This window comes from Hypomesus nipponensis, chromosome 21 (assembly GCF_054491055.1).
Source record: "Hypomesus nipponensis isolate SF chromosome 21, ASM5449105v1, whole genome shotgun sequence".
NCBI classification, from domain to species: domain Eukaryota; kingdom Metazoa; phylum Chordata; class Actinopteri; order Osmeriformes; family Osmeridae; genus Hypomesus; species Hypomesus nipponensis.
The window spans coordinates 10,972,835-11,087,877 of NC_140381.1; the positions used below are offsets into that span (position 1 = coordinate 10,972,835).

Below are 115,043 nucleotides of genomic sequence, written 5' to 3' on the forward strand. Positions count from 1 at the left end.
AACCACTCCCATAAATGTCTCACTTTGACATACCTATTATTTGAGTATTAGGTTACCTACATAAACACGAACAATGTACTTCCACACTATTCCTATTGCTCACTAGCCTTTACTTATTTCATGCAGTGCATTTCATTTTGCCGGAGAAGCACTCATATTGCCTGTGCATTGTTTGTGGACATTTCGCTTTAATATGACTCAAAGCTGTAGGCTAATGCTTGGACGATATCACCTCCTAGTGGAAATAACTGGCACACTAACTGGCATTCATTTGAATGAATATTTTCAGACACGGTGTCCGGTCCTGCCAGCAGTCACTCCTCCCTCCATCTGTCAGCTAACAACGTCTCTTGTACGGTGGAGTGTTCTGTGAAGAACGAGAGAGATATGCCCACAACCTGGTACAAAGGAGAGGAGAAAATTAACCAGACCAGCAGTCCTGATCTCTCCTCCAACATCTCTCTCCATCTGGAGATGAAGGACCAGGATGGAGACACCTACAGCTGTGTGGCTGAAAACCCCATCAGTAACCAGACAGCCAAACTCAACAAGACAGAGCTGTGTCCAGGTCAGTGTGCTGTTTCTCTCCATGTCAAGAGAAGCAGATGACAAACAAGTAAACATGGAAACTCTGAATCCTCAGTTTTCATAGTAAGATCTCTGATGCACTTTATTACACACAGTATACACGCTATAGTATACTGTCATGTCTGTCGGTCTGTTTACTCTGGGGTAGAAAAACACCTGGTAAGACAAATGTGATGAATGTGACTTACGAGCAACTGAAGGAGGTGTGTCATATGTATTCCTGAATATGGTAGTTTGATGATGCATTGGTGTTTTGGGCGGGTGATGATGAGTCTCTTCTACTTTCTCCCCATGTGACAGTGGAGGATTTGGAGCATAATGATGGAACTGCAGAGAGGCCCTACTTCATGTCCAAGAACCTGCTCACCATCCTGAACAAGTCCAACGAGGAGACCAAGACAATAGACTAACCTGAAGGACTGTGTGTGTGTGTATGTGTGCGTATGACTGTTATTGATTGCCACACTGTGTGTGAGTATGGGTGTGTGTGTGTGTGATGGTTTTGTTGATTGACTGTCATATGACGTGCGTGTGCATGTGCATGTGAGTGAAGAGAACAAAGGGAGAAGAGTTCCAACAGCCATTATTAACCATGTCTGTGATGTGTTTGGAATTGTTGTCTTTCTGAGACCCGTTCATACTGGCTACTGAAGTAACACAGTCTAAATGATAAGTGGCAAATGTTTGCTGAAAAGTAGGTGAAAATGACAGGACAAAAATGTATTTCATTGTTGGGTTTCTATTTAACCATGTTTGTACTTTTGACATTTGATTTTAGAGAACTTTAACTGTTCATTCTTTTTTCTCTATTAGATGTCTGAGTTGCCATCTTGAGAATGACAGTTTTATCTGTCGGGTTACTATGGATAGACAATAGTCTGTTGCTTTAGGCCAATTGTACCAATGCCTCCAGTATTACGTTTGATTAAAAAGCTATCATGCTAAGATGCTAAAATGTTCTATAAAGTTATTTTATTTTCCTAATGAGGTTTCTTGATTCATGTTGTTAAGCATTCGCCACGTACTGGCCTGTATTGTACTTACAATTTACCAAAGAAGGTTGTACAGTCTAAACCATAAACTAGAGTTAGGATTGAAAATATTTTGTCGTCTTGACCTAAAATGCATTATTTTTACGATTTATATTAGTATTTCCTAGTTCTTTATCTTTAAAGAAACATGGATGAAATCCCAGAACATTAAAAACTTTGGCGGCCTGTTATTATTACTGTTACTCTATTCAGTTGCTTGTTGTTGGTTTCAAGCAGTATCTTGAAGCAGTACAGCACTGCTTTGGTATATCTGGCATGTGTGAGGTGGGCACTGAAGTCTGTCTATATACACAGTAGGCCTAATACTGATAATACCTTAACCAGTACTTCAAATGACTATGAATGGTTGTTTATTTCTGTCTATTGGGCCCTGGACATAACTCCCACATGTTTATTTATCCATACAGCCTGTAAGTGGCGTCATTGCGACATGAAACATATAGATGGCAAGAAAACTTGGTTTATCAAATAAAAACGTCACTTTTCTGTCTAAAACACATTGTTTAGGAAGAGACGACGCATGGCCCTCTCCATGGTGTATTGACATATTATGACGTAATCGGGCAGACAGGGATTGTGACGCGCTTTACAAATTTATAAGAACGTTACAAAATCAAATCAGTCATTGATGCAGGCAAGAAGCGAACCGCGTCTACTTTTTCCTCATTAGAAAGTGTAGTGGAAATGTATATTTATTGTTGAAATGTATATTTATGTGAGTATTTCCTAGATTATCATCTTTAAAGAAACATGGATGACATCCCGAAACATAAAAAACTTAGGCGGCCTAAACAGAAGGTAAGTCTAGTAAACCTAAAGTCAATAAAACAATTTACACTGTCGATAAACATCGACAAAAATACTTAGTTATTTCGATTTGTCTAAATTGTTTCAGAAGGCTACTTTTGCGTTGTGTTTCACAAATAGCCTACCTATCGTGATTAACACTGTTAACCTTTTTCATAGTGATATTTCATATGTAGAAGTCATATTCATTTTTCGAATATCTCTGTTCAAGACACTCGCTGTATTTCCCCGCTAACCCTTCTCACTCCTCCTTATGTTTGTGTGTGTATGAATGTTTTCAAACGTCTGTATATTTACGTGGCGTGTGTGTGTGTCTGTGTGTTTTTGTGTGTGCGTGTCTAGCCTGCTTGTCTCGCTACCGTCCAGTTGCCCCTCTGTTGGCCAGAGCAGGGGCTGAAGCTTCCTTCCCTGGTGTTCTCAGACAGGAAGCTGCTCTTCTCAGACGTTCACAAACCCCTCCAGGTAGGAACACACATAGATATATCTGTAGGAACACATACCTGGAAAGACTCAACACATTTCACACTTTGTTCATGTCTGACACATTGATCAATAGCAACTTACAAATAGTTTTGCATTTAATAAGAACCGTAGATAATAAAGGTTCAGAAGTGCATAAGTCTGACAGTATTTCAGTGAGAGGAGCCAAGGGAGTCTATATTTTATCAGTTCATCAGCTTATCAGTTTATCAGCATAATCTGAAATACTATATGCTAATGTAGAAGCGCAATAATACCAATATAATCATGTCAGAACTTGGTGCCAAAGCTTCCTCGATGCCCAGAGCCCAGCCGCAAGAGCAAGGCTGCCAGGAAGGCGTCAGGAGCTGAGAAGGATACAGGGGCCAACAAGGGGCCCCTGGCAGAGTCCTGGAGGGTTGTGGAGGACGCTGGAGCAGTTTATCGTTCAGCCGTGGCTGACGAGCTGGCAGGACTAGGCAGGGTGGTGAGTAGAAGGCCCTAATCCACCTCGCTGGGTACTACAGACTCCAGCCAGGCTCTTCCCCTCCTCTCTATCTTCCTCCACCTCTCCTATATCTCTGATACTGGCTCTGTTACTGTGCCTTGCTAAGTATGTTTCTTGCCTTAAGGTGACTGGTGGTGCATGTGCGAAGATGCTTCCCATCCCCCAGACCAGCTACTGTGAGTCTTTGTTCATTAATGTATCAACATGTATGATCACGTTCTGTCAAGAGAAGGGATCCACCGATCACATTGGGACTCTCCTCTTCATCTAGGTGTATTTCCAGCAATCAAAAGTTCCTTTCGCCCAGTGGAACCAATCAGAGCGTCGGCCTTTGAGACACTCGGGCCCCTGGGATGCAGAGCCACACCAGATGGAAGGGTGAGTGCGTACTCCGCTCCACCTCCGTCTCCACCTCTGTCTCCACCTCTGTCTCCGCCTCTGTCTCCACCTCTGTCTCCTCCTCTGTCTCCACCTCCGTCTCTACCTCTGTCCCCATGCCGACCTGAGGCACAGTCTCCAGGTTCTTCTCCACCTCCAACCTTGAATGACCCTGTGATCCGGGAGACCACGCCCAGTCTTTTGTCATTGGAGGAGACCGGGGACGAGCTGTCTTTGTTGGAGGCCATGATGTCACACCCGTGAGTGTTCCTCCAAACGCTCCCCTTTAGACTAGTGTCCTCTTCAGAATGATGTTACGATCGTCAGTTGTCATTGTACTGTGAAGTGATGTCAAACGTCAGTTCTTGTTCTTGTTACAGTCATTGGAAAATCATCAACAGGGTCCTGTTGAGAAAGGTAAATAAAATGTTTACGGGAATTGCTTTTACTCAGTTTGACAATCACCACATGTATCTGAATTGCCACATCACATATTTTTCTCCCTCCCTCCCTCCCTCCCTCCCTCCCTCCCTCCCTCCCTCCCTCCCTCCCTCCCTCCCTCCCTCCCTCCCTCCCTCCCTCCCTCCCTCCCTCCCTCCCTCCCTCCCTCCCTCCCTCCCTCCCTCCCTCCCTCCCTCCCTCCCTCCCTCCCTCCCTCCCTCCCACCCTCCCTCCCTCCCTCCCTCCCTCCCAGAACAAGAGCGTAGCTGAGCTTCAGGAGCGCTCAGAGGAGGTCATGGAGTGGGTTCTCAAGGTGACAAACGAGGTGGTCCTGCCCGCCATGGCCCTTTACCAGGTCTTCCACATCTGCAAAGACCAAGAGGATCGCCCGCTGTCCGTCGCCATCTCCTACAGCAGCTGGGACTCCCAGAGCGACAGGTCCTCTTCCGCAGGGCTGCTGTCCCCAGCCAGGCCTGTCACTGGCTCTCTGACTGGGATGGTATGTTTCAACCCTGCTGATTCTCCCCAGGACCAGGCCTCTTTTCTGGGCTCTGCCCACCCCTACGTCCCCCAGGGCGTTCTGAGAATGATCTCAGAGAGGTTCCAGCCTCTGCTGATAGGAGGGCAGGGATCCAGGCCCCAGAGCAGGCTGCTAGGTGGCAGGCCTCCGATGTTGGACTCTGATAGGCCCGCGGAGGAGGACGTCCTCGCCACGGCTTCCCTCACTGTGGCAGAGATTCTGTTGAAGGTGCAGGCGGTGATGGATAAACAAAAGCACAATGCAGAGGACAGGCTGTCAGCCTGTGTGGAGGAGCTCTACAAGTCTGTCATGGGAGAGGTGCTGGAGAAGTTTGCACTCCACCACCCCGGCTGCTTGCTGTCGGACAGCCCTGTGACCAGCATCTCCGAGGACCTGATATGCAACGCCTGGCAGGACGCCAAGGAGAATATTCAGGTCCTCGCCAACAGTCACTCCGACGCCATCAACGAGCTGGTGTCCCCGTGGCCCCCGTCGTCTGCCCACACAAGGGAGAGGATGGAGATGGCCTCCTTCCTCACTGGCAGCATGGCGGAGGCAGAAGAGATGGAGAAGGCGATGGCTCCGCCCAGCCGCATGACATCACCGCCCCTCTGCTCCCTGAAGGACAGCCTCTCTGGAATCCTGGCCCGCCACGCCCTGTTCCACAGCCCGGGCGTGGTCCCCACAGAGGAGAAGCTGGAGCTGGTGAGGATGGTGGGGGGCTTCCTCCAGGAGATGGAGCCCACAGAAGGAGGCTCTTCCCTGGACCAGCCCCAAGAGGTCTACGAGGCCTCCCTGCTCCAGAGCGTGGCTACGGCCTGCAACGTAATCCACAACGTCCTGAAGAACTTCCACGCAGCCCAGCAGCTGATTGGGCAAGTGGAGGTGGCAGACTTCCTGCAGCCTGGAAGTAAGACCTTCACCATGGTGGTGGAGTGTGTTAGCCAGAGCCTGCTAGGAGACGTTGCCGTGGAGCTGGATGCCCTGAGGAGGAGGAGGAACCTGGAAGCCAGCAGCAACAGTGGGAGGAGCAGCAGGAATCAGGAATGCCTCCCTCTTGACATCCGGCAGGAGCGATCAGTGGAGTGCAGCTCTCCTAGCAAGGAGGAGCAGGAGGACCATCAGAAGAAGGAGGAGACCGCCCCTCCCTCTTCCAGGAGCGCTAGCGCCTGGAGCGAGGCTAGCAGTGCTGCCAGCTGCCAAGACCTCAGCCTCATCGCTGAAAACATGCTGGAAATTATCATGCGGATGGCCCACTTGGCCTCCTCGCCTGACGACGACGACAAACGCGACGGAGGCTCCTCCGTCAAATCGTTCGACCAGGCGGAGAACGACCTGGGCCGCCTGCTGGCATCGCACAGCATGTGCACCAGGATGTTCCAGGGGAGGATCCAACACTTCTCCAAGCAGTTGATTAACTGCATTTATCAGCTTCTCCTGGACACCCAGATTGGACCACTCCCCTCGACACCCCATTGCCGCTCCGAGCCCAACTTCCAGAACCTGGAGGACAAGGAACATCTGGACCAGGAACTTTTCACCCCTCTGCTGTACAGTTTTTTCCAGATGGCCTTCAAGAGCCTGATGGGGAACCTGCTGGGTGAAGAAGACCTCATGGAGGACCACCGGGCCGACTCCTGCAGCGATGCGTCCTTGGACGGCAGTGACAGCAGTGGTGACAGCAGCAGTGACAGCAGCAGTGAGAGCAGTGACTGTCCCTCCGTGGACTGGTCCCGTGGGATGACGCCGGGCCCCAGGCATAAGGTTGAGGGTAGTAGGACATCGCAGAGCAAGTTGAAGCCCTCCTACAGCCAGGAACAGAGGCAGGCACTGGAGGCCATTTGTGAGGTGTTGACTACCCAGGCGGGAAGTGACATCTACAAGACCTGCAACGACCCACAAGAAAACATGGTTGTTGTCCGCAAAGGTAGAGACATTTTTTAACCTTTAGATATAAAAAAAATGGTAACTATGCTTTTGTAAGACATGCGATTATAAGAAAGATTTGCAAGTATTAAGATCTGCTGAATGACAATGTAGTCCAAGTAAATAACTATAATAATAGTATTGTAGTTAACAGATGAAATATGATATGAGAAAAGTATTGTTAATCGCTAATAGTAATAGTAGTTAAAAGTGAGTTTTCTTGTGCCAGGCCTTGATGCTAAAGCCAAGACCAGGGTCGGTAACCTAGCCAGCTCCTCCTCTGAAGACCAGAAAGTGACAACAGGAAGTCTCAATCCAGAGTCAGGTCTCACCAGCCAGGAAGTAGGACAGCCTGAGATGGATGACAACGAAAACGCTGACTACCCTGATGATTTCCACGAAGAGGAAGAAGGGTCAGATTGCCAGACAATTGCCATGGGTGCATTGATCGAGGAAGAGGAGAAGGATGAAGATTATGGAGCTGCAGGCCTCCCGGAGGAGGTCCAGGCTCATCCCTCCCTACCCATGAGCCCCTCTGAGACCCCCTCCCTCCAGCCCGGGGAGGTTCTGATCCAGGAGAAGGTCCTGATGCCCCCCCGGCCCAGCGCCCTGCACCACCAGACCCTGCATGACCTGCTGCACAGGCTGGTGGGACGCCTGGCCCTCCAGGGGCCCCTTCGTTCCTGCTTCACCCCCACCAACTCGGAGATAGAGTCTGTCCTCTTCCAAGACGTGAGCTGGTTTCTCTGGAACCAAGCCGGGATCGGCCTCGTCCTGGAGCACGAACCCCAGAACCCGCTCTTCGGTGGCGCCGACGCCCTGGACGCCATGTTTGAGGCGACCTACGCTGAGCTGATGCTATGTTCCGATAGCAACAGGGCCCAGGTCCACTCCGCCCTCCAGGGAGGGGCAGGCATCGTCTGCATGGCTGAGAATGTCGCCACGGTGATCTGCCGTCACGCCGAGTTTTGGCACCCTTCTGCCGTGTCGGGTGAGATTCCTGATTTGGAAACAGGTTCTGAGGAGAAGGAGAGCGCAGAGGACTCTGCTGGCCTAGAAAAGGCCGGTAGAAATTCCACCACCTTCATCACAAACACAAGCTTGGATGAAGGACTTGAGATGGACACTGCTGGCTTGGAAAAGGCTAGTAGAAATTCCACCAACTTCATCATAAACACGAGAGTGGATGAAGGACTTGAGATGGACACTGCTGGCTTGGAAAAGGTCGGTAGAAATTCCACCACCTTCATCACAAACAGGAGCATGGATGAAGGACTTGAGATGATGTCTGCTGGCTTAGAAAAGTCCAGTGGAGATTCCAGCCCCTTCTTAAGCAACACAAGCTTGGATGAAGGACTTGAGATGGACACTACTGGCTTGGAAAAGGCCGGTAGAAATTCCACCAACTTCATCACAAACATGAGCTTGGATCAAGGCTTTGAGATAGACACTGCTGGCTTAGAAAAGGCCGGTGGAAGTTCCAGCCCCTTCTTAAGCAACACAAGCTTGGATGAAGGACTTGAGATGGACACTGCTGGCTTGGAAAAGGCCAGTAGAAATTCCACCACCTTTATCACAAACACGAGCTTGGCTGAAGGACTTGAGATGGACACTGCTGGCTTGGAAAAGGTCGGTAGAAATTCCACCACCTTCATCACAAACAGGAGCATGGATGAAGGACTTGAGATGATGTCTGCTGGCTTAGAAAAGTCCAGTGGAGATTCCAGCCCCTTCTTAAGCAACACAAGCTTGGATGAAGGACTTGAGATGGACACTACTGGCTTGGAAAAGGCCGGTAGAAATTCCACCAACTTCATCACAAACATGAGCTTGGATCAAGGCTTTGAGATAGACACTGCTGGCTTAGAAAAGGCCGGTGGAAGTTCCAGCCCCTTCTTAAGCAACACTAGCTTGGGTGAAGGACTTGAGATGGACACTGCTGGCTTGGAAAAGGCCGGTAGAAATTTCACCACCTTCATCACAAACGGGAGCTTGGATGAAGGACTTGACATAGAGTCTGCTGGCTTGGAAAAGGCCAGCAGACTCGCCTCCTGCCTCTCATCCTCCTCCACTTCCCGGTCCTGCTACTCCTCCTCTTCTTCCACCTCTGTTCTCTCCTCCCCTTCGTCCTCCAAATCCTCCATCAGCTCCTCCACCTCCAGGGGCTCCATGGCTCGGGCCCCTAGCCCAGAGGGACATCATTTGGGAAAGACCGACACCCCCATCCTCCAGAGATGGTTCACACTGGTAAGCTGAAAACAACACCACACACTGGCACTAGGTAGAACTGACTTGAGCTGAGCCAGCGATGGTAAGGGACGATATGTGACAATCTCAATGAATCAGTGTGTCTTTGCTCTCACTTCCAAACCCAGAAGAAAGAGAAGACCTTCCTTAAGGATGGACAAAATGTGGATGCCAAGGGAAAAAAGACAATCAGAATATTCAGGACAAACAAAGTTTCTCCCCTTAGCACTGAACGTGAGTTTCTGACTGCATATTTGCTCATTTAGGCTTTCCCACTTTAGTTAGCTCTCCCACCATTTCACACACACAGACTTGCACACCAAAACTCACTCACACACACACACACACACACACACACATACAGGTATACAGATATGCACACACATACTATTTTTAAGTGAGAGGTCACAGTGCTGAAGTTCTGTGTGATGTCATACCTTGCTGTGTGATGGTGTTTCCTGTCCAGGTCCAGACCTTGGTGAGTCTTCCATTGCTGGAGGAGAGGAGAAGAAGAAGAAGAAAAAGAAAAAGTCCTTCAAAGCTTTCTTCCGGGGGATCTCTGCAGCTCTCTCCAGGGTTTTCTGCTTTGGCTGCGTGAAGGATATTCACCAGTAGAGGGCGCCACCTGCTTACTCAACTGGCTGGCAGAGAAAGAGAACCTGTCACTACGGCAACAACCGTAGCTACTCCCCTCTTCTTCAGTTCTGTGTAACCATGTTTTTAGGATATTCCAATAAAAACGACTGGAATTTCGTTTATATCTCCTTTGTAATCGTTTAAGCTGTTTGTGTACAAGGTTGTGACATCACCATGTCAGGACTGCAGCCACACAGAGAGGCTGATTAGCATTTGTTAAAGTAATTGTACAAAACCACTTTACATCAGTGTAAAAGTTACCTTAAACATGAGCTTTTCTAAAACTTTTAAATACACATGACACATGACCATATGTATTTTAAGAATGTTACTTGAGTTAGTTCAGAATAGTTTTGATTGTTCCCCAATTTAAAAAGAGCCTTCTTTTGTAATTATTAGGTTGAAACACACCACCGTTCTTCTTTATTCCAAGTGGTCCTGCTTGCATCTGCTCACACATGTTTAGCTAACACACACACAGAGACACACACATTCACACACAAACTGTACTGGTTCACTGGTGACAGAGGGTAGACAGGCCGCGGCAGGCAGGCGCCCCAAAGCGTGTCTTCTCTCACCTTCTCAAGGTCAGACCGGGCACGGCAGGCAGGCCGGCCTGTATGGTTTACACCTTCTGCATAGGCATCAAGGCAAGGGTGAAGGCTTTGGTCAGGACCTGGGTCCGGGAATTAGCCTGAGTCAGGAGATCAACCAGAGACTGGATCAGGACCTGCTTGACTTGGCCCTGAGGCAGGGTCTGGACCTGAGTCTGGGTCTGGAACTGTAGGACTTCGGTCTGAGGCTGGGTCTGGACCTTTACTTGGACCTGATGCTGGACCTGGACCTGAGGCTGGACCTGGACCTGGGCTTGTGAATGGGTCTACCGACAGTGCTCTTTGTCAGGGTCGGGTCGCGCTGGTGGGCCCAAGTCACTAATCGGAGAGCCATCAGTCAGTTTAAAATTCAAGAACTCTGAGGCGTGCTCGTAATCCACTGACCTCTTGAAGTTGACATAAGCATAACCCAGAGAGTGCTGGGTGACCCTGTCTCTGCAGACGTAGATAGAGGGGAAGGTCCCGGCGGGACTGAAGTGGTTGTAGAGCATTGCCTCGGTAACATGTTGGTGTATGTCTCCTACATACAAAGAAGCTGTTGGACATCTAGAAGGAGGCTGATTCTTTTTTCTCTGACTATCTCATCGAAAGGATTTCAGTTGTTGTGGAGCAAGGTAAAAATAAACATTTTGAGTTACTCTGAATAAAAAATGTTGTTCTACGTTTTAAACAGCCTACTAATTAATTCAAATAATGTGATGAATGTAAACTGTCACTGGAATATAAATGGCTAATTAATATGAATGATGACCAAAGTTTGATATACTTTTGGCTTTGGAAAGAGAGAAAAGTCCCATCTTGTGGATGGGATGGAGACCGGTAATTTCAGAATAAAGGACGTTCTGTTTTGTTTCAAAGACTAATCCTTACAAAAGGGCAACTAAACCAATCCATTGCTTACACAGTATTATTTTTGACAAATTTGACATTTGTGTGTAATAGGCCATTAAAACTATTAAAATGTGTCAGTTGATTACTGTTGTGTGATGCAGAAACAACCTGAGCACGTTCACAAACAGGGGAGTTAGATTTAGACAGAAAACCGGGCCAGCTGCGTTCTCTCTCGAAGACCTTCTATTAACCCTTGCATCCTCGTCCTGGTACGTACGTTTGTCCGCAACCTGTTGCTAATTTCCTGCTACTTCCCCTGTCCAAATCTGCCCTTAAAAACCATCCTGAGCTGGGGTTGTGGTCAAATTACTTAGGTGTTGTCCATTTCGCTGATCCCTAGTCGAATTCAAAAAAGATGTGCCCAAATACAACTCAATACAAAACACACGTGTAATTCAGATGTAAAACATAACTAAATAAGAGTCAAACACATGCACATTACGAATCAGTACATTATCAACAGCTCCCATGAATGTCCAGCTTTAACAAGCTTATTATTTGAGAATTAAATTAATTACATAAACACGCCTGAACTTATTTCATGCAGTGCATTTCATTATGCCGGAGAAGCACTCATCTTGCCTGTGCATTGTTTGTCGACATTTCGCTTTAATATGACTCAAAACTGTAGGCTAATGCTTGGACGATATCACCTCCTAGTGGAAATAACTGACACACTAACTGGCACTCATTTGAATGAATATTTTCAGAAATGGTGTCCGGTCCTGCCATCAGTCGCTCCTCCCTCCATCTGTCAGCTAACGTCTCTTGTACTGTGGAGTGTTCTGTGAAGAACGAGAGAGATATGCCCACAACCTGGTACAAAGGAGAGGAGAAAATTAACCAGACCAGCAGTCCTGATCTCTCCTCCAACATCTCTCTCCATCTGGAGATGAAGGACCAGGATGGAGACACCTACAGCTGTGTGGCTGAAAACCCCATCAGTAACCAGACAGCCAAACTCAACAAGACAGAGCTGTGCCCAGGTCAGTGGCTGTTTCTCTCCATGTCAAGAGACGCAGATGACAAACAACTAAACATGGAGACTCTGAATCCTCAGTTCTCATAGTAAAATCTCTGATGCACTTTATTACACACATTATACACATTATAGTATAATACTGTCATGTGTGTCAGTCTGTTTACTCTGGGGTAGAAAAACACCTGGTAAGAAGACTTAAAGACAACCTGCCTACCACTCCCATTAGACAACCGAACCAGGAAATACAAGTAAAACTCCCTGGTTGTGTGTATGTGTTTCTTCAGGTCTTGCTACATACAGCAGCTCTGTTCGCAATCACCTTTGGGGCACCCTACAGTGCATCCATTAGATGCACATCCATTAGATGCACTGTGTATGTCTTTTTGGTATACCAAATAAATCAAGTACTTTATTATTAACAGTAAGATATTGTGAGAAATCGGCTGTAAAACAGCAATTTTTGTATACAGTATGAACAAAAATAAACATGCACCCCTTTTGGTAATCATTAGGTTTCTTTAAATTGTTTTTCTAATGAGGAACAACTACAACAAAACGAGTCAACGTTCCTCAGATATGATCATAGTATCAGATATGATCAGAACAGATATTTTACATCAACATACAAATACGTTATGATCCCTTTTTCATTACTACCTTGCTCAACAAAAACCAGGCCAGAGGTTCCTTAGAATTCTAATCCTCCTCATGAAAGACAGTCAACATCATACTACATGTTTATAATGTGTCCTCACATCATTCAGTGTCTGTGGTTCCAAACCCTGACGAGAGAACGTCTGAGTTTGAACTAAGTACAGTTAACATGTTGGAGAAGAATGTTTACTTAGACTACAATGGATGGAGCTTTAATGGTGGGTTATAAAAAAACTCAACAAATGAGAACAAGGGAATTTGAACCTCGCTCAGATCCACCGGGTCTTTCCAGCACACAGTATTGATTTCAATTCATAGACTTCTGGAGAGGATGACCTCTGGTGGTGAACGGTGTAGAGAACATAGGGACATGTAGGTGTCGGAAACACTGAAATTATTATGTTTATTGTTACACAAACTATAACACAAATCATGTCAATCCATTTCATTGACTGCAAGCAAAAACTTGTCAATGTGCATTTCATGACTTTAAAAGGAATAAAAGACCAGATGGAAAGGTTCATAACTGCATTCATTAAGAAAACAAAAGTGATCTTCTCTTGGAAAGACTATCCATCAGTGCTTTCATTTTTTGGCCTATGAAATTCCTATTTTTTTCATGTTTTTCTTCAGAAAAAGTTATTGTCACAGTGTTCTTAGTGGCCTCTTTGGCCAGGTAGATCTTGTACACAGCCACCGCCTCATCCACCATGGCATGCAGAGCCATGCAGGTGGAGCAGGTGGAGAATCTCAGCGTTGTCCAACTCTAACAGCATGCCGGTGACCTTTCCAACCAGGCTGGGCTGGATGTCCTGGATCAGGTGGTACAGACGTTCTCCCAGCATCTGCTTCTGGTCCTGGGGCAGAGCAGCAGCCAGCATGGAGACTGTCAGAGGCTCCTGGTCCAGCACACTCACTGCTGTGACTGGAGGTGGACAGGGTTACAGCTAGGCTGTGTGGAACACAACAGCAACAGAGTTGGAAGTGGGTTTGAAAGTGTTTGTAAATGCCTGCTTCATGACCACCTGGGGCTTGGCACTGATGTGTTGGTGGCTGCTGCATCATCCAGGAACTCCACACACACCAACATTAGTAGCCACATTCATCTGGGAGGCATGGAGGGCAGCCACTGCTTGATTGATCTGGGAGTGCAGAGCCTGTGGAGACTCCAGCAGGTGGATCACCTCATTATTTTCCATCTTCAGGAACATACAGGTGAGCTTGTCAGCTAGGCGTGGTTGAACATTGTGGATGAGGGTGATGAGACACTCTCCCAGTTTAGGCTTCTGGTAGTGCAGAGGAGTGGAGGCCAGTGTGGAGGCTGTCAGAAGCCTCCACGGACAGAGTGACACACAATTGAAAATACACTTTTACATACAACGCTACTGCTGCCACAATGTGAAACTGTAACTAGCCTCATACCTGGGCTTTCCTCCAAGAATGTTATACGGCTCAGACATGGAAATAGCCACACTGCTGGACGCAGGAGGCAGTATTATTTACTATAACTGTCCTGAGGGCATACACGTTTGTGATTGGTTTAATCTGACAACCAATCGCAAGAGAGGAGAACATTTCAGACGCGGTAGTAGTCAGACAAAAGGGAGTCAACTGTCTACCCTGGTTTCAGGGCAGAAGTTGTCTGAGTGCAGGTGAATCTCTCCTGGTCTCAGGGCAGAAGTCATTTTTTTTTTTATTCTCAGGGCAACTTGGTTGTGGTTATGTGCCAGTATGCAGGATTAAAAAGGTCAGTGATTTGGGTTTGTCAGGGTTCAAATCAATTGGATGATTATTGTGATCTTCAAAATCATGGCTGAAACCACTGGGCCAAAAGAAATGCCTGCTGTGCCGCAGATGCTTGAATTCTTCTCACCTGAAATGCAACAGGTACGTTAAACATGGGTCGTTTTTTTTCACTGAGAAAATACAAGTCTGATAACATTGTAACTGCAACACAAAAACAGCATTCGTAAATTATTGTCGTTTTGTGGTGATTGGCCTTAACATTTTAAACCTGTTTATTTTAGGTGTGTGAGGACACATGCAAGAGTAACGCAAAACAAATATTAAGCAGTATTGATCTTTTTGTTTGCAGATGGTTAAAGAGAAGACCTTCCCTCGGTTATTGGGCACACACTTGCACCCAGATAATATACCCAAATCTTGCCATTGGCAAATGTTTCACTAATCCCCTACAGGTAGTATTTGGTGCACTGTTAGGACAACATCAGGGAACTCTAAACAACATTTCATTTGGTTTAATTTTAGTGGCTTGGGGCTCTTACTTTGACCATGCCCTAGCTTGTGAGAAACACATGGATGATCCAAATGTGATGAATGTGACTTACGAGCAACTGAAGGAGGTGTGTCATATGTATTCCTGAATATGGTAGTTTGATGATCCATTGGTGTTTTGGGCGGGTGATGATGAGTCTCTTCTACTTTCTCCCCATGTGACAGTGGAGGATTTGGAGCGTAATGATGGAACTGCAGAGAGGCCCTACTTCATGTCCAAGAACCTGCTCACCATCCTGAACAAGTCCAACGAGGAGACCAAGACAATAGACTAACCTGAAGGACTGTGTGTGTGTGTATGTGTGCGTATGACTGTTATTGATTGCCACACTGTGTGTTGGTATGTGTGTGTGTGTGATGGTATTGTTGATTGACTGTTAGATGACGTGCGTGTGCATGTGCATGTGAGTGAAGAGAACAAAGGGAGAAGAGTTCCAACAGCCATTATTAACCATGTCTGTGATGTGTTTGGAATGTGCCTTAAGTATGCTATAAAGTTTCACACAAGCAAAGCAATGAGAGATTACTTTTTTTTAACAAGAATTGTTGTCTTTCTGAGACCCGTTCATACTGGCTACTGAAGTAACACAGTCTAATTGAGAAGTGGCAAATGTTTGCTGAAAAGTAGGTGAAAATGACAGGACAAAAATGTATTTCATTGTTGGGTTTCTATTTAACCATGTTTGTACTTTTGACATTTGATTTTAGAGAACTTTAACTGTTCATTCTTTTTTCTCTATTAGATGTTTGAGTTGCCATCTTGAGAATGACAGTTTCATCTGTCGGGTTACTATGGATAGACAATAGTCTGTTGCTTTAGGCCTATTGTACCAATGCCTCCAGTATTACGTTTGATTAAAAAGCTATCATGCTAAGATGCTAAAATATTTATTTATTTTCCTAATGAGGTTTTCTTGATTCACGTTGTTAAGCATTCACCATGTACTGCCCTGTATTGTACTTACAATTTACCAAAGAAGGTTGTACAGTCTAAACCATAAACTAGAGTTGGGATTGAAAATATTTTGTCATCTTGACCTAAAATGCATTATTTTTAACGCTCAAGTTGTGTTTGTAATGTTACATCACAACATGTAACACGTTATTGCTTTTCACAGTGAAGGTTCTTGTAAATAACATTTTTGTAAGCTACAAGACGTTAATGAAGTGTGATATGTTTATGATGAAGACATTAATAGAATTTCAACAGTAATCATTTCTATGTACATAATTAGATGCAGCATGTCTTGTATCATACTGTATAAAACATTAAATTGTTCTCATTTTGTAAGTAAGGAAACTCTTTAGTTGTAAATTACATTTAGTTGACCATAGAGACAGTTGTTGTTTTCTTAACAATAAACAAGATAAACATTCAACCACAACCAGTTTTTACCACACCCTACTACTTAAGATAAAAGTTTCTGCACAAATACTTATTATGAATTGGCAATAATACACGAAACATTATTTGAATATCCTTTGAAGTGCTTCAATTACATTAATGCTGCTAGTTTAACCAACCAATCTGTCGAGCAGGAATCTCAATCTATTTGAATGTCAATCAGTATTACTGTTACAACTCTATTCAGTTGCTTGTTGTTGGTTTCAAGCATTATCTTTAAACAGTATTTGAGTACGACTATGTACGTATAGCACTGCTTTGGCATATCTGGTATGTGTGGGGTGGGGACTAAAGTCTGTCTATATACACAGTAGGCCTAATGCTGATAATACCTTAACCAGTACTTAAAATGATTATGAATGGTTGTTTATTTCTGTCTATTGGGCCCTGGACATAATTCCCACAGGTTCATTTATCCATACAGCCTGTAAGTGGTGCCATTGCGACATGAAACATATAGATGGCAAGAAAACTTGCTTTATTGATCAAATAAAAACGTCACTTTTCTGTCTAAAACGCATTGTTTAGGAAGAGACGACGCATGGCCCTCTCCATGGTGTATTGACATATTATGACGTAATCGGGCAGACAGGGATTGTGACGTCGTTTACAAATTTATAAGAACTTTACAAAATTAAATCAGTCATTGATGCAGCAGGCAAGGAGCGAACCGCTTCTACTTTTTTTCTCATTGAAAAGTGTAGTGGAAATGTATATTTATTGTGGAAAATTTATATTTATTTGAGTATTTCCTAGATTTTCATCTTTAAAGAAACATGGATGACATACCGAAACATAAAAAACTTCGGCGGCCTAAACAGAAGGTAAGTCTGGTAAACCTAAACAATTTAGACTGTCGATAAACATCGACGAAAATACTAGATTTTTCCCAATTGTTTTAGTAGGCTACTTTTCCGTTTGACAGTTGTGTTTCACAAATAGCCTTCCCCAAAACTGTAGACCTTTTTAAGTCATATTTTATATGTAAAAGTAACATTTCTTTTTCGAAAAACAATAAAATAATCTCTGTTCAAGACACTCGCCGTATTTCACCGCTAGCCCCTTCTCACTCCTCCTTATGTTTGTGTGCGCGTGTGTTTTCATACGTCTGTGTATTTACTTGGCGTGTGTGTGTCTGTGTGTGTGTATGTGCGTGCGTGTCAAGCCTGCTCGTCTCGCTACCTACCGCCCCGCGCCCTGTTGGCCAGCGCTGGGAGCTGAACTGAAGCTTCCTGCCCTGCTGTTCTCAGAAATTCAGAACCCCCTCCAGGTAGGAACACATACCTGGAGAGACTCAACACATTTGACACTTTGTTCATGTTGTTCACATTGATCAAAAGCAACATACAAGCATACAGTAGATAATAAAGGTTCAGAAGTGCATACGTCCAACAGGGCTTCAGTGGGTAGAGCAAAGGGAGTCTGTATTTGACCAGCTAATATCAACATAATCTCAGATACAATATGCTAATCTCGAAGTGCAATAATGATAACAATATAATCATGTCAGAACTGGCAGGACTAGGCAGGTTGGTGAGTAGAAGGCCCTAATCCACCTCCCTGGTACTATAGACTCCAGCCAGGCTCCTCCTCTCCATCTTCCTCAGCTATATCTCTGATACTGGCTCTGTTACTGTGCCTTGCTAAGTATGTTTCTTGCCTTAAGGTGACTGGTGGTGCATGTGCGAAGATGCTTCCCATCCCCCAGACCAGCTACTGTGAGTCTTTGTTCATTAATGTATCAACATTTAAATGATCACTTTCTGTCAAGAGAAGGGATCCACCAATCGAATTGTGACTCTGTTCTTCCTCTAGGTGTTCTTCCAGCAATCAAAAGTTCCTCTCGCCCAGTGGAACCAATCAGAGCATCGGCCTCTGAAACACTCGGGCCCCTGGGTTGCAGAGCCACACCAGATGGAAGGGTGAGTACGTACTCCTCTCCACCTCCGTCTCCACCTCCTTCTCCACCTCCGTCTCCTCCTATGTCTCCACCTCCGTCTCTACATCTGTCCCCATGCCGACCTGAGGCACAGTCTCCGGGTTCTTCTCCACCTCCAACCTTGAATGACCCCGAGACCCGGGACACCACGCCCAGTTTTCTGTCATTGGAGGAGACCGGGGTCGAGCTTTCTTTGTTGGAGGCCATGATGTCACACCCGTGAGTGTTCCTCCAAACGTCCCCTTCAGATTAGTGTCCTGTTCAGCATACTGTTAAGATGTGTCGTCAGTTGTACTGTACTGTATAGTGATGTCAAACGTCAGTTCTCGTTCTTGTTACAGTCATTGGCTGGGGCGCCGTACAGGGGGAAAAATTAGGACGATTCTAAGGGGCCCTGACTGACAGGGGCCCCCAAAAATAGAAAAACTCATAGAAATGATCAAAAAATATTAATATATATTTTCATTTTCATGGGGCCCAAAATTCCTGGCGGTGCCCCCGGTCATTGGAAAATCATCAACAGGGTCCTGTTGAGAAAGGTAAATACAATTGTTACGTGAATTCCTTTTACTCAGTCTGACAATCACCACGTATCTGTATTGCCACATGACATGTTCTCAGAAGATCAGAACGCCCTCCAGGTAGGAACACATACCTGGAGAGACTCAACACAATTGACACTTTGTTCATGTTGTTCACATTGATCAAAGGCAACATACAAACATACAGTAGATGATAAAGGTTCAGAAGTGCATCAGTCTAATAGTATTTCAGTGGGTGGAGCCAAGGGAGTCTGTATTTTACCAGCTACTATCAACATAATCTCAAATAAAATATGCTAATGTCGAAGTGCAATAATAACAAGATAATCATGTCAGAACTTGGTGCTAAAGCCTCCTCGATGCCCGGAGCCCAGCCGCAAGAGCAAGGCTGCAAGGAAGGCTGCAGGAGCTGAGAAGGATTCAGGGGCCAACAAGGGGCCCCTGGCAGAGTCCTGGAGGGTTGTGGAGGACGCTGGAGCGGCTTATCATTCAGCCCTGGCTGACGAGTTGGTAGGACTAGGCATGGTGGTGAGTAGAAGGCCCTAATCCACCTCCCTGGTACTACAGACTCCAGCCAGGCTCCTCCCCTCCTCTCCATCTTCCTCAGCCTCTCCTATATCTCTGATACTGGCTCTGTTATTGTGACTTGCTATTTTTCTGTGACTAAAGTATTTTTCTTGCCTGCAGGTGACTGGACCTCCGTCTCCACCTCCGTCTCTACCTCTTCCCCCATGCCGACCTGAGGCGCAGTCTCCAGGTTCTTCTCCACCTCCAACCTGGAATGACCACGTGACCCAGGACACCACGCCCAGTCTTCTGTCATTGGAGGAGACCGGGGACAAGCTTTCTGTGTTGGAGGCCATGATGTCACACCCGTAAGTGTTCCCCCAAATGTCCCCTTAGTGTCATGTTCAGCATAATGTTACGATGTGTCGTCAGTTGTACTGTACTGTAAAATGATGTCAAACGTCAGTTCTTGTTCTCGTTACAGTCATTGGAAAATTATCAACAGGGTCCTGTTGAGAAAGGTAAATAAAATGTTTACGTGAATTCTTTTTACTCAGCCTGACAATCACCACATGTATCTGTATTGCCACATGATATTTCCCTCCCTCCCTCCCTCTAAGAACAAGAGCGTAGCTGAGCTGCAGGAGCGCTCGGAGAAGGTCATGGAGTGGGTTCTCAAGGTGACCAACGGGGTGGTCCTGCCTGCCATGGCCCTTTACCAGGTCCTCCACATGCGCAAAAACCAAGATGGCTGCCCGCTGTCCGCCGCCATGTCCTACAGCAGCTGGGACTCCCAGAGCGACAGGTCCTCTTCCGCAGGGCTGCTGTCCCCAGCCAGGCCTGTCACTGGCTCTCTGACTGGGATGGTATGTTTCAACCCTGCTGATTCTCCCCAGGACCAGGCCTCTTCCCTGGGCTCCAGCGAGCTCTACGTCCCCCAGGGGGTTCTGAGAATGATCTCAGAGAGGTTCCAGCCTCTGCTGATAGGAGGGCAGGGATCCAGGCCCCAGAGCAGGCTGCTGGGTGGCAGGCCTCCGATGTTGGACTCGGAGGAGGACGTCCTCGCCACGGCATCCCTCACTGTGGCAGAGATCCTGTTGAAGGTGCAGGCGGTGATGGATAAACAAAAGCACAATGCAGAGGACAGGCTGTCAGCCTGTGTGGAGGAGCTCTACAAGTCTGTCATGGGAGAGGTGCTGGAGAAGTTTGTACTCCACCGCCCCGGCTGCTTGCTGTCGGACTGCCGCGTGACCAGCATCTCCGAGGACCTGATATGCAACGCCTGGCAGGACGCCAAGGAAAAGATTCAGGTCCTCGCCAACAGTCACACCGACGCCATCAACGAGCTGGTGTCCCTGCGGGCCTCCTTCCTCATTGGTAGCGTGGCGGAGGCGGAAGAGATGGAAAAGGTGATGGCTTTGCCCAGCCGCGTGATGTCACCAACCCTCTGCTCCCTGCAGGAGAGCCTCTCTGGAATCCTGGCCCGCCACGCCCTGTTCCACAGCCCAGGCGTGGTCCCCACAGAGGAGAAGCTGGAACTGGTGAGGATGGTGGGGGGCTTCCTCCAAGAGATGGAGCCCACAGAAGGAGGCTCTCCCCTGGACCAGCCCCAAGAGGCCTACGAGGCCTCCCTGCTCCAGAGCATGGCCACGGCCTGCAACGTGATCCACAACGTCCTGAAGAACTTCCACGCAGCCCAGCAGCTGATTGGGCAAGTGGAGGTGGCAGACTTCCTGCAGCCTGGAAGTAAGACCTTCACCATGGTGGTGGAGTGTGTTAGCCAGAGCCTGCTAGGAGACGTTGCCATGGAGCTGGATGCCCTGTGGAGGAGGAGGAGCTCGGGGGCCAGCAACAGCAGCGAGAGGAGCAGCAGGAATCAGGAATACCTCCCTTTTCACACCCAGCAGGAAAGACCAGTGGAGTGCAGCTGTGCTAGCAAGGAGGAGCAGGAGGAGAAGGATCCTCAGAAGAAGGAGGAGACCACCCCTTACTCCTCTAGGAGCACTAGCGCCTGGAGCGAGGCTAGCAGTGCTGCCAGCTGCCAAGACCTCAGCCTCACCGCTGAAATCATGCTGGACGCCATTGTGCGGATGGCCCACTCAGCCTCCAGATCCTCCCCCGGCGATGACGATGACAAATGCGACGGAGGCTCCTCCGTCAAATCGTTCGACCAGGAAGAGAACGACCCGGGCCGCCTGCTGGCATCGCACAGCATGTGCACCAGGATGTTCCAGGGGAGGATCCACCACTTCTCAGAGCAGTTGATTGGCCGCATTTATCAGCTTCTCCTGGACACCCGGATGGGACAACCCCCCTCGACACCCCATTGCCGCTCCGAGCCCAACTTCCAGAACCCGGAGGACAAGGAACGTCTGGACCAGGAGTTCTTCAACCCTCTGTTGTACAATTTCTTCCAGACAGCCTTCAAGAGCCTGATGGGGAACCTGCTGGGCGAAGAAAACTTCACGGACGACCACCGTGCCAACTCCTGCAGCGATGCGTCCTCGGACGGCAGTGACAGCAGCAGTGACAGCGGCAGTGACAGCAGTGACTGTCCCTCCCTGGACTGGTCCCGTGGGATGACGCCGGGCCCCAGGGATGAGGTTGAGGGTAGTAGGAGATCGCAGAGCAGGTTGAAGCCCTCCTACAGCCAGGACCAGAGGCGGGCGCTGGAGGCCATTTGTGAGGTGTTGACTACCCAGGCGGGAAGTGACATCTACAAGACCTGCAACGACCCACAAGAAAACATGGTCGTTGTGATCAAAGGTAGAGACATTTTTTAACTTTAGATTAAAAAAACCTGATAACTATGCTATTGTAAGACATGCTATTGTAGGATGTAAGTTTTGAGTTCTGCTGAATGACAGTGTAGGTCCAGTAAATAACTAAAATAATTATATTGTAGTTAAGTGTTTTTTCTTGTGCCAGGCCTTGATGCTGAAGCCATGACCAGGGTAGGTAACCTAGCCAGCTCCTCCTCTGAAGAAATCAACCAGGAGGTGACAACAGAAGGTCTCGAGCCAGAGACAAGTTTCACCAACCAAGTAGGCCAGCTTGAGATGGATGACAACGAAAATGCTGCCTACCCTGATGATTTCCACAAAAAGGAAGAAGGGTCAGATTGCCAGATGAATGTCTTTTCCAAGGGTGTCTTGATCGAGGAAGAGGAGAAGGATGAAGATGATGGAGCTGCAGGCCTCCCTGAGGAGGTCCAGGATCATCCCTCCCTACCCGTGAGCCCCTCTGAGACCCCTTCCCTCCAGTCCGGGGAGGTTCTGATCCAGGAGAAGGTCCTGATGCCTCCCCGGCCCAGCGCCCTGCACCACCAGACCCTGCATGACCTGCTGCATAGGCTGGTGGGACGCCTGGCCCTCCAGGGGCCCCTTCGTTCCTGCTTCACCCCCACCAACTCGGAGATAGAGGCTGTTCTCCTCCAAGAAGTGGGCTGGTTTCTCTGGAACCAAGCCGGGATTGGCCTCGTCCTGGAGCACGAACCCCAGAACCCGCTCTTCGGTGGCGAAGACGCCATGGACGCCATGTTTGATGTGACCTACGCTGAGCTGATGCTCTGTTCCGATAGCAACAGGGCCCAGGTCCACTCCGCCCTCCAGGGAGGGGCAGGCATCGTCTGCATGGCTGAGAATGTCGCCAAGGTGATCTGCCGTCACGCCGAGGTTTGGGGGCCTTCTGCCGTGTCGGGTGAGATTCCTGATTTGGAAACAGGTTGTGAGGAGAAGGAGAGCACAGAGGACTCTGCTGGCTTGGAAAAGGCCGGTGGAAGTTCCAGCCCCTTCTTAAGCAACACAAGCTTGGATGAAGGACTTGAGATAGACACTACTGGATTGGAAAAGGCCGGTAGAAATTCCACCACCTTCATCACAAACACGAGCTTGGATCAAGGACTTGAGATGGACACTGCTGGCTTAGAAAAGGCCGGTGGAAGTTCCAGCCCCTTCTTAAGCAACACTAGCTTGGATCAAGGACTTGACACTGCTGGCTTGGAAAAGGCCGGTAGAAATTCCACCACCTTCATCACAAACAGGAGCTTGGATGAAGGACTTGACATAGAGTCTGCTGGCTTGGAAAAGGCCAGCAGACTCACTTCCTGCCTCTCATCCTCCTCCACTTCCTGGTCCTGCTACTCCTCCTCTTCTTCCACTTCTGTTCTTTCCTCTCCTTTGTCCTCCAAATCCTCCACTAGTTCCTCCACCTCCAGGGGCTCCATGGCTCGGGCCCCTAGCCCAGAGGGACATCATTTGGGAAAGGCCGACACCCCCATCCTTCAGAGATGGTTCACACTGGTAAGATGAAAACAACACCACACACTGGCAGAGGGACGACATGTGACAATCTCAATGAATCTGTGTGTCTTTGCTCTCACTTCCAAACCCAGAAGAAAGAGAAGACTTTCCGTAAGGATGGACTGAATGTGGCTGCTAAGGGAAAAAAGACAAGCAAACTATTCAAGACAAACAAAGTGTCCCCCCTTAGCACCGAACGTGAGATCCTGACTGCATATTTACTCATTTAGGCTTTCCCACTTTAGTTAGCTCTCCCACCATTTCACACACACAGAATTGCACACAAACACTCTCACACACACACACACAGGCATACAGATATGCACACACACACACACACACACTATTTTTAACTGAGAGGTCACAGTGCTGAAGTTCCGTGTGATGTCATACCTTGTTGTGTGATGGTGTTTCCTGTCCAGGTCCAGACCTTGGTGAGTCCCCCATTGCTGGAGGAGAGAAGAAGAAGAAGAAAAAGTCCTTCAAAGCTTTCTTCCGGGGGATTTCTGCAGCTCTCTCCAGGGCTTTCTGCTTCGGCTGTGTGAAGGATGTTCACCAGTAGAGGGCGCCACCTGCTTACTCAACTGGCTGCAGTGTCAAAGAGAGAGAACCTGTCACTACGGCAACAACCGTAGCTACTTCCCTCTACTTCAGTTCTTTGTAAACATGTTTTTAGTATATTGCAATAAAAAATACTGGAATTTCGTTTATATCTCCTTTGTAATTGTTAAGCTGTTCGGGTACAAGGTTGTGACATCATCATGTGAGGGACTGCATTCACACAGAGAGGCTGAATAGCATTTGTTAGAGTGGTTGTACACAACCACTTTACATCAGTGTAAAAGTTACCTTAAGTAATATTTGAACTATCATTACATTTACATGGCTGACATTTAAGCAAGTTTTTCAGTTAGAGAGATATTTGTCCTTCATTTTTCTGCTTTTTACTGCAGCAACCCTGAACCCTCACTCCTCAGTGGACTGTTATTTTAGCAAGTTTTTCAGTTAGAGATCAGTTTTTTCTGCATTTTAACTGCAGCAACTGAACACTGAGTGGACTCTGTTGAACAAGTCACTAGAGAGTTTTTTCCCGTAATGGCAGGAGCAAGGATATGTGATAGGGCATGAAGGCTTTCTTTTTGTCTGCATGTCCCAAAGTAAGTATCTTTTTTATTTGAACTTTAAAGCAACACTGAACCCTTACTGGGTGTAGGTGGGCTGAAGACGAAATGCAGTTTTTGACATTGTAATAAAAGTCTTGAATAAAAGTCTTTTCAGCAATTTTTTCATGTGTTAATGGTTATGTTGGACTCTGAATAGTCAGGTGCAATGTCTGCCCAAACCGTATGACCCTACACATACACACCTTCTAATAACGACACATGTATGGCAGATCAAAGTCAGAAATGTTATGGACACTAGGTCAGGCCTGCATCGACGTGAGACCAGCATTGGATCTATTATATTTCCTTGCCCAGCGCTAAGAGAGACAGGATCAGTCAACAGTGAACAACCTCCCCTCTCTTTCGATCGTCATCAGTTTCCTTGAGGGTTTAGGTTGGTTGAGGGGCATTTCTATGGGCGTATGTGAAGCCCTCTGTGAGATGCTTGAGTGTAGAAAGGGCTATACAAATACATTTGATTTGAATTATTTTTGTTCCTTTTGCACACCGCTATGAGCCATGTGCATTCCACCGAATCTTCTAGGTGAGGACACAGGCCTGTCTTGAGAGGTGAGGGCGTAAAAATGTGTATTGTGTATGTGTCGTGCATGTCTTGAATGTTTGTGTGCATGTGTAAATGTGTGGCCTTTTTGTACATACACCTAACGTTGACAAGATCCTGACAATATGCACTAGTGCAATACTGCACAGTCATCTTTGAAAAATCTGAGAATTGTATCTATGCTGCATAAAAGATGTCATACAATATTATTGAGTTATTGAGTTCAAATTTTAACTATGTAACAAGTTCAACATGCTTCAGACAACGGGCCCACATGCCCTTTGTGAAATGACTGATACTAGTGCAGTTTGCTGGCTAATTTTGTTGATAGCTAACATTAACTAGTGTTTGATCGTGATTTCAGGACTCTGTTCCATGCTAGAGTGCCACTAATCAAGTATCTCTGGAGGACTGGGTGATGGAGATGTAATATTAAGAATGACGCAAGCAGTTGAATGTAATTTTGAGTACAATAAGCTTTAATGATACAGAAGCCACAACAGATATAAATCATTATGCTCATTTTAAACTAAGTTATGGAAAGTATGACCAAATATACCCTCATGTAGTGACAGGATCACTTCAGGATATTTGAAGTCTCTGGATACTGTTGTTTAAAATCTGCACAATAGGTGTGTTTATCCATGTGAGCCAAACTGGAACCGGATAATGGAATAGAATCACAGCATGATTGACTCTTCCAATTCAGGATGTGTTGGAAGATCAAAAATTAAAGGGTGCGTAATGATTGAGTAATTAAGCTGCAGGGTTTTCCCAGCAGGGCTCCCTCTGTAAGAGCAGTGCTCAGGGCTCAGTGCAGTCGTAGATGGCATCATTGTTCAGGATGAGCCAGAGATGGCCTAGATCATAGGACACATGTTTCACCTGTCCGCTGTAGAGAGGAATGGGGGTCCAGCCGGTACCTTCAGGTTGACAGGCAGACGTGGAATCCCTGCAATGGAGACATTTCACTTCTATTCATGAAGGAATCATTTACAGTTGAGAGTAAAATGTATCACCATCATGAAACTAGAGGGTACAATTTCTGGGGTAATTGTAGGGTGTGCTTGCTTGCATTGGTTGCAGGGGTCCATGCTTAAATTACATTTTACAACTGATCTTTCTGTATTTTATATAAAAATGCATTGCCTACTTATTATTTATAAAAAGTTACATAGATTATGAAAAAATACTAAACTTTTGAAGACAAACCTGCGGAACACGCCTCCTGCAGAATTCACTCCATAGACAGATCCGTCACTTCCCACCTCGATCATAGACAGGCTTCCTGGAACCTTCTGCCAGGTACCGTCCCCCTCACAATTAAAGGAGTTCACCCCCTAGAGGACCCAACAAAGGCTGATAAGCAAAGTCAATTCATTTATTGACGATGGTAATTATTCCACAGACAGCAGAGCCCAGCACAGCCTTACCTTCCTCACAAAGATTTCATCACCACTGTTAACACCCCAGCAGCTATAAGGACCACAGCTGTAGTACTTCAGGCCGCCAGGAATTTGGCGCCAGTTCAAAGTGCTATTACTTCCACTGTAGCCAACTGTGTTCTTCTTTGGAAGACAGAAAACGGCATCGACATGATTGGCTCCTGCCACAAACTGATCTCCACCAGCATCAATCTGCTTCAAGAGACCTGCTCCAAAACAAACTTATGGTTTCTCACAATCCCATATGGAAAAGGTCTGTAAAAACCTACAGGAATTACACTATTCATGTACAACACATCTGTGGGAAAGAGCTTGCACATAAAGCACATTTCACACAGAAAAGGTCCTTCCAACATCAAGGTCATAGATCATATTATTTTTTATTACCCTATATGAAGGGGGCCACAATTCTGTATGTTAACACACCGTTATTGTATGTACTATCAAAATTAACAAATATGAATTTTACAATACTTTACAACCTTTCTCCACATGGGTTGACTTCATAAAGACACATCATTAAAAAATATAAACATGTCTGTTAAATCATATCATCACATTCCTATGAAATCATACAACTACACACTGAGGTTGTAGGCATATCGCACTTTTATCTGTCTAAAAATGACTACATGCAAACCTTGTCTATTGGTGGCGCACAAATCCATATATTATTATCATTGGTGTAGTTATACTTACCAGGTACATTCACCCAGTCAGTCCCAACTAGTTTAAAGATGAGATTCTCTCTGTTGGCTCCCCAGACTCCTGCAGGTCCTACGGTGACATGCTTCAGTTTGCCTGGCAACTGTGTCCATGATGAACCAAACCTTGTGAAGATGCTGTCGTCTTTGTTGACCCCAATCACTTGTCCAACACCTACATCAATCTGCACCAGGGCACCAGAGAGCTGTGTACAACTAAATGCTGCTGGACAAACCAAAAAAACACTTGGGTTGGTGGGGGTTGTCAGAGCAGGGAAAGATGGAAAACATGCACAGGATTGAGTAACAGTTATACAAACTTACCCACACATGAACTCAGCAACAGACAGTGCAGGGCAAAGAGGAGTGTTGCGATACGGAGAGGCATGGCTTACTCAGTGACTAACTGACAAGTAGGTCTCTAGGAGGACAGAGGAGCAGATTTATACCAACCAACGTCCGTCACAACTACGTCAGAAGGGGAGTAAAACTATGTGGAAAGTAGAGGCCTCACCTCACCCTTAAAAACCATCCTGAGCTGGGGGTGTGGTCCAATTACTCAGGTGTTGTACATTTCGCTGATCCCTAGTCTAATTCAACAAAATAAACTTGACACGGCAAACACAACTCAATACAAAACACACAAATCAAAGCAATTACATCAAGTGTAAGACATAACTAAATAACAGTACATGTTACTGTTAATGTACATTAGGAATCAGTCAATTGTCAACCACTCCCATAAATGTCTCACTTTGACATACCTATTATTTGAGTATTAGGTTACTTGCATAAACACGAACAATGTACTTCCACACTATTCCTATTGCTCACTAGCCTGCACTTATTTCATGCAGTGCATTTCATTATGCCGGAGAAGCACTCATCTTGCCTGTGCATTGTTTGTGGACATTTCGCTTTAATATGACTCAAAACTGTAGGCTAATGCTTGGACGATATCACCTCCAAGTGGAAATAACTGGCACACTAACTGGCATTCATTTGAATGAATATTTTCAAACACGGTGTCCGGTCCTGCCATCAGTCACTCCTCCCTCCGTCTGTCAGCTAACAACGTCTCTTGTACGGTGGAGTGTTCTGTGAAGAACGGGAGAGATGTGACCCTAACCTGGTACTAAGGAGAGGAGAGACTTCACCAGACAGCATGGTCACTGAGTGAGCCATGCCTCTCCGTATCGCAACACTCCTCTTTGCCCTGCATTGTCTGTTGCTGAGTTCATGTGTGGGTAAGTTTGTATAACTGTTACTCAATCCTGTGCATGTTTTCCATCTTTCCCTGCTCTGACAGCCCCCCACCAACCCAAGTGTTTTTGGTTTGTCATCACTTCACTGATCTCTCCTCCAACATCTCTCTCCATCTGGAGATGAAGGACCAGGATGGAGACACCTACAGCTGTGTGGCTGAAAACCCCATCAGTAACCAGACAGCCAAACTCAACAAGACAGAGCTGTGCCCAGGTCAGTGTGCTGTTTCTCTCCATGTCAAGAGAAGCAGATGACAAACAACTAAACATGGAGACTCTGAATCCTCAGTTCTCATAGTAAAATCTCTGATGCACTTTATTACACACATTATACACACTATAGTATACTGTCATGTCTGTCGGTCTGTTTACTGTGGGGTAGAAAAACACCTGGTAAGAAGACTTAAAGACAACCTGCCTTCCACTCCCATTAGACAACAGAAAAAGGAAACACAAGTACAACTCCCTGGTTGTGTTTATTTGTTTCTTAAGGTCTTGCTACATCCAGCAGCTCTGTTCGCAATCACCTTGGGGGCATCCTGGTTCCTGGACTCATGGTGGCTGTGGCTGTGGCAGCATTATACTGGAAGTTTAAGCTAGAATATCGTAGTCAATCATTAGACAATCATTCTAGTATATACCTGTATTGATGGCCCCGTTGATTGTTGAAGGTCTGCATGTGGTCTAATGGTGCTTTCACAACTGACATGTTTGGTCCGTTTCAATCGGACCATGGTCCGTTTTCCCTGAAAGTAGCCTACGGTTCGTTTGGAGAGGTGAAAACACACATTCAAACTCTAGTGCGGACCAAACAACCGAACCATCCTCTAAAAAGTTGGGACTCGGTCCGGTTCCAATGAACCATGGTTCGGTTTGCTTTGGGTCTGAACGTAATTGGACTTAATATTGACCTATTCCAGGAAGCAAACCAAAATGTAATGCATTGTGGGTTGAAAAATGAATTTACACTTGGCGGAGACAGCCGTGCCACTCATGAGCAGCGAAATTAGTTGAGGGAAAACGTGGAGGAATGTAAAATGTAGGCTGATGATCATACTACAGAGATACTTGTGGAGACACATAAGAGTAGCGAGGTATTTGAATTATCTAGTGATAAACTGAAATAAAGCCTCATTATTGCACAGTGGACCAATGTTGGTTGAAAGTTAAAAACTTTCAGCTGAAAGTGTGTAAAAAAGTGGTAGCTCGTCCGATGAAAACATAATTCCCGTGGTTTGATAACCTGGATATCATCCTATTATAATCATACATATACCAGACACTCTTATCTAGAGCGATTTACAGGTGGTACAGGGACATTACCCCTGAAGCAAGTAGGGTGAAGTGCCTTGTCCAAGGGCACAACGTCATTTTGGTACAGCGGGAAATCGTTCCGGCAATCTTCTGATGGCGAACCCAACTCCCTCACCGCTTAGCCATCTGACTCCTGGACAGTATGATAGTATTGCGATCGCAAAACGCTGCTGTTGCTCCATTGTTGTTTGTGACAAGGAAGTGATTTTTCCTCAAACATTTTCAGTCCAATAGATAAAAAACCTGTATGACCGCGTGTAATTGTTTTTTTTTTATGTCATTGTTTTTTTACAAACGTTGCCAGATAGCAAACTTCATTGAAACTACGATGAATCAACATTCCGCTGTCAGCGCTAATTTCATTGAACCAATGTCAGACTCTGATGTTGATTTATCATCATTTTGCACCCTTATTTAACATTGAAACAACGTTGAAATCACAACGCAACATCAACGCGATATTAATGGTATTTCCACCAATATTATTGACACAACGTTGTAGCTTAATCATAACTCAACTATAGATCAACATGATTTCAATGGTATTTCAATCGATATTAAACCACAGAAAACGTTACTTAATAACGCTTACAGCCACGATAATGTTATGAAGGCTATACTACACATTAGGCATATGTGATATGTAACTGATAAAAGACCATTTATAGTGGTACAAATATGTATTTGTTTAATAAAAGCAAACAAAGAAACAAAAAACATTCACTCCTGTTCTGTTTGGCGTCCAGCCCCACCCATCTTGTCTGGGGCATAGCGAAGCCATTTTGTGCGGCCTGGGCAAATCCGAATTATTCCTCCTCCTCTCCCCATTTGCTCAGGGCATCTTAAACAGAAAACATTCAAACAAAAACAAAGGTTATAACTTTCAGTTGTGAATTTTTATACTGATGAATATGTTCTCTGTGTAATCAACTCAGTAACTTTCTGTCTACTAAACCAGTGGTTCTCAATCCTGGTCCTCGGGACCCCCTGCTCTGCATTTTTTAGAAATCCCTCCTCAATTACACCTGATTCACATTAATGGGTAAATTAAACACATAGTTGGAGTAATATGCGGAAAGGAGAGGCCTCAATATCTTTATCAATCTTGATCATGAAAATATCTGTCACACTGAAATGACAGTTAAAATATCTGACTTTTAGTTTCCCAGAACTCTTCCTGGTCCCTGTCCCACTTTTACCTTCACGGAAGTATTAATGCATTACTTCAATCTAAAGTCTTGAAGTCTTGAAAATAAACATTTTGAGGGTCCTAAAATGTAAACATAGTCTTACATTGACAACTCATCTGATGCATTCAGTTTAAATGCTCAACGGCTTTAACCAAACCTTTCACTAATTATGTTCGGCCTGGCTCTGCACGTAATGCCTTTGATCAAACCTTTACTGCTCGCTTTCTGTGTATGTGAAACAGTGTGCATGTGCCGCTGTTTCCGCCAGCTGTTTTCACCACTAAACTGAGACCCACTGGCTTATAGAGTGAGGGGGTTATATGATTCTCATAGCAACTTCATCTATACAACATATGCATTTTGGTGGGCGTGGTTGCGGCAAAAACTCTGTATCAGCTCCACAATCAAGTGGCAAAAGGCTACATTTGTAGATCTGAGGTGTATTGTAGTCATTAATCCACAATAAGGAGATGGTCCATGGATTAGCTCAATCTCATTGTATGAACGTCAGGTCATACTTTTTAAAGGAGCATAATTCCTCCCACTCCCTTGTGTTCTCCAAGGCCAATCAGAACTAACCCCATTCTCTAACTTTTACTCCTAACTTCTCTCTCTCTCTCTGTGTGTGTGTGTTTGGCACCCCCACCCCCCTTTCCTGGGACCCTTGTGGCAAAGTCAATTAATCTTGTCTCCATCCCGACTATCTCCCTCTAAGCAGTCAACTGTTTGGTATTGTTTGTCAGCCATTTTGAGTGAGGCTTTTCATACTTATGAATTCATCAATGTTCATCAACTTTATATCCAACAGCGTCCAACCAAAGGAAGAGGGCAGCAGCGTTGCGGGATGTACCTGAGGGAGAATCATTCGACATTCACGAAGACGAGTGAGGTAAGCGGAAAAATGGCGTTCAAGATGACCCAAAGAAAAGTCGTTCACAAGAGCATGGCTTCACTTGTCATTTAACGCGTCCTCTGTACTGTGCGTGTTTACTGCCTGGCAAATCATCTCTGAAGCACAGGCACTTCTGTGGTTGTTTTTTGTTTGTTTTTGCATGAAGCCAACAGATCCTGAAGGGGGACGTCATCAAGGGAATGGTAATTGGAATATTTGTATTTGTTGAATATGGGAAGGGACCCCTTCCAGCCTCCTACAACCTTGTCGTCACCTGAAAGATGTACCCAACGCTTTTGTGAACCTGATGGGGCTGCTGAACCTTGACTATCCGAAAGACTTGAGATACTTATAATAGGGTCCACGAATGGTCATGTTTTGCCATTGGTCCATTGCACAATGCTTAAATAAATGTAAATTCCTGTTACGGCCCAACTTTAGTGGCCCTTTGGGTGAACAAACATTCCACCAATGACCCGAAACAACTACTAAAAACACCTTTTAAATTTACCAAATCCATGGGATTTATTACAAACAAGTACACAAAACTACATGACAAAATATCATGACACTACACAATCCCAGGTTGAGAGGCAGCAAGACCAGCAGTCCCCAAACTAGAAGTCTCCCCTCTGCAGCCGGAAACTGGAGTCTTTATCTGCTGCTTGATCACCTGGCCAGGAGCATCTCATCTGGCAATCAGGGGGAACACAACCTGGGCGGAGCTACAGAAAAGGGATGGAAAGTGACAAACAAAGAACACAACACATGTGGTTGTAACAAGCCCTTCTGTGTGTCACACCAGTTTTATTTTATGATTCCATGTTCTAACCACACACATGTGCACACACAAACTTCTGACTGAGCTCTATTGCTTTATGTGGAGAAATGTGACTGTGAGACACTACTGTTTATTTTATGTTGAAAAACTACGAACAAAATGGGCATTTTAATCATGTTTGAAGTGAGGGCATTTAAGTAATATTTGAACTATCATTACATTTACATGGCTGACATTTAAGCAAGTTTTTCAGTTAGAGAGATATTTGTCCTTCATTTTTCTGCTTTTTACTGCAGCAACCCTGAACCCTCACTCCTCAGTGGACTGTTATTTTAGCAAGTTTTTCAGTTAGAGATCAGTTTTTTCTGCATTTTAACTGCAGCAACTGAACACTGAGTGGACTCTGTTGAACAAGTCACTAGAGAGTTTTTTCCCGTAATGGCAGGAGCAAGGATATGTGATAGGGCATGAAGGCTTTCTTTTTGTCTGCATGTCCCAAAGTAAGTATCTTTTTTATTTGAACTTTAAAGCAACACTGAACCCTTACTGGGTGTAGGTGGGCTGAAGACGAAATGCAGTTTTTGACATTGTAATAAAAGTCTTGAATAAAAGTCTTTTCAGCAATTTTTTCATGTGTTAATGGTTATGTTGGACTCTGAATAGTCAGGTGCAATGTCTGCCCAAACCGTATGACCCTACACATACACACCTTCTAATAACGACACATGTATGGCAGATCAAAGTCAGAAATGTTATGGACACTAGGTCAGGCCTGCATCGACGTGAGACCAGCATTGGATCTATTATATTTCCTTGCCCAGCGCTAAGAGAGACAGGATCAGTCAACAGTGAACAACCTCCCCTCTCTTTCGATCGTCATCAGTTTCCTTGAGGGTTTAGGTTGGTTGAGGGGCAGTTCTATGGGCGTATGTGAAGCCCTCTGTGAGATGCTTGAGTGTAGAAAGGGCTATACAAATACATTTGATTTATTTTTGTTCCTTTTGCACACCGCTATGAGCCATGTGCATTCCACCGAATCTTCTAGGTGAGGACACAGGCCTGTCTTGAGAGGTGAGGGCGTAAAAATGTGTATTGTGTATGTGTCGTGCATGTCTTGAATGTTTGTGTGCATGTGTAAATGTGTGGCCTTTTTGTACATACACCTAACGTTGACAAGATCCTGACAATATGCACTAGTGCAATACTGCACAGTCATCTTTGAAAAATCTGAGAATTGTATCTATGCTGCATAAAAGATGTCATACAATATTATTGAGTTATTGAGTTCAAATTTTAACTATGTAACAAGTTCAACATGCTTCAGACAACGGGCCCACATGCCCTTTGTGAAATGACTGATACTAGTGCAGTTTGCTGGCTAATTTTGTTGATAGCTAACATTAACTAGTGTTTGATCGTGATTTCAGGACTCTGTTCCATGCTAGAGTGCCACTAATCAAGTATCTCTGGAGGACTGGGTGATGGAGATGTAATATTAAGAATGACGCAAGCAGTTGAATGTAATTTTGAGTACAATAAGCTTTAATGATACAGAAGCCACAACAGATATAAATCATTATGCTCATTTTAAACTAAGTTATGGAAAGTATGACCAAATATACCCTCATGTAGTGACAGGATCACTTCAGGATATTTGAAGTCTCTGGATACTGTTGTTTAAAATCTGCACAATAGGTGTGTTTATCCATGTGAGCCAAACTGGAACCGGATAATGGAATAGAATCACAGCATGATTGACTCTTCCAATTCAGGATGTGTTGGAAGATCAAAAATTAAAGGGTGCGTAATGATTGAGTAATTAAGCTGCAGGGTTTTCCCAGCAGGGCTCCCTCTGTAAGAGCAGTGCTCAGGGCTCAGTGCAGTCGTAGATGGCATCATTGTTCAGGATGAGCCAGAGATGGCCTAGATCATAGGACACATGTTTCACCTGTCCGCTGTAGAGAGGAATGGGGGTCCAGCCGGTACCTTCAGGTTGACAGGCAGACGTGGAATCCCTGCGATGGAGACATTTCACTTCTATTCATGAAGGAATCATTTACAGTTGAGAGTAAAATGTATCACCATCATGAAACTAGAGGGTACAATTTCTGGGGTAATTGTAGGGTGTGCTTGCTTGCATTGGTTGCAGGGGTCCATGCTTAAATTACAGTTTACAACTGATCTTTCTGTATTTTATATTAAAACGCATAGCCTACTTATTATTTATAAAAAGTTACATAGATTATGAAAAAATACTAAATAACTTTTGAAGACAAACCTGCGGAACACGCCTCCTGCAGAATTCACTCCATAGACAGATCCGTCACTTCCCACCTCGATCATAGACAGGCTTCCTGGAACCTTCTGCCAGGTACCGTCCCCCTCACAATTAAAGGAGTTCACCCCCTAGAGGACCCAACAAAGGCTGATAAGCAAAGTCAATTCATTTATTGATGATGGTAATTATTCCACAGACAGCAGAGCCCAGCACAGCCTTACCTTCCTCACAAAGATTTCATCACCACTGTTAACACCCCAGCAGCTATAAGGACCACAGCTGTAGTACTTCAGGCTGCCAGGAATTTGGCGCCAGTTCAAGGCACTATTACTTCCACTATAGCCAACTGTGTTCTTCTTTGGAAGACAGTAGGGGGCATCGACATGATTGGCTCCTGCCACAAACTGGTCTCCACCAGCATCAATCTGCTTCAAGAGACCTGCTCCAAAACAAACTTATGGTTTCTCACAATCCCATATGGAAAAGGTCTGTAAAAACCTACAGGAATTACACTATTCATGTACAACACATCTGTGGGAAAGAGCTTGCACATAAAGCACATTTCACACAGAAAAGGTCCTTCCAACATCAAGGTCATAGATCATATTATTTTTTATGACCCTATATGAAGGGGGCCACAATTCTGTATGTTAACACACCGTTATTGTATGTACTATCAAAATTAACAAATATGAATTTTACAATACTTTACAACCTTTCTCCACATGGGTTGACTTCATAAAGACACATCATTAAAAAATATAAACATGTCTGTTAAATCATATCATCACATTCCTATGAAATCATACAACTACACACTGAGGTTGTAGGCATATCGCACTTTTATCTGTCTAAAAATGACTACATGCAAACCTTGTCTATTGGTGGCGCACAAATCCATATATTATTATCATTGGTGTAGTTATACTTACCAGGTACATTCACCCAGTCAGTCCCAACTAGTTTAAAGATGAGATTCTCTCTGTTGGTGTAGTTATACTTACCAGGTACATTCACCCAGTCAGTCCCAACTAGTTTAAAGATGAGATTCTCTCTGTTGGCTCCCCAGACTCCTGCAGGTCCTACGGTGACATGCTTCAGTTTGCCTGGCAACTGTGTCCATGATGAACCAAACCTTGTGAAGATGCTGTCGTCTTTGTTGACCCCAATCACTTGTCCAACACCTACATCAATCTGCACCAGGGCACCAGAGAGCTGTGTACAACTAAATGCTGCTGGACAAACCAAAAAAACACTTGGGTTGGTGGGGGTTGTCAGAGCAGGGAAAGATGGAAAACATGCACAGGATTGAGTAACAGTTATACAAACTTACCCACACATGAACTCAGCAACAGACAGTGCAGGGCAAAGAGGAGTGTTGCGATACGGAGAGGCATGGCTCACTCAGTGACTAACTGACAAGTAGGTCTCTAGGAGGACAGAGGAGCAGATTTATACCAACCAACGTCCGTCACAACTACGTCAGAAGGGGAGTAAAACTATGTGGAAAGTAGAGGCCTCACCTCACCCTTAAAAACCATCCTGAGCTGGGGGTGTGGTCCAATTACTCAGGTGTTGTACATTTCGCTGATCCCTAGTCTAATTCAACAAAATAAACTTGACACGGCAAAATATATGCCCAAACACAACTCAATACAAAACACACAAATCAAAGCAATTACATCAAGTGTAAGACATAACTAAATAACAGTACATGTTACTGTTAATGTACATTAGGAATCAGTCAATTGTCAACCACTCCCATAAATGTCTCACTTTGACATACCTATTATTTGAGTATTAGGTTACTTGCATAAACACGAACAATGTACTTCCACACTATTCCTATTGCTCACTAGCCTGCACTTATTTCATGCAGTGCATTTCATTATGCCGGAGAAGCACTCATCTTGCCTGTGCATTGTTTGTGGACATTTCGCTTTAATATGACTCAAAACTGTAGGCTAATGCTTGGACGATATCACCTCCAAGTGGAAATAACTGGCACACTAACTGGCATTCATTTGAATGAATATTTTCAAACACGGTGTCCGGTCCTGCCATCAGTCACTCCTCCCTCCGTCTGTCAGCTAACAACGTCTCTTGTACGGTGGAGTGTTCTGTGAAGAACGGGAGAGATGTGACCCTAACCTGGTACTAAGGAGAGGAGAGACTTCACCAGACAGCATGGTCACTGAGTGAGCCATGCATCTCCGTATCGCAACACTCCTCTTTGCCCTGCATTGTCTGTTGCTGAGTTCATGTGTGGGTAAGTTTGTGTAACTGTTACTCAATCCTGTGCATGTTTTCCATCTTTCCCTGCTCTGACAACCCCCCACCAACCCAAGTGTTTTTGGTTTGTCATCACTTCACTGATCTCTCCTCCAACATCTCTCTCCGTCTGGAGATGAAGGACCAGGATGGAGACACCTACAGCTGTGTGGCTGAAAACCCCATCAGTAACCAGACAGCCAAACTCAACAAGACAAAGCTGTGCCCAGGTCAGTGGCTGTTTCTCTCCATGTCAAGAGACGCAGATGACAAACAACTAAACATGGAGACTCTGAATCCTCAGTTCTCATAGTAAAATCTCCAATGCACTTTATTACACACATTATACACACTATAGTATAATACTGTCATGTGTGTCAGTCTGTTTACTCTGGGGTAGAAAAACACCTGGTAAGAAGACTTAAAGACAACCTGCCTACCACTCCCTTTGGACAACAGAAAAAGGAAACACTAGTACAACTCCCTGGTTGTGTGTATTTGTTTCCTCAGGTCTTGCTACATCCAGCAGCTCTGTTCGCAATCACCTTGGGGGCATCCTGGTTCCTGGACTCATGGTGGCTGTGGCAGCATTATACTGGAAGTTTAAGCTAGAATATCGTAGTCAATCATTAGACAATCATTCTAGTATATACCTGTATTGATGGCCCCGTTGATTGTTGAAGGTCTGCATTCACAACTGACATGTTTGGTCCGTTTCAATCGGACCATGGTCCGTTTTCCCTGAAAGTAGCCTACGGTTCGTTTGGAGAGGTGAAAACACACATTTAGGGTGCTTTCACACCTGACATGTTTGGTCCGTTTCAATCGGACCATGGTCCGTTTTCTCTGAAAGTACGGTTCGTTTGGAGAGGTGAGAACACGCATTCGAACTCTAGTGCGGATCAAACAACCGAACCATGGTCCCCCTAAAAAGATGGGACTCGGTCCGGTTCCAAGTGAACCATGGTTCGGTTCGCTTTAGGTCTGAACGTAATTGGACTTAATATTGACCTATTCCAGGAAGCAAACCAAAATGTAGTGCATTGTGGGTTGAAAAAGGAATTTACACTTGGCGGAGACAGCCGTGCCACTCATTAGCAGCGAAATGAGTTGAGGGAAAACGTGGGGGAATGATTAAGTGAAGGAACGGCAAATATGGGCTGATGATCATACTGCAGAGATACTTGTGGAGACACATAAGAGTAGCGAGGTATTTGAATTATCTAGTGATAAACTGAAATAAAGCCTCATTATTGCACAGTGGACCAATGTTGGTTGAAAGTTAAAAACTTTCAGCTGAAAGTGTGTAAAAAAGTGGTAGCTCGTCCGATGAAAACATAATTCCCGTGGTTTGATAACCTGGATATCATCCTATTATAATCATACATATACCAGACACTCTTATCCAGAGCGATTTACAGGTGGTACAGGGACATTACCCCTGAAGCAAGTAGGGTGAACTGCCTTGTCCAAGGGCACAACGTCATTTTGGTACAGCGGGAAATCGTTCCGGCAATCTTCTGATGGCGAACCCAACTCCTTCACCGCTTAGCCATCTGACTCCTGGACAGTATGATAGTAATGCGATCGCAAAACGCTGCTGTTGCTCCATTGTTGTTTGTGACAAGGAAGTGATTTTTCCTCAAACATTTTCAGTCCAATAGATAAACAACCTGTATGACCGCGTGTAATTGTTTTTTTTTTTATGTCATTGTTTTTTTACAAACGTTGCCAGATAGCAAACTTCATTGAAACTACGATGAATCAACATTCCGCTGTCAGCGCTAATTTCATTGAACCAATGTCAGACTCTGATGTTGATTTATCATCATTTTGCACCCTTATTTAACATTGAAACAACGTTGAAATCACAACGCAACATCAACGCGATATTAATGGTATTTCCACCAATATTATTGACACAACGTTGTAGCTTAATCATAACTCAACTATAGATCAACATGACTTCAATGGTATTTCAATCGATATTAAACCACAGAAAACGTTAGCCTACTTAATAACGCTTACAGCCACGATAATGTTATGAAGGCTATACTACACATTAGGCATATGTGATATGTAACTGATAATAGACCAGTTATAGTGGTACAAATATGTATTTGTTTAATAAAAGCAAACAAAGAAACAAAAAACATTGACTCCTGTTCTGTTTGGCGTCCAGCCCCACCCATCTTGTCTGGGGCATAGCGAAGCCATTTTGTGCGGCCTGGGCAAATCCGAATTATTCCTCCTCCTCTCCCCATTTGCTCAGGGCATCTTAAACAGAAAACATTAAAACAAAAACAAAGGTTATAACTTTCAGTTGTGAATTTTTATACTGATGAATATGTTCTCTGTGTAATCAACTCAGTAACTTTCTGTCTACTAAACCAGTGGTTCTCAATCCTGGTCCTCGGGACCCCCTGCTCTGCATTTTTTAGAAATCCCTCCTCAATTACACCTGATTCACATTAATGGGTAAATTAAACACATAGTTGGAGTAATATGCGGAAAGGAGAGGCCTCAATATCTTTATCAATCTTGATCATGAAAATATCTGTCACACTGAAATGACAGTTAAAATATCTGACTTTTAGTTTCCCAGAACTCTTCCTGGTCCCTGTCCCACTTTTACCTTCACGGAAGTATTAATGCATTACTTCAATCTAAAGTCTTGAAGTCTTGAAAATAAACATTTTGAGGGTCCTAAAATGTAAACATAGTCTTACATTGACAACTCATCTGATGCATTCAGTTTAAATGCTCAACGGCTTTAACCAAACCTTTCACTAATTATGTTCGGCCTGGCTCTGCACGTAATGCCTTTGATCAAACCTTTACTGCTCGCTTTCTGTGTATATGTGAAACAGTGTGCATGTGCCGCTGTTTCCGCCAGCTGTTTTCACCACTAAACTGAGACCCACTGGCTTATAGAGTGAGGGGGTTATATGATTCTCATAGCAACTTCATCTATACAACATATGCATTTTGGTGGGCGTGGTCGCGGCAAAAACTCTGTATCAGCTCCACAATCAAGTGGCAAAAGGCTACATTTGTAGATCTGAGGTTTATTGTAGTCATTAATCCACAATAAGGAGATGGTCCATGGATTAGCTCAATCTCATTGTATGAACGTCAGGTCATACTTTTTAAAGGAGCATAATTCCTCCCACTCCCTTGTGTTCTCCAAGGCCAATCAGAACTAACCCCATTCTCTAACTTTTACTCCTAACTTCTCTCTCTCTCTCTGTGTGTGTTTGGCACCCCCACCCCCCTTTCCTGGGACCCTTGTGGCAAAGTCAATTAATCTTGTCTCCATCCCGACTATCTCCCTCTAAGCAGTCAACTGTTTGGTATTGTTTGTCAGCCATTTTGAGTGAGGCTTTTCATACTTCATCAATGTTCATCAACTTTATATCCAACAGCGTCCAACCAAAGGAAGAGGGCAGCAGCGTTGCGGGATGTACCTGAGGGAGAATCATTCGACATTCACGAAGACGAGTGAGGTAAGCGGAAAAATGGCGTTCAAGATGACCCAAAGAAAAGTCGTTCACAAGAGCATGGCTTCACTTGTCATTTAACGCGTCCTCTGTACTGTGCGTGTTTACTGCCTGGCAAATCATCTCTGAAGCACAGGCACTTCTGTGGTTGTTTTTTGTTTGTTTTTGCATGAAGCCAACAGATCCTGAAGGGGGACGTCATCAAGGGAATGGTAATTGGAATATTTGTATTTGTTGAATATGGGAAGGGACCCCTTCCAGCCTCCTACAACCTTGTCGTCACCTGAAAGATGTACCCAACGCTTTTGTGAACCTGATGGGGCTGCTGAACCTTGACTATCCGAAAGACTTGAAATACTTATAATAGGGTCCACGAATGGTCATGTTTTGCCATTGGTCCATTGCACAATGCTTAAATAAATGTAAATTCCTGTTACGGCCCAACTTTAGTGGCCCTTTGGGTGAACAAACATTCCACCAATGACCCGAAACAACTACTAAAAACACCTTTTAAATGTACCAAATCCATTATCACTAGATAATTCAAATACCTCGCTACTCTTATGTGTCTCCACAAGTATCTCTGCAGTATGATCATCAGCCCATATTTGCCGTTCCTTCACTTAATCATTCCCCCACGTTTTCCCTCAACTCATTTCGCTGCTAATGAGTGGCACGGCTGTCTCCGCCAAGTGTAAATTCCTTTTTCAACCCACAATGCACTACATTTTGGTTTGCTTCCTGGAATAGGTCAATATTAAGTCCAATTACGTTCAGACCTAAAGCGATGGAAAGTGACAAACAAAGAACACAACACATGTGGTTGTAACAAGCCCTTCTGTGTGTCACACCAGTTTTATTTCATGATTCCATGTTCTAACCACACACATGTGCACACACAAACTTCTGACTGAGCTCTATTGCTTTATGTGGAGAAATGTGACTGTGAGACACTACTGTTTATTTTATGTTGAAAAACTACGAACAAAATGGGCATTTTAATCATGTTTGAAGTGAGGGCATTTAAGTAATATTTGAACTATCATTACATTTACATGGCTGACATTTAAGCAAGTTTTTCAGTTAGAGAGATATTTGTCCTTCATTTTTCTGCTTTTTACTGCAGCAACCCTGAACCCTCACTCCTCAGTGGACTGTTATTTTAGCAAGTTTTTCAGTTAGAGATCAGTTTTTTCTGCATTTTAACTGCAGCAACTGAACACTGAGTGGACTCTGTTGAACAAGTCACTAGAGAGTTTTTTCCCGTAATGGCAGGAGCAAGGATATGTGATAGGGCATGAAGGCTTTCTTTTTGTCTGCATGTCCCAAAGTAAGTATCTTTTTTATTTGAACTTTAAAGCAACACTGAACCCTTACTGGGTGTAGGTGGGCTGAAGACGAAATGCAGTTTTTGACATTGTAATAAAAGTCTTGAATAAAAGTCTTTTCAGCAATTTTTTCATGTGTTAATGGTTATGTTGGACTCTGAATAGTCAGGTGCAATGTCTGCCCAAACCGTATGACCCTACACATACACACCTTCTAATAACGACACATGTATGGCAGATCAAAGTCAGAAATGTTATGGACACTAGGTCAGGCCTGCATCGACGTGAGACCAGCATTGGATCTATTATATTTCCTTGCCCAGCGCTAAGAGAGACAGGATCAGTCAACAGTGAACAACCTCCCCTCTCTTTCGATCGTCATCAGTTTCCTTGAGGGTTTAGGTTGGTTGAGGGGCAGTTCTATGGGCGTATGTGAAGCCCTCTGTGAGATGCTTGAGTGTAGAAAGGGCTATACAAATACATTTGATTTATTTTTGTTCCTTTTGCACACCGCTATGAGCCATGTGCATTCCACCGAATCTTCTAGGTGAGGACACAGGCCTGTCTTAAGAGGTGAGGGCGTAAAAATGTGTATTGTGTATGTGTCGTGCATGTCTTGAATGTTTGTGTGCATGTGTAAATGTGTGGCCTTTTTGTACATACACCTAACGTTGACAAGATCCTGACAATATGCACTAGTGCAATACTGCACAGTCATCTTTGAAAAATCTGAGAATTGTATCTATGCTGCATAAAAGATGTCATACAATATTATTGAGTTATTGAGTTCAAATTTTAACTATGTAACAAGTTCAACATGCTTCAGACAACGGGCCCACATGCCCTTTGTGAAATGACTGATACTAGTGCAGTTTGCTGGCTAATTTTGTTGATAGCTAACATTAACTAGTGTTTGATCGTGATTTCAGGACTCTGTTCCATGCTAGAGTGCCACTAATCAAGTATCTCTGGAGGACTGGGTGATGGAGATGTAATATTAAGAATGACGCAAGCAGTTGAATGTAATTTTGAGTACAATAAGCTTTAATGATACAGAAGCCACAACAGATATAAATCATTATGCTCATTTTAAACTAAGTTATGGAAAGTATGACCAAATATACCCTCATGTAGTGACAGGATCACTTCAGGATATTTGAAGTCTCTGGATACTGTTGTTTAAAATCTGCACAATAGGTGTGTTTATCCATGTGAGCCAAACTGGAACCGGATAATGGAATAGAATCACAGCATGATTGACTCTTCCAATTCAGGATGTGTTGGAAGATCAAAAATTAAAGGGTGCGTAATGATTGAGTAAATAAGCTGCAGGGTTTTCCCAGCAGGGCTCCCTCTAAGAGCAGTGCTCAGGGCTCAGTGCAGTCGTAGATGGCATCATTGTTCAGGATGAGCCAGAGATGGCCTAGATCATAGGACACATGTTTCACCTGTCCGCTGTAGAGAGGAATGGGGGTCCAGCCGGTACCTTCAGGTTGACAGGCAGACGTGGAATCCCTGCGATGGAGACATTTCACTTCTATTCATGAAGGAATCATTTACAGTTGAGAGTAAAATGTATCACCATCATGAAACTAGAGGGTACAATTTCTGGGGTAATTGTAGGGTGTGCTTGCTTGCATTGGTTGCAGGGGTCCATGCTTAAATTACAGTTTACAACTGATCTTTCTGTATTTTATATTAAAACGCATAGCCTACTTATTATTTATAAAAAGTTACATAGATTATGAAAAAATACTAAATAACTTTTGAAGACAAACCTGCGGAACACGCCTCCTGCAGAATTCACTCCATAGACAGATCCGTCACTTCCCACCTCGATCATAGACAGGCTTCCTGGAACCTTCTGCCAGGTACCGTCCCCCTCACAATTAAAGGAGTTCACCCCCTAGAGGACCCAACAAAGGCTGATAAGCAAAGTCAATTCATTTATTGATGATGGTAATTATTCCACAGACAGCAGAGCCCAGCACAGCCTTACCTTCCTCACAAAGATTTCATCGCCACTGTTAACACCCCAGCAGCTATAAGGACCACAGCTGTAGTATTTCAGGCCGCCAGGAATTTGGCGCCAGTTCAAAGCGCTATTACTTCCACTGTAGCCAACTGTGTTCTTCTTTGGAAGACAGAAAACGGCATCGACATGATTGGCTCCTGCCACAAACTGATCTCCACCAGCATCAATCTGCTTCAAGAGACCTGATCCAAAACAAAAACATCAACTTGTGATTGCTCACGATCCCATATGGAAAAAGTCTGTAAAAACCTATAGGAATTACACTATTCATGTACAACACATCTGTGGGAAAGAGCTTGCACAGCACATTTCACACAGAAAATGTCTTTCAACACCCATGTAGGTCATAGATGTAGATCATCACTACACACTGAGGTTGTAGACATATCGCACTTTTATCTGTCTAAAAATGACTACATGCAAACCTTGTCTATTGGTGGCGCACAAATCCATATATTATTATCATTGGTGTAGTTATACTTACCAGGTACATTCACCCAGTCAGTCCCAACTAGTTTAAAGATGAGATTCTCTCTGTTGGCTCCCCAGACTCCTGCAGGTCCTACGGTGACATGCTTCAGTTTGCCTGGCAACTGTGTCCATGCTGAACCAAACCTTGTGAAGATGCTGTCGTCTTTGTTGACCCCAATTACTTGTCCAACACCTACATCAATCTGCACCAGGGCACCAGAGATCTGTGTACAACTAAATGCTGCTGGACAAACCAAAAAAACACTTGGGTTGGTGGGGGTTGTCAGAGCAGGGAAAGATGGAAAACATGCACAGGATTGAGTAACAGTTAGACAAACTTACCCACACATGAACTCAGCAACAGACAGTGCAGGGCAAAGAGGAGTGTTGCGATACGGAGAGGCATGGCTTACTCAGTGACTAACTGACAAGTAGGTCTGTAGGAGGACAGAGGAGCAGATTTATACCAACCAACGTCCGTCACAACTGTGTCAGAAGGGGAAAGATGTGGAAAGTAGAGGCGTCACCAAACGTCAAGTACTGGTTCCACCACACCATATTGTCAAACACCTGATTCAAATGAATGGGTCGTTATCAGGCCCATTTATTTGAATCAGGTGTGCTGGAGTGTGCTGGAGCAGGGCAATATCTAACAAATGCAGGGCAGGGGGTCCCGTGGACCAGGATTGAGAACCACTGTCTGTGATGACCCCGCCCCCGCCCCCGCCCCCGCCCCCCGCAACAAAGTTAAGTCATCTTTTATACATGCAGATGTCATTTGCTGTTGTTAACAATGAAACTAGTGGAAGGGGCAAGGTGCTCAGTGCTCACTGAGAAGGCGGTCAACCAATGACAGTCAGAGCTCACGCAAGAAGTTGAAACGTGAGGGAGATACCCTTTCCAAAACTTGTAAGGGCGTAAAAACTAGTTTGTGAAGGACCCAGAGAAACACGAATATCCGTCAAGGCAAAATTAGAGCATTTTTTTGGTCGCAAAAAGTGGACATATCCAGGTAAAAGAGGACACCTGGTCACCCTAGGTACAGGTCAATGGTTAAAAGAAAAAGGTGATACAAATAAACTGCAACCAAAACTAAGTAAATCTCTCTCTAAGACCTTTGTTTCAAGCTTCGTGTCGTCCGTCCGTTTTTCGTCCGTCCGTAACTTGCTGCTATTTTCCACCTCCCTCCTCCGTCCCAAATCCGCCCTTAAAAACCATCCTGAGCTGGGGGTGTGGTCCAATTACTCAGGTGTTGTCCATTTCGCTGATCCCTAGTCTAATTCAACTAAATAAACTCGACACGGCAAAATATGTGCCCAAACACAACTCAATACAAAACACACAAATCTCAGCAAATTACATCAAGTGTAAAACATAACTAAATAACAGTACATGTTACTGTTAATGTACATTAGGAATCAGTCAATTGTCAACCACTCCCATAAATGTCTCACTTTGACATACCTATTATTTGAGTATTAGGTTACCTACATAAACACGAACAATGTACTTCCACACTATTCCTATTGCTCACTAGACTTTACTTATTTCATGCAGTGCATTTCATTTTGCCGGAGAAGCACTCATATTGCCTGTGCATTGTTTGTGGACATTTCGCTTTAATATGACTCAAAGCTGTAGGCTAATGCTTGGACGATATCACCTCCTAGTGGAAATAACTGGCACACTAACTGGCATTCATTTGAATGAATATTTTCAGACACGGTGTCCGGTCCTGCCAGCAGTCACTCCTCCCTCCATCTGTCAGCTAACAACGTCTCTTGTACGGTGGAGTGTTCTTTGAAGAACGAGAGAGATATGCCCACAACCTGGTACAAAGGAGAGGAGAAAATTAACCAGACCAGCAGTCCTGATCTCTCCTCCAACATCTCTCTCCATCTGGAGATGAAGGACCAGGATGGAGACACCTACAGCTGTGTGGCTGAAAACCCCATCAGTAACCAGACAGCCAAACTCAACAAGACAGAGCTGTGCCCAGGTCAGTGGCTGTTTCTCTCCATGTCAAGAGACGCAGATGACAAACAACTAAACATGGAGACTCTGAATCCTCAGTTCTCATAGTAAGATCTCTGATGCACTTTATTACACACATTATACACACTATAGTATAATACTGTCATGTGTGTCAGTCTGTTTACTCTGGGGTAGAAAAACACCTGGTGAGAAGACTTAAAGACAACCTGCCTACCACTCCCATTAGACAACCGAACCAGGAAATACAAGTAAAACTCCCTGGTTGTGTGTATGTGTTTCTTCAGGTCTTGCTACATACAGCAGCTCTGTTCGCAATCACCTTTGGGGCACCCTACAGTGCATCCATTAGATGCACATCCATTAGATGCACTGTGTATGTCTTTTTGGTATACCAAATAAATCAAGTACTGTATTATTAACAGTAAGATATTGTGAGAAATCGGCTGTAAAACAGCAATTTTTGTATACAGTATGAACAAAAATAAACATGCACCCCTTTTGGTAATCATTAGGTTTCTTTAAATTGTTTTTCTAATGAGGAACAACTACAACAAAACGAGTCAACGTTCCTCAGATATGATCATAGTATCAGATATGATCAGAACATATATTTTACATCAACATACAAATACGTTATGATCCCTTTTTCATTACTACCTTGCTCAACAAAAACCAGGCCAGAGGTTCCTTAGAATTCTAATCCTCCTAATGAAAGACAGTCAACAATATACTACATGTTTATAATGTGTCCTCACATCATTCAGTGTCTGTGGTTCCAAACCCTGACGAGAAAACGTCTGAGTTTGAACTAAGTACAGTTAACATGTTGGAGAAGAATGTTTACTTAGACTACAATGGATGGAGCTTTAATGGTGGGTTATAAAAAAACTCAACAAATGAGAACAAGGGAATTTGGACCTCGCTCAGATCCACCGGGTCTTTCCAGCACACAGTATTGATTTCAATTCATAGACTTCTGGAGAGGATGACCTCTGGTGGTGAACGGTGTAGAGAACATAGGGACATGTAGGTGTCGGAAACACTAAAATTATTATGTTTATTGTTACACAAACTATAACACAAATCATGTCAATCCATTTCATTGACTGCAAGCAAAAACTTGTCAATGTGCATTTCATGACTTTAAAAGGAATAAAATACCAGACGGAAAGGTTCATAACTGCATTCATTAAGAAAACAAAAGTGATCTTCTCTTGGAAAGACTATCCATCAGTGCTTTCATTTTTTGGCCTATGAAATTCCTATTTTTTTCATGTTTTTCTTCAGAAAAAGTTATTGTCACAGTGTTCTTAGTGGCCTCTTTGGCCAGGTAGATCTTGTACACAGCCACCGCCTTATCCACCATGGCATGCAGAGCCATGCAGGTGGAGCAGGTGGAGAATCTCAGCGTTGTCCAACTCTAACAGCATGCCGGTGACCTTTCCAACCAGGCTGGGCTGGATGTCCTGGATCAGGTGGTACAGACGTTCTCCCAGCATCTGCTTCTGGTCCTGGGGCAGAGCAGCAGCCAGCATGGAGGCTGTCAGAGGCTCCTGGTCCAGCACACTCACTGCTGTGACTGGAGGTGGACAGGGTTACAGCTAGGCTGTGTGGAACACAACAGCAACAGAGTTGGAAGTGGGTTTGAAAGTGTTTGTAAATGCCTGCTTCATGACCACCTGGGGCTTGGCACTGATGTGTTGGTGGCTGCTGCATCATCCAGGAACTCCACACACACCAACAGTAGTGGCCACATTCATGTGGGAGGCATGGAGGGCAACCACTGCTTGATTGATCTGGGAGTGCAGAGCCTGTGGAGACTCCAGCAGGTGGATCACCTCATTATTTTCCATCTTCAGGAACATACAGGTGAGCTTGTCAGCTAGGCGTGGTTGAACCTTGTGGATGAGGGTGATGAGACACTCTCCCAGTTTAGGCTTCTGGTAGTGCAGAGGAGTGGAGGCCAGTGTGGAGGCTGTCAGAGGCTCCTTGACCCACACATAAACAGAAGGCTAATGGAGGGCAGAGAGACAGAGGACAGATTGACACACAATTGAAAATACACTTTTACATACAATACATACAACGCCACTGCTGCCACAATGTGAAATTAATACAACTGTAACTAGCCTCATACCTGGGCTTTCCTCCAAGAATGTTATACGGCTCAGACATGGAAATAGCCACACTGCTGGACGCAGGAGGCAATATTCTTTACTCAAAACTGTCCCGAGGGCATAAACGTTTGTGATTGGTTTAATCTGACAACCAATCGCAAGAGAGGAGATAATTTCAGAGTAGTCAGACAAAAGGGAGTCAACTGTCTACCCTGGTCTCAGGGGAGAAGTTGTCTGAGGGCAGGGAAATCTCTCCTGGTCTCACGGCAGAAGTCTTTTCTTTTTTTTTCAAGGCAACGTAGTTGTGGTTGTGTGACTAAGTTTAATTGAGTTCTGGTTGTATTATCAATCTACAGATTGGAGAAAGAGTTTAACATAGCCCAATACATAAAATCTTGGAGATTTTTACAAGCTCACCATACAAAGTAGTCAATTTAGACTATTATATTTCATATAGTTTAATGGTGTGACTGTAAAGCAGTCTTGTACACACAAAATGAATTAGTAACCCTTGCACCCTAAAAGCCTGTCACGGTTACATAGGCATAGGCTATCCACGCTGTAACATCGCTATTTAACAATGGTTTGGGTAGCGGAGCCTGTCATAAACCTGGAAATGTTTTATGTATTAAATGTGTTTTTCCTATACGTTGCAATTGCTCGCTAAACCATGTCAGTAGCGGTTAGAACCGAAACTGTACTGTCCTGTAGCTAGTGGTACGTGCCAGTGCGTCCGCTGGCACATGACAGTAGCTAGTGGTATGTGACAGCGCCTCCACTGGTACATGACAGTTACTGTTCTGTTGATAGTGGTACGCAAGTGTCTGTGGCAGTTGCATTGGGTGTCTTGCAGCTTTTGTTTAGCCTACTGTCATGTAGACTAACTGCCCCGCGGCCATTTTAGAATAGGAGAACAGGCTTTCAACTTTTATTCTTTTAATATGTGTGGCGGCCTGCGGAAACCGTGGATGTCGCGGCCGCTCATTGTAGCCATAAAAGATAGAAAATCGTTTTCTGTCCAAATTTAGATTTTTTATGTTTTGTATTGTTAACACCCTAAACTTCATTGTAATGTACAAAAAGTAAATGATTACTTGGACATGTGAGCTTGCAAGATAATCAAGCCATGTCAAATCAAATGCTTAGTTTGCCTGCTCTTTTGAGTGCTGCAACAGCCCATAACAACTGATCAATGAAATAACTTGCTAAGAAGTTATTAATGTAGCCTATACTTAAACTGACATTTACATTCACAACGTTATTACGAACAAAAGGATTTTCTCCCATATCACTTTTTGACACAGGTCGACTTTAAAATGTAACTTCAGTTGTGATAAAGATATCTTAAGTGATTTAATGAGTGAGTGATTTAAACAGATTTGTGTCCAGGAGAGTTTGTAGTTTCCAATATGTATAAAACCCAGAAAGTACATTTGCAATCATAGGGTGTCATTTATTTACATGGTTCTTCATATGAAAATAATGAACTATTATTAACAACTATATTTACTCAAAAGTATCAAAATGCAAATGTAGTAATGTACATACGACTTCATTTATTACAATTAATTATATACGGCACTAGGAGGCGATGTTAACAAACACAACGATGTGCATTAGAGACATAGGAGAGTCTACAACGGTGGCTCATATGCACGCTTAAATTCAGTTACTCTGAATAAAATAATTTGTTACTTATTCATTTCGGGTGTACAAGTCTGCTTTACGGTCACACCATTAAACTATATGAAATATAATGTCTAAATTGACTACTTTGTATGGTGAGCTTGTAGTGAGACATCAAAAGTATGGTATGGAGTCTGTTAGCAGGAACAGTTTAATAAAAGTTTATAGCCTGTTCTCCTATTCTAAAATGGCCGCGGGGCAGTTAGTTGACATGACAGTAAACAAAAGCTGTCAATACAACAGTAACTGTCATGTACCAGTGGAGGCACTGGCATGTACCACTAGCTACTGGCACGTACCACTAGCTCCACTGCATGGCACATACCACTAGGTGCCAGTAGAGGCACTGGCACGTACCACTAGCTACAGAACAGTACAGTTTCGGTTCTAATCGCCTCTCAACCATGTTCGGAATGGTTAGGTCGGAATGGTTACATAAATGGGCAGTCGGAAATGTTAATCAAACTCCCGAGCTATGATCGTAGCATATGCCATATTGAGAAAGGGCACCACTAAGGAGTTTAAAACCCCGCAATGACTGTCTTATGTCGTATGTCTTATGTCTTATGTCTTATGTCTTCAGTCTTGTCTTATGTCTTATGTTTTATGTCTCGTCTTATGTCTTGTCTTGTCTTGAGATCGAATTCTATCAGCTCGTTAACTCTCAGCTCCCTCCTCTCAGCTTGCGCTCTCTCTCTCTCTCTCTCTCTATCTCTCTCTCTCTCTCTCTCTCTCTCTCTCTCAGCTCCCTCCTCTCAGCTCGCAAACTGCCATCCCCTTCTACCCCTTGTTGTCTGAACAGATTTGGAGCGCTTGAACACCTCCCATTTTTTGGTACTATATGACATCTGACTCATTCAGTCTCCATCACCGAGGAGAGAAGACCTTTTGAACTTTCGCTTGGGAAAACAGCGTAACACACAGCCTATTCTGCCTATTGAAATAAACAATCAAAAAATCTTCTAAAAAAGAAATTGTGCTTCCATTGACATCTCTCCTGTAGGCCTACCAATAAATGTACATACACATATTATTTAGTTGATTGAGGTGACTATGCGACTATACGGATCTTAATTCAAACAAGTTAAATGTATAAATACAATTTTAAAGTCTAATGCTAAAGAGCTTAACACGGAGGAGAAAGGACTTCTGAACTTTTGCTTTTAATGCTGCGTAACACACAACCTAGCCTACTGCCTATTGAAATTAACAAAAGAAAAATAGAAATTGTGCTTCCGTGCGTCAATTGGATCTCATACATTGCATAACATCACCTCAAACAATCAACTGAATAAAATGTGTATATTCGAGTTAGTGGTATACAGGACAGATGTCCACGCAAGCACAATTTCTCTTTTAGAAGATTGTCGATTGTTCATTTCAAAAGGCAGGAGAATGGGACGTGTGTGTTACGCAGTGTTCCTATAAGTGGAAGATCAGAGGTCTTCTCTCCTCGGTGTTAAGCTCTTTAGCATTAGACTTTAAAAATTGTATTTACACATTCAACTTGTTTTAATTAAGATCCGTTGTCTGCGAGAAATCATGTTTTCCGAAAGGATCGGTTTAGCTCAACATGGAGGTGCGCACCAGGAAGAGAAAGGAAAGGCTGGGCTCGATCCCACACATCGCATAACGTCACCTCAAACAATAAACTGAATAAAGTGTGTATGTACGATTTAGTAGTACAGGACAGATGTCCAGGCAAGCACAATTTCTCTTTTAGAAGATTTTAGATTGTTCATTGAATGGTGTGATACGCAGTGTAAGCGCATGTTCAGAGGTCCTCTCTCCTCGGTGTTAAGCTCTTTAGTATTCATTTTATACATTCAACTTTTTTTAGACCTGGAAATAGCTTTGACTTTGGCGGAATAGAGGCACTCCGCCTCTGATAATTAAATGTAAAAGAAAAATTCAAACTTAAGAATGAAACTTGAGAGTCATGGGAACAAAAAAAATCAATAACCCCAAATATGTATTGATTTATCTTTTTATTTTTTATTCATTTTTCGGGCATTATAAATGCGGATACAGATAGTTTGGAAAACGTCTAATATCAAAGCGGTGCCCGTCCAGTTGGTCGACGCGGCGCCCGTCCAGGTGGTCGACGCGGCGCCCGTCCAGTAGGTCGAGGCGGTACCCGTCCAGGTGGTCGACACGGCGCCCGTCCAGGTGGTCGACGCGGCGCCCGTCCAGGTGGCCGACCCGGCGCCCGTCCAGGTGGTTGACGCTACGCCCGTCCAGTTGGTCGACGCGGCGCCCGTCCAGGTGGCCGACCCGGCGCCCGTCCAGGTGGTTGACGCTACGCCCGTCCAGTTGGTCGACGCGGCGCCCGTCCAGTTGGTTGACACGGCGCCAGTCCAGGTGGCTGACAAGGCGCCCGTCCAGTTGGCCGATGCGGTGCCCGTCCAGGTGGCCGATGCGTCGCCCGTCCAGTTGGTCGACGCGGCGCTTGTCCAGGTGGCTGATGTGGACTTCTCGTCCTGAAGTTCGTCAGACAACACGGGATCCATGGCAAGAAAATTGGCCGTTGCTCGTTTCAATTGACAGCTTGTGTGGGGTTTAAAACTTCCGTGAGGTGCGTCTCTCCATTTATTAGAACAATTTCGGTTAAGGCTAATGTTCGGGACACGATCACCATGTCCTCGCGCGAACCATCTCGAGATGTTTTTAGCGGCCGATTGCTGGGTGTATAACACAGGTTCCATGAGAGGAAAATATGTCGTTCGAGGATTTTGCGGGGTTTTAAACTCCTTAGTGGTGCCTTTTCTCAATATGGCATATAATGCTACGATCGGAGCTCGGGAGCTCAGTATGACACAAATTTATTAACAACATTTCCGACTCAGACCATTACGAACATGGTTTAGCGAACACTACCAAACTATAGGAAAAACATATTTCGTTAAATAAATTCCGGTTCATGATAGACTCCGCTACCTAAACCATAAATAGCCCTGTTAGAGCATGGATAGTATATAGGCCTATGTAACCGTGACAGGCTTATGCGAGAGATCATGTTTTCCGAAAGGTGAGGAGAGAAGTCCTCTCTCCTCGGTTGTTGAAGACTGAATGAGTCAGACGTCATTTACTCCAAAAAAAATGGGAGGTGTCCAAGCACGGGGGAGATGGGGATGGCAGCAGCTCAATGATAGCTCACAACAGGGAGTGACTGAAGTCGTATCGTTGCGGCATTTTAATGCCGCCTTTTCTGGCAACTTTTACAGGCTTACACAAGTAAAGGGCGGGGGAAGGGACAGGTAGCACAGGTGAATCGAATAATGATTTGACAGCACAATAAACATGTACGGATCTTAATTAAAACTATTCATTACTAATTGTGTTTCCGTGGCCATCTCTCCAGTAGCCTACAAACAACTTGCACATAGACATATTACTCAGTTGTTTTTTTGAGGTGGCTTTATGCGATGTATGAGATCGAAATGACACACAAGCCAATCTGCTCATTTCGGAAAACATGATAGTCAGGGAATGCCTCCCCTCTACTCCTCATAAGTCAAAGCGCTGTACGTGCAATCTGATTGGTCTTAAAAGCTGTTAGGGCGTGGATAGCCAACATCCTATGTAACCGTGACAGGGTTAAAGTCTGCGAGAGATCATTTTTTCAGAAATAATCAGTTTAATTCAACATGGAGGTAAGAACAAGGAATAAAATGAAAGGCTCGGCTCACATGTCAATTTGATCTCATACCTAAATAAAATGTGTATGAAGGCCTACGAGTGTGTGTAACAACAGAGTGAGCAGTCCACATGACATGAGTCAACTGGACTTTGACATTTGGATGCATTCGTCACTTTCCAATCAGACGCCAGCGGAATCGCTTTGGCGTTAATATGTTTGAGGTCGCAATAAAGAGATCCTGTTTTCCAAAATGATGAAAGCCCATCAGCAACGCATAGCACTATCCAGGATGCGTTCACAACAATCGGTCAATTCTCATCGGACCCTGGATCAACCCTGAGCAACGAAGTAGCCGAAATATTCGCCAAAGTCAAAGCTATTTCCTATGGTCATCAATAAATTGTCAAATCAATAAGCAAGTGTCTTGACTGAATTGTGTCTGTGATGTCAGAAACTGTTTTCGTTATAGAGAAACATCGGGAAAGTGTCTTCTATACCAGGAAGAGAATCAGATTTCGTTTTTATTGCCATTTAAGTTTACACAAACACAGAATATACTGGCAGGAAGGTGCATACAATGTATGATTGATGAACATATAATGTATGAATGTATAAATACAATTTAAAACGTCAAATACTGAAGAGCTTAACACCGACGAGAGAGAGCCCTTACAAAAAAGAAGTATATTAAAGTATACTATAAGTATACTAAAATATGGATAGTACACTTTTAGTTCACTTTTGATATACTTTTAAGAAGTATGCTTAGAAAATAGTTTACTTTTAATATGCTTTTAAGAATGCTTTGAAAATAGTTCACTTTTGATATACTTTTAAGGATTATACTTAGAAAATAGTTCACTTATGATAAACTTTTGAGTATGCTTTGAAAATAGTTCACTATAGTTCACACATACTATTAAGAAGTATGCTTAGAAACAGAAAATGGTATACATTTATTCTGGAGTAGGATGTATGTTTTCTATTATTATACAGCAAAAACAGTCAGAATAATTTTAAAGTACATTACAGGTTACATTTTTTAGATCCACCTGATTCTAAATATTCATGTCTATGAAAATCTATTATGCATTGCACATTAAATCTTTTTTTGTTATTGAAGCTGTAACCTTAATTACTGCTAAAACATTCTGAAGCCCTATACTCTCACACGAATAATTATCAATTGGAGTATTAATGGGAAAAAAAACGAAAAAGCTATTTGAGAAAGAAGCAGACAGAAGGGTTGCATTATGCATTTGAAGGTTTTACTGTCAAACTGACTGAAGAGCGAAAAACGACGTGAAATAATGAAAATAGTGTGGCTCATTGGCTAGTCAATTCCCATGATGCAAAGCGGTAAATAGTGTTAAAATGTGCTGATAAGTTTGCCGTTTGTTCGAAATACAAATGTAACTTCATGAATTTCGTTTTTTAAATGTGTCTGCTTAGATTTTAGTGTTTTGTTGCGAGGTAATTGTCATTGTTGTGTTGGTTTACCATTGTAACCATGAGTTAAATAACTGTTACATTTTATAAGAACAGCTGGATTCCTTGCGAATAGCCGGTTACGTAGCTAAAAGCTAAAAACTCAGCAGGTAAATATTGACTAAAGACCTGAGGCGTTTGAGGGACCCCTAAAGATATTAATACAGTAGTAAATAATAGTAAGATTATGTTTACATGTTTACTTATTGACATACTTCTATTAAATGAAAGTGCACTGGGAAAGTATACTTTTGAGGTTCTTTGGGAAGTATACTTCATGGATTGAAAGTGCATTTGAAAGTATGGGAAATAATTTACATTTAGTCATTTAGCAGACGCTCTTATCCAGAGCGACTTACAGTAAGTACAGGGACATTCCCCCCGAGGCAAGTAGGGTGAAGTGCCTTGCCCAAGGACACAACGTCATTTTGGCACGGTGGGGAATCGATCCAGCAACCCTCTGATTACTAGCCACTCCCTCACCGCTCAGCCATCTGACTCCCTAAGTATACTTTTGATGTTCTTTGGGAAGTATACTTCATGAATTGAAAGTTCACTACACAGGCTTCTTTAGAGTATTCCAAAGTATACTTTGAAGTACTTGACGAAGTATACTTGATGAACTGAAAGTACACTACGCAGGCTACTATGCAGTATTCAAAAGTAAACCTTGAAATACACTACTAAGTGTAGCCTACTTTAAAGTGTACTAAATGACCTAAAAAGTGAGCCAATTCAGTTTACTTAGTACAAAAAAAGTATATAAATTAGTACGCTGCTAGTATACTTTAAGTAACACGATAATAGTATACTTTTTATACTAAGTATACTTACAAAATAAACTTGAAGTATAGGCCTATTTCTTTTTTGTAAGGGAGAGGACCTCTGAACTTTCGCTTAGGAACACTGCGTATAACACACACAGCTCAGTTTACTGCCTATTGAAATTAACAATAGAAAGTCTTCTAAAAGAGAAATTGTGCTTCCGTGGAGATCTCTCCAGTACCAATACCTCATACACATCAATACGCACAAGTTATTCCTCAAATTAGGCCTCCTGGAATTGGTATGATGCAAACCTGAATGTGACGAGAATTGTCAAAAAAGCTTGCCATTTACCTATATAGGCACAATGTGACCGTATGGCTATTTCCTTGTCTGAACGGTCGAACATTCTTTGAGTCGTTGGATCACATATAAGAACTTTAAAACTCAAATTTTAAAATGAATCTTGTAGCCTTTTATGCCATGAAAAAACAGTTGTCAGCCGCACAATTTGAGCAAAAACATTACGTTTGCAAAATGCTGAGAAAATAAACAAAGCCTACTAGAGATTCCCATCTCCCCTGTGTTGTCTGAACAATCTCGGAGCACTTGAGTACCTCCCAGTTTTTTGTACTATGACATCTGACTCATTCAGTCTCCACTCCAACCACCGAGGAGAGAGGACCTCTGAACTTTCGCTTAAGAACACTGCGTAACACACATAGTCCACTGCCTGTTGAAATGAACAATCGAAAATCTTTTAAAATAGAAATTGTGCTTCCGTGGACATTTCTTCTGTACCACGCACACACAAATGATTCAGTTGATTGTTTGGGGCGACTTCATGCGATGTTGGCTATATATCGAAATTACCTGTGAGCCGAGCCTTTCATTTTTCTTCCTGGTGCGCACTGTCATGTTCAGTTTAACCGATAATTTCGGAAAAAGTGTCAAAAGGCATCCACAGATCAGCACTGATAACCACCCCTTAAAGAAGACAAGATAAACTTCCTAAAACTCAGAGAGAAAAATGTAAGAAAACTCAGGAGGAGCCATTCAGTAAGGGATCCCCTCATCTACATACGATTGGTAACAGAGTGAGATGCAGACCATTACCGGATACTTTTTGCAATAGATTCAAATACAAATATAGCTGCAAGCAGCGATGCGGGTTCCGTCAAAACATTGTGAACAGTGGAACTGTTCATGGACAATGTCACAAAATCACTGAATGTTTTGACAAATTGGTGGAAATGCCATAATGAAAAATTAAAAAACATTTAGCAGTGACCTGTAGCGCCTCCTACGGTCGGATATGGGACCTTTGTGGTATGGAACTTAATCTTGTCCTGTAGTTACAACTTGCAGTAACTATTAGCGTCCTAGCTTTGGCCAAAAATATTTTTCTTAATACACCAAGGTGATTCTGCACACAGAAGTTCAGGAGTCTCTAGGCGTGAGATCTGATATCTGTCTTTCATACACTATGTTATAATGCAGCAAGGCAAAACTGCTCCTGAACCCTAATAACACATACATAGTCAGTGAAGTCACACACAGCATTACATTGCAGAAAGTTATGTGGAAAATGATACAGAAACACAGTATGGAGGATCTGGGGATTGTGGCAGTGCTGCCCAACCTGAACAAGTTTTGCTCATTTTTTGTATGATTCAGAATCTTGTGGACGGGATACAGATGCTATCAAAGTTCTTTGGCTTTCCTTTGACCGATGAGCAAGTCCAGACCATTGCAAGCGAGAGCAGCTTTACAGCCGTGAAGGAGAGCTCCAAGAACACTCATAGTGGATATGGCAGCGTGTTTTTCCGCAAAGGTACTTTCTCTTAACAGCGTATTTAACTGGTCTCTCTTTAACAGTCTCTCTCAGTCAGTCAGTCAATTTTATGTAGAAAGCACATTTAGACATGTAGATAGCACACATTACTGAGGTTAGCCAAAGTGCTGTAGTGAATAATTAGAACACACATATTAAGACACAAAACACCACCACAGACAATGCACAAAACATTTTACCACTGCACATACCTTTGGCCGTATGCAACAGTACTTTTTATAGATATTTAAAACCGTCATATGTTGAAGCAGTTTTTATACATTAAGTGACAATTTCAGTATCAAAACGCATTTGTCTTTATAAAAGCTACCAACAAAATCCATAGTTTTCAGGTGTGCTTTGGCATGCCAAGCCAAAGGAAACCAAAACATGGCTCAACACTTCACATACTTGAATTTCTTTTCTGTGGGGGTCAAATTTACGCCTTTCAAAAAGACTTGTTTAAAACAAACATTACACATTTCACATCTCTTCTGAAACTGCTCACAAGCAGTGAGGCGACCTACGCTGAGCTGATGCTCTGTTCCGATAGCAACAGGGCCCAGGTCCACTCCGCCCTCCAGGGAGGGGCAGGCATCGTCTGCATGACTGAGAATGTAGCCATATTGATCTGCCGTCACGCCGAGTTTTGGCGCCCTTCTGCCGTGTCGGGTGAGATTCCTGATTTGGAAACAGGTTCTGAGGAGAAGGAGAGCGCAGAGGACTCTGCTGGCTTAGAAAAGGCCGGTGGAAGTTCCAGCCCCTTCTTAAGCAACATAAGCTTGGATGAAGGACTTGAGATGGACACTGCTGGCTTGGAAAAGGCCGGTAGAGATTCCACCACCTTCATCACAAACAGGAGCTTGGATGAAGGACTTGAGATGGACTCTGCTGGCTTAGAAAAGGCTGGTGGAAGTTCCAGCCCCTTCTTAAGCAACACAAGCTTGGATGAAGGACTTGAGATGGACTCTGCTGGCTTAGAAAAGGCTGGTGGAAGTTCCAGCCCCTTCTTAAGCAACACAAGCATGGATGAAGGACTTGAGATGGACCCTGCTGGCTTGGAAAAGGCCGGTAGAAATTCGACCACCTTCATCACAAATACGAGCTTGGATGAAGGACTTGAGATGGACTCTGCTGGCTTAGAAAAGGCCGGTGGAAGTTCCAGACCCTTCTTAAGCAACACAAGCATGGAAGAAGGACTTGAGATGGACACTGCTGGCTTGGAAAAGGCCGGTAGAAATTCCACCACCTTCATCACAAACAGGAGCATGGATGAAGGACTTGAGATGATGTCTGCTGGCTTAGAAAAGTCCGATGGAGATTCCAGCCCCTTCTTAAGCAACACAAGCTTGGACGAAGGACTTGAGATGGACACTACTGGCTTGGAAAAGGTCGGTAGAAATTCCATCAACTTCATCACAAACATGAGCTTGGATCAAGGCTTTGAGATAGACACTGCTGGCTTAGAAAAGGCCGGTGGAAGTTCCAGCCCCTTCATAGGCAATAGAAGCTTGGATGAAGGACTGGACATAGAGTCTGCTTGCTTGGAAAAGGCCAGCACACTTGCCTCCTGCCTCTCATCCTCCTCCACTTCCCGGTCCTGCTACTCCTCCTCTTCTTCCACCTCTGTTCTCTCCTCTCCTTCGTTCTCCAAATCCTCCATCAGCTCCTCCACCTCCAGGGGCTCCATGGCTCGGGCCCCTAGCCCAGAGGGACATCATTTGGGAAAGACCGACACCCCCATCCTCCAGAGATGGTTCACACTGGTAAGCTGAAAACAAAAAAAAACAACACCACACACTGGCACTAGGTAGAACTGACATGTGACAATCTCAATGAATCTTTGTGTCTTTGCTCTCACTTCCAAACCCAGAAGAAAGAGAAGACTTTCCTTAAGGATGGACAGAATGTGGCTGCTAAGGGAAAAAAGACAAGCAAACTATTCAAGACAAACAAAGTTTCTCCCCTTAGCACCGAACGTGAGATCCTGACTGCATATTTGCTCATTTAGGCTTTCCCACTTTAGTTGGCTCTCCCACCATTTCACACACACAGACTTGCACAAAAACACTCTCACACACACACACAGGCATACAGATATGCACACACACACACACACACACACACACACTATTTTTAAGTGAGAGGTCACAGTGCTGAAGTTCTGTGTGATGTCATACCTTGTTGTGTGATGGTGTTTCCTGTCCAGGTCCAGACCTTGGTGAGTCCCCCATTGCTGGAGGAGAGAAGAAGAAGAAGAAAAAGTCCTTCAAAGCTTTCTTCCGGGGGATTTCTGCAGCTCTCTCCAGGGCTTTCTGCTTCGGCTGCGTGAAGGATATTCACCAGTAGAGGGCGCCACCTGCTTACTCAACTTGCTGCAGTGTCAAAGAGAGAGAACCTGTCACTACGGCAACAACCGTAGCTACTTCCCTCTTCTTCAGTTCTGTGTAACTAATGTTTTTAGTATATTTCAATAAAAAATACTGGAATTTCGTTTATATCTCCTTTGTAATCGTTAACTGTTCGAGTACAAGGTTGTGACATCACCATGTGAGGGACTGCATTCACACAGAGAGGCTGAATAGCATTTGTTAGTGGTTGTACACAACCACTGTACATCAGTGTAAAAGTTACCTTAAGTAATATTTGAACTATCATTACATTTACATGGCTGACATTTAAGCAAGTTTTTCAGTTAGAGAGATATTTGTCCTTCATTTTTCTGCTTTTTACTGCAGCAACCCTGAACCCTCACTCCTCAGTGGACTGTTATTTTAGCAAGTTTTTCAGTTAGAGATCCATTCTTTCTGCATTTTAACTGCAGCAACTGAACACTCAGAGTGGAACACTCAGAGGGCATGAAGGCTTTCTTTTTGTCTGTATGTCCCAAAGTGACATCTTTTTTAATTGAACTTTAAAGCAACTCTGAACCCTTACTGGGTGTAGGTGGGCTGAAGATCAAATTCAGTTCTTGACATTGTAATAAAACTCTTGAATAAAAGTATTTTCAGCTTTTTTTTAATGTGTTAATGTTTAGGTTGGACTCTGCTGATTATCATTATTAGGTGAGTAGTCAGGTGCAATGTTTGCCCAAACCATATGACCCTACACATACACACCTGCTAATAACGCCACATGTATGGCAGATCAAAGTCAGAACTTGTACAGACACTTGCTCAGGCCTGCATCGACGTGAGACCAGCATTGGATCTATTATGTTTCCTTGCCCAGCGCTAAGAGAGAAAGGATCAGTCAACAGTGAACAACCTCCTCTCTCTCTCGATCCTCATCAGTTTCCTTTAGGGTTTGGGTTGGTTGAGGGGCAGTTCTATGGGCGTATGTGAAGCCCTCTGTGACATGCTTGCGTGTAAAAAGGGCTATAAAAATCAATTGGATTTATTTTTGATCCTTTTGCACACCACTATGAGCCATGTGCATGACATGAACAGAGAACAGCAGCAGAGATGCTCAGGCAGTTATATGTGTGTACACAGTATATGTATTTATTTGTTTATGTAAAAAATATTCATTTATTCATTCAGTTTTTAAATGTATTCACCATTCATCCACAACGACTCAAAATACAGTGGAGATATCCATCTATTTTAGTATGTGTGAATTCCCTAGCTATCAAGGCCATCATCTTGGTGTTATGAGCACCTCATTCTACCACTTCTAGGTGAAGTGAGGACACAAACGTGCCTTGAGAGGTGAGGGCATAAAAATGTGTAATGAGTATGTGTCGTGCATGTCTTGAATGTTTGTGTGCGTGTGTAAATGTGTGGCCTTTTTGTACATACACCTAATGTTGACAAAATCCTGACAATGAGCACTAGTGTAATACTAGTCATCTTTGAAAACTGAGAATTCTCTGTATGCTGCATAAAGATGTCATACAGCATTGAGATATTGAGGTCAAAGTTGAACGATGTAACAAGTTCAAATAAATTATTCCATTCTGTCCGGCGGTTTACCATGCCTCAGACAATGGGCCCACATGCCCTTTGTGAAATGACTGAATAATGATTGATACTAGTGCAGTTTGCTGGCCAATTTTGTAGATAGCCAACATTAGCTAGTGTTTGATACCGATTTCTCAGGACTAGCATGGAACAGAGATTGCCATCTTCTTGCGTCACTAATCGAGTACCTCTGGAGAACTGCGTGATGGAGATGTATTATGAAGAATGACGCAAGCAGTTTAATGTAATTTTGAGTGCAATAAGCTTTAATGATACAAAAGCCAAAACAGATCAATCATTATGCTTATTTTAAAACTAACAGTTATGGAAAGTATTACCAAATATACCCTCATGTAGTGACAGGATCACTTCAGGATATTTGAAATATCTGGATACTGTTTAAAATCTGCACAATAGGTGTGTTTATCCATATGAACCAAACTGGAACCGGATAATGGAATAGAATCACAGCATGATTATGACTCTTCCAATTCAGGATGTGTTGGAAGATCAAAAAATAAAGGGTGCGTAATGATTAAGTAATTAAACTGCAGGGTTTTCCCAGCAGGGCTCCCTCTGTAAGAGCAGTGCTCAGGGCTCAGTGCAGTCGTAGATGGCATCATTGTTCAGGATGAGCCAGAGATGGCCCAGATCATAGGACACATGTTTCACCTGTCCGCTGTAGAGAGGAATGTGGGTCCAGCCGGTACCTTCAGGTTGACAGGCAGACGTGGAATCCCTGCGATGGAGACATTTCACTTCTAATCATGAAGGAATCATTTACAGTTGAGAGTAAAATGTATCACCATCACAAAACTAGAGGGTACAATTTCTGGGGAAATTGTAGGGTGTGCTTGCTTGCAGGGGTCCATATTTAAATTACATTTTACAACTGATATTTCAGTATATGTTATATTAAAATGCATAGCCTACTTATTTATAAAAAATTACATAGATTATGAAAAAATACAGAAGAACTTGTGGAGACAAACCTGCGGAACACGCCTCCTGCAGAATTCACTCCATAGACAGATCCGTCACTTCCCACCTCGATCATAGACAGGCTTCCTGGAACCTTCTGCCAGGTACCGTCCCCCTCACAATTAAAGGAGTTCACCCCCTAGAGGACCCAACAAAGGCTGATAAGCAAAATCAATTCATTTATTGATGATAGTAATTATTCCACAGACAGAGCCCAGCACAGCCTTACCTTCCTCACAAAGATTTGATCACCACTGTTAACACCCCAGCAGCTATAAGGACCACAGCTGTAGTACTTCAGGCCGCCAGGAATTTGGCGCCAGTTCAAAGCACTATTACTTCCACTGTAGCCAACTGTGTTCTTCTTTGGAAGACAGTAGGGGGCATCGACATGATTGGCTCCTGCCAAAAACTGGTCTCCACCAGCATCAATCTGCTTCAAGAGACCTGATCCAGAACAAAAACATTAACTTATGATTGCTCATGATCCCATCTGGAAAAGGTCTGTAAAAAACCTATAGGAATGACACTAGTCATGTACAACACATCTGTGGGAAAGAGCTTGCACAGCACATTTCACACAGAAAATGTCCTTCAACACCCATGTAGGTCATAGATGTAGATCATCACTACACACTGAGGTTGTAGACATATCGCACTTTTATCTGTCTAAAAATGACTACATGCAAACCTTGTCTATTGGTGGCGCACAAATCCATATATTATTATCATTGGTGTAGTTATACTTACCAGGTACATTCACCCAGTCAGTCCCAACTAGTTTAAAGATGAGATTCTCTCTGTTGGCTCCCCAGACTCCTGCAGGTCCTACGGTGACATGCTTCAGTTTGCCTGGCAACTGTGTCCATGCTGAACCAAACCTTGTGAAGATGCTGTCGTCTTTGTTGACCCCAATTACTTGTCCAACACCTACATCAATCTGCACCAGGGCACCAGAGATCTGTGTACAACTAAATGCTGCTGGACAAACCAAAAAAACACTTGGGTTGGTGGGGGTTGTCAGAGCAGGGAAAGATGGAAAACATGCACAGGATTGAGTAACAGTTAGACAAACTTACCCACACATGAACTCAGCAACAGACAGTGCAGGGCAAAGAGGAGTGTTGCGATACGGAGAGGCATGGCTTACTCAGTGACTAACTGACAAGTAGGTCTGTAGGAGGACAGAGGAGCAGATTTATACCAACCAACGTCCGTCACAACTGTGTCAGAAGGGGAGTAAAACTATGTGGAAAGTAGAGGCGTCACCAAACGTCAAGTACTGGTTCCACCACACCATATTGTCAAACACCTGATTCAAATGAATGGGTCGTTATCAGGCCCATTTATTTGAATCAGGTGTGCTGGAGTGTGCTGGAGCAGGGCAATATCTAACAAATGCAGGGCAGGGGGTCCCGTGGACCAGGATTGAGAACCACTGTCTGTGATGACCCCGCCCCCGCCCCCCACAACAAAGTTAAGTCATCTTTTATACATGCAGATGTCATTTGCTGTTGTTAACAATGAAACTAGTGGAAGGGGCAAGGTGCTCACTGAGAAGGCGGTCAACCAATGACAGTCAGAGCTCGCGCAAGAAGTTGAAACGTGAGGGAGATACCCTTTCCAAAACTTGTAAGGGCGTAAAAACTAGTTTGTGAAGGACCCAGAGAAACACGAATATCCGTCAAGGCAAAATTAGAGCATTTTTTAGGTCGCAAAAAGTGGACATATCCAGGTAAAAGAGGACGCCTGGTCACCCTAGGTACAGGTCAATGGTTAAAAGAAAAAGGTGATACAAATAAACTGCAACCAAAACTAAGTAAATCTCTCTCTAAGACCTTTGTTTCAAGCTTCGTGTCGTCCGTCCGTTTTTCGTCCGTCCGTAACTTGCTGCTATTTTCCACCTCCCTCCTCCGTCCCAAATCCGCCCTTAAAAACCATCCTGAGCTGGGGGTGTGGTCCAATTACTCAGGTGTTGTCCATTTCGCTGATCCCTAGTCTAATTCAACTAAATAAACTCGACACGGCAAAATATGTGCCCAAACACAACTCAATACAAAACACACAAATCTCAGCAAATTACATCAAGTGTAAAACATAACTAAATAACAGTACATGTTACTGTTAATGTACATTAGGAATCAGTCAATTGTCAACCACTCCCATAAATGTCTCACTTTGACATACCTATTATTCGAGTATTAGGTTACCTACATAAACACGAACAATGTACTTCCACACTATTCCTATTGCTCACTAGCCTTTACTTATTTCATGCAGTGCATTTCATTATGCCGGAGAAGCACTCATATTGCCTGTGCATTGTTTGTGGACATTTCGCTTTAATATGACTCAAAACTGTAGGCTAATGCTTGGACGATATCACCTCCTAGTGGAAATAACTGGCACACTAACTGGCATTCATTTGAATGAATATTTTCAGACACGGTGTCCGGTCCTGCCAGCAGTCACTCCTCCCTCCATCTGTCAGCTAACAACGTCTCTTGTACGGTGGAGTGTTCTGTGAAGAACGGGAGAGATGTGACCCTAACCTGGTACTAAGGAGAGGAGAGACTTCACCAGACCAGCAGTCCTGATCTCTCCTCCAACATCTCTCTCCATCTGGAGATGAAGGACCAGGATGGAGACACCTACAGCTGTGTGGCTGAAAACCCCATCAGTAACCAGACAGCCAAACTCAACAAGACAGAGCTGTGTCTAGGTCAGTGTGCTGTTTCTCTCCATGTCAAGAGAAGCAGATGACAAACAAGTAAACATGGAAACTCTGAATCCTTAGTTTTCATAGTAACGTCTCTGATGCACTTTAGTACACACAGTATACACACTATAGTATACTGTCATGTCTGTCGGTCTGTTTACTGTGGGGTAGAAAAACACCTGGTAAGACAAATGTGATGATTGTGACTTACGAGCAACTGAAGGAGGTGTGTCATATGTATTCCTGAATATGGTAGTTTGATGATGCATTGGTGTTTTGGGCGGGTGATGATGAGTCTCTTCTACTTTCTCCCCATGTGACAGTGGAGGATTTGGAGCGTAATGATGGAACTGCAGAGAGGCCCTACTTCATGTCCAAGAACCTGCTCACCATCCTGAACAAGTCCAACGAGGAGACCAAGACAATAGACTAACCTGAAGGACTGTGTGTGTGTGTATGTGTGCGTATGACTGTTATTGATTGCCACACTGTGTGTGAGTATGGGTGTGTGTGTGTGTGATGGTTTTGTTGATTGACTGTCATATGACGTGCGTGTGCATGTGCATGTGAGTGAAGAGAACAAAGGGAGAAGAGTTCCAACAGCCATTATTAACCATGTCTGTGATGTGTTTGGAATTGTTGTCTTTCTGAGACCCGTTCATACTGGCTACTGAAGTAACACAGTCTAAATGATAAGTGGCAAATGTTTGCTGAAAAGTAGGTGAAAATGACAGGACAAAAATGTATTTCATTGTTGGGTTTCTATTTAACCATGTTTGTACTTTTGACATTTGATTTTAGAGAACTTTAACTGTTCATTCTTTTTTCTCTATTAGATGTCTGAGTTGCCATCTTGAGAATGACAGTTTTATCTGTCGGGTTACTATGGATAGACAATAGTCTGTTGCTTTAGGCCAATTGTACCAATGCCTCCAGTATTACGTTTGATTAAAAAGCTATCATGCTAAGATGCTAAAATGTTCTATAAAGTTATTTTATTTTCCTAATGAGGTTTCTTGATTCATGTTGTTAAGCATTCGCCACGTACTGGCCTGTATTGTACTTACAATTTACCAAAGAAGGTTGTACAGTCTAAACCATAAACTAGAGTTAGGATTGAAAATATTTTGTCGTCTTGACCTAAAATGCATTATTTTTACGATTTATATTAGTATTTCCTAGTTCTTTATCTTTAAAGAAACATGGATGAAATCCCAGAACATTAAAAACTTTGGCGGCCTGTTATTATTACTGTTACTCTATTCAGTTGCTTGTTGTTGGTTTCAAGCAGTATCTTGAAGCAGTATAGCACTGCTTTGGTATATCTGGCATGTGTGAGGTGGGCACTGAAGTCTGTCTATATACACAGTAGGCCTAATACTGATAATAACTTAACCAGTACTTCAAATGACTATGAATGGTTGTTTATTTCTGTCTATTGGGCCCTGGACATAACTCCCACAGGTTCATTTATCCATACAGCCTGTAGGTGGCGTCATTGCGACATGAAACATATAGATGGCAAGAAAACTTGGTTTATCAAATAAAAACGTCACTTTTCTGTCTAAAACACATTGTTTAGGAAGAGACGACGCATGGCCCTCTCCATGGTGTATTGACATATTATGACGTAATCGGGCAGACAGGGATTGTGACGCGCTTTACAAATTTATAAGAACGTTACAAAATCAAATCAGTCATTGATGCAGGCAAGAAGCGAACCGCGTCTACTTTTTCCTCATTAGAAAGAGTAGTGGAAATGTATATTTATTGTTGAAATGTATATTTATGTGAGTATTTCCTAGATTATCATCTTTAAAGAAACATGGATGACATCCCGAAACATAAAAAACTTAGGCGGCCTAAACAGAAGGTAAGTCTAGTAAACCTAAAGTCAATAAAACAATTTACACTGTCGATAAACATCGACAAAAATACTTACTTATTTCGATTTGTCTAAATTGTTTCAGAAGGCTACTTTTGCGTTGTGTTTCACAAATAGCCTACCTATCGTGATTAACACTGTAAACCTTTTTCATAGTGATATTTCATATGTAGAAGTCATATTCATTTTTCGAATATCTCTGTTCAAGACACTCGCTGTATTTTCCCGATAACCCTTCTCACTCCTCCTTATGTTTGTGTGTGTATGAATGTTTTCAAACGTCTGTATATTTACGTGGCGTGTGTGTGTGTCTGTGTGTTTTTGTGTGTGTGTCTAGCCTGCTTGTCTCGCTACCGTCCAGTTGCCCCTCTGTTGGCCAGAGCAGGGGCTGAAGCTTCCTTCCCTGGTGTTCTCAGACAGGAAGCTGCTCTTCTCAGACGTTCACAAACCCCTCCAGGTAGGAACACACATAGATATATCTGTAGGAACACATACCTGGAAAGACTCAACACATTTCACACTTTGTTCATGTCTGACACATTGATCAATAGCAACTTACAAATAGTTTTGCATTTAATAAGAACCGTAGATAATAAAGGTTCAGAAGTGCATAAGTCTGACAGTATTTCAGTGAGAGGAGCCAAGGGAGTCTATATTTTATCAGTTCATCAGCTTATCAGTTTATCAGCATAATCTCAAATACTATATGCTAATGTAGAAGTGCAATAATACCAATATAATCATGTCAGAACTTGGTGCCAAAGCTTCCTCGATGCCCAGAGCCCAGCCGCAAGAGCAAGGCTGCCAGGAAGGCGTCAGGAGCTGAGAAGGATACAGGGGCCAACAAGGGGCCCCTGGCAGAGTCCTGGAGGGTTGTGGAGGACGCTGGAGCAGTTTATCGTTCAGCCGTGGCTGACGAGCTGGCAGGACTAGGCAGGGTGGTGGGTAGAAGGCCCTAATCCACCTCGCTGGGTACTACAGACTCCAGCCAGGCTCCTCCCCTCCTCTCTATCTTCCTCCACCTCTCCTATATCTCTGATACTGGCTCTGTTACTGTGCCTTGCTAAGTATGTTTCTTGCCTTAAGGTGACTGGTGGTGCATGTGCGAAGATGCTTCCCATCCCCCAGACCAGCTACTGTGAGTCTTTGTTCATTAATGTATCAACATTTAAATGATCACGTTCTGTCAAGAGAAGGGATCCACCGATCACATTGGGACTCTCCTCTTCCTCTAGGTGTATTTCCAGCAATCAAAAGTTCCTTTCGCCCAGTGGAACCAATCAGAGCGTCGGCCTTTGAGACACTCGGGCCCCTGGGATGCAGAGCCACACCAGATGGAAGGGTGAGTGCGTACTCCGCTCCACCTCCGTCTCCACCTCTGTCTCCACCTCTGTCTCCGCCTCTGTCTCCACCTCTGTCTCCTCCTCTGTCTCCACCTCCGTCTCTACCTCTGTCCCCATGCCGACCTGAGGCACAGTCGCCAGGTTCTTCTCCACCTCCAACCTTGAATGACCCTGTGATCCGGGAGACCACGCCCAGTCTTTTGTCATTGGAGGAGACCGGGGACGAGCTGTCTTTGTTGGAGGCCATGATGTCACACCCGTGAGTGTTCCTCCAAACGCTCCCCTTTAGACTAGTGTCCTCTTCAGAATGATGTTACGATCGTCAGTTGTCATTGTACTGTCAAACGTCAGTTCTTGTTCTTGTTACAGTCATTGGAAAATCATCAACAGGGTCCTGTTGAGAAAGGTAAATAAAATGTTTACGGGAATTGCTTTTACTCAGTCTGACAATCACCACATGTATCTGAATTGCCACATCACATATTTTTCTCCCTCCCTCCCTCCCTCCCTCCCTCCCTCCCTCCCTCCCTCCCTCCCTCCCTCCCTCCCTCCCTCCCTCCCTCCCTCCCTCCCTCCCTCCCTCCCTCCCTCCCTCCCTCCCTCCCTCCCTCCCTCCCTCCCTCCCTCCCTCCCTCCCACCCTCCCTCCCTCCCTCCCAGAACAAGAGCGTAGCTGAGCTTCAGGAGCGCTCAGAGGAGGTCATGGAGTGGGTTCTCAAGGTGACAAACGAGGTGGTCCTGCCCGCCATGGCCCTTTACCAGGTCTTCCACATCTGCAAAGACCAAGAGGATCGCCCGCTGTCCGTCGCCATCTCCTACAGCAGCTGGGACTCCCAGAGCGACAGGTCCTCTTCCGCAGGGCTGCTGTCCCCAGCCAGGCCTGTCACTGGCTCTCTGACTGGGATGGTATGTTTCAACCCTGCTGATTCTCCCCAGGACCAGGCCTCTTTTCTGGGCTCTGCCCACCCCTACGTCCCCCAGGGCGTTCTGAGAATGATCTCAGAGAGGTTCCAGCCTCTGCTGATAGGAGGGCAGGGATCCAGGCCCCAGAGCAGGCTGCTAGGTGGCAGGCCTCCGATGTTGGACTCTGATAGGCCCGCGGAGGAGGACGTCCTCGCCACGGCTTCCCTCACTGTGGCAGAGATTCTGTTGAAGGTGCAGGCGGTGATGGATAAACAAAAGCACAATGCAGAGGACAGGCTGTCAGCCTGTGTGGAGGAGCTCTACAAGTCTGTCATGGGAGAGGTGCTGGAGAAGTTTGCACTCCACCACCCCGGCTGCTTGCTGTCGGACAGCCCTGTGACCAGCATCTCCGAGGACCTGATATGCAACGCCTGGCAGGACGCCAAGGAGAATATTCAGGTCCTCGCCAACAGTCACTCCGACGCCATCAACGAGCTGGTGTCCCCGTGGCCCCCGTCGTCTGCCGACACAAGGGAGAGGATGGAGATGGCCTCCTTCCTCACTGGCAGCATGGCGGAGGCAGAAGAGATGGAGAAGGCGATGGCTCCGCCCAGCCGCATGACATCACCGCCCCTCTGCTCCCTGAAGGACAGCCTCTCTGGAATCCTGGCCCGCCACGCCCTGTTCCACAGCCCGGGCGTGGTCCCCACAGAGGAGAAGCTGGAGCTGGTGAGGATGGTGGGGGGCTTCCTCCAGGAGATGGAGCCCACAGAAGGAGGCTCTTCCCTGGACCAGCCCCAAGAGGTCTACGAGGCCTCCCTGCTCCAGAGCGTGGCTACGGCCTGCAACGTAATCCACAACGTCCTGAAGAACTTCCACGCAGCCCAGCAGCTGATTGGGCAAGTGGAGGTGGCAGACTTCCTGCAGCCTGGAAGTAAGACCTTCACCATGGTGGTGGAGTGTGTTAGCCAGAGCCTGCTAGGAGACGTTGCCGTGGAGCTGGATGCCCTGAGGAGGAACCTGGAAGCCAGCAGCAACAGTGGGAGGAGCAGCAGGAATCAGGAATGCCTCCCTCTTGACATCCGGCAGGAGCGATCAGTGGAGTGCAGCTCTCCTAGCAAGGAGGAGCAGGAGGACCATCAGAAGAAGGAGGAGACCGCCCCTCCCTCTTCCAGGAGCGCTAGCGCCTGGAGCGAGGCTAGCAGTGCTGCCAGCTGCCAAGACCTCAGCCTCATCGCTGAAAACATGCTGGAAATTATCATGCGGATGGCCCACTTGGCCTCCTCGCCTGACGACGACGACAAACGCGACGGAGGCTCCTCCGTCAAATCGTTCGACCAGGCGGAGAACGACCTGGGCCGCCTGCTGGCATCGCACAGCATGTGCACCAGGATGTTCCAGGGGAGGATCCAACACTTCTCCAAGCAGTTGATTAACTGCATTTATCAGCTTCTCCTGGACACCCAGATTGGACCACTCCCCTCGACACCCCATTGCCGCTCCGAGCCCAACTTCCAGAACCTGGAGGACAAGGAACATCTGGACCAGGAACTTTTCACCCCTCTGCTGTACAGTTTTTTCCAGATGGCCTTCAAGAGCCTGATGGGGAACCTGCTGGGTGAAGAAGACCTCATGGAGGACCACCGGGCCGACTCCTGCAGCGATGCGTCCTTGGACGGCAGTGACAGCAGTGGTGACAGCAGCAGTGACAGCAGCAGTGAGAGCAGTGACTGTCCCTCTGTGGACTGGTCCCGTGGGATGACGCCGGGCCCCAGGCATAAGGTTGAGGGTAGTAGGACATCGCAGAGCAAGTTGAAGCCCTCCTACAGCCAGGAACAGAGGCAGGCACTGGAGGCCATTTGTGAGGTGTTGACTACCCAGGCGGGAAGTGACATCTACAAGACCTGCAACGACCCACAAGAAAACATGGTTGTTGTCCGCAAAGGTAGAGACATTTTTTAACCTTTAGATATAAAAAAAATGGTAACTATGCTTTTGTAAGACATGCGATTATAAGAAAGATTTGCAAGTATTAAGATCTGCTGAATGACAATGTAGTCCAAGTAAATAACTATAATAATAGTATTGTAGTTAACAGATGAAATATGATATGAGAAAAGTATTGTTAATCGCTAATAGTAATAGTAGTTAAAAGTGAGTTTTCTTGTGCCAGGCCTTGATGCTAAAGCCAAGACCAGGGTCGGTAACCTAGCCAGCTCCTCCTCTGAAGACCAGAAAGTGACAACAGGAAGTCTCAATCCAGAGTCAGGTCTCACCAGCCAGGAAGTAGGACAGCCTGAGATGGATGACAACGAAAACGCTGACTACCCTGATGATTTCCACGAAGAGGAAGAAGGGTCAGATTGCCAGACAATTGCCATGGGTGCATTGATCGAGGAAGAGGAGAAGGATGAAGATTATGGAGCTGCAGGCCTCCCGGAGGAGGTCCAGGCTCATCCCTCCCTACCCATGAGCCCCTCTGAGACCCCCTCCCTCCAGCCCGGGGAGGTTCTGATCCAGGAGAAGGTCCTGATGCCCCCCCGGCCCAGCGCCCTGCACCACCAGACCCTGCATGACCTGCTGCACAGGCTGGTGGGACGCCTGGCCCTCCAGGGGCCCCTTCGTTCCTGCTTCACCCCCACCAACTCGGAGATAGAGTCTGTCCTCTTCCAAGACGTGAGCTGGTTTCTCTGGAACCAAGCCGGGATCGGCCTCGTCCTGGAGCACGAACCCCAGAACCCGCTCTTCGGTGGCGCCGACGCCCTGGACGCCATGTTTGAGGCGACCTACGCTGAGCTGATGCTATGTTCCGATAGCAACAGGGCCCAGGTCCACTCCGCCCTCCAGGGAGGGGCAGGCATCGTCTGCATGGCTGAGAATGTCGCCACGGTGATCTGCCGTCACGCCGAGTTTTGGCACCCTTCTGCCGTGTCGGGTGAGATTCCTGATTTGGAAACAGGTTCTGAGGAGAAGGAGAGCGCAGAGGACTCTGCTGGCCTAGAAAAGGCCGGTAGAAATTCCACCACCTTCATCACAAACACAAGCTTGGATGAAGGACTTGAGATGGACACTGCTGGCTTGGAAAAGGCTAGTAGAAATTCCACCAACTTCATCATAAACACGAGAGTGGATGAAGGACTTGAGATGGACACTGCTGGCTTGGAAAAGGTCGGTAGAAATTCCACCACCTTCATCACAAACAGGAGCATGGATGAAGGACTTGAGATGATGTCTGCTGGCTTAGAAAAGTCCAGTGGAGATTCCAGCCCCTTCTTAAGCAACACAAGCTTGGATGAAGGACTTGAGATGGACACTACTGGCTTGGAAAAGGCCGGTAGAAATTCCACCAACTTCATCACAAACATGAGCTTGGATCAAGGCTTTGAGATAGACACTGCTGGCTTAGAAAAGGCCGGTGGAAGTTCCAGCCCCTTCTTAAGCAACACAAGCTTGGATGAAGGACTTGAGATGGACACTGCTGGCTTGGAAAAGGCCAGTAGAAATTCCACCACCTTTATCACAAACACGAGCTTGGCTGAAGGACTTGAGATGGACACTGCTGGCTTGGAAAAGGTCGGTAGAAATTCCACCACCTTCATCACAAACAGGAGCATGGATGAAGGACTTGAGATGATGTCTGCTGGCTTAGAAAAGTCCAGTGGAGATTCCAGCCCCTTCTTAAGCAACACAAGCTTGGATGAAGGACTTGAGATGGACACTACTGGCTTGGAAAAGGCCGGTAGAAATTCCACCAACTTCATCACAAACATGAGCTTGGATCAAGGCTTTGAGATAGACACTGCTGGCTTAGAAAAGGCCGGTGGAAGTTCCAGCCCCTTCTTAAGCAACACTAGCTTGGGTGAAGGACTTGAGATGGACACTGCTGGCTTGGAAAAGGCCGGTAGAAATTTCACCACCTTCATCACAAACGGGAGCTTGGATGAAGGACTTGACATAGAGTCTGCTGGCTTGGAAAAGGCCAGCAGACTCGCCTCCTGCCTCTCATCCTCCTCCACTTCCCGGTCCTGCTACTCCTCCTCTTCTTCCACCTCTGTTCTCTCCTCCCCTTCGTCCTCCAAATCCTCCATCAGCTCCTCCACCTCCAGGGGCTCCATGGCTCGGGCCCCTAGCCCAGAGGGACATCATTTGGGAAAGACCGACACCCCCATCCTCCAGAGATGGTTCACACTGGTAAGCTGAAAACAACACCACACACTGGCACTAGGTAGAACTGACTTGAGCTGAGCCAGCGATGGTAAGGGACGATATGTGACAATCTCAATGAATCAGTGTGTCTTTGCTCTCACTTCCAAACCCAGAAGAAAGAGAAGACCTTCCTTAAGGATGGACAAAATGTGGATGCCAAGGGAAAAAAGACAATCAGAATATTCAGGACAAACAAAGTTTCTCCCCTTAGCACTGAACGTGAGTTTCTGACTGCATATTTGCTCATTTAGGCTTTCCCACTTTAGTTAGCTCTCCCACCATTTCACACACACAGACTTGCACACCAAAACTCACTCACACACACACACACACACACACACACATACAGGTATACAGATATGCACACACATACTATTTTTAAGTGAGAGGTCACAGTGCTGAAGTTCTGTGTGATGTCATACCTTGCTGTGTGATGGTGTTTCCTGTCCAGGTCCAGACCTTGGTGAGTCTTCCATTGCTGGAGGAGAGGAGAAGAAGAAGAAGAAAAAGAAAAAGTCCTTCAAAGCTTTCTTCCGGGGGATCTCTGCAGCTCTCTCCAGGGTTTTCTGCTTTGGCTGCGTGAAGGATATTCACCAGTAGAGGGCGCCACCTGCTTACTCAACTGGCTGGCAGAGAAAGAGAACCTGTCACTACGGCAACAACCGTAGCTACTCCCCTCTTCTTCAGTTCTGTGTAACCATGTTTTTAGGATATTCCAATAAAAACGACTGGAATTTCGTTTATATCTCCTTTGTAATCGTTTAAGCTGTTTGTGTACAAGGTTGTGACATCACCATGTCAGGACTGCAGCCACACAGAGAGGCTGATTAGCATTTGTTAAAGTAATTGTACAAAACCACTTTACATCAGTGTAAAAGTTACCTTAAACATGAGCTTTTCTAAAACTTTTAAATACACATGACACATGACCATATGTATTTTAAGAATGTTACTTGAGTTAGTTCAGAATAGTTTTGATTGTTCCCCAATTTAAAAAGAGCCTTCTTTTGTAATTATTAGGTTGAAACACACCACCGTTCTTCTTTATTCCAAGTGGTCCTGCTTGCATCTGCTCACACATGTTTAGCTAACACACACACAGAGACACACACATTCACACACAAACTGTACTGGTTCACTGGTGACAGAGGGTAGACAGGCCGCGGCAGGCAGGCGCCCCAAAGCGTGTCTTCTCTCACCTTCTCAAGGTCAGACCGGGCACGGCAGGCAGGCCGGCCTGTATGGTTTACACCTTCTGCATAGGCATCAAGGCAAGGGTGAAGGCTTTGGTCAGGACCTGGGTCCGGGAATCAGCCTGAGTCAGGAGATCAACCAGAGACTGGATCAGGACCTGCTTGACTTGGCCCTGAGGCAGGGTCTGGACCTAAGTCTGGGTCTGGACCTGTAGGACTTCGGTCTGAGGCTGGGTCTGGACCTTTACTTGGACCTGATGCTGGACCTGGACCTGAGGCTGGACCTGGACCTGGGCTTGTGAATGGGTCTACCGACAGTGCTCTTTGTCAGGGTCGGGTCGCGCTGGTGGGCCCAAGTCACTAATCGGAGAGCCATCAGTCAGTTTAAAATTCAAGAACTCTGAGGCTTGCTCGTAATCCACTGACCTCTTGAAGTTGACATAAGCATAACCCAGAGAGTGCTGGGTGACCCTGTCTCTGCAGACGTAGATAGAGGGGAAGGTCCCGGCGGGACTGAAGTGGTTGTAGAGCATTGCCTCAGTAACATGTTGGTGTATGTCTCCTACATACAAAGAAGCTGTTGGACATCTAGAAGGAGGCTGATTCTTTTTTCTCTGACTATCTCATCGAAAGGATTTCAGTTGTTGTGGAGCAAGGTAAAAATAAACATTTTGAGTTACTCTGAATAAAAAATGTTGTTCTACGTTTTAAACAGCCTACTAATGAATTCAAATAATGTGATGAATGTAAACTGTCACTGGAATATAAATGGCTAATTAATATGAATGATGACCAAAGTTTGATATACTTTTGGCTTTGGAAAGAGAGAAAAGTCCCATCTTGTGGATGGGATGGAGACCGGTAATTTCAGAATAAAGGACGTTCTGTTTTGTTTCAAAGACTAATCCTTACAAAAGGGCAACTAAACCAATCCATTGCTTACACAGTATTATTTTTGACAAATTTGACATTTGTGTGTAATAGGCCATTAAAACTATTAAAATGTGTCAGTTGATTACTGTTGTGTGATGCAGAAACAACCTGAGCACGTTCACAAACAGGGGAGTTAGATTTAGACAGAAAACCGGGCCAGCTGCGTTCTCTCTCGAAGACCTTCTATTAACCCTTGCATCCTCGTCCTGGTACGTACGTTTGTCCGCAACCTGTTGCTAATTTCCTGCTACTTCCCCTGTCCAAATCTGCCCTTAAAAACCATCCTGAGCTGGGGTTGTGGTCAAATTACTTAGGTGTTGTCCATTTCGCTGATCCCTAGTCGAATTCAAAAAAGATGTGCCCAAATACAACTCAATACAAAACACACGTGTAATTCAGATGTAAAACATAACTAAATAAGAGTCAAACACATGCACATTACGAATCAGTACATTATCAACAGCTCCCATGAATGTCCAGCTTTAACAAGCTTATTATTTGAGAATTAAATTAATTACATAAACACGCCTGAACTTATTTCATGCAGTGCATTTCATTATGCCGGAGAAGCACTCATCTTGCCTGTGCATTGTTTGTCGACATTTCGCTTTAATATGACTCAAAACTGTAGGCTAATGCTTGGACGATATCACCTCCTAGTGGAAATAACTGACACACTAACTGGCACTCATTTGAACGAATATTTTCAGAAATGGTGTCCGGTCCTGCCATCAGTCGCTCCTCCCTCCATCTGTCAGCTAACGTCTCTTGTACTGTGGAGTGTTCTGTGAAGAACGAGAGAGATATGCCCACAACCTGGTACAAAGGAGAGGAGAAAATTAACCAGACCAGCAGTCCTGATCTCTCCTCCAACATCTCTCTCCATCTGGAGATGAAGGACCAGGATGGAGACACCTACAGCTGTGTGGCTGAAAACCCCATCAGTAACCAGACAGCCAAACTCAACAAGACAGAGCTGTGCCCAGGTCAGTGGCTGTTTCTCTCCATGTCAAGAGACGCAGATGACAAACAACTAAACATGGAGACTCTGAATCCTCAGTTTTCATAGTAACGTCTCTGATGCACTTTATTACACACATTATACACACTATAGTATAATACTGTCATGTGTGTCAGTCTGTTTACTCTGGGGTAGAAAAACACCTGGTGAGAAGACTTAAAGACAACCTGCCTACCACTCCCATTAGACAACAGAACCAGGAAATACAAGTAAAACTCCCTGGTTGTGTGTATGTGTTTCTTCAGGTCTTGCTACATACAGCAGCTCTGTTCGCAATCACCTTTGGGGCACCCTACAGTGCATCCATTAGATGCACATCCATTAGATGCACTGTGTATGTCTTTTTGGTATACCAAATAAATCAAGTACTTTATTATTAACAGTAAGATATTGTGAGAAATCGGCTGTAAAACAGCAATTTTTGTATACAGTATGAACAAAAATAAACATGCACCCCTTTTGGTAATCATTAGGTTTCTTTAAATTGTTTTTCTAATGAGGAACAACTACAACAAAACGAGTCAACGTTCCTCAGATATGATCATAGTATCAGATATGATCAGAACAGATATTTTACATCAACATACAAATACGTTATGATCCCTTTTTCATTACTACCTTGCTCAACAAAAACCAGGCCAGAGGTTCCTTAGAATTCTAATCCTCCTAATGAAAGACAGTCAACATCATACTACATGTTTATAATGTGTCCTCACATCATTCAGTGTCTGTGGTTCCAAACCCTGACGAGAGAACGTCTGAGTTTGAACTAAGTACAGTTAACATGTTGGAGAAGAATGTTTACTTAGACTACAATGGATGGAGCTTTAATGGTGGGTTATAAAAAAACTCAACAAATGAGAACAAGGGAATTTGAACCTCGCTCAGATCCACCGGGTCTTTCCAGCACACAGTATTGATTTCAATTCATAGACTTCTGGAGAGGATGACCTCTGGTGGTGAACGGTGTAGAGAACATAGGGACATGTAGGTGTCGGAAACACTGAAATTATTATGTTTATTGTTACACAAACTATAACACAAATCATGTCAATCCATTTCATTGACTGCAAGCAAAAACTTGTCAATGTGCATTTCATGACTTTAAAAGGAATAAAAGACCAGATGGAAAGGTTCATAACTGCATTCATTAAGAAAACAAAAGTGATCTTCTCTTGGAAAGACTATCCATCAGTGCTTTCATTTTTTGGCCTATGAAATTCCTATTTTTTTCATGTTTTTCTTCAGAAAAAGTTATTGTCACAGTGTTCTTAGTGGCCTCTTTGGCCAGGTAGATCTTGTACACAGCCACCGCCTCATCCACCATGGCATGCAGAGCCATGCAGGTGGAGCAGGTGGAGAATCTCAGCGTTGTCCAACTCTAACAGCATGCCGGTGACCTTTCCAACCAGGCTGGGCTGGATGTCCTGGATCAGGTGGTACAGACGTTCTCCCAGCATCTGCTTCTGGTCCTGGGGCAGAGCAGCAGCCAGCATGGAGGCTGTCAGAGGCTCCTGGTCCAGCACACTCACTGCTGTGACTGGAGGTGGACAGGGTTACAGCTAGGCTGTGTGGAACACAACAGCAACAGAGTTGGAAGTGGGTTTGAAAGTGTTTGTAAATGCCTGCTTCATGACCACCTGGGGCTTGGCACTGATGTGTTGGTGGCTGCTGCATCATCCAGGAACTCCACACACACCAACATTAGTAGCCACATTCATCTGGGAGGCATGGAGGGCAGCCACTGCTTGATTGATCTGGGAGTGCAGAGCCTGTGGAGACTCCAGCAGGTGGATCACCTCATTATTTTCCATCTTCAGGAACATACAGGTGAGCTTGTCAGCTAGGCGTGGTTGAACATTGTGGATGAGGGTGTCTCCCAGTTTAGGCTTCTGGTAGTGCAGAGGAGTGGAGGCCAGTGTGGAGGCTGTCAGAGGCTGCTTGACCCACACATAAACAGAAGGCTAATGGAGGGCAGAGGGACAGAGTGACACACAATTGAAGATATACTTTTACATACAATACATACAACGCTACTGCTGCCACAATGTGAAACTAATACCACTGTAACTAGCCTCATGCTTGGGCTTTCCTCCAATGGTATACGGTTCAAACATGGAAATAGCTGCTGGATGCAGGAGGCAGTATTCTTTACTCAAAACTGTCCTGAGGGCATAAACTTTGTGATTGGTTTAATCTGACAACCAATTGCAAGAGAGGAGATAATTTCAGACGCAGTAGTAGTCAGACAAAGGGGAGTCAACTGTCTACCCTGGTTTCAGGGCAGAAGTTGTAAGGGCAGGTCAATCCGTCCTGGTCTCTTGTGTGCCAGTGTGCAAGATTGAAAAGGCTTAGAACAAACTATTTCATTAAATTAAATATTTGTTTAAGAAAGGGTTTTAGTCCGCCTCTTCACTAACGGAAAGACTAAGTGTAGGCCTAATTGAGTTCTGGTTGTATTATAAATCTGCAGATCGGAGAAATAGTTTAACATAGCCCAATACATAAAATGACAAATGTCAGTGCATCCATCAACTATCGGAGGCATTTTAAGACATTTCGAACAGAGTCCTACTCTGCTGTGCGTCTGCTGCTGTCTGCTCTGTCTCATGCGCGAGGCTATTGTGAGACTGGCCGCCTGTCAGTGGTTTGGTAAGGAGCTCACGCCAGCACCCGCATTAAAATTACATTTGGCATACCTTCTCTTTATAGTTTTTCTCCTGTTTTGTAGCACTAATGGTGTACCTATTATACTTTTTTACAAACCAGTAATCGTTATGTAGTTGTTGTCATCGCAGTAATATGCTTTTCTTACACTTGAGCTCAGAGGTATGTGGAATGAAAGGTTTGTAAAATAACCACTTCCTACTTATCTGCACTGTGGATTAAAGTAAATGGATTTGAATTGACACAGACACTGAAATTAGCTAATGCTATTACGCTTACATCAATCCCATTTTTTGAGTATTTTTATTTTCTTTCTTGCCCTACCTTTGTCTTATTTTATGCCTTATGTCATTTCTGATCCCCCCTCCCCAATGCATCAGAGCTGTTCATTTGGGATGAGCTGACACTTCTTTAACCCGATCTTCCCATCCCTTTCAGGGATTCTAAAACATATTAGACCGTAAAATATGCGACATTGAGGTAAGTGCCATAAAAGGACACAAAACAGTTACCATGGACCTCTCATGGATTCTTCCTGAAAGATCTTGAGTCAGTGCATCAAGCATAAAGTACGTATACCGGTTAATAATGTCCCATGGTTCAATGAACATGATAGACAGTTCAATTTACCAAGATGGCCCAACCCGGTAGAAGGGTATGCCTCATGGTATACACCTCAAACTGGACAGTGAATTAAGTTGTCTTTAGCAGTGGAAAAAAGGGAAAATGTCCCTTTACTGTACCACGTGACAGTTTCGTACTGCGCAGCTGCATGGTGCAGAGTTGTGTACCCTTTTGTTCCTGTTTTGATTGTAGGTCAGAGATGTTGTCTAGAACTCGTCTATTTCTTTAACAGGTAAGATTACCGCGGCGTTAACAATACTTAGTTTAGTAATACCTAGCTAATCAAGCCGTATTTAAGGCAAACTGTGCTTGCTCATATTTTGGGGGGAGTACCCTACAGTATGTATCGGCCATATTATTAACAGGTTGTCTGGCATAACATGTTACGTTATTTACAAAATATTATCAACAAACTATTTGGAAACGTTTCCGTTTTTTTATTATTGAAGTTTAATGGAATGGGCAGTTTTCACACTGTAAATCCCCAACTCCCTCAGCTAGCACAAACTAAGTAAGCTTCGTTATAGTGTGTGCCTTGCATAGGGTGCCTTGTTCCTGAGTTGACCTACTTTTCTTTGTTATGGTGCTGTGTACTACAGTAGTTGGAATGTGCCTGCTCGATTACTCCGTGAATCATTCTAATAATTTCTCGTAAATTACGGTGTCATGGATGTGATTTGTTATTAAGTAAACCGATTTAGTTTCGTGGGGATTGAGTATGATTGTGTAGCCTACTGAATTCAGGTGGTTTGGTTAGCTGGGTTCATTGAGTTCAACAGATGCCTAATCAAATGTAATAAATTGTCTCATATTTTAAGTAATGTACATCCTTGCCTTACCTTGTTTATTCTTGCAACCTCTGGATGTGAATACATTTAAGCAATTTGGTGCTATCGAGTTCTTTGTCACCTGAAGAGACTCCTGAGGAGGGTGTATGATGTTCAAAACCCTGACATTTTCGGCGACACACAAAGAGCATGGAAAAATATGTATTATATTTAATCAATACAATAAAATAATTGGACATCGACAGCGTGAAACTGTTCAACTTGTTTACCATTGTTATTCTTGTTTTTTTTGTTCCATGAGGGTCTTGTATAGGCTATCAATAGAATTAATTAGTATGTAATAAGGTGATAGCCTATAATAAAATGGTGCCAGCATAACAACAAATGAGCTTAGTTTGCATAAGTGCAAAAATGCAGTCATACAAGGCTAAATGATACTAATAGGCCTTGCTGTAGCGAGCCTGCTTCAGTAACATTTACTCAAAATACCCCAACTATAAAATAAATGTATTGTTACACCTATGTAGCTCTACGAATGGTTGTTCCTTGTATTTCTATAAATTTTTTATTTTGCCTACAAATTGTTGCAATATACATAATTGCCATAAATCCCAATGTGCCATGTTAACTATGAAAATCATAATAAAAAATTATGTAAACATGACCTAGTTCATGTGCATAACAAATTTGTCTTTCTTTTTAGATTGCACACTTTCATGCTAGTCATCAGCAATGGCTCTCATCTCCCTGGATGATCTTGAAGGATTTGATGAGGAACAGCTGGACGATGACATCACAGACAATCCCGAGCCAGTGGGTGATGAGGAACAGGAAAGATTATACAGCCACTGGCAGGCAGTCGCCAGCACACATCAGGTCTCTGTCCCTCGAGGTGAAGATGTTCACATTGTTTTTTGTCTTAACATCTACACATAACCTGAAAGGGTGTATGTCCCTCATAAAAGGAACTTATTTGAAACCCGATCTGCTTTTTTTTCTCCATTGGTTTTGTTATAAAACACTTTCTATGGGCTTGTGGTTTGTTTTCCACGCATGACAATGTTGCATTTCAACTGCTGTAAAATATATTGCTTACAAAATGTTGACAATTTTGAGAGCAGAACTCAAAATTAAGATAATAGCCTTCAAGTGAAGTTACCAATTGATATTTGATCACTAATTTCGTCCTCAAAGAGACAATATATTTAACCTTGTTCCCTAGAAATGACCGGACCAATACAGGAAATGACGAGGCGGAACCAAGAGCGGGAACCGGTGCCATCTGTCACCATTTCTCGACATGAAAAGGTACAGCTCTTAATGTGCTTATCTGATTTACAGTTCAGAAGCCATTATGTTCAAAAGCCAAGATTACATTTTTCTTGTGTGCACAGTGCATGGGAGAGACATTTCTCCAAGCTATGGGTGGGTAGTGTGTATTTTTCAGTGGGTTTGAATTGCATTTTGGTGTTAGCAAAGCAAACAAAGGTCTTACCGGCTATGTGTTTTCTTTGAGAAGACGTTGGAAATATCTACATTTGGAAAACGTATTTGTGCATATGTGTCATTACCACTGCAGCTTGGCGAGGTGGTGTATGAGGAAAGAATGTATCCTGCCGGACACTGGGCCTGCATCACCAAAGGGGAGAAACTGTATGAGCAAAGCATTTCCATGGGTTTCATGAAACTAATGCGCTTCATTTGCAAAGAAAACTCGGCAGGTGTGTATTGTATATATTTATTGTTTAGCACAATTTCAAAGAGGCTAATAGAGGCCCCAATATTTCAAGTTCTACATGTTCAAAATATAGAAGTAGAAAGACATGTTCAACTGGAATTCGTCCGATTTTTTACACGATCAGTCATTTTGAGACAGTTTTCACAAAGACTCTTTTATAACCCATTTTCTCATATAAACAGGACGCTACCTTGGGATGACGGTGCCTATTGTAAATAATATCCATATCACAGAGGATGGGTTTACTTTTAAGAAGGACATCTTGACAGCATACTACCTTCCTGCAGAGTTTCAAGCCAACCCAGTCCAGCCTACTGATCCGGACATTATCATTGTCCGCAGGGAGGCTTTTCGAGTCATAACCCGGTACGGCTAATTAATTGCCAGGCATACCAACCACTCAAGTCTGTGGCCCAGCTAAACTGTGCTATATAAAAAAATATATACACATTACAAAAATGTAAGTTTTTAGCTGTGTAGCTTATACTGTATATTTCATTTGGGGTCAGAAATAACTATTTTGATAAAAAAAAAAAAGGTTAATACAGTGTTTGACATAAAACTAGTTCAACTACTGGTTGTCTCTTGTTACAAAAGGGTTCTGTATAGTACAATTTGGTGTAAAAAATAAATAAAAAGTGTAATATCCACTAAATCCCAATGAAAAACAAATTCTAGACATTGATAGTTGTATGGGACAATTTGACCTGAAAGATGTGGGTGGAATTCCTACATCAGCCTCATACAATGGTCCTGTGTACATAGAAAGAAATGCCCCAAAAAACTCAAAATCTTTTGACAGTTATTGTCAAAAGAGATATGAATGGGTTTGACAGGGGTTCAACTCAAATACACAAGGGAAAAAGCTTTCTCTTTGTGAAAGGTGTATAACAGATGACTTGCTTCCCCAGGATTTTCTATGGCACAACCACAGAGGAGACCATCACACAGCAGATCAACATGCTGTGGGAGATACTGGGCGCAACAGATGACGTGCACCGAGACTCCTACATGGTGGCCGTCTATGAGAACCCGGGGGTGACCTGCCGCAGGAACGAGATCTGGTTTATTCGTCGAGAACCCTGAAATTGTCCTGAACAAGTCCCCTCTCCTCTATTGTTTGTCCCCAACGTACCCCACTCCTACCAACCCCTGTCAGAAGCTAATTCCTCGAAGGCAGCCTAGTATAGGAAAGTTTAGATTCATAAGGGAAAAAGTATATTTTGGGTCTGTTATACTTATGTTTCTAAAAGGGTGTATAGTATATCAGGAAAGTAACTGTAAAGAAAGAAGTAATTTATTAATCACTCTATTAGGTTTCTATGGAAGCCCAAATCAATACAGAACTTCTACTGGGCCTTTGTGATGGTCATATTCAATCATGTTAAATAAATAAATATGTGTTGTATGTAGGGGAAAACTTCGCTTTTTGCTATTATGCATTGTATTTTTGTAAAAGTTTATTATTTTATTTGTGGCTTTATGTATAAAATATTATTGGGAACATCTGAAAGAGAAAAATATAGTTGTAAAGCAAACTTTGGTTTTATTCTTCAACATGAATGACAATTCTGCTTGCTTTCAATGCCTTGTTTAAGTGAACTCAAAATAAAGCTTTGGATTGTTGTGAACAAGCACCCTTTGTTGAATCTGTCAGAAAGTGAGTCAGACTTTTCCCATCCTCAACACTGGCTGACGAGGTGTCCACTTGGAACCAACAGAGGCCCAGAGTTGACGTCTATCTGTTGGGTTTGTGTATTTTGAAATGTTGCAGAATATTATTATAGGAACGTATCATTTTAGTGTACTGATATAAAAAATATCTAAATGATCATGATTAGTAGAAACCAGCTTTAGCATTTATCTAATTCATATTCATTGAATTTAGGTTCTTCTTTATTACGAATACTAACTAAAATGCACATTTAACAATTTGGGAGTTTTAACTACATCTTTCAGGGAGACAGTAGGTTATACATTAAGTGGATTTCTGTTTAGAATACTGAACAATTATACTGCAACCTTGGGGTTGACATTAAATGTTCTGTAGTGATCAAACATAACTTAAAAAAGGCACCAAGGTAACTATTAATTGATGTACTATCATCTACTGTATCACGGCATGGAAAGTATTTTTCATTACGTATAATTTCTCACTTTTGAGTTGTATGATAACAAGTATTATAGTTTAAATTTGATAACATTTACTCTACAATATAATCTTTATGGATGGTATAACCCCATCCACACGCTCTCTTTAAAATCACTGCTCCTATCACTAACTACTATAGAAACAAATTTGCAAAGTCAGCAGCAGACCTGTACAACTTAAGGCAATCAATTTCTCACAATGCATAAGCTGTCTGGTATGGATCTTCAGTGTTTCCAGGGCCCACTATGTTCAGCTCACTCTAGATGTTCAGTTGCTGCTTTTCTTGTGAAGACTTACAAGAACAGCAGTGATGTTAATTTAATATTTTGTACACTAAAACATGTTCAGCTTTGTAATTAATGACAACTTATGTCACATTAACTTAAATGGGGGGACGGGGGGGGGTCTCTTGATATAAAACGTTAAGAACATTTTGAGTTTGTTTAAACGTTTTGAACACGACTTGGTTGGCCTAGCCTATATCGTGTGCTATATTGGATAGATATCCTATATAAGATAGGTTATATGCAGATTTGCTTGATCGGACATATATAAAAGAAACTGAAAATAAAAAGGTAAATGTTTACCTTTATAGTGCCTCCCATCCTACACCCCCTTTCTTCCTCCCCTTCCCCTCACACCGGAAGCTCCGGATCCAAAGTGGGAGCCAAGGAAAGCGCTGAAGAGAACTTAGCTTTCATTGAATAGTTTACGTGTTCATTTAGCGTGTGGACACTGAAATGAATCGCATGCGGTGCAATCGTTTTAAAGATATATTGGCTTAACATTATTGTTTTTTTTATTTAAAATTGCAATCTTCTCGAAATGTTAAGGCATCATCATCAGTGGACTACTACTACTACAACAAAACAAAGCAGTCATCTTTTTTCTTGCTCTAGTCTGGGTGTTAGTCGAGTTTAAGGGAAACACATTTAGACTTCTTGGGCTTTAGTACCCCTTATTTGGGAGCTTATTTGCTCGCACAAATTATTTGAATGGGTCAGAATTTACTCGTTGGAGAAAGCTTTGGACTCGTGTCTATGGAATAGAAATAGCCTACTGAATGGAGACCTACATGAACTCGAAGAGCAAAGTTAAGCAAGAAATGCCGCCGACAATGACTACCGCGACTATGTTCACTATTATATTCTTCATTCAAGGTAAGACCTTGGGGGCTACACACTGCTATGTTGGACGCTCTTAATGTGAATGTGTTTCTGTATCTATTTAGATGAATGTTATGTTCACCACTTGAGAAGAGACGCCTACCTTGAATCCACCCCGAAACATTATCTTTAGGCTATGTATGAAGCTTGAGATGCCCATCTTGCTTGGCACGACATAACGGCAAACTGTTGATGTGAATGTGTTCTCTTAGTGCGTTAAGATAAGAGTTCAGCAAGAAGAAAAAAACCGCATTTGTCAATTCCAATTGTCTGAATAATAGAACGCAACACATTATTTGGGGATGGTGTTAAATATAAGGCAAGCGTCACCACTCCACCCCAACCAATACAATAGCCAAGAATATGAATAAAATAGAGGGCCACTGGGAAGCATGGTATGTTGCAGCCTTCTGTATATGAACATTCTTGTCTTGTACAATCTGCTACTGTTTGACTCATTAATTTAGTTATAAACGTCTTTAAAATATATATTATGACACTGCTTGTGACAGAAATACATGCCACCCATAAAGTAGGCTAACTTAAATGTTTTTTTATTTGTAATTCTTTGAAATGATTTATTAATTAATGCGGAATGTACTGGTTTGATCATTTCTGTGGCGCAAATTAGGTGCCAGTTTGTCCTTTTGGGCCATAAAGGCTTATTGCATCTTTGAAGCGTTATCTCCATTTTAATCAGTGCATGTTAGCTATGGTACATTTAATCAATTGCAGGCTAGAAGAAAGGTTCCAAGCTAAGCTAAATGGATATCGCTTGAGCTCATTTACTTTGTTTTTTCGGTCTTGTGGCAATGGAAACGCATTCATCTTGAATGTAGAAATAAAATGTAAAAAACAAAGAGAGAGACAATGGATTAGTGTTTTGAAAACAGGGAGAAAAGTGTGTGTGGTTGGTTGGGGGTTTTCAGTTGCCCTCAAGGTCTGTGGAGGAAATTGCACAACATTTGAATGGCAGTAGTTGAGATAAAAGGAGCATGGTCAGAGACAATTCACAGGTAGTTGAGGAGCCCTGCTTGATCTTTAGAACTCAAGGTGGGCCCATCTCCTTCCTTTGTCATGGAAATCGCCATCGGTCTGGGAAGCAGACTTTGAGACCCTTGTTGTAATTGCAAAGTCAGAACCAGTGTCATTTCACACAAGAAAACGTTTCTCGTGCCTCACATTTTTGTGTGTTTTGGGCTTTTAATCTAGACTGTTAAAATGTGCCTTCTAGATTTGATCTGTATTGGCCTGCACCTCCAATATTCTTGAAACACGTTCAGGATTATGCATGATAGCACGTTTGTGCCCCTTCTCCTTTGAGATGTCAAAGGGATTTGGAACAGGCCATAGTTATATGTTAGGGGAAACCTTTGTTCTCTTTTGACATGTATCTAGCAGCTTGGCTTTGATTATAGACAGAAGCGTGTTAGTGTTGTAGTTCTAAACAGCTAGAAAGGGGCAAATCCTTGTTCAACAATCATTTACAAGACTTTAACATGGGGTCCCTTTCTTGTCTATTGGTACCAATTATGGGGTTTGACATAAATAGTTTGTTGTCTTCTCAGAAAAGGTCAGTACCCATCTGAAAATATTAATATCTGTTTTATTTACCACCAATTGTTAACCGTTCGCTAATGGTAAGTGACACCATTGTCATGCTATTGGTTAAAGACCACCGCAGCTATAACACGGGGTTGTGCTGAGCAAGCATGCATGATTACCTCAACTGACATCTTATTTGACTTGAAAGAATACATTTCACTTAGTCTAAACAAATGCAAAAGTATTTCGTAACTAATATGGCTAGGGATTAAAAACTCCCTCTATGCCACTCAACTGTCACCTAACTTTGTGCAAGAACGCAGCTGCGCCAAATGTTTGATCATAACCTTAAAGAGCTCTTGAACCATAGCCTGGTGGATGCGTTGAGAAGTGTTTGTGTGTAAATGATAGTCAAGATGTAGGCCTGCCATTGTTGGTATACAATCCACTGTGTACCTTTTTTTTTACATTAAGCTAAGTTATTTGGGATTCCAATGTATCCGTGAATGCCATATGCCGTCCGCCATGGCTTGCTGGCAGTGAAATGTCAGGGACTTTGCAAGGCATTAGAGAGTTGGATCATCGAATGTCAAGTAACCTCATATGGGGTGTCACCCACTAATGCCACACAATGGAGAAACTGGTCTGTCGGGGTATCATGAGTTCATTGATCTTCTACTGAACCCACGTGAACAGCCCAAGTATACTAGCATGTTTTAGTAAACTTTTCAGAGCACTTTTTGTAATGAACGCAGTTCATTGTTTAATGAGGCAGTCCTTCGGTATGTCATTTAAAAAACATTGGCAAGTATCTCATACTAAGGCATAATTGGGTGCCTTAGAATTTCTTTCTCCCATTTTCAACCATGTGTGGGTTTACTGGCTTAGTTATATTTAACTTTCATTTCTTCAAGAGGGTCTTGGGAGTCTTCTGAGCATTTCCTTTGAACAGATCTGACACATGGGTTGTTAACAACAGTTAAGGCTTAGCCTACACTATTAACAGGCATTTTATTTTTTTGCTTTCATTCAGCGAAAAACTTGTATTCATACTAAACCCACTCTGAAAGAAGAAGGTCTTAGTTAATAAAAAATAAAAAAAAAGAAGATAATGTCACCCAACATCATCATTCCCTACTTTGTGTCACCAATCTACAATGATGGATTTGCCCTTTGAAACAAAAATGAGCAAGATATATGACATTTGCAAGAAAACCACAGGCTTTAGTACTTACCAGAGCTGTGCTGATGAAGATGACAGGCTTCTCTCCTATTTGTAAAGTATGTTGAAATTTCACAAGGAGGCCTTAAACTATTCAAGTGTTGCCCCTGTTGAAATAGAGACTGAATTAAGTTAAATTTGCATAACTAGCCTCACAGAATAAGTATTCAGGCTGCTCCCTATAGGTTCCAGTATGTGAGATGATCTCATCCAGGAGCAAACTCCTATGCCCTTTTGCTTATTCTGATTATAAAAAGGCATTATCTACTCTTTGTGGGCCTTTGATTTAATATTTCACTTTCATAGTTTGTTAATAAATAAAAAAAATCTCACCTCATGTGCTCAACCTTTTTATTGGCCACATTTCTTGTCCTTTCAGATGTACAGACTTCATTTTGGAAAAGGTTGCCTCTGACCACACTAACTTTCTTACTTCGACAGTCCTGTTTGCTCATTTGCCCAGTTCAACGTCAATGCGATGTGAAATTGAAAGGAAAGCCACAAGATTACACGAAGCCCAGACACGAGAGGGCCAATCAAAACCCCCCCCTCTGGTTGTATATGGGGCAAAGCCAAAGCTGCTGAAAAGCCACAAGCATCATGGGGAAATCTATAGAGATTCACAAGAGTGCAGAGGTCAAATGTTACATTAGCACAGCACTGGAGATTGGAATTTCAAAACCAAAGTTTGCCACCCAAGAACCAAAGTTTTTGAAGAGCTTGCAGAAAAGCTTAACTTTTTTCCCTCCCGTAATCAATTTTGTGCTCGATTTTGTAGCTTTTGTTCAACCTTCAAAAGACTTCTCTGAAGAAGCATATATTTTAGATCGATTTCTTGTCTGTCTGAAACCTAGAAAGGCTACATGGTAAACTCCTGAGCTCCATGCAGACAACAAGTGGTTCTTGTTATAAGATCGAGATTTTGGTGTAATTAAATTGAAGTCCACATGCTTTTCATTAGACTCTCTTTTCCAGGGCTGTATTTAGAATTCCCACAGCATTTCTGAAGCATCAAAGGCTTTCAAGATTTGATGCAATATAAAAGTAGAGTCCTGTGGAATTTAATGTTTGATAGTTTGAACCTCATTATGTATGTTTCCCTTTTAAGTACTAGATCATTTAAATTAGGACATTTTAGTTGTCTGACAAGCCTGTAAGAAGAGTTTTCCGGATTGTCTCAGTGAGGCTTCACACACCATCCTATGACAATTTTCCATCCGTTCAATGATCTCTGCTGTCGGCCTTCCTGAATGTTTATAGAATTTTGTCCCTCCCTGTGTGCCGTAGGGTCTGTTTGTTTGTCAGGGGCTCCACACTGTCTGCGGTACACAGCAGTCACCCACATTGCTCGTAGCGTGAGGTCCATTCCGCCAACAGGCTCAGGAGGCGGTATGATGGGTGTAGGGTAGGGGGTCAGATTGGGGGAGGGAGGAGGAGTCCCACCCCAAGCTGTGCCCCCCCACAGGGAACAGCTAATTGCTTTGCATTCCAAATCTCACACAGAGAAACAACACACCCCTGGATGGAACTGCCAAGTCTGAGCAACAGCAGATGCCAGGTCATGAAATGTTGGAGAAGGGAATGTCAATCCGAACTGCATTGGGTTCTCTTTTATACATATGGTCTACTGTGACCTGTCTGAATTTTTATGAGTTCTGCCAAGTTTAGTGGTGAAATAAACCTGACTAACCCATAATACATTTAGATGAGGTTGAAACTCGTGTTCTAATTCAGTGAAACATGATAAAACACCCAAAAGAGTAACAGCGTGTTTGGCTGCCACTTGCCTGATGTCCATTTCAGGTTTTATTGATAAAACGTAAAATATACTAGGCTACTTGTTATTGTATCCCAAAGCCAGACGATATTTAATCACTTGTGCGCTAGCTCAACGTGCATAAATACTGATGCTTCACATTGGTGAGAAGTGGGAACCCTTGACTCAGAGATGTAAACTTGGCCCTGACCTGAACCCTAACTACCTCAACAGGCGGTGGTTTCTCTGAATGCCCCTTCAATTACTCACAGAGGCACAAAAAGCAAGCTTCTCTTTTTTTCTAGCAGACAAATCCCTTAATTTCTCCAATGCCCCCAAGTGTTGAATTTCTGGTTTTGTGAATGAATGTCTACCCCCCCCCCCCCCCCCCTCCCCCAATAATGGACCGAGCCATGCTTTGGGGGATGTTGTAAATCAACAAACTTGTCCACTGAGGGACAATTAGGAGCTTGGGTGGGGGTTGTGGAGGTGGCTTAAACAGTGAATGAACATCTTCTCCACACAGTCGTTAACTCAAAGTATTGTCCCAGATGTTGCCTTTAGCCTTCTAAACTCTTCCCTTTTTTTGACAGTATCCCCACCACCCATAGCCTTGTTTAAGGTAGGCCCTTTTTTTCCTGATGAGACCCAGGTATATATTCAGGCTTTTAATAAAGTGGTTAATCTACCCAGAAGTACCAACCTAGTAAGTTCAAGATGGTGTCATTAATGTACAGTTGGGGGAGGTCTGATAAAAAAATAATATATATATATTATGTTGCTGAGTCAGTGAAAATCCCTTCAAACTCAATTTTAGCCTCAAGTTCCCTATGTCATGTTTCCAAGCAACGTTAAGATAGTAAAACCCCAGGGTGGGGGTTGTCGGGATGTTTTGGGCAGGAGATAGTGATCCACAACCAACAGCTGTGCCCAGGATGTGGTACAGAAGTTCACTTGAGCTAAGGCTCATTATCGAACTGCGATGCAATCTCTAGTCATGCTGAGTGTGATGACAGCAAAGTGCAGAACAGCTGCAGACTCAAAGCAGAGATTCCTTCCCTTTATTGGATGCACACATCACTGAAGTTTACTTTTTGGTCTCTTATTTTTGAGCAGAATGAGTTAGAAATTATCGGCCTCTTTTAGGGTAATTGATTTCCGTGAATAGAAAAGGGCACTGTAAAATGTTTCTGTATTTATTTATTTTTGATTCAAAGAGAGAAGACACAATTATTTTGATAATGTCCTGTCAGTATTTGATTGAATCAGATGGTCTTTGGGCTCTATCCAGGAACTATTAATCCCAGTTTCAGAAATATAGATACTGAATGAGATCACAATGACAATGGAAATGCCTGCTTAGCTTGTTCCAGGGTCATCCCTTCCCATTTGCCATCTGTCCCACAAAACAGCATTGCAGTTATCTAATGTTCCCCCCCCCCCCAATCTCCCAGACTGGCGCCCAGTCCCTGCTTTCTTTCAGCCCAGGTTGCGTGTAGGAGTGAGTGGTTCCCCAGACCTTTGCTCTTACAGTACTGCTGTTGATTGGGCCTCGAAACCCCAGCACATATCCACCCATGACACTATTCAGTTTTGAGGGGGGGTTGTATCAGTTGGGGCACCTGTTTGATGACGTCCAGCCTGACATGACGGCCCTTGCTGAGGTAGCAGCTGCACAAACACCCCACTTCCTCCGGTCCCTCCGCTTGGCCTTGTGAACCCCCCTTCCTCTGACTCCCGCTCGGATCCCCTCAGCTTCCATCTCAGAAGTGACTGTAAGAGGACTCGCAGCTGAAGTACTGTCACAATCCCGGGTCTTACTTTCACGGCTTCTAAGAGCCTGAGGGATTCCACAGGGAAATTGGCAGCAGTTATCCATTGGGTGGTCTAATATAATACTATTCAACAGCCATATAGCAGGGTGACTATTGTTGCAGGTCTTGGTCCTGCCATGTGATGATTCAATGTCAATGGAAGACTTTGTTTATTACTATCCTGTAGTCCTTCATCTAACAACCCATGGGTGTTTAAATATAAGAAAAAGGCTTCTCAATGTGCATACCTGTTAATTGCACACGGAAAAAATGTAATACACAATGTTGATCTATACTCACATAGACTGTGTCAAACAGAGTCAATTGATGTTAGGAGGTGGGATCACATGTAGCCTACATTCAATATTTTACTGAAATGATATGACTGCTTTACAAAGCCACCAAGATGCAATTATATATAGCCAGGTCACATAATATGTCTCATCTCAAGTTAAGTTTGCCTGATAGACAGTGGTCATCTATGCCTGCTTGCACATAATTGCTTGGAGCTCCCATGTCCTCATAAGGCAGTCATGAGTCGTTTTTTGAAGCCCCCTTGCCCCCTCCCAGACTGTGTCCAACGGGTCAAACCAACCCTGGTCATATTTCACAAGCTGGCTTTGTTTTAACCCCGCGCTTGGAGCAATTTTACTGCTTGGTTCCTTAAGAGGACAGGTGGTCCAAATCAAGCCTGGGGCGGTACACATCCTTGGACGCATGGAGTCATCCGAACTGTCTCTGCCGCAATCACAATATGGTAGAGCAATTGGCTAAGTATAGTGTTACACAAGGGGGAAGCTCACGGTCCCATTGAATGTCCACCCCCCCCCCCCCCTGTCATTCTATAGGTACCGTAGTAGATACTCTATAGTTTGCTCCTGCTGTGGTTCTAAGGTTTATCCTTGTGGTCATCTTCCCTTTCGAAGGGGGCCCCTGTCTTTTGCTACGGTGGCATGGACATGGAACCGTTCCTCTACTTGCCTGGCTCCCCTGCCCGTACCCGTCAGCACGCATAGAGTGGTCTATGCATCTGTTAATGAGACCTACTAGGTATTCTGAATGGAAGTAAACCTGAAAGAAGTCACAGACCCACGTCTCTTTACCTTGAGGGTAGTTTACCACTCTCTGTCAAAGCCTGTCTTTGTAGAATAGCTGGTTGTGTGGGAAGAGGAGAAACCACTGGTTTTTAAATTTTATTTATATATATATATATATTATTACTATTTTATTTTTGTACTCCTATAGAACAAACTTGAGCTATTGGGTAGACTGCACTCTAATAAGGTGATTGATGATTTTTATGAGTCTGCATCCCTAGGGTAACAAGTAGTGAAACTATGTCTAGATGCACTTAAAATATCCTGCAATGATTATGAACTTATACTTCATTTATTTTCACTCCGAATGGTGAAAATTAAAATTTTACATTTTGCATATGCATGCACATGTCAGCCTATCCAGTAATTTACCTGGATAATAGTAGGGTCATGGACTTTGTGTGGTTTTGGTGTTCTCTGGACTGAATATCACGCTTTAAAGGCTGTGATTCATGCAGCAACATGCCTCAGCTGCAGTTGGTGTCATTGGCTTTGCTTACATGGTGCCAGTCCAGCCCCTCTGCACCTACAGGCATGAATACCACCTTTGTCGCCCTCAAACTACAAATTCCTGCCTTGGAATTCAGGAAGAGGTTTGGGAACGTTCCAAAAATTTGTGTTTTTGCTAAGGCAGGGCATTTCTCTTCCAAAAGATCTGTAAAATGGCTGAAGTATGCTTTACTTGTGAAAAGTTTGTTTTATTTCTTGACATGAGTCTTATGAGAGGTTATTCTGTAAATGTGGAAAGTTATGCTTTTCTCAATGAAAGGCATTGCTGAACCTAGCGCCAGATGACAGTTTGAATTTAAACTTAATATAGCTTTAGTCCTGTTCATTGAACATGGACAATGTATGTTTATACCAACATTGGGAATAAGGGAACCTTAACATTTCCAGAAACAATATCTGCATTCAAATGATGGGTTGCAACCACATGACAGACACCAAACATGAGTAGCTTGTTTCATTTTTGTCCGGCAAACGCATATCCTCCATGTCCAGCCAGAGAAGACGTCGGGACAGTGAACAAAATCTTCCGCCCGAGGCCACGCAATATCAAACCGGTTTATTTTCCTCTGGAAGAGAAGGAAAGCTGCTAACATGAGAACCTTCTGAACTGACCACAACTTTTCATGGGTAGGGGCAGGGGGGCTAAAAGGGTTTGTTTGTGGAACCACGTGCATGGTCTGTCTTCCTGCATTGTCTCTTGTCTGTGTTCAAGATTTAGAGCAGTTGACATGATTTACTTGGTGGTTAGGAGCCATAGTGGGGTACAGCTTTGTGGTCGCTTGTTCTTGTCACTGCAGAGGATGAAAGGACCTTTTAGGTTTTCTTTTTGTTTCTGTGAGAGTGTCTTTTTTTGGGTCTGGTTCCTTACTTTTATGTCTTAGTTTCTCTTCCTTATACCAGCATCCGCTCGTCAACCAGACTCTCCTGTAATGTTTCCTTTTACTTTAATTTCCATAAAGGATATCTGTTCAGCCCACAAATAGTGGGTGTGTTATGCAATTCTATCTTCAAAACCACTTTTCATTCTGTCTCGGTGCTGGGTACCCTCGCGGCAAGTCAGTCTGTAAGCAAGTGTGAATAAGTTTGTCTTGCAGTCATGCACTTGTTGATGACCTGTGAACTTAACAGATAGATTAATTGATAGATTTTATGCAAATAACTTAACATTTATTTGTGTATATTAATTTCTTTCTTGGCGGATAGTTAACAGCTGACAGAAGATCTAATTTGACCAGGCATGGAATGTGACCACCGCTGAAGAGCGTGAAGGAAGGTGCTAGAGGATGTGGGAGAATAGGTGCAGGGTCAAAGAGATGAGCCTTGAGGGCATTGTTTTGGGATATGAAGTACACTCCTCTCCTTCTTGGAGTCTTTTAATAGATTAAAGCGACGCGAGAACTACAATATGCCACACGACCACTGTTGTGTAGGAAGGTGGAAGAAGTTTGGTGTTATGCCAGGAAAGGACTAATGCAAGGTATATGAGGTATTGCAGGAACAGTTTGATTAACACTCAAAACCACCAGAAGCCAAATTAAATCTGTTTGTGAGTCTTGAGTGTGTGTTCTGGTCAGTGGCAGGATGCCACATCAGCAACTGGACAAAAAATGCAACATTTGCCAAAACCATTCATTCATCCTTTAGTGCATTACAACTCGCCTACCACACACACTCTCACACTCTTCTCCAACTCCATGGGAAGCAGATACTTCATTTCCCAGTCTCCAGTCCCAGACTGGTCCAGGCCCAGCATGAGTTTCACTTTGGACGGGGCCCCTAGTCACTGGAGCGAGACAGACAGGCAGACTATACCCCTGTCTGGGGGAATGGGCTACTCTGACCCACACCTCAGACAAGCCCTGTCAATCATTTTACCATCACTGGGGCTCCATTCAACATCTGCAAAAAAAAAAGAATATTCTATTAATATGCAAATGTTACTTAATTTGAGTGCCGAATAATTGGGAGACGACATAAGAGAATGTAAGATAAAACTTTAATGCCCCTGAAGGGACATCTGCCTTGAACTCCATGTTGCAGTTTATTCCGTTAAAAAACATAAACATCAATCAGTACACAATATAGGTATATAATTCACATATACAATACATATTCAATTCAATAGATGGGTAATTCATACAACATAGCCTAGTTCAATTGATGACGACAGCATATGACACAATAGCATATGACACCATCTCTTGACCCAGAGTTTTACTTGACAGTATTAAGAGCCTTGATTGATGCATGGTAAAATGTGTGTTTATAGTCAATCACTTAGCATTTGAATAAATACCAAAACTCATTATTACTCAATAGATTGTTCTCTCCATGTTAGGACCGTGGAATTTGACTCTCTTTGTGACATGGATATGTAGCATGGAAATATTTTATCGCCAAGCAAAGTGTTGTTTTGTCTTTTGTAGATGTCACCCTGAAGTACACATCACTGATGTACTACTACACTATAAAATATCCCAGTACACTGTAAGACTTCAGCTAGGGCTTCAGAGGTGTCCCTCCAACCTCATAAAATAACTCCCTCCCCTGCGTTGATACAGCCAGTCTCCCAGAGATAATATGGCTTATGTCTGGAATGGATGACAGAATGCATACCTGCGCTTCACTCAGTGAGTGGGGTTGGAAGCCATGGGGTTCACAATAGCTGACAAGGAGCCATGGTCTGTCTGCAGCACACCTGGACATCTGGGTCCAGCTGGCAGTGAACAAAGTAGCTGAGGAGAGGGAGAGAGAGGGGGAGGGGAGGGGATGTGAGGCCCTTTCATAAAGGAGTCATCAATTTGGGAAGATGCCTGGGTTGAATGAGTAATTCATTGAATATATTTACAAATTTCAAAAGTGCTTGTGAAAAAAGTAACATGACATTTTGTTGATTTTGTGTTTGGGTACAACAGTGTGTATACAGTTTCTCTGTAAAATCCCTTCTCACATCTTTTTTAATTTGTTCTCCTCAATGTCCTCAGTTCTTGCAGTGCATGGGGTCTCCTTTCACTTCACCAAGGAACCAAAGTCCCAGGATGCACTGCACGGGCGTAGTGCCATGCTGCGCTGCGAGGTCAGCGAGTCAGAAGACATGAGCTATAGCTGGCTTCAGAATGGCCAGACAGTGACTGACTCGGAACGGCGTTTTCAGGAAGGCCCCAACCTCAAGTTCACTGCCGTGGATCGGACATTGGATGCTGGAAACTTCCAGTGCCTGGCACACAGGAATTCCACTGGTGAAGAGGAGCGCTCTACAAATGCATCGTTCAATATAAAATGTGAGTTTGTGTGGTTTCACTGAGTCTGAAGCTTTTTTTCACCTCCTGTGGAATTTATCATCATCCATCAAATTATCTGTATAAATCCAACTTGTCAGTATTTTACTTACTATAAACGGTGCTTTACTATAGTTTGTATAATTTGTGAGTATTACTTTATTAAATCACCCAGTTCATTATTTGAAATACTTGAGTGCATTTGACTTTTACCCCATTGGTTGCATTACACTTAAGTAAATCACATACATCTGCAGTGTTTCACAGTACCTCACAGTATAACACCCCATGCTCAGAGGATCCATGTTTCCAAATGCATCCCACATTCACCAGCTTCCTTTTCTTTTTTGTTTTTTTTAGCGCCTCCTTAAGAAATAACTGCTGCCCCTTACTTATTCAACAGACCCCACTATGAGCCAGGGCTTTTCTTCCCCTGCTACTCATTTCCGCAAATGGGGAAGAAAAAAAAAACGTAAGGCGGGCCCGCATGAGAGAAAGTTATTTTGAGTTTTCGGACACAGCCGGACAAAGCTGTCTTTATGCCTCTGCCAAGATGAATCGCTTGTGATGCGAGGTCTGGCCCTGTCGTGTCATCGAGCGCAGAGTGTTGGGCTGAAAAGAGCGGCCTGTTTTTGTTGCGGGCGCAAACTTGCCAGCCAGACGGTGTGAATGGACTGGTCTGTTTTTGTTAATGAGGAGCGAGAGGGGTTTGACCCTTTCTTTTTCCTTTCTCTTTTGCCCTCTCTCTCTCTCTTCCCTTCTCTCTCCCACCCCCCCCCCCCTCCCCCAGGGTTAGAGAGCGGGGATGTGACCCTGAAGGAGCCTGCGACTGAGCAGGAGATCCAGAGCTCTGCCCCCGTCATGCTCAGGTGCAACATTGACGGGCACCCAAGGTGAGGACGCCCAATACACCGCATAACATTTTTTTTTATTTACACATCTTGGAATACCGACCACTTTGTTATTCACGCAAAACAGTTTATCTTTTTCACGAGGAAATCGCTCACTTAACCAAAGTAGTCCAGAGTTCTTCATACCGTCAGCATAACTATAGAGATGGTCAAAACACTCTGCTTCTGTGTCAAATTAATGTACTTCATCTGCTAAAAGATAAGTAAAATATAAATTTGTTTCTGAAAACTATACAGTGGTGGAAGATAAGCTGTATCCATTGTGTGTGTGTGTGTGTGTGTGTGTGTGCGCGTGTGTGTGTGCAGGGTGAGAGGGGACAGCTTATCTTCCACCATTGCATTGTTTACGTGCATTGTGTGATTGAAAGATGGACTAAATGTATCAAGACACAAGGGGTCATGTACTACATCTTTTATGTTGCCCTTTTGTTCCTCCGCCCCCCAGGCCAACGTGCCACTGGTACAGAGATGGCATACGTCTGCCAGAGAGGACACACCAGATCAACAACAAGGAGCGCACCCTCACACTACCCAGTGCCAACCCCGAAAACAACGGCCTGTACTACTGCTGCGCCAAGAACGCCGCCGGCCATGTCTGCAGCAGCGCTAACTTCACCCTCAACATCATAGGTGGGCCAGGAACAGATTCTTTGGATGAAAAAAAGTACATTTACGCAAGTTATATGCAATAACTTAATAACCTAAGGGCTTACTCTGAAATTGATACAAAAGGTTTGAATTATCATGTGAATTGTCTTTGTGTTTTACTGAGTAACTCTCATACTGGAATCCATATGAGATTCATAAAAATAAATACAACTATTTATTTGTTCTGCTTTAAGGAAATAATAACAAATGTATTTGTTTGCCTTTGTTCATACCCAAGTAACAACAATGGCGTTTTCTCTCTCCTCATAGATAAGAGCTACCCTCAGCCCGTGGTCTCCCCAGAGGACGTGGTGGTCCTGAGGAACGAGGAGGCTCTCCTGCGCTGCCAGTTCTCTGCCGAGCCTCCGCCCACGATTGAATGGTACCACGAGGACGAGCTCGTCGCCAACAAGTCACGGTGTGTTTGTGTGTGTGTGTGTGTGTGTGGGGGGGGGTAATTGTTATGTGTGTTTGTGGTTGTGTTGGTTCACATGCACTTCATTGTGACTCACTTGACGACTTGATTGCCTGATAAAGAGTAGACTTGCAAAACCATGACAGTGAGTTTGATAGTATTGGCACACATGCTGTTGGAATCATTAGATTTATTCTTGCTCTTTGCTTGTCACATCTGGTCTCTCCCTAGCTTGGTTTTATTGGCCAATGGCTCTCTCCTGATCACCCAAGTGAAGCCTCGGAACATTGGTCTCTACAAGTGTGTTGCCAAAGGCCTTAGTGGTCCCGCTGTTACTCTGAAGGCCACTGTTCGGTTAGCAGGTAAAAACACTTATGCTGATGCACACATGGTCCACATATTATCAATCTAACATAATCTAACAATCTAATAATCTAACTCTATCTAGGCCATTCACGTATGCCAGTTGAGCTCAATTAATTCACATTAGCCTTTGGTAATATGCCTTGAAATGCATTCTCCTCTCTTTTTCTCCCTCTCTTCTACCCGCCCTCATCACCCACAAACAGAGATTGAGGACATGGGCTCTGGTATAAGCCATGTCTTCACTGACGACACACCACAGCGCATCCCCTGCCGGTCCCCTCGCGGTTACCCGGAACCCGATGTGTGGTGGGAGCGTGACGGGAAGAAGGTCGCCGACGAGGGCCGGGTGCACCAAAGCGGCCTGTCTCTGGTCTTCAACCCTATCTTGAGGGAGGACTCGGGCACCTACAGCTGTGTGGCACAGAACAAGGCTGGGACCAAGAGACGGGAGCTGACCATCACTGTGGCCAGTAAGTAAAACAAAGCCTGCCAAAAGGGGTGCATGGCATTAGTGCTTAGCATTAGCATTAGCTTCAGCAGGACTGCTTAGAAATAGCATTTGTGCCTAGGATTATCGTTGGCAATAGTGCTTAGCATTAGCATTTGTGGTTAACATAACTGTTTGCATAAAGCACAAGCATTTGCACTTACAGTCCTTGTGTCTCAAAATCCAATACCATTTAGTATGCCAGATAAAGATTGTGTATGTCCCAATACATAGTATATCAAGTATGCCAAAAGACCAGGATGTCTTTACTGCATTCAGGTGCATTTTGTAGAATGTAAGCCAACATGCTTTTGTGGCTATTCTGACCCACGACCCTGGGAGTCAGATGGCTGAGCGGTGAGGGAGTCGGGCTAGTAATCGGAAGGTTGCTGGATCGATTCCCCACCGCCAATAAAATGACGTTGTGTCCTTGGGCAAGGCACTTCACCCTACTTGCCTCGGGGGGCAAGTAGTGTGAAGCCTGTACAGCCTGTACTTACTGGATAAGAGCGTCTGCTAAATGACTAAATGTAATGTAACCCTCAGAAAGATACAACACAACAACATTCTGAACTACAGACATGACAAACTCACAAGAGCAGAGCTCTGCCCTCCCACAGTATGCACGTTTCTGGTCAGCTCCTCTGTAAATATGTAGCACCAACCATTTTTTCAACAATATTGACATTTTACATTTACATTTTAGTCATTTTGTGTTACAAACTGTCAAAGATGTATGAGCAAGAGGTTCAAAGTACAAAATGTCCCAATCATAAACTGTATAAAGATCTCTCTGCTTCTTTCCACTGGTCAAAAATGAGCCGAAAGATCCCGGATATGGGTGCTGCCATCTTGCACTGGTAATGTCACTTGGGGCCAGAGTCTGCGCATTAGTGATCGGGTGGTGGAGCCGTGGTGTCGAGGTCCCACCCATACACTCACCCGATCCAATCATGAGCACACACTAGCCCCTTTTTAACTAGCCCCTTCAAGCACCCCTAAATTTCATCTTGGCACCCCTAAAAATAATGATAAAGTAAAAAATAAAAATTATTATTGTTTATTATCATTTGATGCTGGTAGTTCATGAAGAAAGGGACATCCTTAGTTTTTTTCATTCATTCAATATTTTGCATAATAATACATAAATGTATTAATTGTTATCCAGTGAAATTAGGGAGTTATAGCAAGGGGGTTTAGCACTTTTGCAAGGCACTGTATTCATGTCACATTCTCATTGGGGGCTGAGCACCCCTAAAGGTTTGATCCTAGAATCGCCCCTGCTATGGTCCCAATTGTATTCAACAGTATGTACAGAAAAGGTCTAATATGAAGAGAAGTGCCATTCTCTGGAAACTTCTGGCTTCTGAACAGGTTGCAGTTCCACTCTGGTTCCATATGAGGACACTCACCAGTGAGTGCAGAATGAATGGAGGTCTATGGAGTTGTACCCCTCGAAATCCACTTTTCTCAGGCTATACTTTTTTGTCTAGTAATTTGAATGTTGCATTCGAAATACTTTAAGTCCCTTTTTTGTTTTAAAAAGCCTTTTGAAATGTCAATGACATCATACATTTAGCATTCATTAGCAGAATGTTAGCATGTTATGGTAAACAACGACTCACCCTGTAATAAATCAAAAGGACATAATCCATGTTGAACTACAATCAAATCTGAGATTTCTCAACGACAATCAGGCGAGACAAATTTCTAGCTCCATTGACCCATTCATTTTGGCCTCATTGCCTCATGCCGGCGATCACCCCCAGTGGATCTCTGGTGGAACTGCAACCAAATTCGGTACAATGGGGCTAAATAGGGAGTGGACAAGCTCTCCGTAGTATGTACTTTGTAAGGGCTGCTGCCAGTGACGGCTGGTGGTGATATTGGGTGGGCGGGCAAAAAAAATGTTGGCTATTATAGTCTACTTTCATCAATAGTTCACGCAGCAGGAAATGCATAATTGCATCTGAGATACCAAGTTACAACAGTAGCCATTGTTTTCCGTGGCAGAGCCAGAGAGGATACCATGGAAGATTGCCTACAGCTATGACGGTGGTAGCACTGTTTAGCCTCGATTTTAGCAGATTTCTGTGAAACTTGGAAAAACAAAATGAACATGCTAGATTATGTACACTTTAAGCTAAATGTACATGCCTTGTTTGGCCAATTCGATCAATTGTGGAAGAAAGTCATTTTTTCAAAATGTTCCACTAATCACTAGAATGGTAATAACTTTTAATCAAAATATGATATTTGTAATCTGTCTTCTGTCCTAAATTGCCCACAGATTTGTGGATATTCTATCTACTCAAAGTTTTCCTCCATCTTATGAAAGTGGTTAAAAAATTAAGTTGTTTGATGAGGTATGGTGGATGTAGAAGATTTTATTTTCAATGGCTGCCTGAAATCACCTTGATAAACGATGATTTGCCTTAAGTAATCATATATCTATTCACATCATAAAAATCCCCTAGTTCTCCCCCTAAACATGGTATAAACAGGTAAGTATGATTTAATATGACAATTCATAAAAAAATATGCATATGAATATCATATTTCGACAGCATATGGAATGTTGAGAATGTTTTCATAGGCAGGAACCTGCATTTTGTTACTCAGCTGGTACGATGCAAAACCAAAGTAATTAACACATAAAACACTCAGAGACTGCAGGTTGGTCTGTTCTGATATTCACAATTTCAAAGCCTAATTTAACATACTTGTGTGTTTTATTTATTCAAATTTGGATGGGTAGTTAGCAACACATTCTTCTGTGGTGTGATGAACTTAACTTATTTTCAGTTCTGCTTTACAGCATCTTTACGTCAACTTACAGAGTCTTTATGTCAACTTACAGAGTACGATTTAGTAGTTTGTGTTTTTTGGTTATTTGAACGTTTGGACGTTGTGTCCCAAGTCGCTTTACTTCCAATTTGTCTTCCAAAGAAAACATATGAGAAACTAAATAATCCACCCAATTCAAAATGTTGCTAATGCGTACCAAGTCAACATTCACCTTCCCCACTCTATCACACACAGTAGCCACCAGCCCCTGACTGTACTACGTCCGCTGGGCTTAGCCCCTGGCAGCTGCAGTATTAAAATAAAAAGTATGCAGTTAAGACACAGTGTCTAACTATTCCATCAGTAATAATGCTAATTAATTAATTAATGCTAAGTAATGCAAATGCTAACTTGCCTTCCTAACTAGCTGCTCCAGAGTGGGTGGAGAAGCCTGTGGACACCCAGATGCAAGAAGGCCAACCGGGCTACCTGCACTGCCACACCCAGGCCACACCTCAGCCCCAGGTCACATGGTACCGCAACTTTGTCCCCCTCAGTGCCGAGGTCAGTTTTTTCACCCCACACTGTTTGCAATTTGCTGTAGACCCTAATAAAAGGGATAACTACCCCTAAACTTTCCCTAAAGTGTATCATGTCGCATCGATGATTAGGAATGGATTTCACACCTGAACATTCTGTCTGCAAACTGCTTAAAATTTGCTTAGATTGAACACTATGGAAAAACATCCACTATAGGATATATGAAAACGTACTTGCATATCAGTTACTTTTTTTCCTTCATGAATGTAATCAACTTTGTTTACAGGATGTTCGTTATAAGCTGTTTCCCAATGGGACCCTGAGGATCAACACGGTGGAAGTGTATGACAATCACATGTACACATGCCAGAGCCAGACAGAAGGGGGCAGACTGGAGGCCAGAGCCCGGGTCTTTGTACTGGGTAAGACTGACAGATTTGAAGACAGAAGACTGTCTAGATTTTCTTGACCTTTAGTCTGTGGGGTGTATTCTCCCCCCACCTCCAATGTCGGACACGACTGACCTCCTGTTGGGTTTTCAGAGAAGCTGAAGTTCACCCCGACCCCCCAGCCCTCTCAGTGTCTGGAGCTGGACACGGAGAGCACGGTGCAGTGCTCCGCCAAGGGCCGCGAAAACCCCACCATCCTCTGGGCTCCAGCAGGTGTGTGTGTGCACCCTGTTATAAATTCTATGATGTACAGACCCCTTAAAATGTATTCATTATACATATGTGATTTCAAATTTCTCAAGGACTAAACTTTACATATCAATTGTTTTGAGTACAGATTCTGGTTAAGTATGTTTAAGTTAACTCTCAATTTATGGTTGGACAAACTATAATGATCTCCTTTTGTCTCATTGTTGATGCCCCCTCGGTCTCTCCAAAGACGGCAGCGAACTGCCTGCCCATGTGGTCCAGAACGGCGGCGTTCTCCACTTCACCACAGTGACGCGGGCTGACAGTGGCAACTACACGTGCACGGCCACCAACCACCTGCAGGGCCAGATCAAAGCAGCCGTGCAGCTCACAGTGGCAGGTAGGAAACCTGCCTCGTTAAAAGCAACAACCATAGCTTGAAACGGTGATGCAAGTTTCACACTCTCTTTCTCTCTCCCACACTCTTTCTCTCTCCTCTTTCTGTCTCCCCCCACACGCTCTACCACTTTCTCTTTTCCCCTCTTTTTGTATTTTTCCCATTCTTTCGTTCTCATGTTTTCTCTTCCTTCTATACTGCCTACTCTTTTCCCCTTCCCCTCTCTCTCTCTCTCTCTCTCTCTCTCTCTCTCTCTCTCTCTCTCTCTCACTCACTCACTCACTCACTCACTCACTCACTCACTCACTCACTCACTCACTCACTCACTCACTCACTCACTCACTCACTCACTCACTCACTCACTCACTCACTCACTCACTCACTCACTCACTCACTCACTCACTCACTCACTCACTCTGGCTCCCCGGTTCCTCTTCTTTATGTCGTCTAATACCCTTCCCCCGTCCTCCCTCCCAGTCTACATAGTGTTCAAGCTGGAGCCAGAGAACACAACAGTGTACCAGGGCCACACAGCCATTCTCCACTGCCAGGCCACAGGCGACCCTGCTCCCTTCATCCAGTGGAAGAAGAAGGACAAGTTCCTTGAACCGAGCAAGAGCAGGTACTGTTAAGTAAAGGATCGGGAAGTACTTTAGTGATCCCGGAAATGGAAATGTGGAGGAGGAGATTCCTCACTGTGTTCTCTGTAGTTTTGTTACCAGTGTAATCTGTGTGAAATAACTTGTTAAAAAGGGCTATTGATATAGAGAGAGCATTTGATTTCAGTTAATGTTCCATGTACAGTAATTGATATATGCCAAAATATCTAGGGCACCCAGGGCCACCTCTTAAAGTTGCTGCTGTTGCCCCACCAGGTTCCAGAAGATGCCCAATGGCTCTCTGGTCATTCACGATGTAAGCATGGAGGACACGGGGAGCTACACTTGCATTGCAGGCAACAGCTGCAACATCCGTCACACCTCTGCCCAGCTCTACGTTGTGGGTAAGAGGAAGAAAAACATCACTAATCTTTATTCCTCCAAGCTCTGGAGATAGAAACCCACTGTCTCACAGGAATCCCCCAAACCAGGGATGTAATAGATGATACAGCAAGGAATGAGGAGACATTTGTTGCTCTTGATGTGAATTAAAGTTATCCCAAATTCTATGGAGGCAGTATAGGTCAAATTATTTTTATTTTTTTTCATTACTGAGAAACATTTCTGTATCAGGGTTTCCGCGGGGTCTTAAGTCTTAAAAAGTCAAAAATTCTGAACTTCAAATTTAAGGCCTTAAAACGTCTTCAAAACGGCCAGATTTTCATCAGAGGTCTAAAATTTCATTTAGTCAGGTCTAAAAAGGTTTTACCCTTGTTACATTTCTAGAAACGCTGTCCGCAGAAAGTTATTACAAAGTAGCAAAAAAGTATTCAGTCGTAGCCTACAAAGCGGAGCTTGAGAGTCTTTGCTACAAAACCATCAGCAGAACGTTGGTTCGGTGTGTTGTAGTTCTTTCTGGTGGATATTGGTGGTACGTATGCGGTGATAAAACTACAAATCCCGTGATAAATGCAATACCTGCCTGCGAAATACGTCAGCGTCTCAGTTTGTTATAGTTCAGAAAATGGGAAAGTGTACTTTCAACGAGACAGATCAACTACTAGATCACAGCTGTTGGTTACAAGCGGTACCCAGCTACACAAGCTACACACACTCACTTTTCTATTTGACACAAAGTTTGTTTTAGCTTATTTTCATTTTGAGGGTAAGGTTTTGGGCATTTGGCACATTGTGTGTGGAAGGTTACTAATGTGATTGCTTTATCTGTAAATTAAATTAATGGATTTTCAATGACTGAATTCATTGAAATATAAGAATGTTTTCAGAATTTCTTTGATTTGAATATTTTTTGGGAAATGCGTTGTGCAGGTCTTAAATTTAAGGCTTTATGGTCTTAAAATGTCTTAAAAAGGCCTTAAATTTGACTTACTGAAACCTGCAGAAACCCTGTGTATTGGATGGTGTACGTAAACACCACGGGAACAAGAGGTCTGGAAATGGTTGATATCTGGAGGGTTCCAAGTCAAGATGCCAGTCATTTTGGGTTTCTGTGTTGTTGAGTTGCATATTGTCGTGCCATCTTGAGATGCTGGTATGAAATCTCAGCTGGTGAGGGTTATTTTAACGAGACTTAACTCAATCAACCCTCTGTCTGAAAATGTACTACCCCACAGCACTGTCACCTGACTGTGAGGCTCTGGGGGGACGATGAAAAGCACTGTGTTCACCACTTTACCATTTAACGGGTGACAACGCCTCGTGGCTGTAATTTGAAAACCTGTGCATTTTAGTTTCTTTCACATTGTTTATTCCCTTAAATTTAATTTACTGACATGAAAAGAAAAGCTTGTTTACCGTTGTTCGCGTGTGCGTGCGCAACACCACAGAGAAGCCAGTGCACCACTCTCTGGAGGAGGAGGAGAGGGCGCCCTACAAAATGATCCAGACTGTTGGCCTATCGGTGGGCGCTGCCGTCGCCTACATCATCGTTGTGCTCGGGCTGATGTTCTACTGCAAGAAGAGACGCAACGCCAAAAGGCTCGACAAGGGGCCGGAGGGAGAGGAGGCAGAACACCTCAACGGTCAGTCTCCAGTTGGTGTGTGTGTGTGTGTCATCATACATAACCCTTCCTTGGATTGTCTAATTGATGACACCAGGTAGCATACTACCCAGGGTTTTACTTATACAATCCAGCTGGCTCAAGCTGCAAAATAGTAGTAATCTTTTAACACGTGTTTTCTGAAGCCCTGAGTCGCCATTATTTGGAAACTCGAGGAATTTGTGAAGGAACCATGCTGTTGTGTGTGTGTGTGCCCACCACAGGGGGCAGTGCCCAGCCCAACGGGCAGGCCACAGCGGAGGTCCAGGAGGAGTTGGCTCTCACCAACATGGGCGGTGGTGCCAGCGGCAACAACAAACGACACAGCAGCCAGAACCCTGAGAAGCTGCTGTACCCCCGAAGCAACCTGACCACCATCACCACCCTAGGTATGGGCGGAGGCATTCACACTGTTATACACACACACACGCGCACACGTGCATACACACTTGCATTGACATGCTCCAGTGCGCACATATACACTCTAGTTCACGGGGGCCACATTGTGTGGCCAATGGAGCATAACAAAGAACCATACGAACACACGTGATCGTGAGCCATAGAAGCCAGACTTTCTTTCTTTCTTTTTTATTTAAATGTTTCCAATAAAATGGACAATAAAGCATTTGAAAATCTTGAATTGAGGAATCCCTGTAAGTAACACTCCTCCTCCACACAGGGAAAGGTGAGTTTGGGGAGGTCTTCCTGGCCAAAGCTAAGGGCCTGGGGGGAGGAGGAGGAGGAGGAGGGGGAGGAAAAGCGAGTGAGGACGAGGAGGAGACGGTTGTCCTGGTGAAGAACCTGCAGACGCGGGACGAGGCGGCTCAGCTGGAGTTCCGGCGCGAGGCCGAGATGCTGGGCAAGACAAGCCACCCCAACCTGGCCCGCCTGCTGGCCGTGTGCAGAGAGGCCGAGCCCCATTACCTGGTCCTGGAGTATGCCGACATGGTGAGCAACAACACGTGTGTGTGTGTGTCAGTGTCAGTGTCAGAGACACACACATCACTCATACACACATACATCAGTCATGTATTGTGTATTATATGTATGTATTGTATTCAGCACACACACACATCACTCATACACACACATATCACGTCACTCACACATCACACATGCAAACATGATGCATGCAGACATGCATTCATGCACACGGTAGTACACGCACACATTCTCACATGAATGCATACTGTACATATTTACTGTACACACACGCACTCACACACACACACTGCAGTTCCGTCCATAACTCCGTACACTCATCTACTCCACCTGTTGGCCATGTGTAGTAAGGCACAGAGCTTGATGAGACATGACCTGGCTGCAGGATCCTGTAAGTGAAGTCATACAAATCGCTGTGACTAGACACATTAAACACATCAGTTATAATGTCGTTACGAACCTCTGTCTATGGGTTTCATGTTTCCAGGGTGATCTGAAGCAGTACCTCAAGCTGGCAAAAGCCAAGGAGGAGAAGCCCAAGTCCCATCACCTCAGCACCAAGCAGAAAGTGAGTATTTACATGTAGCCCATGTAGGCCACCAATATGTCTGTACTGTGATATATGTATGTGTTGCACATATGTACAGTTTGAAGTGCCACAGCAAACTGTTTGAATACTTATCTAAATGATAGATTTAAGTTTAAAAACAGGTTTACATTTGCAAAAATGTCTAAAAACACGTTTGTCATTATGAGTAATTGTGTAGATTAATGGGTAAAAGAATTCAAATCCAATTCATATCCCTTTAGACTTTTTTACACAATAAAATATGCTAAACGTAGGTCTCAGAATACTGTCTGAAGCCACTGTATGTACTACCCGATGTTTGACCACACACAACACTGTAGTCCACACACATCACAAAACAAAAAAGACATACCTGTCATACTGTACACATACTGTTTGTCAACACACTCCTTCTCTTGATCCTAACCTGCACCCAGTCTCACCCAGTTGACGGTCCCTCTCCTTCTCTCCTGCTCGCCCAGGTGGGAATCTGTCTCCAGGTTGCCCGGGGGATGGAGCACTTGTCCAATCAGCGCTTCGTTCACAAAGACCTGGCCACTCGCAACTGCCTGATCAGCGCCAAGAGACATGTCAAAGTGTCTGCCCTGGGACTCAGCAAGGACGTCTACAACAAGTGCGTTCCCTAAATATCCCAATGTACTTAGGAATGTATTGAAAGCGACAAACAAAAGTGCTTATATTAAGTGCAGCAGATAAGAAAGTACCCCTGAGTGGACAGTTCTAACAGTACTTTAGTAGTTGGTGCCAAGGACATTGCAAATGTCAAATAAAAGATCACATAAAAAAATGTAAGTAATCGCAGAAAGTGTCCTCATTGTGGAAGGTCTGGATATAAGGATGTGCATTGTGTCTTCAATTATTGGTATGTAGACCTGGGCCCTGTTCCATAAAGTGAGCTTACCAAATAAGCCAGGCTTATGTCAGTTAGTCTGACTCATTTCCAACTCATTCGGTTCCATAAAGCCAGCTCAACGTAGGTCAAACTCTGGTACTATGGCAAATGCAAAACTAACCTGGTCCAGGGCATGATAACTCAGACTTAGCGCATGTTGTTGTTTAACCAGACGTTACACTTTCTGACTTTCTTTTTCCACTACCAGTCCAATATGTACATTTATAGAAAATCCCCCCCCCCCCCAAAAATGCTTTAAACAATGATTAACAAACCTACATAGCCTACTTTAAACTTATGGCTATATGGTAGTTTGTAATATCAAAGGTTTAGGCTGATTCTACATATGTCTCTATCTAAATGATCCCTGTATAATTATCAAAGCTACATAATAGTTAACAATAGCCTTCAATTGCAAAACGAATCTAACAACAAAAAAATGCATTCAAAGGCTACTGTATAATGTATTGGTTAGTAAGTATTTAAAACAATGTCAAAAAGTCAATTTAGATGTGTTTTGAGGGTGTATGTTTTATTTTTGTTTTTTAAATCAATGAAGTAAAGGTCTATCAAAAAAAGGACCTCGACCTCCGTAGCCAATCATTCAGGTCAATCATGGCATGTTCATGGCATGTCATTTTATTTTGATGAACTGGTGGATGACTCAGCTGTCAAAGTACACGGCTTAAAGAGAACGTTCTTTCAAGAAGAAGTCACATGGTCGTGAACATTACGTTTTTCTGTGGTGGATCAATATGATCGAACTCTCGGGCTGCTTAAGAATAATACAGTGCATCCGCAATTATCTTGACTTCTTGAATCTGACTAGACTGAATCGGATGACGTTAACTAGAATTGGCCTTCATAGCACCGCTTTAGCCCTGGCTGACTTGTTAGGTTAATTCAAGTCAGGTTTGGGACTTCAATCACAGCTTTTTTGAGCGTACTTCATGGAACAGGCCCCTGGTCTGAAAAACATTGCTGGCCACCTATTGGCAAGTCGACCACATGCCTATTGAATGGTACCAGTGGTAGAAGTGTTGCTATGGATTGTAAAGATCCTATATGTGGATGTGTCTTAGTACACAAACTTGTCGTAATAATCCGTTTGTGTGTGTGTGTGTTCCTCCTTTTTCCACAGCGAGTACTATCACTACCGCCAGGCCTGGATCCCGCTGCGCTGGCTTCCGGCCGAAGCAGTCTTCGAGGACGACTACTCCACCAAGACAGACGTGTGGTCCTTTGGCGTGCTCATGTGGGAGGTGTTTAGCCTGGGGGAGATGCCCCACGCTGTGCTGGCTGACGACAAGGTCCTCGAAGGTGAGCGTGGAAACCATGGATGTGCTTTTCTGTTACAAATGGACTTGGGAGTGACCCGAGGACGACTGGGGTTTAATATGAATGTGTCGTATGCTTTTTTTTGTTTGTTTTTTTTTGGTGTGTGTGAATTGTATTTTCTTAAGAATTAGTATTATGTGTCTGCTCACATCTCCCCTCCCCCTCTCTGTCCATGTCACTCTGTCTCTCTCTTTGTCTCTCTCCCGCTCTCTTTTCACCTTTTTTCTCCTCATCTGTCGCCTCTCTTTCCGTCTCTTCTCTCTCTATTTCTCTCTCTCTTTCTCCACCCTGCTGCGATACTCCCTCGCTCCCTTTCGCATCCCCCCTCTCCGCCACTCGTCCAGAGCTGAGAGAGGCCAAAGGGAAGCTTCCCCTGCCCCAGGGCTGCCCCTCCCGAGTGTACAAGCTCATGGTACGCTGCTGGGCGCCCAGCCCCAAGGACCGGCCCTGCTTCAGCGACATCGTGGGAACCCTCTGCGAGCTGCCCTCCGAGAGCAAGGTGTGACATGGGATACACCCCCGGGAAATAAGACAGTCCAGAGTCTGACAGTGTGTGTGTGAGAGAGACAGAGAGTTGGAGTGTTCCTACAAATGTATTCATTTCCTAATAGGGACACCTGTGTGAAAGGTAACGTTTTACATAGAATTGTTGTTTATGTCTGATATGTTTATCTGTTGCGGAAGAGGCCTGAGTGTGGACTAAAGTACTAGACGCGTGATGTTCTACGTGTGGCGTTCAGTGTGCATCAGTGTGTCTGTAATGAACGTCTGCTTGTATGTTTGTGTATTTGAGTGTGTGTGTGTTTCTGTGACTTTACTTATCACGCTGCACACTCATGGACTTTCATTCAAGGCTTGTCCAGACGATATTTGAATTTTAAGTAGGTGACTCAAAGCGTCCCCTTGAGGATTACAAAGACAGTTTATTGATGATATATTTCTGAAGCCTTATTGCCTTATCCAATTAATTTTATTCAAAAGCTGAAGTAATCTGGGCGATAAAACACATATTTGGCAGCAGTAAAAATGTGTGTGCAACTCACGGGGCCGTGGAGGATTCAATCAACCCGGTCTTGGCCATGAAGGTACTACCTCTTGCTGGAGAAATGTATCATCGCCCACCAAGATTTTTGGGACCAGGAAACAACCAACTGAATTTCATTAAAACTTTTCACAGACCCTGTTCTGCATGCATCAAAACAATATTTCCAAAACATTTAAAACTGTAAATTGGGGCTGGGAGGGAGATAATCTGTAGCCTGTTTAAAACAATATACCATAGGTCAGTGAATTGTTTGAACGCACCTGCTACCTGTTTTGTCAACCGGATCGGTGAGTGAATAAAGATGTATATGAACCAACCAGAAGTACTGTTTTGGGGCCCAGGTACTTAAAACATGTTTGTAGCTTTGTTTGTTAAATATTGTAGGTAAGGCAACCTACTCAGAAACATGTTTTGTTACACTCTTATAATGTGTGAATATCACTTCTTTCCTTTTGTCTTACAATCTTAGCCACCGTTTTGAGAAAGTTACAATGCCTTTTTTTCTTTTTTATAAAAAAAAAAAAAAGAATTCCAGGCTTCCATCAACTGTGACCTGGCAAACCAGTCTGATTGTTACTCTCACCCTTTATCTTCACTTTACTTAGTGAGGCAAGCCTTCTTCGGAAAATTGTGTCCGTCAATGCGCGTGGTCACAGAACGAGTTTAGCCAAAATGTGTCTATTTTGGTTTCAGTTTTGGACCATCAGAAAAAAAAAAGATTAGTCATAAAACCACACAAGTGCAAGGGACATTTGGCTGAAGGAGAAAAGCCAGACTGATTGGTAAAGTGAAACTGAATGTGAGCTGAGATCATCAGAATATGTGCCAATGTAAACTGGGAGACACCCAGTCCTCTACATCTAGAGGCCAAAGTTATACACCGTATCTATTTTCCAATGTACTCATGCTTAAAGCATGCACTGACTAAACTAAAATGTTTGTTATGTAGAAGGATTATATCAAGAACCTGCTAATTTATGTTCAAGGTTCAGTTTTTTTATACTTTATATTTACTGTACATAAAGGTACCATGTTTCTTTGATATACATTTTCCATGTGCTAGGTATTTTATACACTTTTTATGAGACAACAGGAAATGTGGCTAACATAAGTGGCAAGACATTTTAGTAAAATTAACCTGAGGTGACATTATGGAAATGTTGTTCAAGTGCCTGGTCAATGAAGGACTTTATATAAAATTTGTTGCTGTTTTTTATATTAAATTGTTTTAACTTGAATAGCATTTTCATACAGTACATTGACATTAGGTTTCTGTTTTAATATATGCTATTCATCTTACTTAAATTGGCTCAACAACATTTTAAGAAACATTTGTATTGGTTCTATTTTAAGTATGTTTATAAAAACAAATATTGTTGCCATGGTCTGGCTAATAAATGTCATTTTTGTATGAACACAGTGTGGTGTGTGATAGTTTTTTAGGTGTAATAGATTAATTGTAAAATATGTTTTTTGGTGGCTTAACTAGTGGCTAGTAGATCAGAGGGGCTAGAAATTGAACCCAGGAAAGGGGAGAAAACACTGACACATGACACCTGTAACGCTGGTAACAAACTCCAGTACCATGGACTACAAACATTACCTTGCCCCAAAAAAATTGGATGGAAGTTTGTTATAATCAGTAAGTTTTTGTTATAATCTATACTGCTATCACTTAATACCATTTAATTACATAGCAATTCCTATTTACTGACATTGTTTTTACTACAGGTCATTGATATGTTACATGGTAGGTAATAGTGTTGCCCATAATACCACTAATTCAAGGTTTGACTTCCACTGTTATCTTGACAGGCAGTGTTAAAAATGTGATGCATGCTCAAGTATGGAAAAACACAGCTGGCTGGGGAATTTTACCAACACTGAACAAGGACATGTCCTAAGACAACATTGGACACACTTCAATGCATTATTTGTTTTTATTACTCATGTGCAAACAAGGCTTGAAACAGCTAGAAGTTATGGGTTTTCATTTAATGAGTTGTAAATCTTAATGTAATGAGTTTAAATGTTTTGTACACTCTGTAACATGTATACATGAGTTGATGACCTGTCACCCCAGTTTCTGAGTTTTTGAGTTGTGATGCACAATATATGTGCATACAAATATATATAGACTGTTATTGTTCAACAGTTGATAGTGATCCAAATAAGAATAATAAAATGGATGAATAATGTTATTTTTTTTATACATTCACTTTTGGAATTGAACCAGTCCTGCAGCCTATCTATTTTAAATTGTGACATTTACAAGAAGAGGAAAAACAAAAGTGAAAATGTTTGCAGATAACAAAAGAATTCCATGACAATGTTTACCCTCTTAATAAAATAGACAACTAGCCTGCAAGTTGCCATTGTACCTGTCAAGCTTGCTTTGCACACTCCTTTCCAGCACTTGGTCTCTTCTTGCTTATCTATGAAGTAAGTATGATTAGACCCAAATTTGATTA

General features: G+C 43.6%; 11 protein-coding genes and 1 pseudogene across 27 annotated transcripts; 8 read left to right on the forward strand and 4 right to left on the reverse strand.

Annotated features, from left to right (window-relative positions):
• The first annotated feature begins 2,278 nt into the window (after positions 1-2,278).
• On the forward strand, positions 2,279-9,662 carry LOC146237977 (uncharacterized). Of its 3 annotated transcripts, none has more exons than XM_084686171.1 (10): positions 2,279-2,438; positions 2,790-2,909; positions 3,202-3,393; positions 3,539-3,590; positions 3,686-4,052; positions 4,173-4,209; positions 4,487-6,680; positions 6,909-8,926; positions 9,055-9,160; positions 9,393-9,662. In XM_084686171.1, exons 1-10 carry the CDS (start codon positions 2,391-2,393, stop codon positions 9,539-9,541), a joined length of 5,283 nt encoding a protein of 1,760 aa, XP_084542297.1. In that variant the 5' UTR covers positions 2,279-2,390; the 3' UTR covers positions 9,542-9,662. The 3 variants fall into 3 exon arrangements, with proteins under 3 accessions (XP_084542297.1, XP_084542298.1, XP_084542299.1); XM_084686172.1 differs by having other exon boundaries at positions 9,058-9,160; XM_084686173.1 differs by having other exon boundaries at positions 3,217-3,393.
• A 4,499-nt stretch (positions 9,663-14,161) lies between these two features.
• On the forward strand, positions 14,162-58,430 carry LOC146237978 (sulfotransferase 6B1-like; annotated as a pseudogene).
• LOC146237979 (uncharacterized) lies at positions 17,067-19,431 on the forward strand. The gene is made up of 6 exons (XM_084686169.1): positions 17,067-17,227; positions 17,569-17,673; positions 18,070-18,121; positions 18,219-18,561; positions 18,866-18,881; positions 19,236-19,431. Exons 1-6 carry the CDS (start codon positions 17,180-17,182, stop codon positions 19,428-19,430), a joined length of 759 nt encoding a protein of 252 aa, XP_084542295.1. The 5' UTR covers positions 17,067-17,179; the 3' UTR covers position 19,431.
• LOC146237980 (uncharacterized) lies at positions 19,625-24,396 on the forward strand. 2 transcript variants are annotated; one of them, XM_084686167.1, is made up of 6 exons: positions 19,625-19,759; positions 19,876-19,912; positions 20,012-22,157; positions 22,320-23,692; positions 23,785-23,890; positions 24,115-24,396. In XM_084686167.1, the coding sequence occupies exons 1-6, from the start codon at positions 19,746-19,748 to the stop codon at positions 24,252-24,254; spliced, it is 3,816 nt and encodes a 1,271-aa protein (XP_084542293.1). In that variant the 5' UTR covers positions 19,625-19,745; the 3' UTR covers positions 24,255-24,396. The 2 variants fall into 2 exon arrangements, with proteins under 2 accessions (XP_084542293.1, XP_084542294.1); XM_084686168.1 differs by having other exon boundaries at positions 23,788-23,890.
• On the reverse strand, positions 25,876-28,046 carry LOC146237981 (fish-egg lectin-like). Of its 2 annotated transcripts, none has more exons than XM_084685438.1 (5): positions 27,891-28,046; positions 27,562-27,792; positions 26,851-27,068; positions 26,630-26,757; positions 25,876-26,369 (listed from the first exon to the last, which is right to left on the reverse strand). In XM_084685438.1, the coding sequence occupies exons 1-5, from the start codon at positions 27,952-27,954 to the stop codon at positions 26,222-26,224; spliced, it is 789 nt and encodes a 262-aa protein (XP_084541564.1). In that variant the 5' UTR covers positions 27,955-28,046; the 3' UTR covers positions 25,876-26,221. The 2 variants fall into 2 exon arrangements, with proteins under 2 accessions (XP_084541564.1, XP_084541565.1); XM_084685439.1 differs by having other exon boundaries at positions 27,562-27,789; positions 27,891-28,042.
• On the reverse strand, positions 34,530-36,786 carry LOC146237982 (fish-egg lectin-like). Of its 4 annotated transcripts, none has more exons than XM_084685838.1 (5): positions 36,620-36,786; positions 36,291-36,518; positions 35,508-35,725; positions 35,287-35,414; positions 34,530-35,023 (listed from the first exon to the last, which is right to left on the reverse strand). In XM_084685838.1, the coding sequence occupies exons 1-5, from the start codon at positions 36,681-36,683 to the stop codon at positions 34,876-34,878; spliced, it is 786 nt and encodes a 261-aa protein (XP_084541964.1). In that variant the 5' UTR covers positions 36,684-36,786; the 3' UTR covers positions 34,530-34,875. The 4 variants fall into 4 exon arrangements, with proteins under 4 accessions (XP_084541964.1, XP_084541962.1, XP_084541963.1 ...); XM_084685836.1 differs by having other exon boundaries at positions 36,219-36,518; positions 36,620-36,778; XM_084685837.1 differs by having other exon boundaries at positions 36,291-36,521; positions 36,620-36,776.
• Positions 43,409-46,080, reverse strand: LOC146237983 (fish-egg lectin-like). 4 transcript variants are annotated; one of them, XM_084685841.1, is made up of 6 exons: positions 46,007-46,080; positions 45,234-45,328; positions 44,905-45,132; positions 44,385-44,602; positions 44,164-44,291; positions 43,409-43,900 (listed from the first exon to the last, which is right to left on the reverse strand). In XM_084685841.1, exons 2-6 carry the CDS (start codon positions 45,295-45,297, stop codon positions 43,753-43,755), a joined length of 786 nt encoding a protein of 261 aa, XP_084541967.1. In that variant the 5' UTR covers positions 45,298-45,328; positions 46,007-46,080; the 3' UTR covers positions 43,409-43,752. The 4 variants fall into 4 exon arrangements, with proteins under 4 accessions (XP_084541967.1, XP_084541965.1, XP_084541968.1 ...); XM_084685839.1 differs by having other exon boundaries at positions 44,905-45,135; XM_084685842.1 differs by having other exon boundaries at positions 45,234-45,377; positions 46,007-46,070.
• Positions 58,431-59,664: 1,234 nt separating the features above from the next.
• Positions 59,665-60,862, forward strand: LOC146237984 (uncharacterized). Of its 2 annotated transcripts, none has more exons than XM_084686051.1 (3): positions 59,665-60,182; positions 60,290-60,395; positions 60,626-60,862. In XM_084686051.1, the coding sequence occupies exons 1-3, from the start codon at positions 59,685-59,687 to the stop codon at positions 60,763-60,765; spliced, it is 744 nt and encodes a 247-aa protein (XP_084542177.1). In that variant the 5' UTR covers positions 59,665-59,684; the 3' UTR covers positions 60,766-60,862. The 2 variants fall into 2 exon arrangements, with proteins under 2 accessions (XP_084542177.1, XP_084542178.1); XM_084686052.1 differs by having other exon boundaries at positions 60,293-60,395.
• Positions 60,863-62,623: 1,761 nt separating this feature from the next.
• Positions 62,624-65,271, reverse strand: LOC146237985 (fish-egg lectin-like). 4 transcript variants are annotated; one of them, XM_084685712.1, is made up of 6 exons: positions 65,198-65,271; positions 64,439-64,533; positions 64,110-64,337; positions 63,589-63,806; positions 63,371-63,498; positions 62,624-63,117 (listed from the first exon to the last, which is right to left on the reverse strand). In XM_084685712.1, exons 2-6 carry the CDS (start codon positions 64,500-64,502, stop codon positions 62,970-62,972), a joined length of 786 nt encoding a protein of 261 aa, XP_084541838.1. In that variant the 5' UTR covers positions 64,503-64,533; positions 65,198-65,271; the 3' UTR covers positions 62,624-62,969. The 4 variants fall into 4 exon arrangements, with proteins under 4 accessions (XP_084541838.1, XP_084541836.1, XP_084541839.1 ...); XM_084685710.1 differs by having other exon boundaries at positions 64,110-64,340; XM_084685713.1 differs by having other exon boundaries at positions 64,439-64,582; positions 65,198-65,261.
• A 2,520-nt stretch (positions 65,272-67,791) lies between these two features.
• On the forward strand, positions 67,792-75,135 carry LOC146237986 (uncharacterized). Of its 3 annotated transcripts, none has more exons than XM_084686174.1 (10): positions 67,792-67,951; positions 68,301-68,420; positions 68,713-68,904; positions 69,050-69,101; positions 69,199-69,565; positions 69,676-69,712; positions 69,966-72,153; positions 72,382-74,399; positions 74,528-74,633; positions 74,866-75,135. In XM_084686174.1, the coding sequence occupies exons 1-10, from the start codon at positions 67,904-67,906 to the stop codon at positions 75,012-75,014; spliced, it is 5,277 nt and encodes a 1,758-aa protein (XP_084542300.1). In that variant the 5' UTR covers positions 67,792-67,903; the 3' UTR covers positions 75,015-75,135. The 3 variants fall into 3 exon arrangements, with proteins under 3 accessions (XP_084542300.1, XP_084542301.1, XP_084542302.1); XM_084686175.1 differs by having other exon boundaries at positions 74,531-74,633; XM_084686176.1 differs by having other exon boundaries at positions 68,728-68,904.
• A 5,840-nt stretch (positions 75,136-80,975) lies between these two features.
• Positions 80,976-85,012, forward strand: soul4 (heme-binding protein soul4). Its single transcript, XM_084686193.1, has 6 exons — positions 80,976-81,084; positions 82,344-82,532; positions 82,863-82,948; positions 83,220-83,361; positions 83,561-83,744; positions 84,290-85,012. The coding sequence occupies exons 2-6, from the start codon at positions 82,373-82,375 to the stop codon at positions 84,462-84,464; spliced, it is 747 nt and encodes a 248-aa protein (XP_084542319.1). The 5' UTR covers positions 80,976-81,084; positions 82,344-82,372; the 3' UTR covers positions 84,465-85,012.
• A 1,172-nt stretch (positions 85,013-86,184) lies between these two features.
• On the forward strand, positions 86,185-113,987 carry ptk7a (protein tyrosine kinase 7a). Its single transcript, XM_084685953.1, has 20 exons — positions 86,185-86,690; positions 97,625-97,921; positions 98,709-98,811; positions 99,275-99,459; positions 99,748-99,895; positions 100,124-100,254; positions 100,462-100,728; positions 103,960-104,096; positions 104,359-104,494; positions 104,615-104,734; positions 104,961-105,110; positions 105,585-105,729; positions 105,983-106,110; positions 107,554-107,748; positions 107,991-108,155; positions 108,446-108,714; positions 109,196-109,276; positions 109,759-109,910; positions 111,331-111,509; positions 111,872-113,987. The coding sequence occupies exons 1-20, from the start codon at positions 86,594-86,596 to the stop codon at positions 112,030-112,032; spliced, it is 3,246 nt and encodes a 1,081-aa protein (XP_084542079.1). The 5' UTR covers positions 86,185-86,593; the 3' UTR covers positions 112,033-113,987.
• Positions 113,988-115,043: the final 1,056 nt, after the last annotated feature.

Coding starts and splice junctions, on each gene's coding strand:
- LOC146237977 (XM_084686171.1), top strand. CDS start 2,391: ATGGATGACATCCCGAAACATAAAAAACTTAGGCGGCCTAAACAGAAG. Junction 3,394..3,538: donor TGGCAGGACTAGGCAGGGTG/GTGAGTAGAAGG, acceptor TCTTGCCTTAAG/GTGACTGGTGGTGCATGTGC. Junction 9,161..9,392: donor TTCTCCCCTTAGCACTGAAC/GTGAGTTTCTGA, acceptor TTTCCTGTCCAG/GTCCAGACCTTGGTGAGTCT.
- LOC146237979 (XM_084686169.1), top strand. CDS start 17,180: ATGGATGACATACCGAAACATAAAAAACTTCGGCGGCCTAAACAGAAG. Junction 17,228..17,568: donor TTCGGCGGCCTAAACAGAAG/GTAAGTCTGGTA, acceptor GTGCGTGTCAAG/CCTGCTCGTCTCGCTACCTA. Junction 18,122..18,218: donor CATCCCCCAGACCAGCTACT/GTGAGTCTTTGT, acceptor TTCTTCCTCTAG/GTGTTCTTCCAGCAATCAAA.
- LOC146237980 (XM_084686167.1), top strand. Junction 22,158..22,319: donor CATGGTCGTTGTGATCAAAG/GTAGAGACATTT, acceptor TTCTTGTGCCAG/GCCTTGATGCTGAAGCCATG. Junction 23,693..23,784: donor TTCAGAGATGGTTCACACTG/GTAAGATGAAAA, acceptor TTCCAAACCCAG/AAGAAAGAGAAGACTTTCCG.
- LOC146237981 (XM_084685438.1), bottom strand. CDS start 27,954: ATGCCTCTCCGTATCGCAACACTCCTCTTTGCCCTGCACTGTCTGTTG. Junction 27,069..27,561: donor TGACTGGGTGAATGTACCTG/GTAAGTATAACT, acceptor GTTTTGGAGCAG/GTCTCTTGAAGCAGATTGAT. Junction 26,370..26,629: donor GCAGGAGGCGTGTTCCGCAG/GTTTGTCTTCAA, acceptor TCTCCATTGCAG/GGATTCCACGTCTGCCTGTC.
- LOC146237982 (XM_084685835.1), bottom strand. CDS start 36,683: ATGCCTCTCCGTATCGCAACACTCCTCTTTGCCCTGCACTGTCTGTTG. Junction 35,726..36,218: donor TGACTGGGTGAATGTACCTG/GTAAGTATAACT, acceptor GTTTTGGAGCAG/GTCTCTTGAAGCAGATTGAT. Junction 35,415..35,507: donor ATGAAATCTTTGTGAGGAAG/GTAAGGCTGTGC, acceptor TGGGTCCTCTAG/GGGGTGAACTCCTTTAATTG.
- LOC146237983 (XM_084685839.1), bottom strand. CDS start 45,297: ATGCCTCTCCGTATCGCAACACTCCTCTTTGCCCTGCACTGTCTGTTG. Junction 45,136..45,233: donor GTTGCTGAGTTCATGTGTGG/GTAAGTTTGTCT, acceptor TGGTTTGTCCAG/CAGCATTTAGTTGTACACAG. Junction 44,292..44,384: donor ATGAAATCTTTGTGAGGAAG/GTAAGGCTGTGC, acceptor TGGGTCCTCTAG/GGGGTGAACTCCTTTAATTG.
- LOC146237984 (XM_084686051.1), top strand. CDS start 59,685: ATGGATGAAGGACTTGAGATGATGTCTGCTGGCTTAGAAAAGTCCGAT. Junction 60,183..60,289: donor TCCAGAGATGGTTCACACTG/GTAAGCTGAAAA, acceptor TTCCAAACCCAG/AAGAAAGAGAAGACTTTCCT. Junction 60,396..60,625: donor TTCTCCCCTTAGCACCGAAC/GTGAGATCCTGA, acceptor TTTCCTGTCCAG/GTCCAGACCTTGGTGAGTCC.
- LOC146237985 (XM_084685710.1), bottom strand. CDS start 64,502: ATGCCTCTCCGTATCGCAACACTCCTCTTTGCCCTGCACTGTCTGTTG. Junction 63,807..64,109: donor TGACTGGGTGAATGTACCTG/GTAAGTATAACT, acceptor GTTCTGGATCAG/GTCTCTTGAAGCAGATTGAT. Junction 63,118..63,370: donor GCAGGAGGCGTGTTCCGCAG/GTTTGTCTCCAC, acceptor TCTCCATCGCAG/GGATTCCACGTCTGCCTGTC.
- LOC146237986 (XM_084686174.1), top strand. CDS start 67,904: ATGGATGACATCCCGAAACATAAAAAACTTAGGCGGCCTAAACAGAAG. Junction 68,421..68,712: donor ACGTTCACAAACCCCTCCAG/GTAGGAACACAC, acceptor TAATCATGTCAG/AACTTGGTGCCAAAGCTTCC. Junction 69,713..69,965: donor ACAGGGTCCTGTTGAGAAAG/GTAAATAAAATG, acceptor CCTCCCTCCCAG/AACAAGAGCGTAGCTGAGCT.
- soul4 (XM_084686193.1), top strand. CDS start 82,373: ATGGCTCTCATCTCCCTGGATGATCTTGAAGGATTTGATGAGGAACAG. Junction 82,533..82,862: donor TCAGGTCTCTGTCCCTCGAG/GTGAAGATGTTC, acceptor CTTGTTCCCTAG/AAATGACCGGACCAATACAG. Junction 83,745..84,289: donor GCTTTTCGAGTCATAACCCG/GTACGGCTAATT, acceptor TTGCTTCCCCAG/GATTTTCTATGGCACAACCA.
- ptk7a (XM_084685953.1), top strand. CDS start 86,594: ATGGAGACCTACATGAACTCGAAGAGCAAAGTTAAGCAAGAAATGCCG. Junction 86,691..97,624: donor TATTATATTCTTCATTCAAG/GTAAGACCTTGG, acceptor CAATGTCCTCAG/TTCTTGCAGTGCATGGGGTC. Junction 105,730..105,982: donor CTTGAACCGAGCAAGAGCAG/GTACTGTTAAGT, acceptor TTGCCCCACCAG/GTTCCAGAAGATGCCCAATG.